General features: G+C 37.4%; 1 protein-coding gene and 1 non-coding gene across 2 annotated transcripts; both read left to right on the top strand.

Moving 5' to 3' along the window:
- The first annotated feature begins 44386 nt into the window (after nt 1-44386).
- On the top strand, nt 44387-102730 carry KPNA4 (karyopherin subunit alpha 4). Its single transcript, XM_090273374.1, has 17 exons — nt 44387-44615; nt 76037-76081; nt 76929-77018; nt 77125-77154; nt 77246-77298; nt 79811-79906; nt 80397-80482; nt 82078-82164; nt 84501-84670; nt 84773-84817; nt 88471-88602; nt 91026-91154; nt 92702-92806; nt 96016-96087; nt 97255-97417; nt 100077-100171; nt 101866-102730. The coding sequence occupies exons 1-17, from the start codon at nt 44547-44549 to the stop codon at nt 101962-101964; spliced, it is 1566 nt and encodes a 521-aa protein (XP_090129500.1). The 5' UTR covers nt 44387-44546; the 3' UTR covers nt 101965-102730.
- LOC150020803 (small Cajal body-specific RNA 7) lies at nt 91367-91696 on the top strand. Its single transcript, XR_016513830.1, has one exon.
- Nucleotides 102731-126730: the final 24000 nt, after the last annotated feature.

Here is a 126730-nt window from a genome sequence, read left to right as displayed (position 1 = left end):
CTTACTACATGTATAGTGTCCACACTGTCTCCAGTAAATCACTCACCACATATACAGCCTCCCTTGACACATGCTAAGCATGTATGCCTCACCACATGTATACCTCTTATTTCAGAATTGGGTCTTCTTTATTAAATATAGAATGTTTAATTATTCTATATTAAATATTACTACTATTTACCTAGTCACTCAAGCCAGAAACCTAGGAATCATCTTTGGTTTGTCATTTTACTTCATACGCCACATCAAATTAATCAGCAAGTCATCAGTTCTTCCTCCAAAAATTTAGAGTAATTCTAACAGAGCTAAAAAGAGTTAAATTGACACTTATGTTCCCAAGTTGATTTAAGAACCAACTGAGAGGTAGGAACAGAAGTCACACAAATGGAAATCAAAATATCACCTTTATTAGTAATAGAGCTAATGTTGATATCTCATTCTTCTAACTGCACATGAATGAATCCCAATAATGTGACCCCACAGCTAGCCCGTCACAGACCTCCCTGTGCAGAGCACAGTGCCTGCCCATTTAACACTTACAGCATGGAGGAAGAGGGCAGAATACACACATGAGCAGGCAGGCAGATCTCCAACAAGAGGCAGGGAAAAGTTGGGGAGCCTGCTGGCATCGTCCAGCACTGCAGGGCAAGTTCCAGGAGGAGTGAGTGATAATGAAGAAAGACCAGAGAGGTTACCAAGAAGTCACAAGAAAGAAGATTCCCTTCCACCAACATTCCCTAGACTGTTGTTCTTTTACCCTGTTAAACTTAACCATTAACTAGTGGCATGGCTACCCTCCTCAGGAGACAAGGTCAACAATCTACATGGGCAATCCTGGCCCCACTGTCAAAATATTATTCCCCTGCAACATCAACCATGGTTCTTCTGGGATGCTGGTAGACAGTGTTTTATTTTTAACTTCGGGATGGTCATCAAAGGTTTGGCAATGAAACAAAATAACAACATAAGCATATTCCAGTAATAAAAATTCCATCAACATGCAAAGTCTCAAATTTGAATATTAACTGCCTTTTTCAATGGATTTTCCTGGGAGGAAATTAAAGTTAAAAATTAAATTCCATGCAAATTAGCTCAAAGACTTTGGAGGTCAAAAGAATTAAAGGTCAAAATCATATTCTCTTTCACTTCTGAGTTAAAGATCCAAAAATTAAAGTCCAAACTTTATCTTCTCCTATTTCTTATTTCTGCCCACTCTCAGCTAAAAGGGTCCTCGCTGTCAGGGAGAGCTAAGCTGTCTTTGGTAGCTAAACCTGGGCTATCTTCTATGGAATTGATATAGGTCCTTAAGGAAGTATACTGAATGCATCTCCAGTATGTCCTGTGTTGAAAGACTCCAAGACTTACAGAACACAGAAGACTATAACAGCACTGCCCCCAACTCACCAAATCTAGAAAACATGTAAGTAAAATTATGTGTCCAGAGCCCAGAATTAGTGTCACCAGTGACTCCAGTAGAGATTCTGTGGTACCAGATGAAAGAAACATTTTCATGATGCCAGTGAGTCCAGGCTAGTTATCTGAAGTTCAAAGTCTCTGAATTTACACTGAATCTGGATCAATCTCCCATCTGGTAGTTAATTTTGATACCATGTGTCTACATATTGTGGCAGAGAGTTGTGGGAATGGTACTGGGGATAGGCACAGAGAATTGTTTCTAAGATAGCAACATTAGAAACATTACAATCTTCTTGCAAAGTTAGAAATTTGTGTTGGTGGCAGCCCAAATAACCAGGCGTTTTTTCTTTTTATGTGCTCCTGCCTTTCTAGTTGTTCATAACCTCTAATTTTCCATTTTCCCTTTGAGCTTCATGTTTCTGGCAACCCAGTATGTAACTGAATGTGGGCCTCATCAACAGCCTATCAGCAGGCCCTCTCAGTCCTAGGCCACAGAGGGCACTTTCCATTGCCTCTTACTATGAAATTGCTTAGAACTACAAAATCTGTCTGGAAAAGAGATTCCTGAACTGAATTACTGTTGTTGCTCCAAAGCTTGTGCTTCTCGTGGTCTGTGGGAATCTTTTCTTCTCCAGTGGGCTCCTTGATTCACTGCCTTTCCTACACTTTTAAATATTCCAGGCCTTGGATAGCATTTATTTCTGGGACATCTTAAACTCAAGTACTAGTATGTGCCTCAAGTGTTTCATTTCCCTCTACCATTACCCTGCTCCTTTCCAGAATGACTCAGGTGAATTTCTAAAAATTTAACCTACTTCTTAAATTGGTTACTTTCCTTTTCTAACACACAAAGGGCTGGAATTAAGGGCCTTTTTAAATATTCTTTTTGTCTTCTAGCCCAGAAAATAGATGGTCTAGCCTTTGCATTTGGCTGTTTGATGTGTGGAAGTCCACCTTAATGAGACATATGAAATCAATAAATTCTAAGGCTACTAAAAGCTACACTGTTCAAACAAATCTTGGCCACTTTTCTCCTACCCGTGTTGGAGAGTTGCACCTGGAAGATATTATTCCATCAAACCAATATCCAGTCTGCACCTAGACTTAGTTGATTATTGTTAGAATGCCAATTCCATGAATTTCTCCCACACGCACCCTAAAGGCACAGGCAAAGTCTGCTTGCCACCTGCAATACCTGTCTCCAAATCTTACCCATATAATAATAATTTGAGTATTTTGTGCTTTCTCCCTCTCAAATCTATCCAGATTCTTTGTGACCACTTGGTATAACCACCCAGTTTTCAAAAGATTGTTCCCCAATTGCATATCCACCCTTGTCTCCAAGAGCTCATACTAATCCTCCTATATGTCTCATCTCTACACTAAGCACTCATTCTATTTCTACTAAGGACTGAATGTGGCCTTCCAAATTCATGTTAAATCCTAACACCCAATGAGATGTATTTGGTGGTAGAGTCTTTTGGGTTGATTAGGTCATGAGGGCAAAGTTCTCATGAATGAATTAGTACTCTTATAAAAGAACCCCCAGAGGCGTAGAGATCAAGTGAAATGGAAAAAGGACTCACGGACTTGGGCAACAATGTGGTGATTGCTGGGGGGAGGAAGGTATAAGGGGGTTAAATGGTAATGGAAAAAATACAATAAATAAAAATAAATGAATACATAAAAGAGCCTCCAGAGAACTTCTTGTTCCTTCCACCACATGTATTACAGTGAGAAGATAGCTGTCTATGAACCGGACACTGAATCTGCAGGTACCCTGACCTTGGACTTCCCAGCTTCCAGAACTGAGAGAAATAAATTTTTGTGGTTTATCAGCTACCCAGTTTGTGGTATTTTGTTATAGCAGCCCAAATGGACTAAGAGAGATACCTAAGAAAAGTTTGCCCTCCCTCTAGCTAATCATTGTGTCTTCCTTTACTTTAATTTCATTCTTCTGCCTCTTTCAAATTACTCCAATTCCTTCTTGATTTCCGGAGGAAACCATTTCTAGGGAGGGGTGAGGGGATGGAGAGTTCAGGCACAGACCTTTGAGTTGTTTTTCCACCTCAACCCAAGAAATTGCTTATTCTCTTTACCTTAAGAGTTTCCATTCCTGTGTATGAGTTTATTAATAAAATTTACCACCTCTCTATTGAAGATTTGCAATCTGGGTGCAAATCTAAAGCCATACTAGAACTTGTGTGACAAATCTATAGCTATTTAAGGTCACATGATAAGGCTGATCCTTGAGTCTATGGACAAGCCATATGAATGTTAGTTGTATCGCAATTTTCTCTCTTAGACTCAAAACAATATAAAGTGGAACAAAATCTCAGAGAGCTTATCTAACACTGCCTAGAGCTGGCAAAAATTTAAAGCCAGAATCTATATACCATTCAAACCATAATTATTTCTTGCCTTGATCACTATAATTGTTCCTAACCCATCTCTCCACCACCACTTTGTCCCCAAATAGTTCATCTGCCACATAGCTGCCTGAATGATTTTTAAAAAACTTATATAAGGTCAAAGTACAGTGTCAAGAAAGTGAAAAGATAACTCATAGACTGGGAGGAAGTTTTTGCAAATCATGTGTCTGATAATGGCCAGGTACCCTGAATATATAAGAATGTTTACAACTCAACAATAAAAAGACCACTAACTCAACTTTCAAATGTGCAAAGGACTTGGGTAGACACTTCTCTAGAGCCGATATATGAATAGCCAATAAGCATGTGAAATAACTTTCAGCATCATTAGACACTAGGGAAATGCTAGCCAAAACCACTGTAAGATATTTCACACCCACTAGAATGGCTATAATAACAAAAACAGAAAATAACAAGTGTTAGCAGGGATGTGGAGAAAGTAGAATCTTCATACATTGCTGGTAGGAATATAAAATGGAGCAGGCACTTTAGAAATGAATTTGGCAGTTCCTTAAAAAGTTAAACATAGAGTTACTGTATGACCTAGCAATTCTACTCCTAGATATATACACACAAGAAATGAAAGCATATACTCATACAAAAACTTGTACTCAAATGTTCATAACAGCATTATTTATAAAAGACAAAAATTTAAATAGCCCAAATGTCCATTAACAGATAAATGGATAAACAAAATGTGGTATATACATACAACTGAATATTGCTTTGCCATAAAGCAAAATGAAGTAGTGTTACATGCTACACAATGAATGATCTTGAAAACATTATGCTAAGTGACAGAAGCTAGACACAACAGGCTGTATGATTCTGTTAATGGCGAATGACAAACAGCACCAGATATTAGACCTTGGTCCTTGAGTTCGACTAAGAAAAAAATTTAGAGCCAAGGAACTCAAATGCAAGTGAAAATCTATTTTGAAAGTCACAGGGGTAGAAGCGAGCCATGGAAGAGGTGAGCCATCTGGGCAGCGTGGACTCAGGAAACAAGTTTCAAAGGCAAAAGAAGGGCCCTTGGAGCTTAGGAGAAAGAAAGGTAAAGATAATGCACCTGGAAAAAGGGGGAAAATGCAGGCAAGAGAGAGACAAAGGCAGAAAGAGACACATAAAGAATTGAGTCCACAACCAATGGACATGGACTAAAAGGGGGGGACAAGGGGAGGGAGGGGGGCCACCAGGTGGAGGGGAGCAGAGGGAAGGGAAATTGGAACAAATGTAACACTGTAATCAATAAAACACATTAAAAAAAAACAATAACTCCCTCAAAAAAAAAAAAAAAAAGAATTGAGTCCTTCATCTTAAGGGCTTTTATTTGGAGGTCTCATGGAATCACTCAACAGAATATCGACCAGATTTCCAGGTGTGTGCTTTCAGGGTTATAGTCTCTACTGATTGGTCAACTCCAGGGCAGGGGCTCATTAGTCTTGGCAGCTGGTCCTGACATCAGCTATGGCATAGCACCCCCCCAATCCCTCCCCCTCCCTCCACACCTCACTGGTCTTCTGGGCCTGGAGCTGAAACACAGCTGAGACCTAGATGTTATCTCTAGTGTGACTAAAGCTCTGTCTCTGTGGTCAGTAGACCTGAGGGTTTGTTCCTAAAATTATTTGATGTGAGTCAGAACCCCACTGTCTTGAGAGCTTGATGCTTAAGAGTGTGGTTGTGTAAGGGCTTTCAGGGGAATCCTATGAGGCTTTTCTCTGGCCCCCTTGTTCCTCCTCTAAAGCCGTCTACTGCATGACTAGTGACATGCCAAGGGAGGAAGCGTCAAGGGAGGGTCTGAACCGCATGACCAAAGATATGAAACGTCAGAAGGGCAAAGTCCCACCCTATCGTTGTTTGTTGCTAGGCACCTGGGGCTTTCCATCTAGGGTTACCTTCTGTACCTGGCCTATCCCTACTTTGCTCATGTCTGTCTGATGTCTGCTATAGCAATTCCATTTTGTTGAAATGTCCAGAACAGGCAAATCAACAGAGACCAAAAACAGATTGTTTACCAAGGGTTGGGGAAGTGGTCAAAGGGAATAACTGCTAACAGGTTCAGGGTTTCTTTTGGGGGTGATGGAAATGTTCTGGAATCAGTGGTAATAGTTGCACTCATTATGAACTGCTAAAAAAGCAATGAATTCTGTACTTTAAAATGATGACATTTATGTTATATAAATTATATCTTAATTTTTGAAAACACTAATAAAGAAAAACAATTTACATCAGATTATGATCTTTCACTGGTTAAACTCAGCAGCAGCTTCGTATAGCACTCAGGTAGAATCTAACCTCCTTACATAGGCCTCCAAGGCCCTATTTGATATGACCCCTACCTGCCTCTCCTATCTCATCCCTTCACTCCCCATTCCTCATGGTCATATGGCAAGCTTACTGGCTTCCACTTTTAACTCAGGTTTTACACTTAATCTTCCTCCTGCTTGGAGTATTCTTTGCCTAGGGCTTCTCAAGGCTGCCACTTTCCCATCATGGGGATCTCAGATCAATGTCACCTCCTCAGAATACAGATTTTGTTTGCCTTGTTCACTGCTATCACCCAAGTGCTAAGAATAATGCCTGGCACAGAGTAAATTCCAAAAAAAATAGATTTTGAATGAGCGAATGGGACCTAATTTGTGTACATTGGAAATTCAGACATTTTGACAGTATTTAAGGTATAAAGAGGTACACCTGGTTTTGAATGAGACCCTCAGACATTCCATTCCTGGACATACTGTGGCCATGTGTATAGCATCTAGGATAAGAAACAGAAGGCATGGGGAAATGTACTGACCCTCCCCACTTTCCTGCCCAAGAGATTCAAATAGAAAAACCTACTTCGAGAAGGAATGCTTAGGATGTTTCTCTCAGCCTGAATAACCTAATTTGAATTAAGTATCGTAAATGGGAGGAGCCTGTTAGCTAGAAAACCCCTGGGTCTCATTGTTCTGGATCACCTAGCAAGGATTTCCCTGCCACAAGTGTTCTACTCTTTCTCAACTACCAGTAAATCACTCATTCTCACTTCTGAAATCTAAGAACCTGCCCACTTCCACCTCAGCTTTTCTCCTTTGTCCAAAATGTCCTGTACACCCAATGTTGCCTCACAGTCTTTGGTATTTTTGTGCATAGGTGAAGTCCCTATCCACATGCATTAAAATTTTAATTTTCTGCTGTTAATCTTTCTCTGTTGATTTCATTTAGCCCAGCTAGAAGAACTTCAAAGGAGGGAGGAAAAGTCGTTGTTGTTTTTTAGCCCCCAGAGTGTTATCAGTGGAAGTGGGGCTCTTGCCGTATCTAAAGGAAAAGAATTTCCTGAGACCCACACAGAAGACTGTGGCTCTGTAGTGTGGTGTATTGATGATGTACAATTAAGGGGATTCCCCTTCTGACTTCCCAATGTCCGATCTCTGTCTGTCTCACTATAGAACAAATCCAGTCTTGTCTTCAGCAGGGCCAGGATGAAGGCCACTGCCTAGAGTTTCTGCTTCATATTAAAGTACAGTCCAGTTCAGCATACAGCTAGCTTAGCATATGTTTCCAGCTGTAGTCCATTGCTGTGCTGTGGTCTTCAGGCTCCCTTCTGGAGGCCATGGGCCACGTGGCTGTTAAGGCCACATGGCCATGGAAAGAACAGGTGCATGCACCGTGCAAGTGTGGGTCACAAGACAGAGGGAGAGACAGAGAGAGAGCGAGAGAGAGAGAGAGAGAGAGAGAGAGAGAGAGAGAGAGAGAGAGCGCTTTGTCCTTTTGGAGCCCACACAGTCTGCTGCTAGACCCCCGCAGTTGCATGCTCCTGGACAAGAGAGCGCAAGAATGCACAGGCGAGTACATTGCCTGCTTGGAGGAGAGAAAGAGAGGGAGGGAGGGAGAAGAGAGAGAGAGAGAGAGAGAGAGAGAGAGAGAGAGAGAGAGAGAGAGACAGAGAGAGACAGAGACAGACAGAGAGACAGAGAGAGATTCTTTTTTCCCCTGGGATTGTATTAACTTGGGCTTGGAATGGACCAGGTCCTTTTTTCAAAATGACCATTCAACTTCCCAAGTTTTCATGGGCTCTGGATGCATCCATCCCCCAGTTAGACTGACAGGCCTCTATTATCCAGCACCTCCCTTGTGCCCCTCAACAATCTGGTACAGAGAGGAGGAGGTAGGAGTGTTAATTCTCTTGTCAAACCACAATGCTGTGGTCACCTGTAATGTGAAGCTGTAGCTTCCTGGCTGAGAAATCAGGCTTCTGCTTCCCAGTTTATTAAGATCAATGTCTAAGTCCCTCTTGCTCCCCTTCTCAATATCTGGGTAAACACCAACAGTAACAACAGTACCTCATCATCATTTCAAAATTACCCAAAGTCAACATTTTATAGTTGTGAAAACCATGGTAAACCTGCCCATAGGTTATGAAATCGCCATATAAATCTTGCAGCATAATTCATGCTCCTGTTTGTTCTCTGAGAGAAGAGTTGAGGCGCACATGCTGGAAGTGGGCACATTGGAGCAGATCAAAGGGAGAATGGCTATGACGTAGCCCACTGAGGTGTCCCTGTGATTTCAGCTTAGCTCAGCTTCCGGGCTTGTGCCTTGTTCCTGGAAAGAAACAGTAATAAAGAGCAGAGCCCCTGAAACCACAAAACAAAAACCACATCTGCTTTGGGGCCCAGGAAGAGGGTAAGTGGGGAGAGAAGGGTGACATGACCCACTAAGGGAAATTCAGGAGCAAGCATGAACATGCCTGTGTAGGGAGTGAGCGGCATGTGAGAGGAGTGAGAACCAAGGGGTTGACATCAGGAGGGCAAGTGAGGATGCCGGAGCCAGGAACGTGCCTGTGAAGCAGGTACCCTGTGGGTTCTATGAAGCATCTGAGGCCCAGGATCTCCACATTTTCTGGTGACGACGGAGGCACATGCTGCTGTTTCATCGATATGCACAAGGGACAGTGCTCCTATTCCTTTATTCAAATGAGGAAAACATTCTATTTTTATTTGGAGATGATCTGTGAATCATATATGACATAAATTAAGTGGAAGCAACATTAAGTGGGAAAATCTGTCACTGTATATTTTACCTCTAAATTAAGCCAGGTGGAAAAGAATGTGAAGATAATTTAGGTTTAGATTATCAAACAAAGAATAAGGGTTATTGAGGCAGGAAAGAAAAAGCGTGGAGGCATGAGAAAGTGAGGTGGTTCAAAGATATTAAAGGCTTGTTTAGAAACAATAACCAACCATGTGAAATGGGGAGAGTAGAGTTTTAAGCTGAAAAAGATAAAGCTTTATTTAAAATCAGGTTGAACAATTAACATGCAAAGTTTCAAAAGTAAGTGCAAGTGATTTTCAGAAAGTTTAAATAGAAGAAAGTGAACAGAGTGTGGTATGGCCCAGCTCACCCAGACACACTGAGGTAATATCTAGGGATGTCTTAGATCATGAATTAGATGTCTTTAAGGTTATAAGAAGGAACCTACTGCTGGCCTGCACAGATATGAATTTCCAGAACAGCCTGCTGGGTGGCCTCCACTGTCAAGCCATCCCACACATTTCATCACTTAACAAATCAGACTGAAGCAGGTCTTTAATCACTATAAAACCTAGACTGTGCCTTCCCATGTCTTAATAAATCTACTCTGTACTCTGCCTGGCTTCCTAGCCCCACCCTACCTATTCGATACTCCTCGGTTCTTTCCCGCACACACGCCTCTCTCAGGCCTGTCTCTCCACTTGCCCTGGCTCTGGGCCTTTGCCCAAGACACTGTGTTGGTCTGAAATGTACGTGGTCTCCAATTTGCCTAGCCAAATGCCCGTCTTCTGGCAAGGTTGAACTTACATTTTAATTCCACCATGTGTCTTTCTTTTATTCTTTTTCTTTAAATTTATTTTTATTGAATGTTTTGGGGTTTCATTAGTTAATAAAATTATATAGATTTCAGGTGTACAATTCTATAATACATCATGTGTATATCGTATTGTGTGCTCACCATCCCAAATCAATTCTCCTCCCATCACCATTTCTCCCCCTGTATATTCTCCTACCTGCCCCACCCCTTTTTCCCTCTGGTAATCACTGTACTGTTGTCTGTGCCTATAAGGTTTGTTGTTGGTTTTTTTCTTCTTTTCTTAATCCCTTCACCATGGGTCTTTCTTGATTGCCCCTTTCTTTGAACTCCTAAAATACAATTGCTCAATTATATACTGCCATGTATTATTCACTATTATTTTACATGTATTAGCACCAGGAACAAGGGGAAAGAGAAGACAGAGAAGACTGAAATCCTCATCTTAGATTCCGATTTGGAGGTGAGTGTTGGTAGAGAACAGAGGAAGTAGAGCAGATTGTGTCCCAGAAGCCCTTGGTGCAAGAAAGGAAGCAGGGCCAGTTGTAATGAGCTCCCTACTTTCCACGTCACTTGGCAGTAACATCTGAAGTTTTAAGTTCAGCATCATGAGGAATAAGAAAGGTAACTGGATCTTCCAGATAACCAAAGCTTACTGAGCAAATTCTGGGGCTCTATTCCAGATCTACTGAATCAGAATCTCTGAGGGAGGAGCCCAGTAACCTGCTTTTTTTAATAGCACTCTAGATGATTCTGATACACAGTAATAGTGTTGGAGAACCATTGTTTTAGACCATAAAAAACTTAAAAATTTTGCTCATTATTTGGAACTATTTCTATAATACATTACATACTTCATTGTCTTTTAGAACAGAATAGACTAAACAAAAAAGTGCTTCTTTCTTGTGGGGCCAAAGTCTCTGTGATGAACATTATGACCTCCTGCCCAGTGCCACTGTAACAGACTGTACCCCAGACAAAACACTCTGGCTTCACCCTGCCAGGTCACCTGGTCACCTCCTGGCAGGCAACTGTCATTTGGATCCACCCAGCCCTGATCATTATTTATAACAATACTGGAGGGGTTCTTTAGCTTGGGGCTTTATGAAAACAATACAAAGACTAATTGAAACAGGTCAAATTACAGTGTAAAAGAAAATGCATGCAGTTCACTAATTATACCCACCCCTAATACTACAGAACAAATACTGCGCAGAGGCATTCTGTCATCTTTCAGTATCTCTACTAAAGTGGGCATTTATAGGCAACTCTCAGGAAATGTTTGTTCTCAACTGAATTTCACTTTTTATATTACCCAGGCTTTACTGGCGCTCCTCGAGATAACATACTCCCTTCTTACCACATTTGCCCATGAACAGCTGCTGCCTTACAAATCAGTTAAGAGAATCCTTGAAATCTGAATTTGCAACTGCTCAAAGTTCAGATTTTACTAAGACATCTCTCCGAACAATGGCTATGAGAGGTTAGCTTTCCTTGAACACTGTGCTGAACCAGCCCCCAGCTTCTTACTGCTTGGGAGCAGAGCCTTTTCCACGTTCACATCTTTGTATCTGTCTCCAATCAGCATCTCTGTGCTCTGCCCATATTGAGGTTTTCAGCGAGATTTATATCCAGTTCAGTTCCTTTGGGGAAGAAATAACTTCCAGATTGAGTTCAAACTAAATATCATTTTCTCTGATCTGAAGGTGGATGCCTATGAAAATTTGACAGATACTGCCACATTGCCTCTCGGAGGGGTTTAGCAACGTTCCCCAGCAATGAAGAGGGTGCTTGTTTCCCCAGTGCCTCACCAGAAGAGACAGAAAATTCTTTTTCTTATGGATATCTTAGTGACATCTTCCTATGACAGTTGCCATTAGAAAAACTTCAACCATCTCCCTCCCATTGCCAGCCCTTTCTCTTGGATAGTTTTCTTTTTCCATTTAATTCAAAAAAGAATTGGAAACTTACTTTGAAACTAGTTCTCTCAAGTATGAAATCACAAAACTTAAAATCTTGCTATGATATTAGTAATGACCTCTACTCCTTTTCTGTCTGAAGACAAGTCAAGAGTTTTAAAATCAGTAGAAAAGAAAATTTTAAATGATCCAGCTCTATTTACATAAAATGTTTGGGGTTTCATGGTATCTAATTCCACATCTTAAGACATCCCTTTTATTTACATTCGTAGAAAAGCACTGTTATTTATTTAGGGTCAAAAGGTTCCCTTATCACACAGCACTGTCCTATTCTCCATTTCTAAGACAGCTAAAGTTCAAAAGTCAATCACTAATGCAGGATGATAATAATAAGGGAAACCAGGGTGGGGAGAAGAGGTGTATATAGACTCTGTCTGTATTTTCCACTCAGATTTTCTGTAAACCTAAAACTGCTCTAAAAAATGTCTGATAATGTTTTTAAAGTAAAAAAAAAAAAAAAAGTATGGTCTATGTTACAAACTGCTGTTTTTATAATTAAGACACGCATGTACAGAAAACAACCAAAGAGTTTTACAAAAGCACAAAGAGAAGATGCTCATTTAATACATTTGAATGGTGGCCTCTGCGGTTAGCGAAAATGGATGTAGAGTATGATGACAAAGTGGAATTAACAAAATTAGAGAGGAACATCGCATGGACCAATGATGATACATGCCATGAACTGAGTATGATCTGATCTGTGCTATGAACTTGAAGTTAAAAAAAAAAGTAGTGATACTCAACTTGGACAGGAGGGTAGAGTTTAGAGACACTTAAAAAGAGCATAGTGGGGGGAACCGATGGGGGGAAAAGTAGAACGATTGTAACAGAAAAACAATAAAAATAAAATTAAAAAAGAGCATACATGCTTCAGCCTCATTGCAGACCAACCACATCAGAAACTCCACGCTTGGATCCCAAACTTGTGCATTAACAAAAGTTCCTGTACTAACCTCATCACCTATAAATATTCAGAAGTCCATACTGATATAAATAAATGACTGAAAAAATTAACGAGAGGAAAAAACAAATGTTCCTTTTATTAGATATCCAAATATTTTTTGTCGATACTCCTTCTCTAGGAGGTGGAGCTTAATCTCTCTTTCCCCCATGGTTGTGGTCTGAGTTTAGTCATTTGCTTCTAAAGAACAGAATGTGGGAAAAGGGGGAAAGTTTCTTTATAGTGGAGAAAGCCAGCAAACACTACCTGAACTAAGTGACCAAGGTGAACATAACCAGCAATAAGTCATATTGCTAGCGGATACCCTTGATGCAATGTGGTGAGAATGGTACTTCTCTTCTGTGGCCATCCTCCCCAAAACCTATAACCCCAGTCTGACCAGAGAAAAAAATCGAATTGACACTCATGGTACAAAATACCTGACTAATGTTCCTCAAAACTGTCATGAAAACTAGTACTCCTCAAAAGAGTCAAAATCATGAAAAATAAAAAAAGCCTAAAAAATGGTCACAGATCAGAGAAGGACTAAAAAGACATGATGACTAAATGTAATGTGGTATTCTGGATGGAATCCTGGAACAGAAAAAGACATTAGTAGAAAAACTAGTTAAATTCAAATAAAGTCTAGAGTTAGTTTAGTTAACAGCAGTGTACTGTTGGTTTCTTCGTTGTGACAAACGAAGCCTGGTAATGTGAGATGCTAACAGCAGGGGAAACTGGGTGAAGGGCAGACAGGAACTCTCAGCATTCTTTTTGCAACTTTCTTGTAAATCTAAAACTATTCTAAAATTAAATGTTAAAAGAACAAAAGTACTCTAACTTAGCAGGTACTTATAATGTAATTAAAATCCAGAAACCAGAAAGGAGAAACTGTGTACAGATTTAGCAGGAGAGGGAAAAATATCTATTTGTTTTTCATAAAAGTTACTGTACACTTCCTTTTTTAAAAAGTTCTACAATGGTGTTACTGAAATATTGTAAATGAAGAGAGAAAATAGAGAGTTAAAAGAGAGTAAGAGGCAGGTCAGAGACTAGGGTAAAGGATAAGGAAGCTCAAGTGAGAGGTCAGAGGCTGCTAAGCAGGAACCACAAGGTCGGAGCCCAGAGCCAAAAACAACCTCTTGGCCTGGTCCCATCAACACCTACTTTGTTCAGCATCGTGACCCAGCTGGAATTGAGCTCAGTAATGCAGAGACATTCTGATGTATGAGGAAGTCATTAGGGTCTGGCAATCTCCACGTCCCAGATCACCCAGAACTGTTCTGGTCAAAATCTGGATGTTGGTGAGGGTGCGGAGCTGAGCTCCTGAGGGAAAAATTCGGTTAAGATTCTCTTTGCTTCATGGACATGGACAACGGGGAGGGATATGATTGCAGGAGAGGGGGTGGGTTGGGTGGGGGAGAGAAATTAGGGGAAAAGGGGACAACTGTAATTGAAAAACCAAAATAAAAAAAAATAAAAAAAGATTCTCTTTGCTCTTCCCCATGCAGGAGCTCCACTACGGTGCTGTCCAACACTCAACAGACAAACTGCAGCAGCATCTTCCCTTTCATGGATAGTGGTACTGCTGATTCATACCTAAAAACTACTTCGAAAAAATAATTGGTCCCCCAATAACACTGATTTTAATAGAGTCCCATAGCTTCGATGACTACAAATGCTACTGGAGAGGAAAACATTAAATAAGAATTTAAAACGTGGCTTATATTGACTTCCATGTTACAAACTGATTTTCATATAGAGTTGATAATTAAAATAAAAATAAAAAAACTTAGCTGATTTTAGCATATCAATCCAGTGATAGAATAGGTACTTTTTCTATCTTATAAATGATAAAACATGAGGATCTGAAATAATTAAGTAAATAGTTGAAGGGCATAGAATGAGTAAGTAACTGAGAGAGGCTTAGACATTTAGAACCCAAGTTTGAACTGGTGGCAGTTCTAGACCTGATGCTGGTCACTCCATCCTCTCAGCCTACCTGGCGCAGCCAGGTCCTTTATAAAGCTCAAAACGTCCAGCTTGAATGTGGTGAAGGTGGATTCCGGGACATTCTGGGGCGAGTTTGTGCCTCTCACACTGTCTTCATCATGTGTTGTCAAATGGTGGGACTTGGTCTTTTCACAGCCACGGTTCCCAAAAAAGCACTGAGTTTCAGGGAAAGTGGAGGAGGTTTCTTACATAACATTTTTAATGCATGCACAGAAATGAAATGGTGTTTGAGATTCTGAGCTTTGCTTTAAAATTATTCAGGAGGGAGCACGGTGGAAAGAGGAGACCAGTGACATAAGAATGGCCATACATATACAGGGGATGGTGCATACACATAAAGACAGGAACGGCTTTATAACATAAATGTTGAAATTTAGTGATGTGTATATAAGGCTTCATTATGATTGCCTGTACTTTCATATATTTGAAATTTTACAGAATAAAAAGTTATTACCAACAAATAATTAGGCACCTACATTTTGAAGAACATAATTCATTACATAGTTAGGGGAGGCTTACTTGTTTTAACACATAGCCCTTAAGAGATAATCACTCAAACACAATAGAAGCGTATTTCTAACGAAATGGTTCAGAGGGGTGTCCCAGCCTGGAGGGGTCGAGGTTCTGCTGCATGACATTATTCAGAGACTCAGCCAGACAGTTTCTGTCATCTTCGACATTTGGCTTCTAGAGTCTCTCTGCTTTTCACCATCCTGACCCATGAGAAGGCAGAAAGGAGCACAATGCCCATTCTCTTGAAAGCACGAGTCAGAAGGGCACATATTCTGCATTCCATTAAAAAGAGTTTAGTCACATAAAACATTGGTTGCAAAGGGATTGGCATTGCAGCTCATAGCTGGACAGGCATAACATAGTTACAGCCTCTGTGGAAGAAAAGAAAAAACAAATTATGGCAAAAAACTAGCTGTCTCTGCTACAATAATCTAGCTTAGCCATTAACATAAGCAGAGACCAATTTATCATAAAGCTTATGAAAACTCAAACTTCTAGGCCTTTCATTGGTATAGACCTCTGCCAAGGTCCTGTGAGGGTTCTGAATTAGTTACTAGTTTCTATATAACAATTTACTTCAAAATTTATCATCTTAAAACAATAACTTTATTATCTCAGTTTCTGAGTCTGGAATCTGGGAGCAGCTTCTCTGGTGGTTCTGATCAGACTAACTCACAACATTGTAACTAAGGTTGAGGTTATGTAATGGCTTGACCAGAGCTGAAGGATGCTCTTCCAAAATGACTCGCTCATATGGCTGTGGGCTGGAGGTCTCAGTTCCTCACCACATGGGCTTCTCCACAGGCCTGTCTGAGGCTTTTCCGGCATAGTGCTGGGGTCCCCAGAGTGAATGATCCAAGAGAGAGAAAGGTAAAAGTCATAATATCTTTTATAACCTAACCTCTGAAGTGACACCACTTCTACTATATTTTATTGGTCTCACGGATCAATTCCAATACAATACGGGAGAAGACTTACACAAGGACATGAATTCCAGGAGACAGGGTTACTTTGGGGGAAGTCTGCACAATGGGAGGCTGGCCACTACCAGGACTCAAAATATGTTCCCATATTTTTGGAGCATTTGCAAAAGTAAAATATTTTTATATTCTTTCTCTTGATGACCTTCCACAATTGTATAAACTTTTGGCCCCACAAAACATGGATTCTTTTCTTATATGACCTTGTTTGACAGTTTTAAAAATTGTTTTAGAATGTGGTAACACTATTCCACAAATCAAATTCATAATAACTAAATTCTGAAGGGAACGAAGTATCTTTTCAAAATGTGTGTTTTGATTACTGTTAATTCTATCTAGTTTGTGTAATGCTGATTTATTATCAGTACTAGATAAGAAGTTAGGAAATCTGGATTCCAATACAGATTTTACCTCTAATAAAATGGGTGACCTTTCTTTCATAAGATGCGACCTCCTTTCTGGGCTCGCTTCTTTGTTCAGTACAGTGAGGGGTTACATTAACTAATCTATACAGGTTTTTCATCCAGTTCTTTAAAAGTCTATGATTTACTATGGCTCTTCGTGCCACTATTCCTCATCCCTAAAATGGAGATAACAGCATCTACTTCACAGAGCTGTCATGATGATTAAACGAGGTAGCCTCACGTGGGGGGGGTGGGGGGGAGCAATGGGGGAAAAATGGGACAATTGTAATTGAAAAACCAAAAAATAAAATTTAATAAAAAAAGAAAAAAAATGAGGTAGCCTACTTACAGTGCCTAGAATATACCTGGCAAGCAGTACATGCCACATAAATATTAGCCATTCTTATTATTTTATGCCTGAAAACTAACCTGCCTTAAGTAGCCTATTTTGAATGCTTTTATACTATCACAGTAATTTTAGTTTCCATTTCAGATGATTATGAAATTGTTATAATTTGGTAAAAGATACTGTGAAGTTATATCAAGGATGTGGAACAATTGTAACTCTCATACATTTATTGCTGAAACTATGAACTGGTATAATGGCTTTGATAAAACATTTGGTAATATATCCACTTAAGCTAAACTTAAGCATAGCCTATGAAAGAACAAATCTTCTCCTGGCTATACCCCCAATATAGATTAGGACTATGTCCACTAAAATACATATATGAGAATATTACTAATAGCTTTATTCATAACAGCCCAAGCTTGAAACAACCCAAATGCCTTTTGACATTAAAATGGGTAAAGAACAATATAGTCATAAATGAAATGAATATAGCAATGAAAAAGAACAAAACTCACCAACAAGATGTTGAGTAAAAGAAGCCACTTCATTATGTGGAGTTCAAAATCAGGCAAACAAGTCTGCAGTGATCAGAGGATACCAATTGGAGGCAGGGCAAGGGAGCCTCTGGGGTGCTATAAATGTTCTGCATATTGATCTGAGTAGTGGTTAGCCAGGTGAATATATGTGTAAAATCATCACTCAAGCTTTAGATTTAAGATTTTTTCATTTTATTTTAAGGTGTACTATAAGAAAACACTTTTTTAAGTTGGTAATGGTATTGAGAAATACATTGCTCGTATCACTGATGTAGAAAAAGAGGCTTAAGTGACCATGATTTAGATTTAGGCAACTTTGTTGACAATTATGGTCACTATGCAGTAATTAGTGAGCAATTAATTATTTATTGCTCCTTTATCATATAACACTTCGTTAATTATTTCAACTCTTCATTCATTTCACAAATATTTCAGTGCCAGTACTCTGCTAGGTGATACAGCCTCTAACAATGAATAAAACAGACATAGCACTTGCTTCCATGGAGTAAAGTGTATTGTGGCAAGACAGAAAAGTAAATCAGGCATTACAATTGCATGTCACAAATATATTGTGAGGAAGTAGAAGGTACTTCCCTGCTACTAGAGAACAAAGCAGAGGCAACAACCCACAAGGGAAAGACTTGCTGAAGAAAATAATATCTAAGTTAAAATCAGTTCCTTTAGAGCAGAAATAACATGCTGTTCCACACATCAAAGAAAGTAGGGTATATTCTAGAACCTGAGAATATGCCCTATTCTCAAACTTCAGTATGGCTGTACATGAAGGGTGTTGGAGAGGAAGTGAAGTGAAGTGGAGCAAGGAGTGTCATAAATGATGCTACAGAAGCCAACCCACAGAAGACCCTGCAAACCCTGTGAAGGGGATTAAGGTGTTAATCTATGGGCAGGAAAAAGACATGATTTGGTATGTGTTCTGGATGTATTAGTCTGTCTTCAATGTAAAGACCAAACTAGAAGGAGGAAAGATTGGAAGAAGAGACTGGTTAGGAGGCTGTTGCAGCAAATAGTCTGGAGATGATGGTACCCAGAACTAAGGCAGTAGAGATGATTTGAGAGATATTTGGGAAGTATAAATGGTGGGACTTAAAGACTGGATGGTTAGACAAAGGAGACTGAAGACTGAAGGCTGACCCTCAGTTTCTGGTTTGAGCCGTCTTGTACAGTGATGTCATTTACCAGGGTAGGGAATAAAATGAAAAAGCAATTTGCTAGTTTGAGGGATGTTGATGAGGTGAAAAGAGGAAGCTAACAAGTTCCATTTCATCAGTCCTATATTTAAAGTGCTTATGAGCCACTGCAGTAGGAATATTTGGACTGCAACTGGTGTTGAGGAGAGGTGACTGTCCTGAAGAAATAAACTTGGAAGTCAGAATTGTACAAAAATTAATGAAAGCCATGGGAGTAGAAAAATCTAGAATCACTTCTGAAAAAATATGTAGAGGGGAAAAAAAGTAGATTTGGTACAAAACACTGATGAATACTGATCTTTAAATGATCAGCAGCAAAGAAGGTCCCTCGATGAATACTGAGAAGGAACAGGTGAAAAAGAAGGAAATCAGAAGATCTGGTATACAGAAGCTAAAAGAAGGGAGAGTTTTTAAAAAGTGTTAGATGGGAATCAGGGTCAAATGCTGCCAAGAAATTACACTGGGGAAGTCGAGGTGGCCTGAACAAAAGCAGTGGCAGAGGAGGTGGATGCCAGATTTCAGCGGTTAGGGACTGAATGGTAGGTAAGAGGGTTATTTTGTCTGGTTCTCAAACATTCACCCCCTTCCTTAAACTGGGGAATCCTATTCCCCTTGCAAAGGACTAGTTTGGAAACATATTAGAGTACTAATTTGAGATAATAGAGGACATTCTGACTAGTGTAAGCAGAAAGGGATTTATTACAGGGTATTGGTTAGTTTACAGGCTGTCTGGGAAGGCCAAGGAACTGAGCTTGGTTGTTGTGCAGTCATTGACATCACGGCCAGGAGAAAGGGCCAACTACACGTTGGTTGTCAGAAGGGAGGGAGCTGTAGGGATGGACAAAAAACTGTAGGAAAATATGGACAATAATATTGTGATAGCTTTGCACAGTGGCAGGTGGTTACTAGACTTAGTGTGGTGATCACATCATAAAGTATATAAATGTGAAATCACTGCATTGTACACCTGAAACTGTAAAATATTGTATGCCAACTATATTTAAGTAAAAGTAAAATTAAGTGGGCACATACGAGAGGGAGCTGATTTGGGAAACAAAGAAATGATCTGGGGATAGTTCTGAAGGTGGCAAATTCCAGTTATGTGGTATTATTTTTCTCCAGGAGCCTAACTATAAGCCAATGAGAAGCAAAAACCACCAGAATGGGCAAATACAGCATGTAGACTGCAACTCAAGACCATTCATTTACCTCTATATAAAAAGAATTGTTAGTTCACAAAATCAATTAACTGGTAATTCTAGTTAAATGAGTGTTATTTTTTAGATATTAGATTCTTTTGCCTTTTTTATTGTTGTTCTTTTACAGTTGTCCCATTTTTCCATTGCTCTTCCCTGCCCCCCAAACCCCCCACCACCACTCCCACAATCAATCCCCACCCTGTTGTCCATGTCCATGGGTCATTTATACTTGTTCCTTGACTAGTCCCTTCCCCTTCTTTAGATATTAGATTTTTGATAGCAGCTTTTGTCTAAGGTATAAGAGTAATGTATAAAAATTAATTTTCCAATAATTATTATTTGGAATAATCATCTTTTTAAATCTGTAAATCAATTGATAACAATGGTTGCCTCTGGGAATGGGAATTGGTGGCTGAAAGACAAGAATGGAAGGAGATTTACTTTCCGTTACATACTCTTTTGTAGCTCTTGACTTTATACCCATACATAAAAATATCTATACAGTCCTTGATGTATCTAGCCTTTACCTGATACAAGTCTACGTCCCTGAGAGGACAGAGATCTGTGCAACTGTGGCCTTTTGCCCATTAGGGTCCACACTATACCAAATAACACCTATTGGTAATTTTCTAAGCCATTTCTCAACATCAGCTAACTAGAGGGGTATTATCCAAAATCTATGTGGTGGGAATATGACTTAATTTTTCCCCTGCATTTTTCAAACTTTCTACAATGCACACAGTAAGGAAAAAATATACCATAAATATTTTGTCATGTATTTATTCATTCATTTAACCATGTGTTCAGTCAATTTTTATTGAGTAGTCATGTGTGTGTATATATTTTCTTAAAACCCCTATGTGATATGTTCTACGAAATACAAACCTAAAAAGAAGCTTCCAAATAGCCTCAATTTTTTTTAAGTGGGGCAGAGTAAAACTAAGGAGTGATCCCTGCCTTCCAGGTATTTACAGACAGATACATAGAAAAGTACCCAATAAAACCAAATGATGTAAAAGCTATCTATAACAGGCATTGTGCTGTAAGAGTAAAGAAAAAGAAACAATTTATCTTGGGCATATCAAGAAAGCTTTCCCTGGAAAAAAAAAAAGAAACGTGAGCTAGGTTTTGAAAGGTGATTAGCATTTTACAGAGAAAGAAAAAAAAGAGAAAGGTAGAAAATATACTTCAAGCTGAGGAAACAGCATGGCAAAGGCATGAAAACATGAATAAGCATGGCAAGTTTGGAAAAACGGTACCCACCCAGTGAGATAAGAACACAGTGTGCATGAAAATGCTAATGGGAGCAGGATGAAGAAAGGAATGGACAGCTCATTCGCCTGAGGGATGCACCGGGAAGCCACTGAAAGCGTGTGATAAGAAAGAAACAAGCTCCACTCATGTTTTAGGAAGATGTCATGTTTAGGCAGTGTGATAACATAGAGATCACAGGCTTTGAAGCTGAGCAGACCTAAGTTTGAATCTTGTCTTGTACTCACTAGCAGAGACATTTAACTTCTTTGTTTCTTGAGTCCATCAAGGCAGAAAAGAGGTAACAAACATGAAAGCACTCAACATTTGCATGGCACCCAGTAGAGGCTGAATAAATTATAGGTATTATTCTTTTATGGTAATGTGGAGGGTGTGTTAACAAACTAGGATTCTGGATACTTGGGCCAGTTCAGGGACTGATATAGAGTCTAGGTGTAAGGTGATGAGGATGCAAACTAAGTAATAACTGAATAGAAATGACAGAACATGAGATGGCATCTAGTGGGTAGGGGTCATGGATCCTACAATGTACATGAAAACTCTCAACAAAAGAATTAAGTGGCCCAAAACTCAGTAGTGCCAAGGGTTGAGGAACCTTTTATTAATGGAAAGAGATCAGAAAACAAGTTGTATGACCTTTTCCCAATTTTTTTAAATCCTCACATGAGGATATGTTTATTGATTTGAGAGAGAGAGGAAGGGGCGGACGGTGAGTGGAGAGACAGAGAGAGAGAGAGAAATGTGAGAGAGAAGCATCAATCAGTTGCCCCCAATACACACCTGGACCAGGGATCAAACCCACTACCTTTTGGTGCACAGGGTGATGTTCCAATCTACCTTTTCTCAATTTTTTAAAAAGTATGAAATATTGGTCCTCGCCAGGTACCTCAATTGGTTAGAGTGTTGTCCTGATATGCCAAGGCTGCATGTTCGATCCCTGTTCAGGGCACCTACAAGAATCAACCAATGAATGCATAAATGAGCGGAACAACAAGTCAGTCTCAGTGTCTCTCTCTGCCCCGCCCCCCAACCCTTTCTGCTCTCTCTTCAAAAATCAATCAATAAAAATTTTTTAAATTATGAAATGTTTAAAACATACTTAAAATATAATCAACATCCCCATACATACTAGTTAAGTGATATTCATAATATGGTTCTTCTACATCAAGGAGAAAGAAGTGGAGCCATGAGTCAGATAATCCTTGAGAAATACTCCAGCTGTTTATGACTAAGAATTAGTTGTATCTGATGGAACAGTACTTATATATCTTCAGAAAAAGTTCCTTCATTTCTCCTTCACAGAACTTTAAAAGAGAAAGTTTTTGGAAGGAATAATTATTTTTAGAGAAAGAATTTTCTCTTTGGCTCATTAAGCAATATTAACAAATAACATTAACATGGCATAATAGTATCTGGTATAGAAAGAAAAATTGCAATGTGCTTTGATGAAAACTTTCAATATATGGGGCATAACATTTCATGGAGATTTTGCTTAAATGGAATCAAGAACACAGTCTAGTCTTAGAAGCCCCTCATAACTCCATCAAAATCTGACATTGTGGAAAGATTCAGCCTTAGTTTTGGGCATGACCTCAGTCTGTATATTCCACTAAGCATGTGATTTCTCCCATAAAATGCCACAAAAAAATGATAAAAATTAAGTGACGTCTTCAGGATTTTAGTGAACATTAACACTTATGAGCTGTGTTGAGAAATACAGACACAGGGAGGTCAGACAGGTATACACATCAGCCAAGGGGCTGCTCCTGTAGTCACGGTGATTCAAATTCACACCACATCAAATACACAAGAATCACTCTGTGGGGCAAGTAGTACTACAAATGTAGAATCTGTTCATGCCAAGGATTGTACGTTCCAGCTTCCAGAACTGTGAGCAATAAATTTCTGTTGTTTATAAGCCACCCAGTCTGTGGTATTTTGTTATAGCAGTCCAAGCAGCCTGCTATAACAAATGACACAATGTGATTTCCCTTTAAACCATCACTCTCATAACCATTGGGGCCTGGGTTGGAGAAGCAGCAAGTATGGACATAGAGTGACCGCTGAGAAAGTTTTCAGTTGTCCAGAGAGGTATAACAGTGACTTAGACGAGGGCAGCAGCAATGGAGATGAAGAGAAGTGGGTAAGTTCAACAAATATTCTGAGAGTAGAAAGAAAGGTCATTTATTGGACATGAAGTACCCTTCACAGGGAGATGGAATTTTCAAGCATGACAACTAGGTTTCTGGCATGATCAACTGGGTAGACAGAGTTACCATTTACTGATAAAAGGAACAACTAGATGGGAATAGATTTGGGGAGAAGTTCAAGGACATCAATTAAAAGATGTGAGATGCTCCTTCTCTTGCCTATGGAGGTAATAATAATACTAATATAATAATAACAATAACAATAACAATAATGCAGTGATTAGACAAAAGTGAACCACATGATTTTTGCTTTCCAAAATAAAATTGCCTTAAGAATTAGGTAAAATATATATGCTACAGAAGCACACCACAACATTATAAGAGCAACCTTTGGACTTTTCCTACAATTTATTTCTGAATGGGAATGCTAAGGGCACTATCTTAGTTTGGCAATATTCCTCATAATCAACTCTAGCGTGTTAGAACTAAGCAAACCCAGCACCTACCAGTTGACTAATCTTTCACTTGCTGAGGTAGTAGTCACCAGAAAGAAAAACCTTTGGAAATAGGACCAAACAAGTTTTTCAGGGTTTGTGGAAAAATTAAAATCATGAATAACCAAATATTTCTTTTCTGAATACAATGTAACATTTCTGAGCTCTTGTCCAATTACCTAAGGATAGCAGGAGATTGTTTCTCTAAGAACACAACTTGTTCCACCAACACTTTTATTACATTTCATCACCAAGGTCGTATCCAATTGCGAACATATCTTCTGTATTAACATTTCATAAAATTGATTTGTTCAAGTGTGTGTCTCTTTCCCATGTTGGTCGACCTCTCAAGTCAAACATTGTGAGGCTGCTAGAAATGGCACGGTGTCTTATTCAACTTTGACCATAGTAGGTAGATACTCAATCAATGTTTGCTAAATGAAGAAATGAATGTTTATTGTGTGGATTGTAAAATGCAGTTAAAATCCATAATGGCTCTAAAAATGCAGAAATATGACAGTTGAATTCAATATAGACAAGTGTTAAGATAAATGTATTGGAAGAAAAGTCAGATTATACTAATGAAATATTGGGCTCTGAGCTATGAAAATACAAACAAAAATAATCTTGACTATAAATACCTTGTTTATGCAAACTATCTATTTTACGTTCTCTTTAGGATAGTAACTTAATGCAATGAACTGTAAAGGGAGGCTGTAACTTTAGAAATGTAGGATTCAGCTATCAAAGACAAGTGGGTATTGACATAAAAAGACCAGAAATTTCTTGTGTGAAAAAGTCAAATAGTAGATAAACATTTACAATTAGGTTTATAAAAAGAGAAAATGGATTTATCTTGAATACAGCTATCTCTTTGGAAAGTAGTATTCTATCAAAGATAATACATTACTTTAAACAGTCATTCAAATTCTTGACATTGAAGGAGGAGGGCTATTGCATAAACTATAAATTTAAGTGATACTGTTTCAAAACTCTGATGAATGCTTCACTTATTACCATTTGTATCCATAGTTTGGTTTCCTTAGCAGAGTTAAATTGTAACTGAGTGGTACATATTCAGTGATCCACAACAGGGTATTCTAATTTTTATTGTGCAATCATTTATAAACCTTGGATCCTATCCAATTCACATGTAAGCAACACCAATGATGACTCTTAGGAAACCAATGCTGAGTGGCTCTTTCCAACAGTACTGAGGTTTACAGCCCAGCATGTTGTTTTTTTAAGTCTTTAAAGGCAAAGATTGAGTTGCAAAAGGATTAGTCCACCACCTGCTCACTGACCTCAGCTTCAGAAGCTGTTGTACATGTCTTTTTTAGAGGGAAACTTGAGGATGATGGAGCAAATCTGGGAGGAAGATTTAATTTTTATTGGGTAACCTTTTACTCTTGGATTTTCTGTATGTGTTTTTACCACATACATGTATTATTTTACAATAACTACAAGCCACAATTTTAAAAACAAAGTTAGCTACATTTAAAAAAAAAAAACTATGTAAGTAGTTTTTGTGTTTACCTTAAAAGTAATTCAGTGCTTTCCCCAAAGGTCCTTGGAACTTACTGATATTCTTACTATAAAATTCTCTTTTATATTATGTAAAAACAAAGCTGAATCTTTAGATGGTTAATGGAAACAAGTTAATTCTCTGTATTCCCGGAGTCATGGTACTAAAAATAAAATGGACTCTTCAAAACTCAAATCTCTTTTTAATCAAATGTTTTTATCCCACCCCAACAACTTTTTGTTAAACCTGTTCGGAAGAAATAAAATGGGCTGAGTTGAATTGTTTATTTCTTAACCTCCAAGCTCCAATGAAGGTGCCATGGCAGTGGAAATGCATTTGTTTGTTTTTTTAAAAGGCAGAGAGAATCTGGCCACATCATGAAAGGATTCAGTAACAGGGTAAGAAGGGACTGGCTGTGTAAGGCATTGAGGTCAAGGTGCAAGGAAACAAAGCAGGCAGAATTCACTCAGGTCCAGGGTCCATATCACCCTGGAAGTGAGCCCCAGATCAATCCGCTAATGTCATCTGTGCCCATCTGTGGCTCAGTTGTACTAGTAAATTAACCTATTAATGAACAGTGGGTTGGGAGGTCTAAGTCCCTCCCATTTTCATTCTTCATGAGGTAGGCCCACTTGGGGCTCCAAAGTCCAGATCCAAAATTATTTTGGAGATGTCCAAATCAGAACCAAGGATTTTCATTTTCATCAAAGTCTGATTTTAAAAATGTTTTCTTCCTTCAGCTCTATGCTGTTTCATAGAAACGAAACCAGTATGGAGAACTTAAAGACAACTTGCTGACAAAGCCATCTTTTTCCCTTTAAGACTTTTCAACATTCATTTAACTTGATGTTTTTGTGCAAAAAGTTCTAGGGGTAGGAAAGTTTCCAGATGATCTATGTTAGAATACACGCCCTCCATACATAGTCCAAATATCCCTTCAATTAGTCTTAATATTTTATATTTGTGCTTTTTTGCCAGAGTGGGATGGGCTTGGTCTATGCACTATAGTTTGGAAAGTCTACCAAAATGATTTGAACATATGTAGCCTATATCCGTTCACCTCCATTGTACACATTCTCACACACACACACACACACACACCACCAGGGTCTATGCTGCTGCATATCAGATTTTATCCTATTCCATTATAGTGCCTCCTCACAGTAGAACCACTCTTCAACCAACTGAGCAGGTTTTATCAAACTTAATTTTCTTGAGTTGTATTTTTTAAAAAATCATATTCAATACACATTTCTAAATTATAGATGCCCTCTCACCCTGAGAATGATTGTTCTAAGTTTACCATTCAAGTCTTCTGCTAACAGCACCCTTTTCTGAAACATATTCCTCACACCTTTATGATGGCAAAACTCCAATTTATAATAATGCAATGTGACATTACTAAAGAATGCTCTAATAAATTTTGGGTGAGTTTCAACATAAGTATAATGTCTTCATAATATATTTTGACATTTGCTGCCACTTAATAAATTCACATTCATGGTTTTGGCTTCTAAAAATTTTTTATTTGCTTTTCACAAAACCACATATAATGTAGTAAGGGACCACAGTCTTTGGATTAAAACTGCAGGTCCTGAGATTTAAATTATAATACTCTACAAAATTATAAAGTAAAATTTTCATGTTTTATTTAAAATAATCTTTATTAAAACCACTCAACATCATTTATTATCTTAAAATATTTTAAAGCCATTTTTAGAAGTAAAGAAATTCAGCACATTTATTAATAAATTTGGAGGCTGCTGCCACGGGAGGCCTGTGGTGTGGTCCTCAGCACACCAACCCTGGAGTCAGGCTCCAGACTGCACCTAACCTCTGCCACTTTATTTTCCTATTCTTTCTTGAGTTCTGTCACTTCCTTTTTGAACTCTATGCTCTTTCATTTCTTATATAATGTTTTAATGTATTTTCTCTCATTCTGAAATAACACAGTGCTTCAGATCTTCTTTTTGAGCACGTCTTTCTGGTATGTTTTTACTGTTATTTTACTCCTTATTCTTGTTCCTTATAATAACTGTATGGCAGCAGACCTGTTGCTCACTTTTATGTGAACTTAGTTTTCCTTAACTTTAAGAAGGGAGCGTGGCTCAAGAAATTATTTATTTATTTTCTGCAGGCCATGGGGTTTTTGTTGGTGGTTGTGTTTTTTTGTTTGTTTGTTTTGTTTTGTTTTGAATCCTCACTCATCTCAGAGAGAAACAGCGAGTGACTGGCCTCTCCTACATGCCCTAACTGGGAACTGAATGCCCAACCTAGGCATGTGCCCTGACTGGGAATTGAACTCAAGACCTTTCAATTTACAGGATGATGCTCCAGCCAGGGCTGGTTCAAGAAAGCTTTTATAACTTGGTTGGTTAAAAATATGGCAGCTTGCTCTCAGAGGTTTTCTCACTGTTGCCCTCTGCTATGCTAGTCCAGACCTTCTCTTTCCTTCTTCACTGCCCCTGTGCTGCTGAATTTCAGTTGTGCTCCCAGCCTCAAAGTGCAACTGATGGGTTACATTTGAGATTTTATGGGATTAAACCACTCTGGACCCTGTAACTTTCCTTTGAGATCCCATTTCTTAGCCACCTAAGCTGTGTGACCTTGGACAACTTGCTCTGCCTCTTCTATGCCTTGTTTCCCCATTCATAACATAAAAAAATGTAATAGGATAATGAATTTTAACTCAAGGTGGTTAAAACACTGTTTGGCACACAGTGTTCACTTTTTTTAAAGATTTTATTTATTTAATTTCAGAGAGAGAAGAAGAGTTGCAGAAATGGAGAGAAACACCGATGTGTGAGAGATACATCGATTGGTTACCTCTTGCCTGTCCCCAACTGGAGACCTGGCCCACAACCCAAGCACATACCCTCACTGAGAATCGAACTGGCGACCTTCTGGTTCGCAGGCCAGCACTCAATCCACTAAGCCACACCAGCCAAGGCAAGTGATCACTTTTTAAATATTTGCTTGATAAGTAAAATATCCATCTGCACTTTCTTTATGAACTCACCTTTAAATTGTAGAAGCTCTCAGGTCAACTGATCACAGCTACCCAAAAGTGCCTCAGGAAGTCTATTCAAATACTAACCATAGTGAAATATTTAATTTATCCAGTCAACATACCTCACACTATTTTGGTTATTAATAAAAGATTCAGAGAAAGAAAAGCTGTTCACTGTCATCCTACAAAGAACGCAAATGCCCTTGTCTCTGGTGCTGAGTCATTTCTCATTACATGTTTCATTTTTTTCCCTCTCTAGGCTGACTTTATTTGTATGTAATCAAATAGGACTTCTCAACACCTGGTACCATTAGTAAAGGTGGCAAACAATCTTTTTAGAAAGGCCCTGGAAAAACTTGCCTTAAAAGTCCAAGCATTTTTAAAGGTTTTCAGAATTTTCATTTTTTTATAGCTTACGATTACTGCTGCAAATTTCCATTATCTATAGTAAGAGCATGCCACTTCTTCAACCTATTGAATCATATTTTTTTCCTTTTTAAGCAACTTTGCTTTAAAACATATGGATACAAAAAAAAAGAGGTAATCAACCAGATTTTTGGAATTTGGGTACAAAAAGTATCTTTCTACATCAACCTAGGATTTATCTAGAAAAAAGTATGACACAAAAAATATGTGTCAGGGGAATTCATTACATCAAAATGTAATGTATGACCTTGGTTTGAATCCTGAACCAGAAAATCTTTTTTCTTCCTTTTCTATAAAGAAAATTATTGGAAAAATTGATGAAATTTAAATAATGTCTACAGATAACAATTTTTGTATCAATTTTCCGGACTTAGTGATTGTACTGTGATTATATAAGAGATGTACTTAAAATATGTGGGGTAAAGAGGCATCATGCCTGAAACTTATTCTCAACGTGTTCAGAGAAAGAGAGCATGTGAAAGCAAATACGGAAAAATGTTAACATTTGGGGACTGTGGGTGAAGGGTATATGGGAATTCTTTGTACTATTCTCCTACAACTTTAGTGAAAGTCTGGAATTGTTTCAAAATAAAAATGGTTTTTAAAAGTTAGGGGTTATGAGCAAAAAAACAGTAAGATTAATGTCCCTGAGGCTCTCTTTGAGCACTTAGAATTACTGAATGCTACACATGGAAAGCAAAAACTTTATTTTAAAAGAAAACTTGGGGGCATAGAGTGCCTCAAATATTTGGCTAGGAAGGCCCATACAAAATCACTCCCTAAAAAGAATTCACTGTGATTTTTTATTCAATATACTGCCATTCCATATTAGTAGCATCATTGATATCCTAGCAAACTAATAACTCAGGCTAAGGCCATTTAAAATACCAGGCATTATCAGATTGGCAAAAATGAAGTTGAATTATAATGCTCAGCATGTGTGAGGCAACCATGGTTCTGGTAATCTGTTGGTGGGATTTAGGCTGGTATAATCTAGTACAACCTCTTTAAGGAGCAAATCAGGTAGTATCACGTTTTAAATGTTCAGATGCTTTGACTTAGCAATTCTACTTCTAGAAATTTACCCTAAGGAAATAGTGGGCTGAGTGAACAAAGATGTATATTCAAGAACATCTACTCTGTCATAGCCAAAAATGGAAAACATTATGTGTCCATCAGAAGATTAAATAAGTTATGGTTTTCCATATAAGAGAATATTCTTCAACCACCACTAAGTAGGACAGAGAGCTATATCCCTACATGTTAAGTGAAAATCAGATTGCAGAATAGTATGTATAGTATTATTCTGTTTATTTACATTTAGTATAGAAATATGACATAGGCACTTCTAAAAGATTGAAAGAACATATGCCAAAAGTTAGGAAAATACATATTGCATTATCCAAGACAGATCACATAATTTGCAGAGACCAGTGCACAATGAACATGTGCAGCATCTCATTAAAAAGTCAAGAACTTCAAGATGATGACAGCAGAGCATTAAGCCAAGTGGGACCCTTCTAAGTATAGGGCCCTGTGCAAATATATAAGTTGCATTGTCCATGAAGCTGGCTCTAGCTGTATACTATACTGTACATTTAGATGTATGCTGCACTACTCCGTACAAGGTGGGACAAAATTATGTATAGTTGTTCATAGGTAAAAATACAGTAATAAATAATAATACAAGTATAAACTGTTTTGCATACTGACAACCATAAACCTACTTTTGTTCCACCCTGTACATTGCAGTACAAGGTAAATGCTAGGATATAAACCACACTCGGTGGTAATATACAGATGAGTGGGTGGAAATATATATGTTATCTATCTCCCCCACACACTCGCAGACACACACACATACCTCTTTATTATTTTGGGAATTATAATAATTGAAATACTGTGTGGTGAATGCAATTCAAAGTGTGTTTAAATTATTACTAAAAGAAGCTAGCATATTAATAATGCTGAGATCAGAGATTTCTCAGTGTGCCCTTTGGATCACTTTGCATGCCACAAGAGTGCCTCCAAGAGGACTGACAGAGATTCAATGAGGAGACAAGGAGGTGCAGCTCTCAAAAGAGATTTTTGTGGCAAATTTTAATTACCTTCAAAGAGATTTTACAATAGTGTCTATCAGGACAGATAAATTATGGGTAATTTTTCCCCTCCTTTTATGTGACAAGTAGAAGTATAAGAAAAAAAATAAGAAAACAATATAAGTAGGAATTTCCTAACTCTAGAAATTAAATAGCTCTTCTAGTCCACCTAGGTATCAATAAATATTTTTCTCCTCTCTAAATAGTTCTATGATATCCTTGAATATCCACATAATAGTCTTACTAGTCATAAGTTGACTCTGTTTCTTCTGATGCTTCTATTTATAAGTAGAACTAAAAACCTGGCAAGTCTAATTTGGGATCAGCATGGTAGCTTATGTTCTGCCATTTAGAACATCAGGGTTTGATTAGGCAGATCTTAGGGTTGTAGCCAAAAAGCAAGAGAACACAATATTCTAATACCTACTGGGCTCTAAGTAAAATTGTCTAACACTTAATCTGGCTCTGATTCTTATTAGTTATGAGGGCAGCAACTTTTAACAGTACCTAATAAGTGTAGGTGAAAAGAGAAGGGTTTCCAGGTTTTCTTTTGAAGTCCATCATAAGGTAGCCAGTGGTGACTAAGTCTAAATGACATATCAGGAGTTATAGACCTTTGACTTCATAGGCATCTGGAGAATCTGTTGAAACTATTTGAGAAGTTCTCCAAGAGACTTCAGGGTTTTGTATAACATAGTGACAGAACTATAAATAGAAACTGATAAATCCTATGAGGTAGCAAGTATTTCAAGACCACATTCTGTGCCTTTAAAGTGTTCAATCTTGTACTATTTTTAATTCATTTTCTAGAATTATATGTGTATATGTGGTACCATAGTCAGTGACAGGGAAAAAATTAATAAGTATATTGGAATCCTCATTCTATGTGATTAACCAAGGCAGCCATCTGTCTGAGGACATCAGTTCTGTCTTCACTAAAGTTATTAAAATCACTCATATTCATGAGATTTAATTTTCAGCAGTCTGACTAGCACTGCTATTCTAATTTCAAAACAAGATCCAAAATCCAGGTATAAGATATTAGTGAAGGTAGTAATCTATCTTTTTCACAAATGTAAAATTAAGCTCTACTTAATGTATTTGCCCTTTGTTATCTCTGTAGATACTTAATTGCTTCAACCTTAAATATTACAATAACTTTTTTCTTTTAAAAGATATTATAAGCACACATGTGTTTAACATGAAGAACTTCCAGGGATATCTTATGAAAACTGAATGGGCTATGATTTAATACTGAGTTCACCAGTAATGAATGTGTTGTACTGGATGAGAATGTTGAGGTGAAAATTTAAACACAAAATAGGTGCTTGAACTAGATAACATCTGTGCTCTTTTCCAACTCTGTGAGACATCAGGAATATGAAACAATTCTTAACAGTCTTAAACAGGGCAGAGGATGGTAACAGGGAGAATGGAGAGGAAGCAAGTGAGTCACTATGAAGATATCCTATTTACTCAATACAATGTGCCAGTGATTGAACATGAACACAGGAGAAAAGGATGAAGAATTTTTTTAAAATGTTTTCAGCTCAAGAAATTAAGTAGCACCATTAATAGAAATGAGAAAGAATTAAGAATTAACAGGGTTGTTTTTTTTTTGTTTTTTTGTTTTTTTCATTGTTTTTATTGTGAAGGACTCCCCTTGAACAGGGTGACTAAAAACAGAGATGTTAACTCTGCATTTCTGTTGTTTGTTGGTATCAGAGATGGTTCCAGGAGATCAGTCCAGATGTAGCAGGTGGTCCCACTCCTGGCTGGGCCTGTGAAGGCATGGCCCTGAGGAAGAGGTTGGTAGAAGGAAAGCATAATGCCTGGCAAATGGGCTGGAATTCAGGAGCAAATCAGGAACAGTTAATGGAGACATGTTCTGCCTCTTTGGGGATTGACTCAAGATCTGGGACAGGCCTGAAGCTTCAAGGAGCTAGGGAAAGCAACAGGAAGAAGATATGAGACTTATGCTAATAATAAAGAACTCAGAATAGACTTCACAGACTCAATGAAGCCAGTCTTTTAAGAATGTCATTAAGAATATGCTACTTGAAAAACCTCACACACAAAAAAACTAGAGGCAGAAAAGGACCCAGGAAAACATTGCAAAAATGTATTCAGGGAAAAAGTGGGACAACTGTAATAGAAAAACAATAAAAATAAATTTTTAAAAAATCTATTCTAAAGTAAAATGGAATCAGATATTACTGGCCAGTAAATTCTGTCCTTGAAACATTATTTGGTACTTTTTTTTTTAAAGAAGTGCTATATAACTGTTATTTTACATGTGCACAACTTTAAAATTTTGCATGACATATCATCATCTACTACTGTGATGCCTAATTATGCTTATTTTAACTCTGTCTGTACTTTAGGCTGAAACCATGAGCTGTTAGACCAAATCCAGTAGCTCTCAAAGTACATTCCAAGAACCAGTACCATCAGCATCAAGTGAGCACTTGTTAGCTTTTCAAATCTTGAGATGATCTCCCAGAATTACTAAATCAGACACGGGATGGACTTCCAGTCAAGATAGAAGCATAGCTAAACACAGCTTGCCTCCTCGCACAATATCAAAACTACAACTAAAATATAGAACAACCACCACTCAAACCATTACAAATTAAGTTGAACGGAAGTCTGACAACTATGGAATTAAAGAAACCACATCCATCCAGGCTGGTAGTGGGGTACAGATGTGGAATGGGCTGGTCCACATCCACATGTGGTGAACAAAAACTGGGGAGGAATATCTCAGGAGTAAGGAGTCCCAGCCTCACATTAGGCCCCCAAGCCCAGGCTTCCAGTGCCAGGAAGATAAGTCCCCATAACTTCTGGCTGCAAAAACTAGCAGGGACTGAGTCAGTGAAAGAAACTTCTGGAGTCCCAAGCAGTTCCTCCTGAAGAATCCACAACGGATATACTCAGACTCACTCCCTCTGAGCTCCAGCACTAGCATAGCAGCTTGGAAGGCACCAGAGACATACAGGGAGGAACTGAAGTATCTAGCATCAAGGCGAGAGTAGGCGGACAGCCTTCTCCCAGATAGAAAGGTGGGCAGAGGTCATTGCTCCTTTCCTGAACCTGCCCCCTACAGAGCCACAGAGCTGGCAGGCGGCAGACGAGTACCATATCTGAGATTCCATCAACCTGGTTAACTTCAGTTTGCTCCACCCTGGAGATCCCCTGAAACTCTGTCCCACAAAAACTGTCAACAGTAACTTTTCCAAAAGAATGGCTGGTCTTGTCTCATGCCTCACAACTTCCTAAATCCTCTCAAACAAGTAAGAGCTGGACACAGTGAGCCCCCAGGTTGCATACTCTTTGCAAAGTGGCCCCAGCAGCCAGCCTAGAGTCAGAGCTTGGCTTTGTGTGGGAATCTACAAGCCCAGCACAAGTAGCAGCCCTCTCAGATTGCTTTATAGCTCAGGCAGGGTGGTCCCGGGCAGAACACAGGGCAGGGGGATGAGCTTGGCCTGCACCACCCAGGAAACCTCAGAGCCTGTGCACCCAGTGGACAGCTACAGATCACAATGGAGTACCACCACCCTGCCCCTGCACAGCTGATCCTCCACAGAGGGCAGAGGTTGGTGGTCAGTGGTCACAGCCAGTTCTTGCAACTGACTGGCCTGGGTAAATCTCTCACATTGACCTGCCAAGAGCAATTAAGGCTCAACTACAAGAAAAGTCTGTACTCAGCCCACACAGAGGGCACACCTCTATTACCCATCATGGGTGTTAGGGGATGCTGTACTACTGGACTATACAGGACACATAGTATATTAGGCCACTCTACCAAGACAGGGAGTCATAGCAGCTCTACCTAACATATAGAAACAAACACAGGGAGGCTGCCAAAATGAGGAAACAAAGAATCATGACTCAAATGAAAGAACAGATCAAAACTCCAGAAAGAGAACTGAACAAAAGGGAGATAAGCAATCTATCAGACGCAGAGTTCAAATCATTGGTTATAAGGATGCTCAAGCCAACTTAGTGAGGACCTCAATAGCATTAAAAAAAAATAAAAAAGCTTCAGTCAGAAATAAAGAACAATTTACAGGGAAACAACAGTAGAGTGGAATAAGCTGAGAATCAAATCAATAATTTGGAACATAAAGAACCAAAAAACAACCAATCAGAACAACAAGAAGAAAAAAGAATCCAAAAAAATAAATAAATATATTGAAAGCAGCCTCTGGGACAACTTCAAATGTTCCAACATTCGCTTCATAGCAGTGCCAGAAGGAGAAGAGAAAGGGCAAGAAATTGGAAATCTATTTGAAAAAAATAATGACAAAGAAACTTCCCTAATTTGGTGAAGGAAATAGACATGCAGGTCCAGGAAGCAAAGAGAATACCAAACAAGATGGATGCAAAGAGGCCCATTCCAAGACACATCATAATTAAAATGCCAAAGATTAAGAATAAAGAGAGAATCTTAAAAGCAACAAGAAAAAAAAGCAGTTAGTTATCTACACAGGACTTCCCGTAAGATTGTGAGCTGATTTCTCAAAAGAAACTTTTCAGGCTAATCGGGATTGGCAAGAAATAGCCAAAGTCATGAAGAGCAGGGACCAACAGCCAAGATTGCTCTACCCAGCAAAGCTATCATTTAGAATTGAAGGGCAAATAAAGAGCTTCCCAGACAAGAAAAAACTAAAAGAGTTCATCATCACCAAACCATTATTACATAAAATGTTAAAGAGACTTATTTAAGAAGAAGATCAAAACTATGGACAATAAATGGCAAAAATACAAATCTAAACAATTGAATCTAAAAATAAACTAAGCAAACAAGAACAGAGACAGAATCAAAGATATGGAGAGTGTTTTGATGGTTGTCAGATGGGTGGGGGTATATCAGAATGGGTGAAGAGGTGAGGGGACTAAGAAGTACAAATAAGTTTACAGACCAGCCATGGGGGTGTAAAGTACAGTATAGGAAATGGAGTAGTCAAGAATTTACATGCATGACTCAAGAACATGAAAAATGGTGTGGGGATTGCCTGAGGGACTGTAGTGCTGAATGGAGGGGGGCAAAGGGGGAAAACTGGGCAACTATAATAGCATTATCAATAAAAGGTAATCTCTGACTCCAAAAAACCTCCGCTGCCTTGTGGCATACCTCTTCAGGGGAAAGGCTAAGGGAGTAAACCCCGACAGAAAATCCGGAGCCGGAGTCCCTAAGGCGGTTTGACGTTGTAGTCAACACCGGCAACTCCTGCGGCGCACCTGAAGCCAAGCTGTATTGACTCCGTCTTTCCCTTGGACCCTTCAGCTGCGAAGAGAGGGGGGGTCTGCTGCATGGGCAACAGCAGACCCTCCATATCACCCTGCCCAGGCTCTGTAGCTTCAGCTCCACTGGAGAGGACACTCCAGCGTCATCGCAAGATGTCGATTCAACACGGGAGGAGACAGATACCGCGTCACTCCCGAGTCGGACTGCACAGCCATTCTCGGCGGTGCAGATAGACTCTTAAGAAGCTACACCATCGTCTCTCGAGACGGACGGCTGCCGACGACGACGACGAAAAGGTAATAAAAAATAAAATGACAAGAGACATTAAAAATAAAGAAACTGGTGATGGAGTCCACCAATTTGGGTTTTAAGCCTTGTGGGTTATTCGAAAGCACACTAAAGTTGAGAACTACTGCCTTAGGCATTTCAGAACTGCACCTCTTTAGAGCCTGTTAAGGAAAAAATATTCACTGTACACACCAGTCACAAGTTCAGGTTGCCACCTGTGCTCCTGACTGACCAGCTATAAAGTGGATAATCATACAACCTCTCCTGGGGTTGGGTTCATTTGCTAGAGCACCTCACAGAACTTAGAAAAAGTTTACCTACTGGATTTCAAGTTTATTCTGAAAGGATCAAACTGAGGAATAGCCAGATGTAAGACATGCACAAGGCAGGGTTTGGCAAAGGGCCACAGCACTTCTCCATGTTCTGCTTGGCTCATCACCTTCTCAGCACCTCCACACGTACACCTAAGGGAAGCTCTCTGAACCTGCCCTTTTGGGTTTTTAATGGAGACTTTATTCTGGAGGCATGACTGATTAAAGTACTGGCCATTGATTCAACCTCCAGTCCCTGTCCCCTCCCAGAGGTCAGAGCGGGGTAGGACTGTAAGTTTCAACCCTCTAATCACATAGTTACTTTCCCTGGCAACCAGCCCCCTATTCTTAGGGACTTTCCAAAAGTCACTAAGGACATCCAATTTTCACTCTGGAGCTATTTCAGAATCTGAAAAGGACAGATGCCCCAGTAGCTCTTACCAATAAGGAAATTACAAAGGTTTTAGGTGTAATGTGCCAGAAGCCATGGAGGAAGATCAAATATATATTTCTTTATATAAATCATATCACAGGTCCAGCACACATCTGCTATAGGGTAGGAATGCAGTATAATTGTTTTGTCTGTTCAGGCTGCTATAACAAAATACCATACACTGGGTGTATTATAAATGAAAATTTATTTCTCACAGTTCTTCAGGCTAGGAAGTCCAAGATCAAGGTAATGGCTGTTTGGGTGTCTGGTGAGAATTCTCTTCCTCATAGACCACTATTTTCTTATGGTAACCTCACTTAGTGAAAGGATGAGAGATCTTTCTAGGCCTTTTTTAGAGGAGTACAAATCCCATTCATGAGAGTCTGCCCTGGAGACCTAATGACCTCCAAAAGACCCTACCTCCAAACACCATCATATTGGGGATGAGGTTTCAACATATAAGGTTTTTTCGGGGGATGGGGGGTTGAGAGGGACAAAAATTCATTCCATAGCAATGGTCAACTAAAAACAGTGGGGGTTTTGCAGCTAGTCAGGCCTGGAATCAAACTGGGGCTCCAAAACTTATTAATTGTGTAGGGTCTTGAGCAAGTTGCTTAGCCTCTCTGAAGCTTAGGTTCCTCATACAGGAAATGAAAATTATTACCATGAACACTGAATTTATGTACCTACATGGGAATCAGGAGTACAGTACTGGTTCTGGTGTCAGACCCAGTTCAAATGATAGCTCTTCTATTTACTGTGTGATCTGGGGCAAATTACTAAATCTCTCTGTGTTTCAAATTTCTCATCTGTAAAGTGAGTAATAATACACTTGTAAGGATTCAATGAGTTAATACTCATATATATCAATTGCTTAGAAAACTGCCTGACACATAATTGCTCAATAAGTGTTATCTGTTTCTAACAGTAGAAATACAAATAACAAAAATGATAACAAAATACTTCAGACATGGTAGGTACTCAATATGTGATAACACTTATTATTACTGTCATAAAATTCTTTCTCATAAAGCATAGGGTTATCAGAGGTTCCAGTATATAGGCACCCTCTGATACTTTCACATATTCTTTACATTCTAACATCTTCCCTCTCCTCTAAATAAGCTCTATGGATTATATTCATGTCAATTTCCTGGTTTTGACAGTGTACCATAGTTATATGAGAAGCCACCATGGAGGGTTGGAGGATTAGTGAGGGTATATTTAAAAAAACAACTGGGTAGAGGACTTGCTGAAAGTGAGAATATTGGGGCAAGAAATTAGATTTATAACCCATCTACTCCCCCGTTGCCTATTTCCCAGTTGCTAGAATTCTGACCTTCTTCCTTACCAGTATGGGCTACTGGAAACCATGAGAGCCTGACGGATGAGAGCTAGGCCAGGCTCCCATTACAACAGGTCTGGTATGAATCTGTAAAATGTTTGATCCATGGACTTCTAAGTGCAAGAGACAATGTAATCTTGGTAACTTCATCACTAACACACCTGGTTATCTGTTATATAATAACAGAAATACAAATAACAAATAATGGGATGTACTCCTCCTAACCAAAGTTGTAAATCCAAATATCTTCCTCATAGCAATATTAGCCTCATGTTGTGACTATATTCTATGACAATCATATAAGTACCTTACAGATTAAATAAGCCTTTGTGGGCTAATGTGAGCATCTACGCCCTAGTCATGACCATGTTTTTACACATGTATTTCAAAGAATAATCTGTAGGCAAACTTTTAAAACAGCACCCATATGTAAGTCACTATACTTGCTTGATGCTATTAATACAACATTTTTAAGTTGAGGAGCGATAGTGATCTTTCTAGGCTGATTTCAAATTTCCAAATAGTGTTCTACTTAACAACAATGTCTCAGAGTTCTCACTACTCTCCCACCCCCAAGTTCCTCAAATTGTTAGACAAAAGGAAACTTTTCTTTTTTTAAGGAGCACTTACTAACATTTAGTTCTGGAGAATTCTCTGTTTGAGAAACACTAAGTCATATGATCATCTCCACGGCTATTTGGCTTTTCAAGTTGCTCCTTCTGTGGCATCTATATTTTAAAAATTAAAAATTAGTACTATATACGTCCTTTTATTTTCTAATATTTTAGGCCCAAACAAAAAGCAAATGAAAAAGTTTTAGAAAATCTATGCATGTTTGCCTAGTAGCAATAAAAACAGATATCAACCAATGACTTGTACACATGAATTATAAATTTCTCTCCAATCAATTAGTCAAAACTAAGATTTAAAAACTAAGGTAAAAAAACTAGTGGTTCATCTCTTTCAACCAAATTAATATCAACAGTTAGCTTTTCATATCATCATCTCTTTTCAGGTACTTCATTCAAAATAAAGTTGTTTTTCCCAGGCTCCTCTTCTTTTTGGTGGGCAAATCCCTAGAGTTTTGCTCAAGAAATCACACATAATTCCCCAAAAAGTAACAGAAACTATAAGATCCATAGTCCAGATAAAAAGAGATTTCACACAATTTAATGTATGTATCATGAGAGGACTCCAAGCCACTTAAATGAAATAATTATCAATTATAATTCTTTTGAAATTATATTTGATCAACTAAAATCCTCTGTAAAGCATCACAAGTCATGCTCTCACAAACCTCTGCTGCAGAACAGAGAAAGTTTCTTTATTCAGAAAAGTGACTCAGAGAATTTCATGACATACAGAAAGCAATTATCTCCACAATACTGTAGACTTTTCCTATACCAAAGCAGTAACAACTCAGGATACGAACACCCTATTGGAAGAGAGGTCTCATATACAGGCATGCCTCCTTTTTTTTTTTTTTTTAAAGTATATTTTGATTATGCTATTACAGTTGTCCCAATATTTTCCACTTTGCCCCCCTCTGCCTGGTACCTCCCTTCCCTCCAGCAATCCCCACCCCTCCCTTAGTTCATGTCCATGGGTCATGCATATAAGTCCTTTGACTTCTCCATTTGCTATACTATTCTTAATGTCCTCATTTATTTTGTACCTACCAGTTATGCTTCTTAATCCCTGCACCTTGTCCCCCATTCTTCTCCTTCCCCCTTCCTACTGACAACCCTCCATATGATCTCTATATCTATGGTTCCATTCCTCTTTTAGTTGTTTGCTTAGTGTTTTGTTTTTTTCATTTGTTGATAGTTATATGAGTTTGTTGTCATTTTATTGTTCATAGTTTTGGTCTTCTTTTTCTTAAATGTGTCCTTTTAACATTTCATATAATAAGAGCTTGGTAATGATGAACTCCTTTAACTTACCTTGTCTGGGAAGCACTTTATCTGCCCTTCCATTCTAAACGATGGCTTTGATGGATAAGAGTAATCTTGGTTGCAGGTTCTTGCTTTTCATCACTTTGAATACTTCTTGCCAGTCCCTTCTTGCCTGCAAAGTTTCTTTTGAGAAATCAGCTGACAGTCTTATGGGAACTCCTTTGTTGGTAACTCTCTTCTTTTCTCTACCTGCTTTTAAGATTCTCTTTTCATCTTTAACTTTAGGCATTTTAATTACGATATGTCTTGCTGTGGTCCTCTTTGGGTCTAGCTTATTTGGGACTCTCTGTGTTTCCTGGACTTGTATGTCTATTTCCTTCGCCAAATTAGGGAAGTTTTCCTTCATTATTTTTTCAAGTAAATTTTTAATTTCTTGCTCTTTCTCTTCTCCTTCTGGCACTCCTATGATTCAGATGTTGGTATGTTTCAAGTTGTCTCAGAGCTTCCTAAGCCTCTCCTTGTTTTTTTCAATTCTTGTTTCTTCATTCTGTACTCTATATGATCTCTATATCTATGGTTCTGTTCCTCTTCTCCTTGACTGTTACTTCTTCCTTATGTTCCAATCATTGATTTGAACCCCGGCTTCCTTCTGTTTACCACTGGTTTCATGTGGATTTTCATTTCACTTAGTATAGCCTTCACACTTCTTCCCTTATGCATTTGCTGTACTCAAACATGTCTGCCAAGTCTGCTAGCATCATTTCACCAGTGTTTTGAACTCTGCACCTGTTAGGTTGGCTATATCCTCATCACTTAGTTCTCCCATGGGAGCCTTGATCTGCTCCCTCTTTCAAGTCATACTTCTCTGTCTCCTCAATTTGACAGGCTTCTGCATTTGCCTCTGTGTCTTAGGTAGTGCTGCAGCACCTGTTACATTGTAAGAGGTGGAGCCTTAGTTATTGGTCAGTGCAGGGAGACACATTTCACCACATTGTGGCATGGTCTGAACGAGTATTGCTTCTTTGTTGGACTCCCATGCAGTTCGACTTTCTGGTAGTTCTAGTTGTTTTTGTTTTGAGGTAGATGTTTCTTATAGTTGTGGAAGGAGATAAGGCATGTCTACCTACACCTCCATCTTGGCCCAAAGTTCAGCATGCCTCCTTTTATCATGCTTCATTCTATTTCACTTCACAGGTGTTGCATTTTTTTACAAATTGAAGGCAAGACCCTCCACCAGCAGAAAAATTACAACTTGCTTTATTGTGATACTTGCTTTATTACAGTGGTCTATAACCAAATCTGCAGTATCTCTGAGGTATGCCTGTAAAACCTATTTTATAATATTTAGTTATAACTTTATTTCATATACACATACACAAGAAAAACAATTATTAAGTAGTCCATGTTAAAATGGAATTTGATGGTTGAATTTTACTATTTTCTTAGTTCAGCAAATTGAATTTCTGAAATTTCCTAACTATAGTTAGAGCTACCATATATTCCGAGTTCGGGTGCCAATCTGCATTTAGAGCTATTACAAACTCATGGATGAATTTCTTTACCCCTCTGGTAAATTATGTATCTTCTATCTAGAACAACTGTAAGTACAAACACCAAACATGTAAATTGGATGGCAACAGATGTGATAATTTCAAATGAAAAATTTAGGCCAGCAAACAGACTATCTAAACATCATAATTAAGGATAACTGTTCATCTTATCAAAGTGTGTCACAACTACTTTTAAACATATAGGGGGGATTGGCCCGAAAACCCATGTCTGATCTACTCCCTGACCCTTAACCCTGGAATGAGCACGATACCAAGTTAAAAATTCTTAGAAGGAACCCAGTGTAAATTAGAAACAACAACAACTCAATCCACATTTTAAATAAAAAAGTGTTAGCCTGTTTTAAACTTATGAAGCATACACTCAAAGTAGCTTAGATTCAGGTCCTGCATTTGACTGAGAGCATACAATGTGCCATATACTATTAGGTGCTGGGCATAGAACAAAACAAATATGGTCCTTGACTTCAGAGAGTTTATTGTCTAGAGAGGAAGACAGACCTCAGACAGACATTAAACAAGTAATAAAAAAAAGAACTGACATTACACGTCATGGTTATTTCCTGTTTGCATTGCATCTTTCTAAGTTGGTAACTGTGATCACACCCACCTTTTAAGAGTATTCTGCAGAGAACCTCCAATTGTTCGATTATTAGAGACAGCTAATTGTAGCTGGGGAGACATGAAGATATAGAATGGTAGTCAATTTCATAACCTTTATCATGAGCTATCATGGGATTTATTCCAAAAAAGTACAAAATCTTTGTCTTTACACAGCATGTTAGTAAGATAACTTCTAATTATAGGGTAGGAATTCACTAGTAATTTGTTTTCTTGAATTCTGCTTATGACAAAAAATCCATGTTGGTGGAAAACACACACATATCCCAGCTTTTCAACGGGATTTTCTTATCCTAAACACATACTTAAAAAAAAAGAAAAACAGTGCTCCAATGTGCAATGTTACTTCAGTTAAATGATTATTTTGGTTATAAAGATTTATAATGAGCATTATCATTAAAATCCACACTAAATTTCCATTCAAGTTAACCTTCAGTGTGAATTCTTTCCAGGCATTGCTTGTTTGCCTAGGCAGTTCAAAGTATACAAAATATTGAAGAGTATAAAGGTATTATTCCCATTTTAAACGTCTTAACTCTGCACGTTGTTCTCCTACAAAGACACACACACACACACACACACACACACACACACACACACACAACACCACCTCCACCCCCAGTAAGGACGGGGAGGGAAAGGGGAAGAGGAGTAAAAGTTCCCAAGAGTTTGAATCAGGGTCATCTTTCCCTCTCTACCTCGCCAAATTTAAACACAGCCAAAGCTTCTATACACATACACACATTTTCCTTCCGACCTCAGTTGCTGACCACTGTACTTCATGTTCTCATGCACATTTTAAGTATTATTAGTTGGTATTTAAATATCTTTTTAGCCATTTCTTCCTTCTTCTGAAATATCTGAGTACGTTCTTTTGTGATTTGCGTTATTTCTGCCTCTGGCAATAATATTTGATAAAGATGTATATCCTTAAAATTTATTTCCTTTCTCGACAGAGTTAAAAATATTTCATTACTGTGTAAGATGCCACGATCCCTGCCTTACAGAACTTAGTACTTTGTGGCCAAAGAGCTACTTCAACTATCTAGGACGAAATACCTAGGAGATGGAATCATTAGCGCTCCACAAAGTTCCTACCTGTTGCGGGGACTGGGTCAGAGGGGATGAATCAGATTTAGCTAATGCGTCCTTTTCCACCCATCGTCCCTCCAGCTTTCCGCTGCGCCTCCGGAACGCAAGTCACCCCTGCCAGTCGGCTTCGCAAGGTCCGGCCCTCGGAGGGTAGGGACCCTGTGCCTGAGAATGGAGCTAGGTGGGGACCAGGAAAAGGGGGTGTTCCGACCTGGCAAGAAGCCGAGCGGAGCGCGCAAAGAATGCCCTAGAAGAGAGGACGCAACGCGGGAAAAAAGACCGTTGTTTAACTCGGCTTCTATCTTGGACCCCAAAGGTCTGGGGCGGCCCCTACCACTGGAGCTAAACAAACCGTCCTCAACCCTCTTTCTCCCCTTCCACCTCTCAAGTCTGATTCTCTCCCCTTCCTCCCCCTGGCTCCGCAGGCACGTGGTCCTTCCCTGCCCGGCCCCCGCCGCGCCCCTCCCCTCCCCCATCACTGCCCCTGCCCTCCCAGCCTTCCGGGCCGCAAGCCCCTTTCTCCTAGTGCGGCTCGCTTCCCTTTTTCGTTCGCTCTTCCGCCCCAGCTCTGCATCGTCCTTTCTGATTGGTCGAGCGCACCGGTGCCTGGTCAGCCAATCGGCAAGCTGGGCTAGCGGCGATGGGCGTGGCCGCATCGCCGGGGCCCTCACATCGAGGCTGACTCCCCCTCAGCCGGCAGCACATTCCGCCGCGGTTGCCGCCACCCGGCCCCGCAGTTGTCTTTGCTGGAGCTGCTGTCGCGCTCGGGTTAGGGCGGGGGGTGGGACGGGTGGGGACGGGAGGAGAAGGCCACGGCAGAGGCAGGTGAGAGGAGGAAGGAAGCGGCGGCGCGGCGAGCATAGCAGCTCAGGCGGCGGCCCGGTTCCTGGGAGTGTCGGTGCGGCGTGGTGGTTGGGGCGGATCCCGCGGGGCCCGGGCGGGGGAAGGAGTCACCGGCCCGGCCATGGCGGACAACGAGAAACTGGACAACCAACGGCTCAAGAATTTCAAGAACAAAGGGCGCGACTTGGAGGTAAACTCGGGGGTGCGGGAGGGGTGAGGGGCCGTGGACCTCGGGCCGATTTCTGCTGGGACTTCGAGTTTGGGGAGTAGGGGCGGGAGCTACCCCCGGACCGCGGGGGAATGGCGCTGGGGGCCGGCCCGTCCGTGACGCCTTTGCTAACGCGCCGGGAAGTTTGTGTCGGGCCTGGTCCGCCTCAGCCGGGGAGCGAAGTGCCGGGGTACAGCCCGCGCGGCCTAGGCCTGCCCGGCGGAGTCGGCCGGTCGCGGGTGCGAGGGGCTGGGCCGCGCCGCGGGGACGCCGGGCGCGGCGAGTGCGGGGGAGGCGTGCGTGCGCCGCGCTGCTTTGGCCCGGTTGCGGCCCCCACCCCGGCAGCCGCGGAGATGCCGGCTTTCTCTCCGGCACCGGCGTTTGGCGCCGCGGGAAGGAGTGCAGTGGGAGGTGGAGGGTGGTGAGCGTGTGGCTACCGAGTGGGGCTCGGAACTTCCTCAGCGAGGCCCGAGGCGTCTCCACTTACAGGCATTTTTTTCTGGTCTTCCCGATTCCCGCTTTACCCCTGCCTCCCTCCAATATTTAAACTACAGGAGTCAACTTCTCCGTTGAAAAAAACACCCCCGGCGTGAGTGGCCATCCTGGTGATGCTAACAGTGCCTTCCAGCGGCCCTTGTTTCACTATGGATATAGCTGATTGAGGATGTGGCTCACCGAGTGCCCTCTTCCAGGCAAAGGATGCCTCTTAATTCAGCTTATTCACAAATCTCTTTACCCCCTCTTGAGAGACCACCAGCTGCATTGTTACATATAAAGTCCAAAGGGTTACACAAAGCTTTCATCCTCTAGTCTACAGTATCCTTTCCCTCCACCTGCTGGTGGTGGTAGTGGGGGGTGGGGTGGGCTATGGAATGGCACCATCGCGTTTTATTATTTTTAAAGGGTGGGGAAAAAAAACCCTTCATTACCTCATATACAGCTGCTCCCGAGGTTCTTAGGCTACATAAGGTGTGAGGGTTACACACACACCGCACACACACCACACACAGATTTTTGATAGACCCTTTCCCTTCAATCTAAGGAGTTTAGATGAATAGGGTTTTTTTTTTTTAATCCATTCTGCATCAAAGTCAAGAGTTTAGCTTTTAAGAGAAAATGGTAGTGTTTTTTGTGTTGTCCCTCTGTACTTTTTTATGCTGAGATCTTCAAATTCCCATCACCTGTTTCTGAACTTTGAGCATTTGCTTGACTGACATAGTAACTATTTTGGGGGCTTTCCACAAAGCCATTTTATCTCTGAAGTAGTTTGTGCTCTCTTAGTGGGTTTCAAAGTTTGAGGAGCTATTGAGTGGCTGAGGGTAGGATATTAATTCCGATTGTTTTAAGGTTAAAATGAGAAAAAAAATCACAAATGATAAAACTTAAATACTATACAGTTATAAAATCCAGAAAAATAGCAATTAGGTGCTTGACAAATCCTAATCCTTTTCCCTCCTCCATTTTTGGCTACAGTTTTTTAACAGCTTTGTTGAGACATTAATTCTCACGCTTTACAGTTCACCTATTTAATGTGGCTTTTGTTTTCACATAGTTGTACAGCCATCAGTACAATCACTCCTAGAACATTTTCTTCACCCCAAAAGGAAACCCAAACTCATTAGCAATCACTCTCCATTTCTCACTCTTTATCTTTTAAGATTTGCCTATTCTGGATATTTCACATAAATGGAGTTATACAATATGTGATATATAATATGTGATAAATGAGTTATACAATGCTTCTTTCAAGTAGCATGTTTTTAAGATTCACACATGTTACAAGAATGAATCGGTGCTTCATTTTTTATGGCTGAATAATATTCCGCACTATGGATATACCACATTTTGTTTATCCACTTATCTCTTGATAGACATTTGCATTGTTTGCACTTTCTGTTACACATAATGCTGCTATGAACATTCATGTACACGTTTTCATGTGGACCTGTTTTTATTCTCTTTGATTATGTACCTAAGAATGGTATTGCTAGGTCACATGGTAACTATGTGTAACATTTGGTAGGGTTGCCAAACTGTTCTCTTAAGTGATCCTTATTTTTTTAATTGATGGCCCCCTTACTGTGTATCTTATTTAGTTAAAATAAGATTAAGTGCTGACTCTATTGGAATAACATTATGACATGTGATGTATAAATACATGAGGCATTTTTTGAGGTGTTCATAGTACCTATGGGCATCCTCTGCTGACTTTGATGAACATTAGAATAGGAATATTTTTACTTTTCCACCTAGTGAAATGACATATGACTAATGGAAAGTCATACTTTCTCCTCACTTGTGACCTACTCAAAGTCTCAATTCCTGTATTGAGATATCATCTTTTATTATCCTTAGAGTACACTAGAAAGGCATATTTTGTGTTTTTATTAATTACATATATGTATGTCCCTCAAAACACATCCCCCCACCCCCAAATATGGTTCTGTGTTGTGCTATGACAAATCCTAAATATGTACCACATTTTGGTTTGGTTGTAATGATATGTTTCATTAAGAGGTCTTCAGAAAGAAAACTATAGATCAGTGCTATCCAATGAATTTTATTTATTCCAGTATTTCCAAAATACCAATGCAACATGTAAATGTTTTAAAAAATTAATGAAATACTTTATATTCTTTTCATACTATGTCTAAAATCCCGTGTGTATTCTATACACATACAGCTATCTCAGTTCTGACTATCTACATAGCAGGTGCTTAATAGCTGTGTGTGGCTAGTAGCTACCTTATTGGATAGCACAGATGTAAAGGACAGCATATAGAGTGAGGTAATTACAGCATTTTTCAGTTCGATCCAACATTTTGAAATTAGGAAGAGTACAAAGTCCTAGAGTTTAGTTTATTCTGATCTCTAACTTTGTGACCTTGGGAAAATCAGACTTACAATTCTTTTCTCTTTAAGACTAGAGGTACTTTACGTCTGTTTCTTGAGTATTGTATAATACGTTTTATAGGTCAATGTTAGGAGGAAGCCTAGTAATTCTCGAGCATTTTATCACCTTCAACTTTCCTCTTTGTGAGGAAGAAGGGGGTTTTATAAGATTCACTGTAATTTTTTTTTCTTTTACTCCTTTATTTGCAATTGGTTCTTTGTTTTTCTCTTTGTTCATACATAATTTAAGTTGAACTTAAAATTAATGAGAAACTCTTTATTTTTATTTTTTATTGTTTACACTATTACAGTTGTCACCATTTTCTCCCCCTTTGCTCACCACCACCCAGCCCTCACCCCCTCTTTCCTTACGCCATCATCACACTGTTGTCTGTGTCTATGTTCCTTTATTTTTATCGTTGACACTATTATGTAGAAATAATCTTATTGCTCATTGAAGAGCAATTTGGGCAGAGGGAATCAGTGACTTTTTTTTTTTAAATTATATTACACTGATTATGCTGTTGTCCTAATTTTTCCTCCTTTACACCCCTCCACCAAGCACCCTCCATATGTCCAGGCAATCCTTCCTCCATTGTTCTTGTCCATGGGTCATGTGTATAAGTTCTTGGGCTACTCCATTTCCTATACTGTACTTTACATCCCCGTGGCTGTTCTGTCACTACCTATTTGTACTTCTTAATCCCCTCACCTCTTTACCCATGCTCCTACACCCCCATCCCATCTGGCAACCAACAAAACACTTCATATCCATGATTCTGTCTCCGTTCTTATTTGCTTAGTTTTTTAGATTCAATTGTTAATAGATATGTTTACTGCAATTTTATACTTCATAGTTTTGATATTCTTTTTCTTAAATTAGACCCTTTAACATTTCATATAATAATGGTTTGGTGATGATGAACTCCTTTAGTTTTTTTTTTGTCTGGGAAGCTCTTTATCTGCCCTTCACTTCTAAATGACAGCTCTGCTAGGTAGGGCAATCTTGGCTGTAGGTCCCTGCTTTTCATGACTTTGGCTATTTCTTGCCAATCCCAATTAGCCTGAAAAGTTTCTTTTGAGAAATCAACTGACAGTCTTATGGGAACTCCCATATAGAAAACTACTTTTTCTTGCTGCTTTTAAGATTCTCTCTTTATCTTTAACCTTTGGTATTTTAATTATGATGTGTCTTGGAGTGGGCCTCTTTGCATCCATCTTGTTTGGTATTCTCTTTGCTTCCTGGACCTGCATGTCTATTTCCTTCACCAAATTAGGGAAGCTTCTTTGTCATTTTTTTTTCAAATAGATTTCCAATTGCCCTTTCTCTTGTCCTTCTGGCACCCCTATGAAGCGAATGTTGGAACATTTGAAGTTGTCCCAGAAGCTGCTCACGCTATCCTCATTTATTTTTTTATTCTTTTTTCTTCCTATTGTTCAAATTGGTTGTTTTTTGGTTCTTTATGTTCCAAATCATTGATTGATACTCAACTTATTTCACTCTACTGTTATTTCCCTGTAAATTGTTCTTTATTTCAATTAGTAAGTCCTTTGTTTTTGATTGGATCTTTTTTATGCTGTTGAAGTCCAAACTAAGTTCCTTGAGCATCCTTATAATCAGTGTTTTGAACTCTGCACCTGATAGGTTGTTTATTTCCATTTCATTAAGCTCTTTTTCTTGAACTTTGATCTGTTCTTCCATTTGGGTCATGTTTATTTGTCTCCTCATTTTGGAAGCCTCCCTGTCTTAGTTTCTGTGTATTAGGTAGTTGCTTTGACTCCGCGTCTTGGTAGTGTGGCCTAAGGCAGTAAGTTTCTTGTAGGGTCCAGTAGCACAGCCTCCCCTAACACCCAAGCTGGGTACTAGAGATACACCCTCTCTGTGGGCTGAGTACACCCTCCTCTTATAGTTGAGCCTTGATTGCTCTTGACAGGTCAATGGGTGGGATTTACCCAGGCCAGTCAGTTGCCAGAACTGGCTTTGACCACTGACCAACAGCATCTGCCCTCTCTGTAGGATCACCTGTGTAGGGGCAGGGTGGTAGTGCTCCGATGTGGTTTGTAGCTATTCACTGGGTATGCCAGCCCTGGGGTTCCCCAGTAGTGCAGTCCAAGGTCGGCCCTCAACTGTGATTTGCCTGGGGTATTCTGCTTGGCATATAAAGCAATCAGAGATGGCTGCTACTTGTGCTGGGCTTGGAGATTCCCAAGTGAAGTCAAGCTGTGGCTCTATGCATGCTGCTGCTATTGCCTAGCCTGGGACTCTTTGAGACCAGCTGGTGCTTGTTTGAGAGGATTTAGGTAGTTGTGAAGCATGAGCCAAGACTAGCTATTCATTTGGAAAGCAGCTTGGGTGAGTCCCTAAGTTGGGTGGGGTGGAGTCTCTGATGATCTCCAAGGCGAGTCAAAAAGTGTTGGCCAGGTTGGTGGAGTCTCAGATATGGCATCAGCTTGCCGGCTCTGTGGGTGAGGATTTAGAAAAGGGGTAATGGCTTCTGCTCACCTCAATGCCACACACTTCAATTTCTCCCTTTATTCCACTGGTGCCTTTCAAGCTGCTACCTACCCAGGTGCTGGAGCTCAGAGAGAGTGAGTCTGAATAGGTGCAACTGTGCATGTATTTTTTTTTTTTTTAATGTTTGATTTAATTTGTGTTTTTTTTTTTAAAGTATATTTTATTGATTATGCTGTTACAGTAGTTCCAATTTTTTCCCCTTTACTCCCCTCCACCCAGTATCTCCCTCCCCCAGCATCCCCCCCCCCAAGTCCATACCCATGGTTCGTAAAAAATAACTATCCCTCCCTCTCAGATATTAAGACCCTTTGTAATCTTGTAAAGGACAATGGGCGAAGGTCTCAAGCTCCTCTAGCTGCTTCAAGCTGGACATGGTCGTCGTCCTACCTACCCTTGGGTCCAGAAATCCCTAATAAGAGTGGGGGTGTGGAGGGGAGGGTCGCCTTCCCACATGGGGAAGGATCATGTGCATGTATTTTTTAAGAGGACCTTCTTGGGGCTCTAGCAGTTTCTTCCACTGAGTCATTCCCTCTGGTTTTTGCAACCAGATGTTGTTGGGACTTATCATCCTGGCACTGAAATCCTGGTCTAGGGTCCTCACTCATGAGATATCCCTCCCAAATTTTTATTCACCACATGTGGGTGAGGGACCAGCCCATTCTGTATCTGTGCTTCCCCTGCCAGTTTGGTTGGTTGTGGTTTCTTTAATTCTGTAGTTTCAGACCTCCATTCAACTCAATTTCTGACAGTTCTGAGTGATGGTTGTTCTATATTTTAGTTGGAATGTTGATGTGGTTTTGCGAAGAGGTGAGCCAGGTCTGCCTATGCCACCATCTTGACCGGAAGTCTATAAGTAACTTCTAAAACCATAATTTCTAAATTAAAACTGATTCCAGTCCAATATTCACTCCTTATCTTTTATTCAGCCATTCTGGCTCCTCCAAAATTTTGTCATGCTAACTTCTTAAAAGACAAAAACATCAAAGCATATTCCAGGATCCATTTAAAATAATTTACAGGATCTGTCAGATGATATACAGTGCTTGACTTCTTTTATGTAGTGTAGTAGAGGATCATCATTATAGTACTAGTTTGAGAATAGTAACTATAGGGAGGGTATGCACAGTGCAACACAGGAAATGGGTAGTGACCAAACCTCAAAGAATAAATTTGTCAGAATAAAACAAATTAAGCTTATCTAGTTTATGTTTTAAAAGTAGAGGGAGAATTCTCTAGTACATTTTCTAATAAACCTATGTAATTTTTATAGTTCTGAGTGTATTCAGGTTTGAATAGAACATTAAGTTATGTTAGAAGGATAATCAGATCTTTTAGACATGCAACTCTAAGGGAAAAACCCTGAAAGCAAAAGAATAGTAAAATACTATGTAAGTGGAGACTTGATTGTCCCCACAACATAAAGTATGAAGTCAGCTTGAACTCTTAAAAAATGTTCTTGGTTGGCAGAAGTTTAATAAGTTAATCAGCTGTTTTGTTGTTTAGAAATGGCCTTGGTGATTTGTTAAACTGTACAGTGTGAAGAGCATTGTTAAGATATTAAGTCTTGTTAACTTTTAGAGACTGACCTCTGTCATCACAAATCTTGGAGCATATTTACTATACTTAAAATAACTACTGTCTAATTTTTCATATAATAGTCCAAGCATGTGACAATATGATTATCTGATAGAAATATAGTTGGGAATTAAATGTTTTTTTACTTGTGCCATCTCTCCTGGTTTATAAGGCAACCATTACAGAATTACTTCATTGATAATTTTCTTAGATATACCAAGATGTCTTTGTTTTTCATAGGTACTAGTATGTCAGATGAATATACAAGATTAGAATAGTTGGAGTGATTTAGCTTTAAAAGAGTGAAATCACTTTTGAAAAAATGTGTAAGTAGTTTTTGAAAATTGATCCCTAATACCTGATGTTGGTTATGGGTTCTTAAAATATTTTAAAATGTTTACTGGAGCACCATTCATCAACATTAGACCTAAAATTACACAATGAGAGTTTGTCAAATTTAACTTTCAATGATTTTTGTATTCGTTGGTTTAGGAGAAGTAGGATTGAAGGGAACTAACTTTTTGAGTACCTCTTGTATGTGTTTTTAATTGTATTCTCGTTTCTCTCAATCTTACAATTAGGAATTATTATTCATCTTATAGGAAAACAATTGTAGAGTTAAGAGACTTAATAGCATAACATTCAAAGGAATGATTTTAACTCACATGTGTCAAAGAAAAGTATATACTGTTTATACTGTGCTGTACTACCTCCCTCAAAGTTGATTAAAAACTTCTAGGTAAGAGCATTTAGCATAGTCCTTGGAGTATAATAGATATTAAGTGTTTCCTTTTTTCTCCAGAAAGATTTTTAGAAATTGTGCATCATTTGTGAGCTTTAAACTCTAAAGAACATAATCCATATAGTATGCTTCTCTTTAGGTTTACTAAAAGGATGGGACTGGAGAAGATTCTTCTACAATTAACAGGAGAACAATATTTCTATTAGCACATACTAAGTAAAGACAATATACGCTTGTAATGGCCTTAGTTCAAAACTTTTCAAAGCTCTGAGGATCAACCTCTTTAGTTTATGCTGTTAAAAATTAAGGACTCTCAAAGAGTTCTGTGTGATCTACCAATGTTTATCATTTCAGAAATTAAAATTTATGAACTTTAGAAATGAACTCATGAAAATAACAATAAAGCTATTTTATGGAAACGTGTTTCTAATAAAAATGACTTATTTTCCAAAACCCCAAAAATTTTGGGGGAAGAATGACCATGTTTGACACTCTTTTTTTCAGGGCTCATTAATATTTGACTTAGAAATAGATAGCTAGCTGGATTTTCCTGTCAATGTCTGAATTCTCTTGTGGAATGCTGTTTTGGTTGAAGTATATGAAGAATATCCAAGTTGAAAAGGAGGGCAGTTGAAAAAGCAGTGTTTTAATGGCCCTTTTCAATAATTATGGAAATTATCTTTGCTACTATACCTTAACATCAGAAGTAGTAGTATCTTAAAGGTTAGTTGCAATTTAGAATCTGAAACCACATTAGAGAACTTTTCATACTGTTTATTACATTGAATTTCATTCGGCAGGTATCTTTTGCCCTTTCCTGATTTTGTAACATCATGTATTGGTCTTTTGGAAGTTATTAGTTCCCTGAATTATGTAGCTCTTCCAGATGCTGACACATTTTATTGTACAGTGAAACTCCACAATAATTTATTAGTGTCACCACATAGTTCATTAGAAAAATCTTAAATATTGGGACTCTGTCAGGCTCACAGTGGTGGATACAACTTTCCCAAAAGTCTTATTTTCACTTGAAAGCTCAAATTTTATCATTACCCAGTAAATACTGAAAAGTTGTTTTCCTGAAGCCATAAGCTCACTTAGCTTATTTTTGTGAAAACATCTGCCAGACACTGTTTGAATGGCCATAATTTGTTTGTCATTCTTTCAAGTAAAAATGATGTTCCATGAAAAAAGTGGCCCGTTAATTCACAACTCATGCAATTGCACAGATACTTATTCCTTGAGACAATCATCCTACTGCAGAAATGCACGTGCTGCAAAAGGGGTTTATGTGTAATCTGTATTTTATCACAAAATTTTAGAAAGAAGGGGTTAGTTTTTCATCAAGGACATTCTGAGTGAGCTGGCTTTTTTCTATTTTTGTTTTTTAAACCTGTACTACAATAACTTTTAGTAGAGCGTGCTTACATTGCCTTAATTCATACTAAAGCACCAGAAGTTTTACCCACTGCATTTTCACTGCAGTGCAAATGTTAATAAGAAAGTAGTAATATTATGAAATAGGTTTAATCTTATCAACCCTCTGAAAAGGCCTCATTGGCCCCACAAGGGGCCCACTGACCACTGTCTTTACTTATTATTGTTACTTCTGTTACTAGTGACTGTTGCTTAATGAATAATGGCTTAAAAGGTTTTCTAGTATTACAGTTAAAGAATATAGACTATGGAGTTACTTAATCTGGAGTTGAACCCTGGTTCCTCCATTTAGTAATCATGAAATTATCTTTATTTCTCTAAACCATTTAAATTCTTAATGGTACCTGGCATAGCTCTTTTTATTTCTACCAACTTGCTTCATCATACGTTATACCCAATACCTCCTCCCCCTCATATTTCCTGTTAGAATAATTCAAATCACATCACATGAATTGGAGAAGTCTTCCTTTATCCCTTTATTAGCACTCAAGTGAAAGCCTGCTTTCTCCTGTGGTGCAACCAAATTATTTCAAAATTACTAGTTTCTGACTTTATTTTTAGAATAATGGGGGAATCTGGCTGTCATAACCTGGTAAGTCCAGGGCCACAGCTGGCATTAATTATAAGAGTACTAGTGAAAGTCCAGGGAGGATTCTGATACAACAAGATTTGATTGCATGCTTAGACCTGAATTAATCACTATGGACAGGAGAATATGATTCTGTGATTGGCTAGCACAAGTGCATGTGCTGTGTGTCCAGCTCTGTGTATGTGTATGCACACATGTGTGTTGGGGATTGGGAAAGGTGTTGGTACCTCCACTTAAACAAGGTTTGCAAAAAGAATGAGCAGTCTTGGAATAAGAAGAAAGGAAGAAAAAGCCTATTGAAGACAAAATTATAAAGCACTACCATCCAGTACAGATGTAGAATAGTTCCTTATTTTTGGCCTTTGACTATCATGTGGAGATGTTTACTGTATTACAAGTATATCTGTAGAAATAAGTCCATTGTTGGTCAACTTTTTCCTTAAACATCTTACATCAGAGTATTCAGATTTTTTCCTCTTACTGTCTTGAATGATTTTTTCCAACTCCCGTTTGTTCTCAAGCTTTAAAACATAACAGTATTATCTTTAAATGATTAAGCTTATTTAGGACCAATGAACAGATAAAAAATATGACCTATATCCTTAATCATTAGTGAAATGTAGCTCAAAACCATAACGAGACACCATTTCACACCTACTAGAATAGCTGTAACCAATGAGAAACAGAAGTGTTGGTGAGATGTGGAAAAAGTGGAACCCTTATATATGGCTGATGGGTGTGTAAAATGATGGAGCCACCTTGGAATGCAGTTTGGCATAAACTCAAAGTTTAACATTTAGCAATTCCACTTCTAGGTATAAACCCAAGAGAATTGAAAACAAGTGTCTGCACAAAAACTTGTACATAAATGTTTATAGCAGCCTTTTGCTTTATAGCCAAAACATAGAAACAATCCAAATGTTCATTAACTGATGAATGAAGAAAAAAAATGTGGTGCAGCCATGCAATGGAATATTATTCTACCATAAAAATGAAGTACTGCCCTGGCTGGTGTGGCACCGGCTTGGAAACAGAAAGGTTGCTGGTACAATTCCCAGTCAGGGCATATGCTTGGATTGTGGGCCAGGTACCCAGTTGGGGAAGTGTGAGAGGCAACCAGTCAATGTTTCTTTTGCACATCGATATTTCTCTCCCTCTTCCTCCCTCCCTTTCCCTCTTGCTAAAAAATAAATAAAATCCTTTTTAAAAAAAAGAAAGTACTGCCACATGCAACAACATGAATGAATCTTGAAACCATTTTGCTACCTGTAAGAAGCCAATCACAAAAGATCACGTATTCTGTAATTCCATTTACAGTGTATGAAATATCCAGAGTGGACAAATCCATAGAAAGTAGATTAGTGGTTGCCAGTACCTGGGACAAAGGGAGATGGGGAATGACTGCTAATGGGTATGGGGCCTTTTACAGAGAAGATTAATATGCAACTTTTTGAATGTACTAAAAACTACAGACTGTACACTTTTTTTTTTTTTTAAAGATTTTATTGATTTTTAGAGGTGAGGTGCAAGAAGGAGAAAGAGGGAGAGAGAGATGGATGTGTGACAGAGACATCGGTTGCCTCTCGCACACCTCCAGCTGGAGATCTTCCTTGAAACCCAGGCATGTGCCTGACCCGAAATCGAACTGGCGAACTTACAGATTGCAGGCTGGTGCTCAGTCCACTGAGCCACACCAGTCAGGGCAACTGTATACTTAAATGGGTGAATTATATGGTGTGTAAATTGTATCTCAGTAAAGTTGTACGTTAAAAAGAAAACCACAAAGCTTAACTAAGAAAAATGAGTAGAGGCTGTGACAACTTTCTACTACCTAAGGATCATAGGTGAACTCTTGGCAGCTCATTTTAACTGACTTGTTTACTCTTTCCAGTATTGAATTCATTTGTTTAGCCTCTGTGTCTGAGGTTCTGTTTAGGCAGTCACCACCACTCGACTGTGGAATTGACTGGGGGGCAGGGGGCTGTCATATGACAGGGAACATCATTGCCTGCTTCTGCAGCAGCTTTCCTGGAAAGAGAAATTTCTCTTACACAAGGCTGTAAATATTGCATTATTTAGTTAATGTCATTCCATTCTTTTCTGTTAACCTTTTATCACTTAAAATCTGGGACAGATCATTATTACCTTGATGAAATCTCATCTCCACCGTGGTTGCCTGGTTTCTGCTATTAGTCTTTTCTAATCATAAAATAACCAGCTTGTTTCTTTTTTATTTTTCTAAATCCTCACCTGAGGATATGTTTCTAATTGATTTGAGACAGACATCAGTGTTACAGAAAAACATTGATCTTTTGTCTCCAGTACACACCTTGACTGGGGATTGAACCCACAACCCTTTGGTGCATGGGATGACACTCCAACCAATTGAGCCACCCAGTCAGGACACCAGAATGGTTCTTTTAAAAAATAAGTTAAAATCACGCCTCTCCTCTCCTTCAGTAGCTTTCCACCACATTTACCTTTCCAACTCATTACTGAGACGTTCCAGGCCTTACCAGATCTGATTCCTGCCCACTTCTTCTACCTCTGTCTATAGAAGTTTATTATCTCCTTTGGTTACTATACTCTCACTCATCGTATTTTAATTCATCTCATTCGAGCACATCAACAGCCCTCTCCTCTTCAGTCCCTTCATACATTCTGCTCTGTCAGAATGCCTTCCCTTACCCCCTTTACCTTCATCCCTTTTCTTTCAACTGTCTAGTTATTTCTCATCCTTTGGACCTTCAGTAGCATTTACTTAAGCCATCTCTAAACAAAATAATTGAAAATCCCCTAGTGTTAAGAACACTAATCATAACTTGTTGGTGTATTTACTCGTTATTTTCTCCCGTCAGACTATAAGTTGTCTGAGAGTGTGGGTCTTGTCTAGTTTGTACACCACTCCTGATTCTCACGTCCAGAGTCTGGCATATAAGTGGCACTTAAATACTTAAGGGAATTAAATGAAACTTTTTTAAAAAGTGTACTAAATCAAATTTTCTAAGTAAATTTTTTTCTCTTGAAATGGTGATGCATGGTACCTGTAGAATTTTTTTTTTTAAATAGAAAAACAAAATAATCCATAATTTTACTGCTATTGATCTTTTGGAATGTTGTCTTTTATACATTTTTTTCTAATATATTTGAACTGAATTTGGTTCTTGTGAGAATAGCTCATAGTTGAATGCAGCAAAATTTCGCAACTTTTGCACTGTGGACATTTTGAGCCAGATATATCTTTGGGGACTTGACTGTACATTGTAAGATATTCAGTAGCATCCCTTGCCTCTGCCCATTAGGTGCCAGTAGCACTGCCTCCCCCACCCCACCCCCACTAGGTGTATAGTTGCCATATGTCCTCTGAATGGCAAAATCTCCCCAGGTGAGAACCACTGGGATGAAGTATTTCAGTAAACTTCCCAGAACACCATTGCTGTTGTCACTTTTCAATTCAGAAACCTTTGGTGGATTTCTGTTCTCTGTAAGAGTAAGCTAGATATTTCATATTCTCATTTCAGGTTAGCAGATGTGAGTGTTTGCTGCATAAATGCTAATGAAGGGGCATACACTAAATTACAGGCTTACCTCGGAGATCCTGGAAGTTTGGTTCCAGACCAGCACAGTAAAGCGAATATCACAATAAAGCGACACATGAATTTTTGGTTTCCCAGTGCATATAAAAATTATGTTTACGCTATACTGTCTATGTAGTTTACTAAGTGTCCAATGTCATTATGTCTAAAAAACCCAATGTACATATTTTAATTTAAAAAATACTTTATTGCTAAAAAATACTAATCATCATCTGAGCCTTCAGCAAGTTGAACTCTTTGTTGGTGGATGGTCTTGCCTTGATGTTGAGGAAAACACAATGTCCACAAAGTACAGTAGAATGAGGTATGCTTGTATACCTGTATCTGACCAGGTTCTTACCTTTTTAGCTTATAGTTCCCCATCTATATAACTTCATATCAGACTCTTCTCCCACTTCAGTTCTGCTTTTCTATCTTTGCTTTTATTGAGCCCCTACCTGAAAAACGTAGTCTTCCCTTTACCTTGACATTTCTTATTTATATTTCCAGGTTGAACTTAAGTGTCCAGGCTTCACTAAAGTTTTTCTTCATCACACCGATTCATAATGATTATTCCTTTTCTTAAACTATTAGTTTTTTTAGTACTCATAATTTGGTGTTTTCTTGTGGAAGATATTTTTACTTGTTATGTGTTTTATAGAGAAAAGAGTATGGCAAAAAGATATATATGACTTAATAACGTCAGTAAATCAGATAACCTGGATGAAATGGACAAATTCCTAGAAACAACCTACCAAGACTGAATCATGAAGAAATAGAACATTTCAACAGACATATAACTAATAAGGAGATTGAACCAGTAATAAAAAATCTACCAAAAAAGAAGAGCACAAGATCAGATGCCTTCACTGGTGAATGCTACCAAACTTTTAAGGAGAATTAACACTAACCCCCCCGCTCAAACTTGCAAAAAACTGAAGACAAGGGAACACTTCCAAACTCATTCTATGAGGGGAGCATTACCTTGGTACTAAAGCCAGGAAAAGACACTACATGAGAAAACTGAAGACCAATATCCCTGGTGAGTACCATTGCAAAAATTCTTAACAAAATACTAGCAAATTGAATTCAATGGTATATTAAAAGGATTATGCACCGTGACCAAGTAGGGTTTATTCCTGGAATTAAAGTACAGTTCAATATATGAACTCAGTCATTGTACTATACCATAAATTAACAGAATGAAGGATGAAATCACATGATTTCAGTTACAGAGAAAGCATTTGACAAAATTCACTTTTTCATGGTAAAAAACATTTAACAAACTCAGAAGAAAACGGCCTCAACATAATATAGGCCAAATATGAAAAGTACCTGCAGACACCATACTCAATAGTGAAACACTGTGAAAGCTTTTCATGTAAGATCAGGAACAAGACAAGAATGCCAGCTTTCACCCAGTCTATTCAACATAGTTCTGAAAGTCCTAGCCAGAGCAATTAGGCAAAAAGAATTAAAGGCATTTAAATTGGGAAGGAAGAAGTAAAATCTGTTTGCAGGTGACATGATCTTACATGTAGAAAACCATAAAGATCCCCAGATTTTTTTTTAGACATAAATTCAGCAGTTACAGTAGATAAAATCAGCATACACTAGCCCTGGCCTGGTGGTTCAGTTGGTTGGAGTGTCATCCAATACACTAGAAGGTTGTAGGTTTGATTCCCAGTCAGGGCACATACCTAGGTTGCAGGATCAGTCCCTCGTTGGAGCACATACAGGAGGCAGGCAGTCAGTGTTTCCCTCTCACGTTGATGTTTCTTCCTCTCTCTAAAATTAATAAACATATCCTTGAGTGAGGATTTAAAATAATAAGCATATATAAGGTTGGTGCAAAAATAATGTCCTATTTTAAAGTCTGTTTTAAAAATGGAAAAGCCCATGATTATGAAAATTATTATTCATTAACATAACCTCTTTTGCTTTCTAGAACCTCATTCCATCTGTCAGCTAGCTTATAAATGCCACCCTAGTAAAATTCTTTAGGTTTTGAAGCAAAATATGAATCCAACTCATTTTTAACCTCTTCTCTTGATGTCAACCTAAGACCATCAAAATGGTTCTGTTGTCCCCGAAATGAGTGATAATCAGAAGGAGCAAGGTCAGGAGAATATGGAGGATGAAGCAATATTTCCCAACCAAGCTCTTTCAAGAAATTTTTGGTGAGTCGAGCTGTGTGAGGACGAGCATTATCATGATGGAAAATGACACCCTTTCTGTTGACTAAGGAGGGTCACTTTTGGTTCAAAACTTTTCAGATGACAAAGTTGTTCACAGTAAAAGATTAGCAGTAATTGGTTGTTGTCTAACAGTTCTTAATGGACAATTCCTTCCATATCCCACCATACACTCAATATGATCTTCTATGGATGAAGTCCTCCTCTTGGTTGTTGAACTCTTCTTCCTTCTTGACTGATCCACGATGGGCAGTGTTTAACGTTATGGTAAAGGATCCACTTCTCGGCACCTACCCAAAATGGTGCCTGAAGGTGTCGCGAAAGCAATGATTCACAACAAGCAAGACGCTGTTGCAGATTCTCTGGAGACAGTTCGTGTGGGACCCATTTTCCAAATATGGAAACCTTTCCGATCCTTTTCAGTTGGCGTAGCATGGTTGTATGGGCTATGTTAAGTTGTTCTGCAAGTTCCCTAGAGATAATGGTGGAGTTTTCTGTGACAACAGCTTCCAACACTTTGGAATCAAGTTTTTTTGGACGACCCTCTTTTGGCTCGTTTTTCAAACTGAAATCCTCACTTCAGAAACGGGAAAACCACCTCCTACGACTTCTTTCAGTCACTGCATTGTCCCCATTAGCACTCTGAATAGACTTTGCTGCTGTACTTACATTGGCACCTTTATGAAACTCATAGAGTAAAACATTTCTAATGTGGTCTTTAGATGGGACGAACATGGGTGCAAATATTGCGGATGATTATGAACAATACTTCGACAGTCTGAAAAAATAAGGTATAAATAAGTGTGACATCAAAAAATTATAAGAAGAGGCACAAATTTAATAAGTATTATCTAAAACTTTCTTTAAAAAGTCAGACATTACTTTTGCACCAAATAACAAGGTATTCAACCTGAAGAGGAAATTGAGACACAAGTCCATTTATAATAGCATCAAAAGGATAAAATACATAGGAATAAACCTAATCAACGAGGTGAAAGACTTTTACACAGAAAACTGCAAAACATTGCTGAAAGAAAGGGAAGACAAATAAATGAAACAACATCCTGTGTTAATGTATTGGAAGACTTACTGTTAAATGTCAGTACTACTCAAAGTGATCTACAGATTTAATGCAATCCCCATCAAATTCCCAATGATATTATTTGCAGAAATAGAAAAATTTATACTACAATTCATATGGAATCTCAAGGGATCCTGAATAGTCAACTCAATATTGGAAAAGAAAGAGAAAGTTGGAGGTCTCACACTTCCCAATTTTAAAACATAGTTAGTAATCAAAACAGTGTGGTATTGGCATGAAGTAAGACATATAAATCAATGGACTAGAATAGGGAGCCCAGAAATAACCCTTTGTGCACATATTGTCAAATTATTTTGACGAGGGTGCCAAGGTCATTCATTCATTAGTAAAAGAACAGTCTGTTTGTTAAATGGTGCTGGGAAAATCTGAAAACCCACAAGCAAAAGAAATGAAGTTGTACCCTTACCTAACACCGTGTATTATGCAGTAATTAACTCAAAATGGATCAAGGATCTAAATGTAAGACCTAAAACAATTAAACTCTTAGAAGAAAACAGGACAAAAGCTTCATGACATTGGATTTGGTAGCGATTTCTTGCATATGACACCAAAGGAACAGGTAACAAAAAATGTACTACCTCAAACTTTAAAGCTTCTGTGCATCAAAGGATCCAGTTAACATGTTGAAAAGTCAACCAGTGGAATGGGAAATTTATCTAGAATTATAAAAAACTCCTACAACTCAACAACAAACAATCCTATTTTAAAATGGGCAAAGGATTTGAATAAACATTTCTCTGGAGAAACTATACAAATAGCCAAAAAGCATATGAAAAGATGCTCAACATCACGTATCATTAAGGAAAATGAAGGTCAAAACACAGCGAGATACTACCTCACACCCATTAGGATAAAAACTAAAAAGAAAAATAGTAAGATAATATAAGTATTGGTGAACATACGGAGAAATTGGTACACTTGTATACTCTTTGTAAGAATGTAAAATGGTACAGCCCTTATGGAAAACAGTATGGTGGTTCCTTAAAAAATTAAAAATGTAATTATAACAAGATCCAGCAATTCCACTTCTGAATATATACCCAAAAGAACTGAAAGGGACTCAAAGAGAGATTTGTGTGCTTGTGTTTATAGCAGCATTATTTACAACAAGCAAAAACGGGAAGCAAACCAAGTGTTCTTCAGTGGGCGAATAGATAAACAAAATGTGGTATATACATAAAATGGAATGTTCTAACTTATGGTGGCATATGTTACAACATGGATTAACCTTGAGGACATTATGCTAAGCCACAAAAAGCAATATGATTTGACTCATATTAGTTACCTAAAACAGTGAAATTAATAGAAACAAAGTAGTGTGATGATTGCTGAGGGAAGACGGAAGTAGGGAATTGTTTAATGGGTATAGAGTTTCAGTTTTTCGAGATGAAAAGTGTTGGAGATTGGCTGCACAGCAGTGTGAATGTACTTAGCACTACTGAACTATACACTTAAAAATGGTTAAGATGGTAAATTTTACAATGTGTTTTTCTACCTAAAAATTTTAATTTTTAGAAAATTATTAAGATAATAAAATTTATGTTATCTGTATTCTACCACAATTTAAAAGAAGAGGAAAAAAACTGACAATACCATATATGCTGGTGAGAATTTGGAGCAATAAAAATGCTCATTTATTGCGAGTGGGAATACAAAATGGTAGCCATTGTGGAAGACAGTTTGACAGTTTCTTACAAAACTGAATGTACTCTTACCATATAATTTGTTAATCACACTCTTTAGTGTTTATGCAAATGAACTGAAAATTTAGGTCCATATGAGCAGCTTTATAATTGCCAAAACTTGGAAGCAACCAAGATGCTCTTCAGTAGCTGGATAAACTGTGGTTCATTCGGACAATGGAATATTATTCAACCTAAGAAGGAATGAGCTATCAAGCAATGAAAAGACATGGGAGAACCCTAAATATATATCATTATGTGAAAGAAGCCAATCAAAAAGGCTACTTTAGATGAGTTCTGGCCAAGATGAGGGCCTAGACTGACATGCTCTGTCTCCCTCCACAACTAAGAAGGACTACAACTACCACAAAGCCAGAAATAACCAGAAGTTCCAGAAAATAAAGCTACATGGAAGTCCAACATACAAAGTTATAAACAAGTGGTGCTCATCTGGATGAGTAGGAGGGGCAAAGCCGAGATGGAGAGGTCAAGCTGTGCTGGCGGCAGCAGCTGCAGCAGTAGGCGGCGGGACTGCAGTAAGCAGACACCCGTATTTAAGGGGAGGCGAGAAGCACCTGGGGAGCACCCCTGGCTGCCGACCAAACCCATCAGCTAGCGATTCCAACACCAGGGAAGGCAGACCCGCATTGCCTCAGACTGTGAGGGCTGGAGGGCGTGGGGACGGAGGAGGCTCCCAGTCTCTCAGCGGAGAGTGAATGGCAAGAATCCATCTTGGACCCCTGCCCCCATACAAAGCGCCACAGCGTGGTGAGAAGGGTTGCCCACAAGTGACAAATGCACGGAGTTCCACCCCCTATAGCATAGGAGATGTGACAGCCCCACCCAGGAAGGAAAAGTAAACGAACCTGTCAGGATGACAGGGATCATGATAGAGGTCCCAGTCACAAAGCTGACCAGACAGCAAATCCACGATCTGTCGGACCAGCAAATAGATAAACTTTCTGAGGCTCAGTTCAGAGCTGTAGTTATAGGACAGTTTACAGATCTAACAGCGGGGCTGAATCAAAACAGGGAAGGAATGAAGGCTAGTCCTGCTGAAATGAACAAAAACACATATGAAACTAGTGGTGAGGAAAGGAAAACCAGGAATCAAATCAACAAATCAGAACATAGGGAAGAAACAGTCAACCAGTACAGAAAGAGGAAACGAGAAGCGAGGAAAATGAGGACAGGCTCAGAAACCTCTGGGACAGCTATAAGCAGGCCAACATCCGAATCATAGGGTTGCCAGAAGGTGAAAAAGAACAGAAATTGAAAATTATGTGAAAAAATAATGAAGCAGAACTTCCCTAACTTGGGGAAGGAAATGGAATTACAGGTCCAGGAAGCACAGAGAGTTCCAAAACAACTGGACCCAGGGAGAACCACACCAAGACACATTATAATCAAAATGTCAAAAATTCATAGTAGATGAGGGAAAATATTGGAAACTTTGTTTTTGTGATGATGAGCAGCCATATTAAAATATTTTATAAAGTAAATGTATATTCAGTAATCTAATAGTTCTAAGTTTTATTCTTACTTGACCTATTGGCACCATTTGATAATAGTTAATTATGCTTCCTTGAAACTTTTTTTTTTTTTTTTACTTGATCCCAGATTTGCACAGATTTCTATAGCCTTCTGTCTCACTGACTGTTCCTTCTTTGTCTCCTGCCTTTTAATTTTGGAGTGCCTAAATTTATACTCACTCCATAGGCAATCTCATCAGATCACCTGGTTTTCAATACTATTTATACACTGCCAACTTTCTAAATTGGTATTTTTAGTCCTTACCTCTTACCTGAACTTCCAGTCGACTACATGACATCTAATTTTGATTCATTATATGCATATTAAACTTAGCATGTTCAAAAAGGGGTGTTATTCCCCAAACCTACTAATCATTCAGTCTACCCCATCTCAGTAAATGGTAGTTCCATCTTCCAATGGGTTGGGCCAAAAACCTTCAAGTCATCAGTCATTGTCTCCTCTCGTTCATGATCCTGTCCTGTCCATTAGCAAATTCTGTAGGTACAGTCTTCAAAATATATCCATGTTCTCCACTGCCATCACTCTGGTCCAAGCTATTCTCTCTTACCTGGATTACTTCAGTTAACATGATTTCCCAACACAGCATCTGGAAATGAGTCACCTTTGCTCAAAACCCACCAGTGGCCTTTTGTCTCACTGAGAGTAAATGCCAAAATCTTTACAGCAGTCATCCATTTCCTACTCTTTGTTCACTGCATGTCAGCCAATCTGGACTCCTTGCCTTTCCTTTTTTCTCATGTCTGGGCCTTTTTTACTTGCTAATCCTTCTACTTTGAATAGTTTCTGCCAAATATCCACATGACTTGTTTGCTCGTCTTCTTAGAAGTGATCTTAAAAATATTCCTCTTCTGGACTTTATATTTTTTTCTTTTCGATGTTTGTCACCATCTAACATACCATTTTAGTTTTATTTTTGTCTCTCCCCCACCCCCCTCCACCCCCACTGAAATATAGGTTCCAAGAGGGCAAGGATTTTTGTCCTTTTGTTCCCTGATGTATCCTTAGCACTGGGAACAGTTTGTGGCACATAGTTGGTGGGAGAGGGAGACATTGATTTGTTGTTCCACTTATATATGAATTCATTGATTGCTTCTTGTATGTGCCCTGATGGGGATCGAACCTGCAACCTTGGTGTATTGGGACAATGCTCTAACCAACTGAACTACCTGCCAGGGCCTAATGAAGATTTTTCTATTATCAAGGTTGTCGTCTTTGAATATGAGTTCACAAAGAAAAAATAACATTTTATAAATAAGGAAGAGTAGCCTATTTGAAGAGAGATGTAACAGAAGTAGGCCTAGGATCAAAAGGTAGTGTTTTTAGTATAAAAAATAATGGACTGGGGCCACAACAGTCTGAGCCTTGCTAATGAAGAAGTCACTGGGCCTCAGCTACTTCCTCTAAAATGAGATAGTTAAAATGATTTGTATTTTTTCTATTTGAAAATGTGATAATGCTATTTGTGTATATTTTTCTGTAACAAAACCATACATTTGAATTGATTAATATAACACAGAAGGAAAACATTCTTTAATCTCTTTTCATACTTCATTTTAATCTGTTATTGTTTTACAAATGGAACAAAATAATTGTTTTGCTTGCTTTTCTTATCTGAGAATACACCAAAAAGAAGGGAAGTCAGATTTCTACAGCAGTGGTGTAAAGCTTGGGTTCTGTTGACTTCCTTAATTGGCTGAATCTCATTTTGTTTTATATTCTCCATAATTTCTCCAAATGTCTTTCTCATGTGTTGAATTTTCCTAAACATGCCATTCAGTTTGTGAAATTTTATTTCTTTTGTGAAGTACTTAAAACATTTGAAGAAATGATCATTCTTGCCAGCATTCGATCAGTCCTTTATAATCCATTCATTCTAAAAAGGGAGTACTTTCCCTTTTGCTCATTTAAAACCTAAATATGTACTTACTTAGTCTTAACAGATTTCTCTCTGTGTTGTCCTTAATCTTTCTATAAGTGATTCTGAAACTTTACCTTTCACATCTCTGAGAAGGTAGTATATACTCTCACCCACTTACAGTCATTTCTTAACCATTTTTCTTTCCCTACCAGACACCTCCTCGTCAGCAACACACACAAAAAAATTCATTTGTTAAGCTTCATGGCAAAAAAGAAATGTTCAGCGTGAAAATCTTGAACAACTGTACCAGAGCCACAAAATTATTCTTCATTGTTTACAATTTTGAGTTATGGCTTTTTCAGGATTCTTAGCATAGAAATTATTGCTGTGCATAATAACTTGTACAAATAGCAATTAAATACTTTTTGACATTGTTTTTTTGAAGTTGATAAAAGTGATATAATTTGGAGATATAAATATCTTAGAGATCTATTGAATTCCCTTACTTTACAGATGAGGGGATTAATGTTCATAAACATGGTAACTTGCCTACGATTATGTTAATTATAGATAGAACTGGGACTGGAAGCCATATACTGGTAGAGTAGAATAGTATAGTCACATAGTAGTAACTCATCTTGGGAGGAGATATGTGTATGGATGCATGTATTTTCTCCCACACATTCCTCCCGCTAGCATACATACCATTGTTCTTGTACAAGATAAGTGAATAGAAAATGCTGGAAACTCAACTTTTTCTTGTTCTTGTGTACCTTTATTTTCTGAATTTTCCAAATAGAGATGTATAACTTTTTTAAAAATTATATTTTATTAATTATGCTATTACAGTTGTCCCAATTTTGCCTTCTCCACCCAGCACCCCCACTTGCTCAGGTAATCCCCACACCATTGTACATGTGCATGGGTCATGCATATAAATTCTTTGTCTGCTCCATTTCTTATAATGTACTTTACATCCCCGTGACTATTCTGTAACAACCTATTTTTACTCCTTAATTCCCTCACCTCTTCACCCATTCCCCCACCTCCCGTCCCATCTGGCAACCATCAAAACTTCATACCCATGATTCTGTCTCTATTCTTCTTTGCTTAGTTTTTTAGATTCAATTGTTGATAGATATGTATTTATTGCCATTTTATTGTTCATAGTTTTGATCTTCTTTTTCTTAAATAGGTCAGTCCCTTTAATATTTCATGTAATAATGGTTTGGCGATGATGAACATATTTAGTTTTGGGGGGATTTTTTTTTGTTTGTTTGTTTTTTGGTCTGGGAAGCTCTTGACCTGCCCTTCAGTTCTAAACGATAGCTTTGCTGGGTAGAGCAATCTTGGCTGTAAGTCCCTGCTTTTTATGACTTTGAATATTTCTTGCCAATCCCTTCTAGCCTGCAAAGTTTCCTTAGAGAAATCAGCTCACAGTCTTATGGGAACTCCCATGTAGGGAACTAACTGCTTTTTTTCTTGCTGCTTTTAAGATTCTCTATCTTTATTTAACCTTTGGCATTTTAATTATGATGTGTCTTTGTATCCATCTTGTTTGGGACTCTCTTTGCTTCCTGGACTTATATGTCTTTACTTCACAAAATTAAGGAAGTTTTCTTTCATTATTTTTTTCAAATAGATTTACAATTTCTTGTTCGTTCTTTTCTTCTGCACCCCTGTGATGAGAATCTGGAACGCTTGAAGTCATCCCAATGGCTGCTTACATTATCATCTGTTTTTTGGATTTTTTTTCTTCTTCTGACTGGTTGTTTTTTGTTTCCTTACGTTCTATATTTCAATTAGTAAACCCTTCATTTTTGACTGGCTCTTTTTTATGCTGTTGAGGTCCTCACTAAGATCCTTGAGCATCCTTATAACTAGTGTTTTGAACTCTGCTGATAGATCGCTTATCCCCATTTCCATTAGCCCTTTTTCTGGAATTTTGATATGTTCTTTCATGTTTTTTTTCTCCTCATTTTGGCAGCCTCCCTGTGTTTGTTTCTCTGTATTAGGTAGAGCTGCTTTGACTCTTATGTCTTAATAGTGTGGCCTAATGTAGTAAGTGTCCTGTAAGGTCCAGTAGCACAGCCTCCAGTAATACCCAAGCTGGGTACTAGAGGTACACTGTTTCTGTGGGCTGAGTACACCCTCCTCTTGTAGTTGAACCTTGATTGCTCTTGGCAGGTCAATGGGAGGGATTTACTCTGGCCAGTTAGCTGCAAGTACTGGCTGTGAACACTAACCACCAACCTCCGCCCTCTGTGGAGGATCAGCTAGCTGTGCAGGGGCAGGGTGGTGGTGCTTCAGTGTGGTCTGTAGCTGTCCATTGGGTGCACTGGCCCTGGGGTTTCCCTCAGTGGGGCAGGCCAAGGTCAGCCCTCACCTGTGTTTTGCCCAGTGCCACCCTGCCTGGGCTACAAAGCAATTTGAGGTGGTAGCTCTTAGTGCCAGGCCTGGGGCCACTTAGCAAGAGGTTGGGGGCTCACTGAAGCCAGCTGTTGCTTGTTTGAGAGGATTTAGAAAGTTGTGAAGCATGAGCCAAGACCAGACTTTCACATGGAAAAATCTGTTAACAGCTTGGGTGGGTCAGTAATTTGGGTGGGATGGAGTTTCAGGATATCTCCAGGGCAGAGCAAAAACAGTGTTAGCCAGGGTGATGGAGTCAGGGCATGCCGGCCCTGTAGCTCTGTAGGGTTCAGAAAATGGACAATGTCCTGTCCCACCTTTCTTTCTGGGAGAAAACTGTCCCCCAGCTCTCACCCCAATGCCAGACACTTCAGTTCCTCCCTGCATGCCACTGGTGCCCTTCAAGCTGCCACCCCAGTGCTGGAGCTCAGAGGGAGTGAATCTGATTAAGTCTGTGTGTGGGTTCTTTAAGAGGAACTGTTTGGGTCTCCAGCAGTTTCTTCCACTGACTTAGTCCCTGCTGGTTTTTGCAGCCAGAAGGTATGGGGGGACTTATCTTCTGGCACTGGAACCCTGGGCTGGGGGACCTGGTGTAGGGCTGGGACTCTTTGCTCCTGAGATATCCCTCCCTAATTTTTACCCTCCACACGTGGGTGTGGGACCAGCCCATTCTGCATCTCTGCCCCTCCTACCAGTTTGAATGGATGTGGTTTCTTTAATTTGGTAGTTGTCAGACTTCCATCCAACTCAATTTCTGATGGTTCTGTGTGATACTGGTTCTATAATTTAGTTGTGATTTTGATGTGGTTGTGCAAGAAGGAGAGCCACGTTTACCTATGCCACCACCTTGACCAAAGTCCCCTAACTTGAATTTAATACACATCCTTATTGTTTGGAACTCTAGTGTAATCATGTTTTTTGAAGAGAACAACTGTTAATGGTTGCTTACTTACTTTTTTTGTGATTTTTAAATTATATTCATGTAATTAAGTTTCAATGCTTATAATTTAGATATGGATCATTTAGAATATGTTATCTGTGGACTAGAATTATTTCTTAAAACTGCTCCAATATTCTTACCACGGTTAAATCTGGCCTCCTATTCTGAATTTACTTTCAAACTCCTCTTATACTCAATCATCATTAGTCTTTTTACTTCTTAGAGATAGGAACTTGATTCTGCTTATGTAGACTTTTGCCCACCAGTAGTAATGCTAATTAGAACTTTTCTCTATTGCTGCTGTTAACAAATATCTCTGAGAAGTAAATCCACAGTTTGAGTAATCATTTAATATATCTGTTTTATTGTCCTAAATGTCAAGTTGAGATTTATTTGCTAATCATAATACAATTTGACAACATATATACATATATACATTTTGGCAAAGATGTGAATAAGCAGTACAATGGCTGCTGCTGGACAGATCAAGTGGAAATAAAATAGAAATAGGAAAGGAATGGAAAAACAGACTTTTGTAGTTATATATTTTTAGTATTTTGTTTACCATATTTATAGGCTGAACAACTATTGTACTTACCAAATATGTTTAGAATGTGATGACCATTTGGGTTGAAAATACAAGTAACTCACTTTTCTTTGAAAATGTTTAGGCTAGCTTTTCATGACATTGATTTGGTTCCTTGCCTTTCCGTTCCTGGCTCCTGAAATTCTTCAACAGATCCTGCAATGTGCCATGTTTTATAATTCTCTCCTTTTGTACTTGTTTTATTTTCTACCTGGAATGCCTGTCTCTAAATGAATTTCCATTCAGTCTTAAAGGCTCAGCTTATATTTCATCTCTGTTACTCAGTCTTTTACTGTTATGAGCAGTGGACCTTTTGTAACACATTACATTCATTAAATGAGTAAAATCAAGCAATGTGTTTAGAATCGAGTTCAGCACTCAGTGTTTTCTAAATGTCAGGTCTTTTTACTATTTTATAATATTTCTGTGTCGTAAGAGTACTGCCTCCTTAAAGCAATAGATATGCTATGTCTGATCCATCTTTGTACTTTTTAGTGCTTGTCAAATAGACGGTTAGTAAATATTTGACTGAATATTTTCCAGCAGGTTCTAAATGGTACAGTAATAATCCATATTGAGGGAGGAGGTATATGTATGTATATTTATAACTTAAATTGTTTTTGAGATACAGTTTACCTTATATAAAACTCACCTATTTTAAGTGTACAATTCAGTGATTCGTAGTAAATTTTCAGAGTTATACTACCACAATTCAGTTTTGGAACATAACTCGTCACCCCACAAAAGGTCTTTTACGAGATTTCTTTTTTTTTTTTTTTTTAATTTTTATTTTCTTTTGTTTTTGTGGTATTACCTACGTTGTAACATTCCTAGGATATGAATGACAGGCTAGATGAAATAAAATCAAAGCACTATATTCCTTATCCTTTGTACGACTAACTTTAAAATTTTTTTTGAACATTTTTCTCTAATGAGATTGGGTGAGTCTTTACTGATCGAAACCCAAACTTTTTACTCAGGAAAACTTAAAACATTCAACTTTCATACAGTTTGTTATTACATCATATTTTAAATTAATAGCTTTTAGATATTGGTAAAATGTGACTTAGAAATTAAGTGGCCACTAATTGAAAATTGAGTAGCTGTAAATTGGAAAGAAAAACTAGACCCTACACCTCATTAGAGCAAAAAAAAAGTGTTTAATCCCTAGAGCCAACACAGTGATGGACATACAATAATTTGTTAAATTTTAAAACTGAATTTTTTAGATAGAAGTAGCATTCTGTGTTCTGTAAGATTAACTTTTTAAATTTTTTGATAATGTCATGTCTCCTTTTGCCTGAATTGAGAAGTTTATATTGTATTACAAGCAAAGTAATAGAGAAATCCAGGGTGATCTGCCTGAACTCTCCCCGTTTACTCAGTACCTTTATGCCTCTCCCTCCCCATTTACAGCCTTTGTCCTGTACATAGCTCTTTGGCCTATAAATAAGCCTTTGGCCAGTTTGCCAGCCTTTTGGAATTCTCATTGACAGCTAACTGCATCAGTGTAGGTCATGTGAATTCACAACTATTATATTCATGTGTCGTATATTAAAAAAACCCTGCTCTTTATCTAAGATAAGGAAAGACTTTAAAAAAAAAAAAAGTCTTATGTATCCCTTTCATGGGACCCTGGAGAAATAAAAGTCTGAATGAGATGGAGTTGTGAGTTCAAAATGTCTGAATTTGTGATACCACTTTTAAAGGCATTTGTTTTTTGCAAGAAAAAAAGGGGGTAAAAGTACCTACAAGCTGGTGCATATGATGTTTTTCTACTATGTCATTCAGTCTTCTCTTTACCTTGGAGATAATAATAGCTTCCTCTCAAGAGAAGAAAACTTTTGTTTTTTTGCTCTCTAATAAAGAGATTGTCAAATCTATTTGCAAGTAAGTTCCTGTGAGCAGTTATCATTACTACAGTGTTAAATTAGTTTGAGAAACCCTTTATTAATGGTTCCAAATTATCAGAAACTGGCAAATTTAATAAGTAAGATGTACTGTAATGGGGGGGTGTGGTACAAATATATTTAACAGTAGTTGTTTGGATTTATTTAATAGGTTGCTTTATTATGAAGTTAAAACCGATATACCTTAATCATGCTTCTTTATATGGAGTACTTACTAATAAAAACTTTAATTCTCAGACTAAAAATATATCCCTCAGGAGTCTCCCTTTTGTTGAACAATCTTTTAGGTAGTGTATTTTGCCAATTTTATTATCTGTGAGACATATTTTATTGTTGTTTACTAGAGTTGTTTATTGTTTTTGTATTGTGATAATGCAAGCTTCTTTGTCTGGATATAGTAATTTTGCTTTAGTGTGAATCTTAGGCTCTAAAATTGGCTTGGACTCTATTTGACTTTAAGACTTTTAGGGAGACAATACGATTTAGTAGTTAATTGGCTTGTATGAGATTATAAATTCTAATCCTGGCTATCCTACTTTTCTACCTGTGTGACCTTGGCCAAGTAATTTAACTTGTCTAAATCTCAGTTTCCTTGTTTGTGAAAAGAAATATTTCTTCTTACCTCTTAAGACTATAATGATTAAACTGTTATGAATGTTGAAACTCTTATTGTAATACTTGTTTAATTATTTTTATTCACTTTGCAGCCTATTTATTAGTATTTTTAAAAACTGAGTCTTGGTATTTTTTAAATCTCTATCTGTACCAAAGCATCACTTAATGATGGAATAAGTAAGTTTGGTCAGAAATTGAGGTGAAGATTTCTATGCATATAACATTAACCAATACATCTTGAGAAGGAATAATACTTATTGAATATAAGCAGTTTGGCTCTGGAGTCCATCTTTTTAGGAGTTGCTGTATATAATGTTGTCGTGAAGGCCTTGAAGAGAGCATTATGTATTTCCAGTGTGTCAAAGTGATAACAGAGTTAGTGAGGAAGCAGAATGAGTGGTGTGATATGAGCTGAGGTCTGAGAGGTGGTAACTGGGGAGTGCAAAGAATTTTTATAAGATTTTATTTGAGCCAAGATTGATGACAATAGCCAGGAAGCAAGATCTCAAATGCTCCAGCGAATAACAGTTTGCAGTTTCTTTTATGCATTTGAAATTAAAGTGGGAACAAAGGAAGATACATGAAAGTGGGAGAAAACCAAGAGCAGACTGGATTACAGGATAGTTAACAAGATTATGTGTTCTGTTCAGAATGATTATGCCTTCCAGGGGTATTCTGGCCTTTCAAAGGTGTGTTTACCCAGGTGCCCAAAAACAATGGGGACAGAGCTTGCTTAATAACCTTTCATTCAGTTGGTTTAAGAAAGTTGTCCCCATATGCCAACGTTGTGAGTTTGATCCCTGGTCAGGACACATACAAGAATCAACCAATGAATACATAAATATATGGAACAACAAATCGATGTTTCTCTCTTTCTCTCTGTCTCTCTCTCTCAAAATCAATTTTTAAATTTTTAAAGTTATAGGCCTGTGGCGTGATCAACCCACCATGACCTTGCTCAGTTAGGAACTTAGGATCAGGTCACCTGTGAGGTTACTTTCTGTAAAACTCCCTTTTTCCCCCACAGAAGGAAATGAAGTGGGAAGATTTGAGTGGATGTAAGCCATTGTAATGAATAGTGTTTTACTCCCAAGTGGAGAGCCAAGGGATGATTTTGAACAGGAGTGTAATGTGATATGACTAGCTTCAGAAGGGGGTTCTTTACTGAGTCCTTCCTCCCATGGAATCTATTTGTAGGTACAATTTAGGCATGCCTGGGAAGTTAGAAAAAATTACATCATCATTTTCACTAACTTGTAACTGAAACAGTATATCCTTTTGCTAACGATGAACATTCACACCTGTAGAGAATTTTATAAGAGTTTATTTGAGCCAAACTGATGACAGTTGCCAGGAAGCAGGTTCTCGGATGCTCTGGAGAGGGACAGTTTTGCAGTTTCTTTTCTATTTTGGCAATTAAGAAGGGAATGCAAGGAAGATGGAAGAAAGCAAGGCAGTTACTGGATTACAGGATAATTAACAAGGTTATGTGCTATCTTGAAACTAGTCATGCTTCTGAAAAGAGGCATTTCAAAGGTGTGTTTAACCTAAATTCACAAAAACAATTTTTGCTGAAGGCAAAAATGAACCTTTTACTGAAAAGTTACATGCCTCAAGTGTGATAATCCACCATGATTTGCGCAGTTTGGAATTTATGATGAGATCATCCTGAGAAGGTGACCATTGATTTCCAGGCTCCCAAAGGAGGCTATGGCACGCAAAAATTAAGATTCCCTGTGAGGATTCCTTTGGTTGCTATGATAAGAAGGGACTGGGGAGGAGGATGGAAAGAAAGAACAGAAGGAGGAATACAAGTTCGGAAGCTTCTGAGATAATGTAGGGTAGGGATAATGGTAGTTGGACCAGAGACAGGGCAATGCAGTGGTTATGTAGTTGGATTCCAGATAAATTTTAAAAGTTGAACCAGTAGGATTTGCTAACAATTTAATGTGTGAGAGAAAAAGAAGAATCCAAGATTTTTGGTCTGTGCAGTTGGAAGGATGGAGTTGCCATTTGCTGAAATTTTCTTTGACATTATTAATAGATCTGTAATATTAGATGTATCATAAAAATTTTAAACAGTAACATAAGGCTTATAAAAATATAAAAGTTACAAAGAATAAAAGAACCCATAATCTGCCCTGGCTGGTGTGGCTCAGTGGATTGACCGCTGGCCTGTGGACCAAAAGGTAACTAACTGGTTTGATTCCCGTTCAAGGCACATGCCTGAGAGGCTGGCCAGGTCCCCAGTTTGGAGCATATGAGAGGCAATTGATGTTTCTCTTCCTCTCTTTTTCTCATTCCCTCCTCTCTAAAAATAATGGGATAAGATATTTTTTTTAAAGAACCCATAATCTTATTCCATGTATAAACTGTATGAGATGGGATAGAGTACGTATACGTATGTTTGTTAAATATCAAAAGTTTGGTTTTGGACATAAGTTGAGGCACTTACTAGACACTTAAGTAAAACTTGGTGACTTGCTCTTTTCACTTAATATGTCTTGGCATATGCAGTCATTAGAAAGACTGAGGTGAACCCATATATAAAAAGAGTTTGAACTTGTATATACATTTCTGAACATGTGAATGTTTTATAGGGAGTATATATCCACGTGTAAGGTGACTTTAAAAGGAAGAGAACATGTTTAAAAATAGAATGGTTACAGTACACAATAGAACAATTTTGTGGTCATTAGGAAGAATGAAATTGATCTGTATGTACCACATGGACGATCTCTAAAAATTTACAAATGAAGTGAACAAAATAAATGGATAAGTGTTAGAATCATAGTGAATTTAACAGTGTTTACATTTAGAAAGAGACCTGGATGGGCAAGAAGGCCTCCCCACCTTTTTTTCTAAAGCAGTTCATTCATTTACTAACCTTGTACATGTATTACTTTTTAACTTGTCATGTTTCATATGGGGGAGGAGTGAGATCATGGATTCTTTTTTCTTTGTGTCCTTGTACTTTTATATTCTTACAATTTTTTAAATTTTATGATATCTAATATAGGTCTATTAATAATTTCAGAGGTTTTCAATATTTGAGAATATGAATGTGAAATGAAGATAGAAATTTTTCTATATGAGTAAAATACTACGAGTACAGATATGACTAGATTAAAAAATGAGATGTACATCAAAATGTTAATAGTGGTCTTCTCTGGGTCATGGAATTTGAGGTGATTTTTTTAAATGTGTGTTTCTTTAATTTCTTATAGACTATGAGAAGACAGCGAAATGAGGTTGTAGTTGAATTAAGGAAGGTAAGTTGATTAATAATGGGTACTCCTAATCACCATTCTAATATTATAGCATGTGTAAAAGATATCAAATGTATATAAATCTCAAGTGCTTAGCATTTTTTTCTTTTGAAAACTGAAAGATTTTTTATTACATTTGACAAGCTTTTGAAGTTGGCAGAATACAACCTGACCATTATCAAAAAACAGAGAAGCAACTTATAAGATGGTTTTTCCTTCTGTAATTTTTAATGATTTATATAAATTGTAAGTATAGTTATGCTAAATAGTCCTATTTAAAGTAGTAGTCACCCTGAAAAGAACTTGTTACTTTTAAATCTTTTCAACTTCTCAAGTATTAAAGTAGCCGAGACTATATTTTTGATTTTGTCACAAACATTTTAAGCGAAATTCAAGTGGCCCTTGATTTTTTTGTAAAGCAGTGTTAATTTTTGTCTGACTTTTGAAATACCCAACCCTTGCTTTGACTTTTTTTTTTTTTAGGTGATAAAGAGAAGCTCCCAGATGATGTATAAAATGGTTTAGTACTTTTAAATAAATATGTATGTTTAATTCTGGCTTAAACTGTAACACTTTTTTAAATCAATTTTTTCTGTTCTCTAGTTTGTTTTTACATAGTTCACAGTTTATTAAAAATGTAATATTTGGGGTTTGGGACTCAAATTAGTTTTGCTTAAATGTTTAATTCACTATTTGGTTTAATTTTCTACATTTGCGTTTTATTTTAAGGCACTTCATATTTCAGTTTGTAGGCACAGGATAGCCTAACCTTTGTATGACAGTATTTAGCTTTCTTTATTTAAAAGTTCTTTCTTTTCTTTCTTGCTTTTTTATTTTTATTTTTATTAAGAATAAAAGAGATGAACATCTCTTAAAGAGAAGGAACGTACCACATGAAGACATCTGTGAAGACTCTGATATAGATGGTGATTATAGAGTGGTAAGTTATTATTTTGGTAACTGAAAACTACCAGTGAAAGATTTACATAAATACAGAATTTTAAGGTGACTTTTTAACTTACTTTGCTCTTTAACTTTTTTCCCAGCAAAATACCTCTCTAGAAGCTATTGTTCAAGTAAGTTGTTACTTTTTTTCTTTTCATAATATTTCTTGGACTTATAAATAATGATTGTGTATCTGTTACAAAACTGCTTTATTTTTTATAGAATGCTTCAAGTGATAACCAAGGAATTCAGTTAAGTGCAGTTCAGGCTGCTAGGTAAGTTAAATTTTGAAGATACATTTAAATTTATAGCTTGTACAGGAATTCTGTTTTGGGATTTCACTATATGCTAGTCTTGGCACTCATTTAACTTTGATGACAACATAGAATAGTTGTAAACCAACTGAATTTATTTTTTAAATTAGCCTCTGATTTAGAGTATTAAAATTGGCAGCAGTGTTGTAAACTCACAAATACATTGAAGGTGTAGTGTACTTAATACATACAGATGCTAGGGAAAAGTTGATTTGACAGGTTTATTGCAATATACTAATAGGAAAACATTATTTTAAAAGTTTTACCTTTTACTGATTAATAGGTTTAGTTTAATAAAAACTTAGATTGCTCAGATCCTACCCAGGCAGCTGATTTTCATAATTCTCACATTGAACAAATAATAAATTGAGTTATAAGATTAATGTAGCAGTGTATAGACAAGTAGACATTAAGATTTATGACTACAAAGATTCCCAGTCTCTTTTCAGGTAGGAATACTAAGTTTTTTATATTTCTGTTGTACAACCTATGCTCACATATTTTAAGGGAACAACCATAAAAATTTACTGAGACTTTTATTGAATACATAACTGTATCATATACAATATAGTGGTTGCTTTGTATATTTATAATATAAGAATTAACAACCTGTGTTGTGATTTACAGTAGGAAAGGCTTAAGAAAGAAATTGATCCTATGTAAGAGAATTTCAAACTGAAAATTGCAGAATTAGAGTGTTTACCACACTGTAGGTAATAGAACTTCTTAGAGAGGACTTTGCTGTGTAGAAAGAAAATCACAGAAATTTTCACATCTCAAAATGGCAAATTAATGTTTATAGGAAGAATGACTAAGAAATTGATACATTATGCTCACCATTGTCAAAATTGATTATTTTATAGTTTTGGAGCAATTCTTCTCAATATGAGTTCTGCAAGATAACTAAATCCCTAAGATCAGGGGTTCTCAATCTCAACTTTTCACAATAATTCTGAGAGTTCATTTGCCTTTTCTCACTGTATTAACATTTATATTGATGTTGCAGAAGCAATTGTGGGTAAAACTACCCTCACCTTAACACAGATTGACTGACACAAAACTGATTTGATAGATATTTTGTAGATACTGCTTGTACTATTATGCACTCAAAGAAAAAAGACAGTTTCTCTTTGAGAATGTCTTCAATGAACTAGTGAAAAAAATTTTTAATTAAACCTGGTCCCGCGATTAAGAAAGACTGGGTTATTTCCTACTCTGTGCTAAGAATTGTGCCATGTTTTATGGGAAATACTGTGAAAAAGCATGTGGTATAATTCTTGACCTATAAGAAGTAGTTTAGAACCTAATTAGGAAGGCCAAACTATATAAAAATAGTGATACTTAACAGCAAACGTAAGCATGTACTACGTAAATATTATTTTAGTAATTCAGAGAATTTAGAATTCAGGGAGGGTACTGTGAACACATAGAACTTGAAGTGGACTTTGACTATGTAGAGTTTGAATAGACAGAAAAGAGGGCATCCCAAGTGCAAAAATAGGATGTGAAGGGCCTAGAAGTGCATTTGAAATGGTGGGACAGAGCTGACCTTTTGTTGAATTAGAAAGTAAGGTTAGTTAGGTAAAATGAAGCCAACTTTTGGAGTAGTTTAAAGCTAGGTATAGGAGTATACATTGATAGGGTAGTAAATAAGTATGCATCACTTGGTTTATATAGGGGAATGATCTCATTTAGCTTTCTTAAACATTGAATTTATATAGTAGTGCACAGGATTTAACTGGGTGAAGATTTGGATGAGGCCACATTGCGAGCTTAGTCTACCACATATATAAATAAATAGGCACCCAGTTTTATTGTTTTACCCTCTAAGTTCAATGAGAGCAAGTGTGTGTCTGTCTTGTTCACCTTAGTATCTCCAGTATTTCTTTGGATATGTTTCTGTGTATTGCTGTGCTTATTTTACTTTAGAGAATGTTGTTAAGCTTGACTGGCCTTTGATTTGGTGTGTACCATAGGATGAAATACTGGATACTAGTATCAACTATAAACTTATATCAGCAGCCTACCTGCTTTTGTCCTTTATCTCTGTTGTGACCTGGTATGAATAATTTGGGATATTTTGGTGACTCTTAATTCCTTTGTTAGCAAGGTAAATGACATGATGATGGAGTCTGCCCACCTTTTTTTTTCTCTGACCTCAAAATTGAGTCTAATGGTAACACATATAAAACATATAGTTGTCTTTTTATGTCATATTTGGGACTTTATTGAGGGAATAATATTACTGTACTAATCAAAAAGCAGTGAAGTGGTTATGTCTACCATTTTTTCCTAATTATTAATCTATAAATTAATCCTTTAATAGAAAAAAGGTTTATATAAATTTAAAAAGTAACTTCCAGAGAGAGTATTTGTGCCAAATATTCAGACTTATTATAATCTCTGTATCAAATATGAATTTGAACTTAATTATGTAATTAAGTTTCACAGTGGGTATGTATATCTCTTATAGGAAGCTTTTGTCCAGTGATCGAAATCCACCAATTGATGACTTAATAAAATCTGGAATATTGCCTATTTTAGTTCATTGTCTTGAAAGAGATGACAAGTAAGTACATTATTTTAAGAAATAATTTAAGATGTATCCTTTGTAGAAAATAAGATTTTCTAGTGATTGGTTTGATCTTTTTAAAAACAAAAAAAGTCCTACAAAATGGAGTGGAGAAGCCAAAATAAAAAACAACGCAAGGTGTATTGGAACTTGAGAATGATACATGTAACTTCTAAACTTTGAAAATTGGCAAGAAATAGTTTGGCCAGATAGATACTTGAGAAAACTATTGGGGTAGTAATGTGCAGGTATCTTATTTAAAAGTTCTTGTTAAAAAATAAGAATACCTGAGTAGATGGTATTTTGTTTGTACTGAAGAGAAATTTTAAATAGTCATTGGAGGTTCAAAAGAAGTTCTGAATGCACAGATGCCTTTTGAAACAAACTATTCAATGTTTTTATAATGATCTAGAGGGGAGGAATGGTTGGTAGATATTTGGGCCAATGTAAAAATCCCGACTGTTTAAAATTACTTGTTTTTTTGTAGTCCTTCTTTACAGTTTGAAGCTGCATGGGCTTTGACAAACATTGCGTCTGGAACCTCTGAACAAACTCAAGCAGTAGTTCAGTCCAGTAAGTTGGTTAACAGACAAAATTGTGATTTTTTTTTTTAAAGCAGTTAGTAAAAATAGTTATTCTACTAAAAAGAATAGAGCTATTTATATTATAAAATAATAGCTATACAAAAACACATAAGATAGTTGAAATAGGCCAATTTAAGTATGTTACTTGAATTATCTTGTACTAATGACTAACATTTTCTGTTTCCAAAAATTCATTTGATTCAAAATCTGACTTTTTCTAATTACAGTACAGATTACATTATTGTAATTAGACTTTCTTTATAGGACATTATAGAAACAAAGGTGTTTTTCCCATTACCAAACTGCCTCTGGGTCTCTTTTAATGATATTTCTATCATACATTTCAAAGAAGTACTCTTTTGTAAGGTGGTCCTATTCAAGGAATAACTTCACATTTTTTTCATTGTTTTATAATAAGATAATTTTTCTTTATTGTTCCAAGAAGTGGGAAATCATTATTGGAAGTAATAACCTGACTGACTGGTTGGTTTGTTTCAGAAATATTGTTTCTTCTACCAAAGAAATTTTAAAAATTAACTACCAGAAATTAATTTTAAACAAGGTACTTTTAAAATTATTTTCAAGTGTATAAGCTTGTACACTTACTTGTCTGAACATGTTAAAATCTTAGGCACTGATTTCTACATGATTTTGAAGGGGAGCAAAAGTGTTAATCTGAATAAGCATTCCATTATGTAGACACTTGTATTATAGTATTACGTAGAAAAGATATTCAATAATCATATAAAGTCTTACTAAAAGTGGTTCAATGTTGAGTTCAGGTAGTTTTATTTTTGTCCTTTTGGGTTTTTTTTGTTGTTGTTGTTGTTGTTGCTATGTTTTGGATAGTTGACTATTCAGTAAATTTAATATAATCTCAAGACAGTGTCTTAATTCTTTACTTTTTCCTCTCTGTGTGCTCTTTAAAGATTAGAAAAGAGGCCTAGAATTTGTTTTAATTGATGTTAATTACTTTTTATTAAAAGTAAGCATGATTGAAATACATGTACCCAAATACCATTTTTGAAAGGAAATAGAAGAATCATTTGTTCAGTGCAGTATGCTGTTCACATACAAACCTTTCTCTGTGTTTCCCACCCTTGTTAAACAACAAAATCATTTCTGATTCAGAAAGTCTCGTATGGCACAGGAATCACTGGCCTAAGGATCCATGTGATATTGATCATGGGATATAATTCAAAAGTTACTTTAACAATTGGACTCTTCATTTTTTAACTTGAAGATAATGCTTAATCTGTAAGGAACTAATCTTAAAATTATCATTAAATTCAAGTTTAATTGTGAATGAAATCATACCAGCTTAATTTGACATTTGTATGTTAAAACTATAATTTTGATGCCAACTAGTCTGCTAGGCAAAAATTTTCCTCTACTGTTAATCTAATGAAAATATATTTCACGTATTTTTTTGATAAATTTCTTTCTTTTGAGGTTTCAGCAAAAAAAGAAAAGATTGATTTTGGTTTAATTATAGTATCTTCAACCTCTTTTTCAATTTTATTGAGATATAATTGACATATAACTGTGTTTAGACATAAATGATCTTATGTTTTCCTCCTTCAGATGCTGTGCCACTTTTCCTGAGGCTTCTCCATTCACCCCATCAAAATGTTTGTGAGCAAGCAGTATGGGCATTGGGAAATATAATAGGTTTGTCTTAAACTTGTAATAGTACTCCAACAATTATTATCATACTGTTGTAATAAAAATGACTTCTAGTAGTTGAAAAGGAAAAATAGTTTTTCTCTTTTTACTAGTTTTTGTGAAATAGTTTACAGAAATTAAAGCTGTTTAAGTATTAACCAGTAATAAACAAAACAAACATTTTTTTGCTCTGTATAACATAATATTTTTTGTATGTAGTTAATATTTAGTTATTTGAAAGTTATGAAATATATATGTGATTAAAATTGTCTCCTACTCCTCCTTTATTATGTTGTGATCCATTTTATTCCTTAGCCCTCTTCACTTATTGTAGAAAGTACATAATTAGAAAGCAGACAAAACTTAAACAAAAAATTTTTTCAATGGCAGTTTTGAGAAGAGTCTAAATTAAAGTTTCTGTATCTGGACTTTAGTACATTAAAATACTGTTACCTACAATCACTATGAAGTCGTCATTATACAGAAGGTATCTGTAGATTGTAGACAGTCTCATTAAATGTTGATCATCATGATTACCATTTTTTCAGGTTTATTTTGATAAATAATTGTAGGAAAAATAATGACACAATTTTAATATTTTAAGATTGGGTGTTTTGTTTTTTTCACTTTCTTTTTTAAAGATTTTATTTATTTTTTAGAGGGGAAAGGAGGGAGAAAGAGAATGAGAGAAACATTGAACTGTTGCCTCTCGTACGCCCCCAACTGGGGACCTGGCCCACAACCCAGGCACGTGCCCTGACCAGGAATGAACTGGCAGTCTTTCAGTTCACAGGCCGGCACTCAGTCCACTGAGCCACACCAGCTAGGGCAAGAATTGTTTTTTTATCTTGAGCCTACTCTTCACCCAAACTCAAAGTCAAAAAATTATTTTCTAGTGGAGAATAGGAAAAAATCTGGGGTCTGAACTGTGTTGTGTTCCTTGATGTTAAAATTTATTTTTGCCACAGATTTGTTATTGTTCTTACATGGAAGTACCTCCTTTTTCTTTGATATACTTCCTTTTTCATACCCTTTTGGGGGGCCCTGGTGGAAGGCAAGGGGTGATTAGGGTGTCATAATAATGAACTTTCAGAAGGCAGAATTTCTTTGTAAACTTTTCTTGGCCATGACACGCAGTATGGGGGCAAAAGTACATTTACAGTTTCGAGTATGCAAAACACAGAATTTATTCTTGTAGTATTATTTATTGTATTATTTTCCATACGAACAACTGTAAACCTACTTTGCCCCATTCTGTATTGCTATCAGGAATGCTATCATTTGTGTATCCAAGGTTCCTCGCTCCTTTGCCTTTAATACCAAATTTTAGATTTAGAACTTTTACCGCAGCATCTTGGTTCAATTGACATTGTAAAATTTAATTAACATTCATGGATACAAAAAGAACAAGCTATTTATCTCCAAATATTACAGTGCAAGAAAAAGTGTTTTCACTTCTGGAATGTAATACTTCATGGCTTTCATACTGAAATTATAGTAACATCCTAGATAGAGAAAATAAGTTTGGTAGTTGTCTAAGAGAGTCATTTCCAGACTTCAGTCTGTTACCAGAATCCTATTTATTCAAAAACACTCTGTCTTGTTAAAACACACCATTCTGGACCTGTTCTTTTTCTATTTCAGTAGATCTGAGCTAGAGCCTCCTTTTTTCTTTACTTAATTTTCTGAATACGTAGAGTAATTTGTAGTTAATACTCTTTTTAAATTATTTATTGATATTTAGAGAGAGAGAGAAGCATCAATTTGTTGTTCCACTTATATATGCATTTAGTAGTTGATTCATATATGTGCCCTGACTGGGAATCGAATCCACAACCTTGGTGTTTTTAGACGACACTCTAACCAACTGAGCTACCTGGCCAGTGCTATAGTTAATACTCCTAATGCACTGATATTGGATTATCAGTATAAATTCTACAATATTTTATATCTAATAGTATTTGGTATATCTTTTTCTTACATGAAAGTTTGTGAAAATGAGATTGCCATTGAAAGAGAAAATAAAAGCAACGGTTCTGTGTTTGTCAAGTATTTTAAAGACCCCTTAGGCGTCTAGTGTTTACATGGCATAAAAATGTTTTATAGGTGGAACCCTGAATATGTGAATAATATGTAAAAAATAACTTAGTACCTTATGTTGCGTCTCTTGACTCCGAGACCTAAAATGTGAATTTGGTTATTATCATCTAAAACACTTACATAAAACTAATTGGTATAACTGGTTAAAATACAGAAAGCAGCATATTGAACCCAGTGCTTTCGTTTTTTCATTGTTTACTGTCAACAGATTTTACTGAATTAATAAATCCTTCTTCCTACAGGTGATGGGCCTCAGTGTAGAGATTATGTCATAAGTCTTGGAGTTGTGAAACCTTTACTTTCCTTCATAAGTCCATCTATTCCTATAACATTCTTAAGAAATGTTACTTGGGTTATGGTCAACTTATGTCGACACAAAGACCCACCGCCCCCAATGGAAACCATTCAGGAGGTAAACAAGTAGTTTTTGTTTTTATTTTTAAACTAAAGTAGATATCGTTATGTGTATGTTTTATCTGTGTATGTTTTAAAATCTGTGTATTTCTCTCTTCAGATTCTTCCAGCTCTTTGTGTTTTAATTCATCACACAGACGTAAATGTGAGTAAATGCTTCATAAATTTTTATGTGTCTGAATGTTCGTGTGTTTAGGGTTCCCCCATGACGTAGGGGAGAAAATGTTATACTGGACATCATGTCAGTGTACTCTATCAATAGATTTTTCCATTTCAAAAGCTGCAATACATAGTTTGGCATGTCTGTATTTACTGTGTTTACTTCCATCACTAAATGTAATTTCAGTAAAGAAATCAAGCCTCTTACTTTGGTCCGAACAATAAAGTATGCACATATATATCAATGTAGTAAAACTTACATTGGAAGTTCTTTGATTGTTCATCAGCCTTTTATGGAAGCTCACTGTGGTAGTCTGGCCAATAAGAGAATACATACACCAGGTGTTTTTGTTTTTTGAAAGATAAAAAAGAGAAACATTTGTGCCTTTATGCATGATTTTGTATTCATATAGATGGATATTATTTGCTCTTTAATTTTATTTTTACTGTATTTCTCCATTTATAGTGAACTTGGTAGTGCTTTTACTTGGTACAGAGATAATTCTTAAAATCCAGACAATAAGGGAAAAAATTAGTGCAGACTAGATTTTTAAACATAATAAATATATCATACTTATTCTTACTAACACAGATGACAAAGGAAAAAGCAACTCAGGAAGTATGAATGAGTTGAAAAACTGCCCTGATTGCTTCTGAAGCCATTGTAGCCTTAAGTGTATTAGAAAAGCTAGAAATATATATAATGGGTAAAGGAAATCACATGAATAAAATGCATAGCAACAATCAGGAACTTGTGTGGTTCATTAAAAACACAGTTTGGTATGATGACCAGTGTTTGATAAGCTGCTCCATTCCTTTACAACTTCTAGGGTAATACGTTTATCCAGGATCTCTTTAAAGTATATGGAACAAATTAAACTTAGAATTATACTACATCAAGCAGTGACATAATGTACAAAACTCATTAGATGAATATGATCTTTTCTCTAATGTTATTTTTTTTTTTTTTTTTTTTTTTTGTAGCTCCAGATAGTCTAGATCTTTTAAAAAATATAAACAGTTTTTGGTTTAGTCTCCTTATAGCCAAAGGCTTTGATAGAATTATAAGTGAATAAAAATAAAACTGTGCCCTGACAGGTGTGGCTCAGGGCATCTTCTTGCAAAGCAAAATGTTGTGGGTTCGATTCCCAATCAGGGCACATGCCTAGGTTGCAGGTTCATTCCCAATCAGAACCTCATCAGTGTTTCTCTCACATTAATGTTTCTCTTCCTCACTTTCTCACTCCCACCCCCTGTCTCTATAAATGGGTCGGTAGATAGATACATACACACACATGAGGGGAAATCCCAAAAAACTGGAATTATCTTCTCTAGGGGAGGGCCCTTTTAATACAGGCTTTCCCTGCTAAATATTCTAGGAACCCATCTGTATCAGTCAGTGTACCAGCTAGTGCTATTGTGAGAGGCTGTGTTCAGCTTCAGTGAATTCTTTTTTAAGACTCTTCTAATGTGTTTGCCCATTTCATGATGGATGATTTATGAGCACACCTGCCTACACCATGCTGAGTGTTCAGCAGTTTTTAATCAAAAACAGCATGACCCCTGTGCCCTATCATCCCTGTTCACCCAATGTCGCCCCAGCAACTTTTTTTTTTGTTTCCCCGGATAAAAAAAGTCTTCGAAGGGAAACATTTTGCTGATGTGGAAGAGGTGAAACAAAAAGTGGCACAAACACTAAAAGGTATCAAAATCAACAAATTCAAAAACTCTTTTGAGCAGTGGAAAAACATTTCCATAGGTATAGTGCATCAAATGGAGAGTACTTTGAGGGTGACTGAAGTTTAAACATGTAAGAATAAATACACAATTTTTTATAAAGTCCAGGGCTTTTTTGGAGGCCCCCTCGTAGATAGAAAATAAATAAATATTTTTTAAAAAAACAAAAACAAAACTGCTTCCACAATCATAAGTGAAACACTGAAATTACATTGAGGTTGTAGTTAGTAAACTTATCATGGGATATTAATTTTTTTACAAAAAGTATACATGAGATCATGTCTGATTTAAATTGTGATTTTGATGAGCATTATATATATGAAATCTGCTATTTGGTGTCTTCTTTTTACTTTAAGATATTCGTAGAACTTGCTTTAATCCCTGAAAGGAGCAATGGCAAAGTGATACATCCTCCTTCTAGGAGATTCTTGGATGTTTTAAACATAACATTGGTGTAGAATTTAAAAGGTTTCAAACTTCTCTGACTTGTCTTTTGACACAGAGTCCATATTTCAGAAAGGCTTTGAAAGTAAAGTTCCAGTAACAATTTTTATTACAGTGTCATAGTTATTAATTGTATTATTTGTGTAGTAGTTTAATAGTTTGTCATACTTCCTTTTGGCCCTAACTTCTAATTAGGACTTACATACAAAAAATAGGAAACACAATAGCCAGGTATAATTTAAAGTTACAGACAATTTTTAGTATAAGTAATGGAGGCTCATTCTCTTCTTTTTTTTTTAACCTAGAATGTGGTTTTTGATTATAGATCTCACAGGTTGCTTTTAATGTCTTACTCTGCAGCTGTAGGAGACTTGAACTATTTGTAAAGTTGCCTCTGGTTTTATAAGGCAAAACAAACTGGTTGGAAAAGATGAAACTACTATAATCCTAATATTGGAGTATTGGCTTTAGACTAGAGAACACCTTGACTATATCCACCTAGCCCAGATATTTCGAACCACTGTATATTATGCTAGATACACAACATCCTTGAATCTATTATCCCTCGATCTGAGCATTTGGGAAAGAGAATGTCTTTTTCTTCTATTTCATGTACAATGTAGTATGTTTCTATCTTAATGAATTAAGATTGCATATTAATCCTTGATAGGGGTCATAATTAACCTAAACATTCTGAATATGATTTAAAGATGTACCGTATTTTTCACACTATAAGATGCACCTGACCATAAGGCGCACCTAGGTTTAGAGGAGGAAAACAAGAAAAAAAAATATTCTGAACCAAATGGTGTACTAAAATATTTAACAACATATAACAGAATAATATTTCAACCATGTAAAGTGAACAGCAGTCAACAGTGAGATTAAGAACCATCATCGCTGTCATTAACAAATGGCGATTGACACTGTGCCTCATACCCGTTATTAGCCTCAGCTGATTCGATGGGTCAGCGGTTGTAGCTGGGAGTGTCAAGCGGCTCTCTGCACTCTCCCAGGTCCCAGGTGATGGGCAGAGGTGGACAGCAACTGACCAGATACCCTGAGATTCAGCAGTAAAGTGGGACATTTAAGCATCCCCAGGGGTTTTGCGTGGGCCCACCACTTCCTCTTCTAACAGCTGTCGCCACCGCTGACAGGTCAGGTAATACACATCACGATCTGTGATGCAATATTCACTCCATAAGATGCGCAGACATTTGCCCCCACTTTGGAGGAGGAAGAAAGTGCATCTTATTGAGAGAAAAATACAGTATTTAATTGATACAGACATTCATAGATGATGATATTTAGTGTAGTAAAGATTACGATTCCAGTGAGTTGAGGTAAGAGGAAAAGATCATATAAAACTATCATAGGTTAGTCTGTATGGTTAAGAATTATTAAAATTAAAATGAGGAAATATTTAAAGGCTATTTGAATTTTTGTTTTATTCATTAGATATTAGTTGATACGGTCTGGGCCCTCTCTTACCTTACTGATGCTGGCAATGAACAGATACAGATGGTTATAGACTCTGGAATAGTCCCTCATTTGGTTCCTCTGCTCAGCCACCAGGAAGTTAAAGTTCAGGTGAGTTTGTTGATAAAAATGTAAGTTTTTCTAACCACTCCTGATGGTGAAATAGAATCAGGAGTCCACAAATAAGCCCATATATTTGTGATCAATTGATATTCAACAAAAGTGCCAAGAAAATTCAGTGAGCAAAGAGAAGTCTATTTGACAAATAATGCTGAGACTACTGGATCTCCATATGTAAAGGAATGAAGTTGATGTCCTGGCTGGGTGGCTCAGTTGGTTGGAGTGTCATTCCATACACCCGAAAGGTTGAGGGTTTGATTTCTGGTCAGGACACATACCTAGGTTACAGGTTCAGTCCTGTTTGGGTTGCATACAGAAGGTAACCAATCTGTGTTCTCTCTTTCTCACTCTCTCTCCCCCGCTCTCTAAAATCAATAAACATATCTTTGGGTAAGGACTAAAAAAATAAAAAGAATGGAGTTGAACCCCTACTTCACACCACATTTAAAAAAATAGCTTAGGCTTATGGCCAAGATGGAGGTGTAAGTAGAACTTAATATGCATGACCCATGGACATGAACCAAGGGAGGGTTGGGCAGAGGGGGGCAAAGGGAAGAAAATTGGGACAACTGTAATAACATAATCAATAAAATATACTTTAAAGAAATAGCTTAAAGTTGATCAAACACCAAAATGTAAGAGCTAAAGTATAAACTTAGAAGAAGAAAAATAGGTATAAATCTTTATGACCTTGAATTAGGCAGTAGCTTCTTAGATATGATACCACAGGCAACCAAGGGAAAAAAATTAGATAAATTGGACTTTACCAAATTTTAAAACTTATGCTTCTAAGGACACCATCAAGAAAGTGAAAGACATCCTGCAGAATAGAAGAGAATTTTGCAAATTAGATATCTGAAAACAGACTTTTATCCAAAATATATAAACAACTCCTTCAACTTTACAGTAAAAAGACAAGTAACAGTTTAAAAATGGATAAAACATTTAAATACAGTTTTTTCAAGAGGACATAAAAGTGCTCAATAAGCACATGAGAAGATGTTTAACATTATTAATCATTAAGGAAATGCAAATCAAAGCCACAAGGAAATACCACTTTACATCCACGTGGGCGGCTATAATTCAGAAAACAGTAACAGGTGTTGGCAAAGATGTAGAGATGCAATCCTCATACACTGCTGTTGAGATTATAAAATGTTACAGCCTCTTTGGAATACAGTTTGACAGTACCTCAAAGAGTTAGACATAGACTTACTATATGACCCAGCAATTTCATTCTCAGGTATATACTTAAGAGAACTGAAAACACATTTTCAGATTAAAAACTTGAACACAAATATTCATGGCAGTAGTATTCTTAATAGTCAAAAAGTGTAAACAGTCCAAATATCCATCAGCTAACAAATGGTTAAATATATCCATACAGTGCAAATTATTTGGCCACAAAAATGAATGAAATACTGATACATGCTACAACATGGATGGACCTTAAAAGCATTATGTTAAGTGAAAAAACCTAATCAAAAGACTGTCTACTGTTTTATTCCAAATATACGAAATGTCTAGATAGTGTGGTTGCCAGCAACCTGGGGGTAAGGGCAATGGGAATTACTGCTAATGGATCCAGATATCCTTTTCTTGGGTGATGAAAATGTTCTGGAATTATATACTAGTTATGGTTGCACAACTTTAAATATACTAAGAACAACTAAATTGTGCACTTTGAAAGGATGAATTTTGTTATGTGAATTATATCTCAATTTAAAAAAAAAACAAACCTCTGTTGTTTGTCTTGTAGAAGGAAAAATTAGCCAAAAAAAAACCCTTTACTATAACTAAAGAAAATAATTGGTAATTCAAATTCATATGAATAGTGAAATCTCATATATTAAGCAGATTCCTGCTTTCCTTCAGAAAGGCACTATTTTTTTGTGAACTTATTAAAACACTAAACCTAAATTCTAAAGTAGTACTGCCTTACCCTGGCCAGGTAGCTTTGTTGGTTAGAGCATTGTCCTGAAACACCAAGGTTGCAGGTTCAATCCCTGGTCAGGGAACATAAAAGAAGCAATCAGTGAATGCATAAATAAGTGCAATCTCAAGGTGATACTTGTTTTTTTCTTTCTCCCCCTCCCACTTTCCTCTTTCTAAAAGCAATATAAAAAATTAAAGTACTACCTTATTTTCTTCATGGCCCTAATCACTATGTAAAATTATCCTTCTTACTTGTTTATTGACTGACTTCTACAGTAATAAAAGCTTCTTAAGAGCTGGGATTTGTGTCCCATTCACTTCCTATTCACTCTTCTGTTTCTAAGTCAGTGTCTAACAGCTTGGTCAAAAAGGATTAGGATTGAATGAATGCATCTTTCATAACCTGCCTGGCATACCTCTCTGATAAGAAGGAATATTTCACATAGAACAACATCTCATTAAATCTTTTTATGTTTCAGACTGCTGCACTTCGAGCTGTAGGTAACATTGTTACTGGAACTGATGAGCAAACACAAGTAGTTTTGAACTGTGATGCTCTGTCACATTTCCCAGCACTTCTGACACATCCCAAAGAGAAAATTAATAAAGTAAGTATTCTTAAATACTATTTAATAAATGACATACAAAATGTCAGCAGTTTTCATTTGTAAGGTCAGGGACTCAGAACTGTCTATATAATACTATTAACATAAACTGTCATTTAGACATCAAGAGAAAATAAAATATTTTACTCTTTGTAACACAGATTAACATGATTTTCCATGAATAAATCAATTCTAAACTGCAAATTTGGCTCTCTTGGAAATGATGAAATAAAGATAATTGGGTGCTGAATGTTGTATGATTGGAAATCTTTAATATCTAAGTTAAGTAATTTAGGTTTAATATTTTATATATACTTAATAGAGAGTGAGTGTGTGCGTGCATGCATGCGTGCTTGTGGAGGCTACATTGGGGGCACTGATTGGTGGTGCTGATATTGGAGTGCATCTGAGGCTGTTGTAGACATACATGGGTTGTTGATTACAACATTGCCGATGATTATAACCCAAGAAAAGCTCACCTAAGTAGCCTAGCACCCTAAAATCTTTAACAGGTTCATTAAACATGGCCCTGTGATCTGATCCAAAGAGCCTACTGCATACTAGCTAATGCTAATAGTTTTTAAAGTAAAATTTGTTTACTAGTTTCTTAAGATAGAGAAAATGTATCCCTTTAGTAAATTGATAAATCTGTTAAATTTGATCAATTATAGTAATATCCTACATAGGATGGTAAGTAGATATTTTGCCTTGTTTCATGCTAACTGTGGTTTCAGTGTGCATTTGTGAAACTTGTAAAAAAAAAAAAAGTATGATCTTCGCTAAAGTAACACTGCTGTGGTATAAAGGATAGCATAAAAAGATCGTTAAGGTAGACCAGTAAAGCAAGCAAACATCTGGTTCTGCTTTAGTTCTTGAGACACTTGGTGCAGTGAAGGACTATGACAAGCAAGTATATTAATACAACCCACTATTTCATTTTTCCATGTCTCAGTTATCGTGGATAATTGAGATTTATCTACTTTGGCCAGGACTCAAATCAGAATAGAATAGAGAGTAAAGCACATGTGAAGGAGATGCTGAATCTTATTTACAATAGTTTTAGGATTTTATTTTTGTGTTACGGCCCTTTGATTCCTTAGTATGTGTTCAGCCAAGTCTCTTAGTGTTTGCAAAATTGCTTTCAAGAATTCTCTAGAAGGGTTAGTTCATTAAGACATGGATTGGGTGGGGAATGGACAGGGGGATATTGAGAAGAGCTTTATGCACAACCAATGGACATGGACTAAGTGGTGGGGGGACAACTGGAGGGAGGAGGGTTGCTGGGTGGAGGGGAGCAGAGGGAAAAGAAATTGGGACAACTATAACAGCATAATCAATAAAACATACAAAAAAAAAAAAAGACTTGGATTGGGACCATTAGCAGTTTGTCCAAAGAAAATATGAAAGGGATAAAGGAGTTGAGATTCCTAAACTTTTTGTTATGGAACTCATTCCATAATAAAATCGTTTGGACATTGTAGTGAACATATTTTTCTTAGTTCAGATGCAATTTTTTTAATGAGAAATATTGAAGGGGTCTTGTTCTACAGGAAGCAGTGTGGTTCCTCTCTAATATCACTGCGGGAAATCAGCAGCAGGTTCAGGCAGTAATTGATGCCAATCTTGTCCCAATGATAATACACCTTTTGGATAAGGTAAGAAAATCATCTTTTATGGATCTGAGTAAGAGTAAAGGGATTTAAGTTTAACAAATTACGTGTACTTTCTATTTATTTAATTAGAACCTATATGGTTGGCATAAATATTACACCAAAGTGGTATTAATATTAAAACTTTCAAACCCAGAAGTTTTTACATACAAGAAACATTTCTTTTTAGGAACCCCTGACCCTTCTGTATCATTCTTTTACTAAAATTACTATTACCCTGGGATTTCGTAAACATTCATATTATTACTACTGATTATACATACTTATGTATTGTGCTAAGCACTTTAAATATATTGCCTCATTTAATACTGTAGCTCTGAGGTTAAGAATCATCCCCATTTGACACATGAAGAAACTATGATATAGACAAATAAATTACTCAGGATTAAACTGCAAGTAAGTGTGATATTTAATCATATGCTGTATCATATCTCACATTTACATTTAATGTTTGGAAAAGAGACATTTTAAAATATAACAGTTTCCCTGGCCATTGTGGCTCATTTGGTTGGAGTGTGGTCCTAGCAGAAGGGCTGTGGGTTCGATTTCTGGGCAGGGCACATGTCTAGGTTGCGGGTCTGATTCCTGGTCCAGGCTCGTATGATCCCTGCTTGCTCGCTCTCTCTCTCTCTCTCTCTCAAAAACTCAATGAAGAAAATGTTCTTGGGTAAGGATAAAAAAATAAAAAAGCCCTGGCTGGTATGGCTCAGTGGATTGAGTGCTGGCCTGCAAACCAAAGGGTCACCAGTTCAATTCCCAGTCAGGGCACATGCCTGGGTTGTGGGGCAGGTTCCCAGTTGTGGGTGTGTGAGAGGCAACCACACTTTGATGTTTCTCTCCCTCTATTTCTCCCTCCCTTCCCCTCTCTCTAAAAATAAGTAAATAAAGTCTTTTAAAATTAATTAATAAAATGAAATGTCACAATCATAGCATGAAAATTTTTTCTGAACATTTATCTATAATTAAAGAGAAAAGTGTTTTTTATTTTTTTTCTTGTTTTCTACAAACTGATAGTAGAAGCTCCTTTCCTATAAATTGGGAGATTAGGCTTAGTTTGTTAGGCAAGAATACTTAATGCTCTGTACTTTTCAGTGATTCACACCCAGGGGACATGTTCTAGCTGCCCTACTCCTGATGATACTACCCTGTTTCCCCAAAAATAATACCTAGTGCAATTTTTTTCAAGCTTAGAAATATAAGGCCTCCCCTGAAAATAAGACCTAGTGGCAGTCATTGCTACAGCCCCCCCAAAATTCTTGATGGAATTCAGTTTGGCTGGTTATGCTGCTGTTTGTGATGACATGACTACAGTATATTAATACATGTTGATTTTTTTGTTCAACAATAAATGTGAATTCTTGTTCATGGAAAAATAAGATATCCCCTGAAAATAAGACCTAGTGCGTCTTTAGGAGCAAAAATTAATATAAGACACTATCTTATTTTCAGGGAAACACGGTAAGATTGATGAGTGAGCTCAGGTGTTTTTCGGCCTATGCCAGCTGGTTTATTATAAAGTTAGACGTCAATCCTTCACGTAATGGTTTTTAGGCATTTATTGAAGACCATTGCCTGGGTCCCTTATTTTACTAGGGACTGCAAAATGCTGACTTTCTAATTTTGTCATTCTTTATGTATTAGCCATTATTCTTCAGTAGAGAGCTTTTGCTTATCAGCTATTGGTTTACACAGGAACATATATAGGGAAGGCAAGATAAATCTTTGAATTTTGCTCATTACCACTCAATTTTCAGAATGACATGTTTTCCTAACAACCTCAAAAGGAGACAAACAAAATTATAGACTTTTTGTTTGTTTGTTTGGGGTTTTTTGTAAGTTTTAGTCCGTTGTAGTTCTTTTTGACACCCAGGTTGTTCCCTGACCAATAAGAAGCTCTTAAATTTGGTGTCTGTGTTTCTGTTTTACATCACCTTGTAGTTTTTGAGAGCCACCTTCCTTTTGGTTATGACATGATTCCCAGGATTATCTTGTATATTTTCTGACCTAGACCTTGAATGAACTGTTTCTTCAGGGTGTCCTGGTTCCTTTTTGTAGGGAATGGTATTTAAAGATTATAGTTCACGTAGTAAGAATAATCATTGCTATAAAGTTGTCATTTTAAGCTTGAGTGAATGAAATAGGTGATGGTGTATTTTTTTAGAAAGTGGAAATATATATTGTAATGTGAATATGAGAATTCATGAAAAACAAATCATGAATGAAAGGAAGCTATTGGATATTACTGGGTATTTAAAATTACAGTGATATTATTTTCACTTCTTTGATTTTATATTTTCTTTTATGCTGAAAATCTTCCTGAAAAAATTGAGAATATATTGAGATATATAATATAAAATCTAGCAAAATACAAGAGCATGCAGCCAGTAATAACATAAATACTTCATTTTTTAAATTATTATTTTTTTACCCTCACTTTGGGACATGCTTATTGATTTTTTTTTTCCTCTTTCTTTTAAGAGAAAGGGGGAGGGAGAGAAACATCAGTGTGAGAGACATCAGTTTCATACACAGCCAACCAGGGACCAAACCGACAGCCTAGACATGTGCCCTAACTGGGACCCAAACCCGTGACCCTTTGGTTTACACTCCAGCCAGCTGAGCCATACCAGCCAGGGCATGACTACTCCGTTTTTTTAATTAGTGTTTGGTTTGTTCCTCCATTGTTTCTTCTTTAAATATAAGCAAATGTCGATGTTCGTGCCTGTTCCCACCCTAACTGTATATTCTTCTTGCATTGCTTTTTTTTATTTATTTATTTTTAGAGAGAAGGTAAGGGAGGGAGGAAGACAGAAACTGATTGGTTGCTTCTTGCATGCCTCCAACCAGGGACCTAGCTGGCAACCCAGGCATGTGCTCTGAGTGGGGATAGAATCCGCGACCTTTCTGTTTACAGGAGGACGTTCCAACCAACTGAGCCGCACCAATCAGGACAATTTTTTTCTAAATGTATTACCTGGCACACTTTGGAAGAAGAAAGCTCACCGCTATCACCACCCACAGAGCCACTCCAGCTAGGGCCCAAAGGCTTATCTTAATAAGTAGAAACTGTATAAGCTTATAGAAAGGCTAGCATGAAACCTGTGGAAATGTTCAGTAGTTGAAAAATTATTTTAGGAAACACTTTTTCAATTTACTTTATATTGCAGTCCGTATCCTTTCTTCTGCTTTTGCAGGGGGATTTTGGCACTCAGAAAGAAGCTGCTTGGGCCATAAGTAACTTAACAATTAGTGGAAGGAAAGATCAGGTAAGTTCAGCTCTTACTTATTTCTCAAGACTGGTAAAATAACAGTACAGATAATTTAAGTTTTAGGTTTCAGTAAATCATAATTTAAAATAATAGATAACAGACATTCTGTAATTTTTTTTAATACGAAAGTGTCACCTTGACTTCCTTTAGTTATATCTCATAGATGAGAGGTGTTCCCTTTCCAACCTCTTGGCCTACAAGAATTTTCTAATCCATGGTAAGATTGAGCACTTATAGTCAGGGTTGTTTTTGTTTGCTTTGTTTTGTTTTGTTTTTGCTTTTTAACAGTATTAATTTTTAAAAAGAGGACTTTTTCGGTTGATTGGACAGAATGAAACTGCCTCACATATTCTCCTAATAAGTGAACAAAAAAATTACCAATCTCTGAACTTACCCAAAAAGCTGGAAGTAGAAACTAGAGGAATGTGAGGTGCCTAGGGTGTGAAATTTAGAGACCACTCACTCTGAGTGATAAAACTTAACATTGTGTCTACTGGCAAAATAAAATGGGTTTTAAAGATCCAAGAAAGATATGTTTCACAGAGAGTTAAAATGGGTGATTTTGGAGCTGATAAACAATAAATGATAATTATCACAAATAAGCTGTAGACTGGTGGTGAGCAGTAAATCCACTTAAATAGGAATAAAGAGCAGAACATAAATGTACATGGAAATAATAGCTAACAATATAAAAATTATAGAAAATATTATGAAAATATTACAGAACCAATAGAATAGTGAATTGAAGGGGCCAGGTATATGAGAATGCCTAATGTAATAGTAAAGAGCCAGTGGATGCTCTCACGTTGAACAATTGGAGTTTTGTTTTTGTTTTGTTTTGTTTTATATATAGCCTCTTAACTGGTGTTTTAATTTCTTAATCTTAAAGGGGAAAGGATCTTTGAAAGATGCATTCCTTGTGGCAAAGAAATATTTCATATGAAATTGAGTAATTCATCCACTTTCACTTAATTTTTTTCCTAAGTTCAAGAACAGTAAAGATATTACATGAAAAGGAAGTTAGGTTAATGTAGCCTAACTTAACATGCAAGAGATGAGGTCATGTTTTCATACTCAAAATTTTTAAATCAAAACTATTCCAGTGAGATAAGTACACAAAATTCACTTACATTTATTACACCATGTTTTTTTTTTATTCTTCAGGTGGCCTACCTAATTCAACAAAATGTTATTCCACCTTTTTGCAACTTGCTGACTGTAAAAGATGCACAGGTTGTGCAAGTAGTACTCGATGGATTAAGTAATATATTAAAAATGGCTGAAGATGAGGCAGAAACCATAGCCAATCTTATAGAAGAATGTGGAGGTAAGTTTATTATAAGCTATTATTATATCTTTTAATGTTCTTTTTGTAACTACATTTATTTTCTGCCTAACGTAACACCTCTCTCTATTTCTTTTTTGTCTTACATAATCAAGTGATAGAATAAAGTAAATACTATGTTCTCTATATACAGTCCTTCTCAGCTTCTTGCATGTACTTAGGTAACTGAATTGCTGCCACATATTGAACAGGCACTGTACTAAGGTACTTGGAAGACAGTGGTAAGCAAGACATAGTTCTTGCCCTCAAGGCATGTAGACTAGTCATGGAGATAAATGTGAACTGATTTAATGTGCTAATTACCCTAATAGAAATGTACTACAAAATGAAATACATAATCCATCCTGGAAGAAGGAGGAAGTCACGCCTGAACTGGATTTTGAAAAATGAATAAGTATTAGTAAAGTAAAAAGGGATGAAGGTGTTCCAGGCAGATAAAACACCATGAGTAAAGTCTCAGATGAAAAATAGCATTCAGCAAATTGTAAGCAGTTCATTGTTGCTGAATCACAAAATAGGGGGTAGAAACTGCCAAAAGATGAGGCTGAGACATAGCTAATAAGCAGGCCCCTGTACGCTTACAAACTTTGTAGCACAACAGATACAATTTTACCTAGGTACTCGTCAGCTTCAGAACTGGTCAAATCCAGTACTCATCGCATTTTGATAAGAAAAAAAGTGTTTCAGCACTCAGCACTTGCTCCGGACTCATTGCACTTGCTAGAACTTGTATAAGTCACAACGCCACCCCACAAGAACATGCTTCATCACTCATTACTTGCTCAGTATTCGTCGGTTTCAGCACTTGTCACAACTTCTGGAACAAATTAATGACAAGTACTGAGGTACCACTGTACTTCATTCTAATTCTGTAGGGCAATAGTTCCAAATTTGTACGTGTCTCAGAGCTACCTGGGATGTAAATGACACATTTTAGCTTTCAACTCTTAGAATTAACAAACACACAGAACATAAAAGTTTCAAATGTGGCTATGTAACAAATTGTAAATGCTGACCTGGATAAACATAAAACTAAATGTATTTCTGACAGAAGTTGAGAAGTAAATGAATGGGAAGGTAGTGATAAGAGTAGGAGAACCGTATCTTCAACTTAGTAGAGGAGTCCAGAGGCTTGAAAATTACTAAGAAATTAGTATTCTTAAAGTTACTAAAACGACAAATAGAATTTAAAAAAGAAATCTTGCATAATATCAAGTTAGGAACAGAAAATGGGAATAGTGTTAGGAAACTAATTGGGAAGTGAGTACCAGAAAATTAAAAACAATAATAGTTTAAAAATACTTTACTGCTTTTGTTTTTTTACACATGGAAAACACTTTAATTATTAAAAGTTTATTTTTATGTATTAAAATTAAAATATAGATCTTGAGCATTGCCTACCTCACTGGAGGTGAGGTCTAGGAATGTGTATACTATAAGCTCCCCAATGGATTCTGCCATAGGGTATGACAAGGCATTGGAAGATTTTACTTGGTAAGCCATTAGTATGTTTAGGTGGAGCGTGGTTATCAGAGGAATGGGACCCACTCGAGACAGGAAACTCGTTAGGAAAGTATAATGGTTGGGCCACAATAAATGAAGGCAGTGATAATGCAGACAAAGGGGACATCATCACAAGGTTCAAGAAATGAATAGACTGAGGCTTTTAAGATTTGATTGTAGAGTATTGAGGGAAGGGGAACTTAGGCTTTCTCTTAGATTTCAAGCTGTTACCAAGGAAGAATACAGTAGAACAAACAGTTTAAATGAGTAAAGGCAAATAAATTGTGTTTTGGACAATTCAGGTTTTAGGTAACTGTGAAACGTTCTGGTGAAGTTATCATGTAGGCATTTAAATTTTATGCATCTGAAACTCAGAAAAGAAATGAAGCTTTAGGTTTACATGTCCTCAGGCTGTATTAGTGGCTAAATCTTTTAATGAAAGCGTCCCATAAGGAGAATGTGTATAGAATGAGACATGAGCCCAAAACAACTTCCACCATTTAAGGAACAGAGGAAGAAGAAACATGGATGGGCAATCTCATTATTTCTCATAGACCTTAAAATTACTACTCCTAAAAGTCAAAACAAGATCTAATTTGCATGTCAACAAATTAACTTTATGTATGTTTCTGCCTATGATTTAACAAACTCATTAATGTTTACAGGGAAAATTCCATTTTCTCCTGCAATACTATAGTTGATCCTGATTATAATTAACAGATATCTTAACATTTATGTTTATTAATCACCAGTTTATTAAATTTTTTCACACATACTAGAAGAATTTGGCAGGTGCTAGAAATTAGAATAAATCTGCTTCTAACTTTTAACAAACAAAAGCCACTTTATATGCTATTACTCCTATAAACATTGGTTATATAACCTTATGAATAGGTATATGTCCCATTGCTTATTTAATCATTTATATGCATTTAAACACTCAGATTGTTAATTTTTTAAGATAAGCATGCTATGTATTTGTACATATGTATTTTTAAGATTCGACTTTAGAATAGATTCCCAAAAATTGTAGATTTGCAGTTCAATAATTGGATTATGTGGTTCCAAGATTATTGTAACTTTTTTGTCACTGCTTTTTAGTGCCTAGTGATGTTTCACTTCACAAAATCTCTTGCAGGACTGGAGAAAATCGAACAACTACAAAATCATGAAAATGAAGACATCTACAAATTGGCCTATGAGATCATTGATCAGTTCTTCTCTACAGATGATGTATTTAATAACTTTAGAGTTTTTTTTAGTTTTCTTAAGTATAAGTGGATAAAGTAATACAAGCTAGAACACATATATGTATTTTTGGGGGAGTGGAATTAAAATAGTTAAATGACAGTAATGTCACTTATTTAAGAAACACAATTAACTATTTCAACATTTGGAAGTCCTTTGGGGCAATAAAATTAAGGATTCTTTTTGACACTGGACAAGTCAGGCTTTATTTTTCACTTGATGTCTTCATCGTTTTCGTATTTTATATTGTTACTAGTGTAACATGTTTATAAACAAAACAGTGATACAAGTATGTCCTGTGATAAATCCTTTATGACAATTATTACTTAATCCACTTTTGACTATATTCTCACTGTTATTTTTAGTCAGTGTCCAAAACCAAATATGAAGATAGATAAATAGATAAATAAAAAATAAATCATCAAAAGAAGATAAGTTTCCATATAATGTAAGATGTAATATACAAAAATATGTTCAGATTGTCAGTATTGGTAATGGAAATTAAAGTATTAACTTTTTTTACTATTGCTTTTTTGGAAAGTAAGTCAGTTGTTCCTTAGAAAATTATACTGATTAGGTATAGCCACCAGTGAATTTTTTGAGTGATTTTCTCAACTTTTTAACAAATAACTCATAATACAAACTTTTCCACATTACCAAGAAAGAGTAGAATATTATTAAACATTTTTTAAGCATGTATTGTTCGAACATTAACCTGACAAAGACAATACCAGTCATGCGCCACAAAAAAAGATTTTGGTCGATGATGGCCTGCATATACAATGACAGTGGTTGCATAAGATTATAATGATGGAGCTGAAAACTTCCTATTGCCCAGTGATGTCAGAGACATTGTAATGTGGTACCGCATTGCATTACTCATGTGAAGCCAGTGTAAAATAAGCCACATCCCCGGTTGAGGGCATGCAAGGGGCAACAAATTGCTGCTTCTCTTCCTCTCTTTCTCGCTTTCTTCCCCTCTCTCTAAAAAAAAAAAAGTATAGCACATACAATTACAGTATTAGGCTATACCATCTAGGTTTGTGTTGGTACACTTTATGATGTTTTCACAACATTACCTAACAACACATTTCTCAGAACGTATCCCCATCGTTAATTTGGCACATGTCTGTACTAAAAAAGAAAATTGTGGACTCTGCTTATAAATGATTAAACTATTTAGATAACAGGTCCTTTAGATGATCAAGTTCTATTTAGAATATAATACCAGTTAAATACATCAGAAATAAAATCCAGAAAAAGCGTACTCTTTTTAGAGTAGCTTTTATCATGTGTCTTTAAAGTTGGATTTTTAGAAGTCTTAATTTGCAATATACACAAGGCCTTATGGTTTTTAACACTTCAACATGCAGCTCTTTGTTATTCTCTTACATTGTGAAAATAATTCGGGTGATATGCAGTTATAGGAACTCCACTATAGGCTCATAATTTTGTGTTATTCCAAAAATCTTTTATATATAAATATTCTCGTTTCTCGCATTTTGGTGTCCTTAAGAAAAAGTTTTTACAAAATGTTTCCACTTTCTAAAGGGGTGGTAGGACAGTATTGATGCCTATTATTTCTCTCATACTTTTTTAGGTGAAATGGGAATATTACTGTGAAGCTATTTATGTATACTATAACACTAATTGTCTTTTTTTTTCCTTTTTTCCCGTAGATTGATGAAGATGCTAGCCTTGTTCCAGAGGCAATACAAGGTGGAACATTTGGTTTCAATTCATCTGCCAATGTACCAGCAGAAGGGTTCCAATTTTAGAAAGATGTTGTGGAAGTTAGGTACAATGCAGCACTGAGATACATATATATATATATATACATATATATAAAAAGGTTTGATCCATCAAGCTTGGCTCATGGGATCTGCTGCTGCATTAAATCGGGAAAGAAAATGTGAAGATTTCATTTGGAATCACAGAAAATGCCCAAATGAAATCAAGATGGCGAGTGGGTGTGAGTGAGAATGAGTGGCAAAATGTAATGAAAACTACATGAATGCTTATTTAGGTTGATCAAAGTAAAAAGGGCTACAGGTCACAGATCTTCGGTGCCTGAGAGGGAACATTGACTTACTCCATATCAATTGAGGGGAAAGTGCAGTACCTGTCATCTTCAAGCCTTGTCAGCATAAAAGAGAATAGGACGCCCATCTAAGTCAAAGGAAAATGAGCCCAGGCCTTGCTATGAAGCAATGTGTGAATGGACAGTGTTGAATGAATGTCTGGCTCAGCGATGGAGAGCCAGGTTCATCTTTCAAATCTAGGGCTCTTCACTCATGAAGCAGACTCCTAGTCCTGGAGTGACTGTGTATGAGAGAGTGTGGTTGTGGTGCTGTATGTGAACGCATGCAAGCTTGATTCGCCTTCAGGGGGCTGGTGTAACAAACTTAGTAAATCATCAAAATGAGATCATAAGTGTTAATGTACACTGGACATGAAAACAAAGACCGGTTTAGCAGCAGACATTGGTTTACTCTGCAGCCTGTGTTTTCTATTCCCCCTTCCCTTCTCCCACCCCCCTCCTCTTTTTTTTTTTTTTTTTTTAAAGTTTTTATTTACTTTACCTAGTATGGCTTTTTAGTTGCTTCTCAAGTCAGAAAACTTTTCAGGAAGGTTTCCCTGTGCATTTGCACCAGATGAATGTTTGATGCTATGAAAAGCTTTCCATATCATCAAAACTAATTTGTGTAGATTTTTGCATGGAAAAAAATCATAAATTTCCCTCAAAATAGACTGTGTTGCAGTACACAAGTTGCCATAATAGTATAAACAGTAAAATGTGCTTTAAAAAGCCATCCTTTTCATTTTCAGAGACAACATAAAGATCTTTGCATGAGGTAAATCTACAACATAGTTCATTTTTAGATTTTGTTGAGTCCTGTAAAGAAGAAGAAAAGTTTCAGTTGTGGTAGAATACCGTGCTGTGTTTAAATGTTACTTGTTTTCAAACTTTGTTTTCTATGAAAATGATATGGAAACTTCTAAAATGGAATTTGGTGCATATGTACTGCTGAATAAAGACTGATGAAGAGGTTTGAATAGATGTACAAATCAAGTAATGGTTTGAACACCTTTAATAATATGCCTAATCTGTTCAATTGTTTTAGAATCTTTTTATCTTAGATGTAGGCAGCCATGAACAATCTATTTTGAGCCACTTTAGGGAGAAAACTTTGTATTTTTAAAACTTGCATAAAAGTTATGCAAGTGGTTTTTATAAATTGGAATAATACCTCAGTTTTGAGGTTATGCACACTAAATTAAATGTGACATAAATTAATTTGTACAAAAAGAACTCTTTATAAGGTGGCTCATTGTAGGAAATCCTGTGCCTTCCCCTTTGAGCACAAGTGTTGCATGAACAACAGTTTGCTATAAGAAACATACCAGATTAGCCACCATTAGCATCTGTATCTACTTTGTGTTTAAAAATCAACTGGTAAATCTGAAACACTGTAGAATGGATAAAAATTATTTTGTGATCATAACTCTTTGTTGAACTAGAGTATTTTTGCAGCATTCCTTGTCATCAGAAACATGGTTAAAGTTTAAAACTAGAAGCAGCAGAAAACTAGCTTGTAAAATTTATCCAAGTAGAGTGCAGGCTAGGCTGTCTTGGGGAAATAAACATTAAACTTAAGCAATGTTTTACATGGGGTGTGTGTGTGCTGTGTGGATTTCTTTTATACATATATATATATATTAATGTAAAGTTAGAGTATAACTCAGTGGATTTTAATAGCTTGTCTTTCTAGAACAAACGTAACAACATATTTCTTCAGTTCTATAATTTTAATGTAGACACATTAATATTTAGAACCACTGAATTTGTTCAGCTGACACCATCTATGCTTCTGCTTTCTCCCTATTCAAACCAAGGTTTTGACCTTCATTCTTCCAGCAAAATATACAGAGAGAGACAATCTGAGCTGTATTTTAAATATTAATATAACTTCAACACAGAGCTCCAAATGACAGATTGCATACAAAACATGGTTTTTATAGAAGGTTTAAATTACCACAAGGTGAACATAACAATACTTTGCATGACTCATGGTTTTTAGTTAACAAAAATCTGGTTAAAAGTAAGCTGATAAGGTTATAGTAGGCCAGATGATTTTATAGAATAATTGTCCTTTATACATACTAATTGTAGATGATAATTAACATATCTGAGTACAAGGGCTATCTGGTGGTCTAAATATATCATTTCTATCCATGGTCTCCTACAGAACATTGATGTTCTGATAGAATTCTAGAAAGGACTTTTCCATGTCTGAAATTTTTCTCAGCACAGTTAACAGTTCACCACAACCAGTGACCTAGGAAACTGAATCATTTTTAACATAAAGCATTATTTGTGATTAGGGGAGAAATGAAATAAGCTTATTTAATGTTCTTCGCTTCTCATATCTTAAACTGCCTTTTTGGAGCATTGAGCCCTTCTCAAGTACTATGAAAATAAAATGTATTACAAGTATGTGAGTAGCCCTGGTCTAAAATATATTTTTTAAAGATATTTTTCCTTTTTATTGTGTGTCATGATGGTCTTAGTACTTTCCACTTGACTCTGAACCAAACCCAGAGCATTCCTATAATTGAAGCTGTTGGCTAATTATTAAAAATACATCTGAAAGATTTTTTTTAACATCTAGTTTAGGATTACCATGTTTCTTTGTAAAGTGGCTGGTTTTACCGTAACAATATAATTTCCAGAACACCCTATTTGAATTCTCCATTGCCTCAGTTCCCTCAAGAAAAGAGAAATTAAGCTAAGCTTTGGCTTTCAAGAGTGATATATTATCTGTTGCTGTCTAACAAATTACAGTTTAAGGCAACATACTTATTATTTCCGTTTCTGTGGGCCCAGGTACAGCTTAGCTAGGTCCTGTGCCCAGGATCTCACAAGGCTGCAATCAAGGTTTCAACCAGAGCCAGAACTTCATCTGAAGCTGGGGTCCTCTTCCACCCTTCTATGGAAGATTTCATTTCCTTGCAGCTTTAGAACTCGTGGCAGCTTGCTTCTTCAAGGCCTGCAGGAGAATCTGATTTCAGGGAAGGCCTGAAGCCCTTTTTTAAAGGACTCACCTGATTGAGTCAGGTCCGTGGAGATTATCTCCCTTTTGATTAACTCAAAGCCAAACTGATTAGTACCTTAATTACACTTGCAAAATCCCTTCCCCATTGCCCTGTACTGTAACCTAATCAGGGTGATACCTATTCACAGGTCCTCCCTGCACCTGCAGGAAGGGGATTGAAAAGAGGTACATCAGGGAATCTTGGGAGTCATCTTAAGAGTTCTGCCTACCACAAGGGAATAACAATATTTAGATCTGGAGCAATTTACAAAGTGACCAGCTACTAACAAGTTTATTTTTAGGTCAAGGTCGCCTGTAAGGATTAATGGGAATTGTAACAGCTCCCACCCCCCGCCCAAAATGCATATACAATTTTAGGGGATCTCTAGGAGTCCATGAATTTCAGAGCATGAATGATCTTTACTAACCCTCCTCTTCAAATGATAGGTTGTTGAGAGGTGACTTAACTATCAAGGTCACATAACTACTAAGGGTCAGATAAGACCCAGATCCTGAACTCCCATACCATTGGAAGCTATGCTTCCAATTATTGTTCAAAAATTCACTTAAATTTGTGCACCAATGCAAAAAAAATGTTTACTTTTCCTATCTGTATTTTATGAAATGGCTAAAACTAATTGTTAACAGAAATGTGTCTAATAACTTTAATTAGAGTTTTGATGCTACAATACAGGCATACCTCAGAGAGATTGCAGGGTTTGTCTCCAGACCACCGCTATAAAGTGAGTCGCTAAATTTGGGGGCGCGGGGAGGGGGGTCCATATGTTTTACATTATAGTCTGTTAAGTGTACAATGGCATTGTCTGAAAAACTAAATATCTTAATTTTTAAATATTGCTAGGAAATGCTAACCATTCTCTAAGACTTAGACAATCTTTTTGCTGGTGGAGGGTCTTTAATTTGTAACAAATGCAACATCTGCAATGTGCAGTCAAGTTAAGTGCAATCAAACGAGGTATGCCTGTATTATTTTTGAGTTTTCAAAATTGAATTTTTCATCATAAATAGTAAGAAGGTAAATAATAGGCAGGCCAACTTGGCTTGAATCAAAAGCAGTTACCAGTTGATAAATTCTCAGTCTTGGTGGATTATTTACCTTGTAAGTATAAAAATTCAGTTAGAACCCTGCCTGGTGTGGCTCAGTGAATTGAGTAGCCGGCCTACAAACAAAAGGATCACCAACCGGTTCAATTCCCAGTCAGGGTACATGCCTCGGTTGCAGGCCAGGTCCCCAGTTGGGGGTGTGCAAGAGGCAACCACACATTGATGTTTCTCTCCCTGTCTTTCCCTTCCCCTCTCTAAAAATAAATAAAAACAATATTTTTAGAGTCCATTGTTGACTGTTTTGAAGGTCTGCATCTGGTGTGTTTCTGTACCATTTTTACTCATTGGCAAAATTAATTAAAGTCACCCAATAACAGGACTAGGAGGGAAAAATTTGCCCAGACATTTGTTCCAGTATTTCCGAACATTGTGCTAGCAATTCATGCCTAACAACTTGATATTTTGGACATTTAAAGGAAAAAGTTATTTTTAATAAGCACATCAATGAAGTATATGCTTTTTAAAAATACAATAAATATATAGTAATAATATTACACATAGATGCCTTTAAATAAAATTAAGGTGCACATTGATATTTTTGTAATCTGAATTCCTAAATGAAGGTGGAAATTTGTAAAGCCTATGTTCCAGTGTGATCAGAAGTAACGACTGTAGTATCACATTGCATATTAATTAGCATGTGAATGTACAGAGAAGGTAGATTAAATAGTTTTTTTTCCCAAGGACTTAGCTGTTTATTAATTTTGAATGTTCTCTTAAATTCAGGCCCTTTGGGTGAAAAATTTGGTCCAGGTTGGCCATTTCAAGTTCTGCTTATAAAGTTGACAGTAGCTGAGTGTGAAGAAAAGGAAATAGTGTACTACATATCTTTTCTGGTCTTCGGTATCGTACCTGTGATTTGTATCGCTGATGTATTCCTTGTTACTCCTTAACCTTACTCAAGATTTCCTCATCTGTTTTTTTTCTTACATCATAGAGCTGTTTAAAGTGTCTAGTAATCTGCTTAAATCTACATGCTTTTTTCTGGTGCTGTCGATCTCCAGTTACCTGTCCTCCATTCCTCTGATTTTTGAGCCTCATGAGCCACTTTCCCCTCATCCTTTTTACTCTTTAGGTACTATCAGTGCTAGTGTCCAACTCTCGGACTTAATTTAGGAGATTATTTCTCTTTAAAAAATACCTCTATATTTTGGCTAATTGTGGAGCTGGACAGGAATCAACAACGTTATTCTCTCCTGTCATATTCTTATTTTTTAGGGGTTGTCCCCCTGTTCAACTCATTAACGTCTATTAGGGCTTTTTCCAACCTGCAACCATTACCCTTTGTACTTGACAGTTATTTCCTCCATAAAATTACTTTCTGCCGTAAATCTAGTAGCTCCCAGTGCAGTCTTGGAGGTGCCCCACCCATGTAGTTAGTGCAGAGAAACTGGCTTTTACCTTTCTTTGAATCCATCTAGGATGGTTATAGGACAGCTGTTACTGGACCTAAGTAGTAACTTTGTTCCTGTCTGTGGTGATGAGAAGTGCTGAAGAGTGCTGAAAAGTTTGTTTCCCAGTTAAGCTCTATCCCCATATTCCTCCTGCAATTTTCTTCAGCTGCAGAGAGTAAGGAAAGATAGAGGCTGCAAGTAGGAAGTCTTGTTTGCATCCTGATTTTCTTGGCTCCAGTCTGTTCCTTGAATATTCCATGTATTCGTCTCCTTCAGGAAGCTGAATATATTCTATGCTGTCTACCTGGCCATCCACATTAACTCTTTTTTTCAGTATGTTTTCCATTTATGGTAACTTTTCAGTCTGTGGAGTCTGTTGAATCATTGCTCCATCACATCTGCATTTCTCCGTCTTTTCGGACAAGGTCAGCATATAAACAAAGCTCTGTAAGCCCCGAAGAATGTGCCGTGAGTTCTGTGGGCACTCAGTAAAGGTTTGCAATAATAATGATGCAACTTCTCAGATGAACTTATTATAGTGACTATTTCTAAAAAGTTTTCCTTTGATTTAGCAGTTTTTTATTTGTCCTGTGGTTTAGAATGATTTCTATAGGAAGGGAAGACACTTCATGCCTTGCCAGATGAATGCGCGTTTATTTCCTTTTATTCACTTTTGATATTCTGATGCCCATAAGATACTGAAATTGGTCCATCAGTTTTATATACTATGAAGCAGAGGTGACATAACACTATTGATGTAGTTGGTTTTTGAAACATTTATTAAAATAACTGCATCATAATACGTGTTTTTACAAAGTTTCCAAATTTTGAAGGTGATGGCTGTTTTAGTCTATAATATAACTATTAGAATGCTTCTTTTGGTTATTGATGTTGCAGTCAAGTGTTTATTAACTTACATAATTATATAAGCTTTCTTCTGCCTAAATGGCAATTATACAAATTTTTAGTGCTAGAAATAATTAGGAGCAAGGACAGAAACTCTTCAGTTTTATCTAGTCCTAATTTAAACAATTCTGATAATCACCGTGGTGTTCACCCCTTTTGCTGCTGTTGCAGAGGCTTTGGGTACAAGTTCATACAGTGGACACTGATAGATTATCAGTCTTCATTCAAATCCTAGCTCTGCCACTTAACTCCTGTGGGACCTTAGAAAGTTATCTCCCTGTGAGCGAAGTGTCGCTGGTTCGATTCCCAGTCAGGACACATTACTAGGTTGCAAGTCAGGTTCCCAGCTGGGGATGCAAGTGAGAGGCAACCACACAATGATGTTTCTCTCCCTCTCTTTCTCCTTTCCCCGCTCTCTAAAAATAAATAATAAGAAAGTTATCTCTGTGTTTCTGTTTCTTCATCTGGAAAATGATCTTCCTCAGCGGGTTATTTTATGGCTTAAATGAGTTAATTTATGCAAAGCACTTAGACTAATCCTAGGTAAATCATCACAGCAATTAAGGAAATTCCCTTCTACTTTTGCTGCAAATAAAGGCAGAAGCTTTATTCATTTTACATTGGACAAATACCTGAGAACTCTCATTGGTCAAGGCATTAAATCTGGAGCTATACATAGAAAGCCAGTTAAAATGTAGCACCTGCTCTAGAACTAGTTTACTGGGAGAAACAGTCATAAGTGGATAAAGAAAAAGCAGTAAGTACAACCACAGGTGAAGGTGATGCCTTTGGTAGACCCCATTGTTTTGGGACTGCATCAGAGCATTTGATGAAGCACACAAAAATTTAGGCTATCTCAATTCATTACCTCCAACTTCAGGCTTTGTTATTCAGACTTCAATTTTCTTTCAGGCCCCCAACTTATAACTGCCCCCTCATTCTTAGTAAATTCTAATTTCAATGGGGCGAGGTGACAAAGAGGAACTAGCTCAATTTAGAAATCCACTTATATGTTACTTGTCCACTCCTTCCTGCTCCGATGGAGGAGGAATCCTTGCTCATAACTAAGGCAGTCCCGTTGTCTTGAATCCTACTTCTCTTTCCTCTCCTTTGTATTCAACTATTCTCCTTCAATGTGATCCTTTCCATTAACATTTAAACATGCTCAAATAGTTCCCATCCTAAAAACAAAAGCCCAGCCCTCCCTCCCGTTCCAGCTACAGCCAAAGTTCTTGGAAGTGTACTTTCTCCAGTTGCTCAAATCTCACACTTCAACCCATTATAGTCTCGTTGTCCCCATCATACCATAAAGCCTTGAAAAAACCATCAATGCCTATCTCATAAGTAGATGATTTTTGTATTTATCTTGATTCTCAGAAATATTAGACACTTGACCTCTACCTTAGATTTTCATAACATCACATCGTTTTTTTCCACTTTTCTGACCATTGCTACCCAACATTTTGTTTCTTTTCTGGCACATCTTCTTGGTCATTAAATGTTTCAGGGGTTTAATTCTCAACCTGAGGTTCTCTTCTCAAACTAAACTCCCTTTAATCTGTGTAAAGATTACAATGATCACACTTTGTGGTCATCTATTTCATGCCATTGATTCCCAACTGAGTATCAGCCTTCTCTAAAATCTTCATACTACCTCCTTGTCATTTTCACTTAATTGTATAAAAAGCAACCATAACTCAACTTGTCCAAGACTGTGCCCATGATCTTCCTCTCCTACCCCCAACCACGTCTTCTTGTATTGTTCCCTATCTCAATGAATGTCAGCTCCCCTCCCTCTCAAGTTCTCCAAAATGATTCTGGTATCCTTTCCCTTGTTTTCATTTTTATTCTTTAGTCAAACCATCATCTCTTTTCTTGAACCATTACAAAACTGTACAGAAATGGCCCTGGCCAGTGTGGCTCAGTTGAAGAGTCATCCTGTAAACAAAAATGTCACAGTTCGATTCCTGGTCAGGGCACATGATGTCTAGGTTTCGGGTTCATAGGGGCACATGCTTGAGGCTAGTCTCTAACATCAATGTTTCTCTCCCTCTTCCTCCCTTCCCATCTCTAAAATCAATTAGCATACCCTTAGGTGAGGATAAATAAAAATATATACAAAAATGTTCTCCCTCAGCCATTGCCCCTCTTCCAATCTGATCTCTGCATTGAAGCCAGAATGAGGTTTATAAAAATTAAATCTGAGTGTACCAATATTGTTACTTAGAATATTTAATATCTTCTCGCTGCTCTTAGAATTAAAATCAACATCCTTTTTTTCTAAGTTATTGGAAATTTCAAGCATGTGCACAATTTGAATAAAATAATGAATTCTCATGTACCCATTTTCAAACATCATCAATTTCATGCTCACTCTTGTTTAATCTCTGGCCCACCCACCTTTCCTACTTCCCTGGGAGTATTTAGAAGCAAATCCTAGTCTTTTTATTATGTAGTTCTAAAATTTTTTATTTATTTTTGTAGCATAACCACAGTTCTATTATATTATCACCTCTTTAAAACAATTCTTTAATAGCAAGTATCTAGTTTGTGTTCAGATGTCCTTGTTTTGAGCCAAAATCATAACATGGCCATAACATTTTTTTTTTCTGGCCGGGGACTGCTTCTCTAGCTATTTTCACACTTTGTCTGTGTTTGACTACACTAACTTTTCAACTCCTCTCAAGGGGCCTTTGACTTTGGTCTCTCTGCTACAACCACCCCTTCCCTTTTTTTATTCATTCCTCAGCTTAAGCATACCTTTTTAAAAAAAAGATTTACTTTTAGAGGGGAAGGGAAAGAGAAAGGGAGAGATGTGTGAGAGATAACATCGATCAGTTGCCTCCTGCATGCCCTCAACCAGGGACCCGGCCTGCAGCCAAGGCATGTGCCATGACAGGGAACCGAACCCGTGACCCTCCAGTTCGTTGGCCTGCACTAGGTTCACTGAGCCACACAAACCAGAGCTTAAGCATAATTTTTTAAGGGAAGCTGGCACGTACTGACCAAGTTAAGTAAATTCTTTTATTAAAAGCTCTCACAGAACTCCATTCCTTTAGAGCAGCAATTTTCAATTTTTTTTTTTTTTTGGACTCATGGCACACATAAACTAAAATTCTGTGGCACACCCCAAAAATATATTTTTTGCTGATCTGACCCCCCAAAAAGTATAATTTTGATTCATTCACATGGAACAACTGTGTTGGCTGTTGTCATTTTTTTAAATTTGACAATCTAAGAGGAAAAAGGTAAGTGCCCATAACTAAATAGCCAGGTATTGCATGTTTTAAAAATTCAGCACACCAGTTAAAAATTTCTGCTTTAAAGCACGTTGAAATTTACAGGATTCATACATCACATCACTATAGCAGGAACCATATGGCACATTTCCTGGAACACAGCATAGGTATTCTTTAGATGAATGAATAAATGGGTTATGGGAAGAAAGAGAATGAGTCCTTAATCCAGACTTTGGGGAGAGGAGTTGTCAGGGAAGGCTTCTTGGAGGAAGTCGGATCTCCTGACTAACTCAGGAGTTAGCTAAAGTTGGGGCAAGAGTTTTTCTCTATGGACAATGTCAGGGAGGTGTGTGTGTTGGTGGGGGGGGGGTCATTGTAATCTAATTAGGGAGTGGAGAGATGGGACCAAAACAAATAATACAAAATATTTAGGAGGAGAGACTTAGGGATTTTATATGTGAAAGTGCCACTGTCAAATTTAAATTTTTAAATAAATCAATCTGTCAACTTTGTTGAACATGGATTTCAGGGAAACAAAAATAGAGGCAAGAAGACTAATTAGAAAGCTTCTAGAGCAATTGGGCTTCAGAAAAGAAAAGTCCTGCCCCAGCTGGTGTGGTTCAGTGGATTGAGTGCCAGGCTGTGAACAGAAGGGTCGCTGATTTGATTACCAGTCAGGGCACAGGCCTGGGTAGCGGGCCAGTTCCCTAGTTGAGGGCCTGTGATGGGCAGCTGGTCAATGTATCTCTTGCACATCGATGTTTCTCTCCCCCTCTTTCTCTTTCCCTTTCCCCTCTCTCTAAATAAATAAATCTTTAAAAAATAATAAAAAGGAAAAGGAAGTCGTGAATAGGACAGTGCATAGTAAAACTGGAGAAGGGGGAATGACCTAAAAAATATTTAGAGGTATATTCCCTATCAATTGTCTTTCAGCTCCAAATCCACCCTTCTCTGCCCTACTTTGTGACACTGGAGCTGGACCATGCAAATATTTTTTCATTACCAGCTGACATAGTGTTAGGCTTTTTATCAATAGAGAGCCCTGGAGTAAACGCCATAAGACTACTGTGGCAGGAAGGCATTTCAGGGTACCTGCCGTTCACTAGAGCCCAGTGACCCGCAGAGACCAACCCCTGCTGTACTGTCGCTTTCTGCCACAGGCCACTTCCACAGCAATGTATATGTATGTGTGTATCATATAGTAGATATGATGAAAATATATCTATAGTAGAAATTTATCCAAATAATAAATTTTAAAAGAAATGTGTCCAATTAAAGTGCAGAAAACTTTAAACGCTACCGTAGGAAATCAAAGTCATCTTAAAATACAGGGGTTGGCAAATTAGGTTTACAGTTTATATGGAAAATAATACAATAATTAATAATAATACAAGAATACATTTTGTTTTGTGTATAACTATAAACCTACTTTTGCCCACCCCTGTAAATAAATTCTAAAGCTCAATAAAAAACAAGTCAGTTTAAAATGAACAAAAATTTGCCAGACCCTTCATGAAAGATATGTGGATAGCAAATAAACACATGCAAAAATGTCCAGCATCACTAATCATGAATGAAATGTAAATAAAAACTATAAGACACCACTTTACACCTGTATTAGAATAAAAAAATATATTTTTAACTGACAATACCAAATGCTGACCAGGATGCAAAGCATCTGAAACTCTCATACATTCCAGTCGTTTCGGAAAACAGTTTGGCAGTTATAAAGTTTAACATATTCTTTGCCCTGTAACCAGGAATCTCACTCCTGATTATTTACTCAAGTGAAATGAAAACTTCACAGAAAAAATTATATGTGAATGTTTATAGCTGTGTTATTCATAATCCCCCAATATTGGAAACAACTGGAAAGTTTCTTCAACTGGTGAATGGAATAATCCATGTAAGTAGATTATTAGTGATCAATAAAAAGAAACTGACACATACAACAACATGAATGCACTTCAAATGCACTGTGCCTACTGAAAGCTAGAATCAAATAAACGCTTTATACCATCTGATGCCTATTATATGACCGTCAAGAATAGACAAAACTATAAGGATAGAGTCTCGGGTCAAAAAGGCGAGCAGGCCTGCTGTTGCAGCATCAAGCTAGTGGTGGGAGGGTATTAGAAACAGTATTACGAACGGTATTACAATGTCGTGGGATCCAGTCAGCTGGGGTCAATGGAAGACCAGACAATACATGTGGATGACGAAGGCTTCCTGAGAACCTGTAGAACAACAGGGTGTTCGCGTTGAGGGAGCACTGGATGTGTCTATGAGGCAGCAGATCTTGCCTAAAGAGCTCAGCTGAATGAACCCCAGGCTGCGAACCAAAAGCTCTCCGGGTCCCGGTTCAGATGCGTCAGGGCTCATGCCTGGGTTGCAGGTCAGGTCCTCCACTGGGGGCGTGGGAGAGGCAACCACTGATGTTCACTGATGTTTCTCCCCCACATTGATGTTTCTTTCCTTCTCTTGCTCCTTCCCTTCCCCGTCTCTGAAAATAAATAAAGAGCAGTGGACAAAATATGAGGAGGATAAATTTCACCTTGAACCATATCTGATAGAGGTTATTTGGGAAAAAAGAAAAGAATGAGCAAAGAAATAATCATGTAATCAAAACCTGTGGATGCATTTGTCCTCAGTATTTTAATGTGTTGCTTAAACCTGAAATGTTTAGAACCATCAGGGATGCAAATATATTACTTCAAATAAATGTCTATTATAATTATAACTTAAAAATTAAAAGACATATAAGGATAAAACAGTGATCAATGGTTGCCTAGGACTAGAGAGGGGAGAGACTGACTATAAAGGCACACAAGAAAAATTTCAAGAGTGACGGAGAAGTACTACAAATCTGGATTGCAGTGGTGGTTACATAGGACTGCAATCATGTCAAAATTCATAGAACTGTCCACCAAAAAGAGTGAAACATACTACATATAAAATACACCTCAATTTAAAAAATTTTAAAAACATGCTACTGTTGGACACAAATGGGGATTTAAATTAAAAATCATATAAATTTCTTACATAAGATATCATAAATGTCAGTTCTCCCAAATTGACCTTTTAAAAGAAAATTATAAACAAATATTTATGAAAACTCTGAAAAAGAGTACTAGCTCTGTTGTATTTTAAAATATAAATTCTTAATTAAAACAATGTAGAATAGGCTCAATAACAGTTCACTGAAGTTAAATTTTTTTGAAAATCCAGAAATAAACTAAAATAAATTAAACACATAGTATATTTTAAAAGCAGTATCTCAAATAACTAGGGAAAGATAAATTATTCAATAAATAGTAATGGAAAACTGATTAGCCATCCAGAAAAAAAGTTGGCTTCACACTTTACACCTCATAACAGAAAAATTTCCAAATGAATGAAAGCAAAAAAACAAAAAACCACAAATACTATAAAAGTACTAGTGGAAAACAATGGTAGAACTATAACTGCAAAGTGAGGAAGATCTTTTCAGGTACAATACAAAAACTCAGAAACACCATAAACAAGAAATTAATAATTTACTTACATAGAAAGTAAAAAATTGTGCAGGAAAATATAAGAAAGAAAACTTTAAAAGAAAAACAACAGAAAAATATTTCTAATCATTCTAGAGAGAGGACCAATTTTCCTAACAAATGAAAAAGTCCTACAAAGCAATTTTTAAGGGCTCGATGGGAAAATGGGTAAAATATATGGACAGGTTAGGAAAATCTGTATGGCTCTGTTATGAATTGAATTATGTCCTCCTGAAAGTCGTATGTTGAAGTCCTGACTCAGTACTTCAAAATGTGACCTCACTTGGAGATAGGGTCTTTAAAGAGGGAATCAAATTAAAATAAGGGTATTAAGGTGGGTTCTAACCCGATATGACTAGTGTCCTTATGAAAAGAGAAAATATGGACACAGATGTGCACACAGGGAGAACACCATATGAAAATGAAGACAGCGATAATCTTCTCCAAGCCAAAGCACACCACACATTGCCAGCAACCCACCAGAAGCTAGGGGAGAGCCATGGAACAGATCCTCACAACCCTGGGAAGGAACCAACCCAGCTGACAGCTGGGTCTTGGACTTCAGCCTCTAGAACCGTGACAGTAAAGTTCTGTTGTTTAAGCCACTCACTCTGTGGTGCTTTGCTACAGCAAACTAATACAGGCTCCTAAACATGAAAATACACTCAGCCTAATAAATTAAATTTAATTTAAATTAAAATACAAGAAACCATTTTTTGTCTAGATTGTTAAAGATCAGAAGAGTCTGAACAACACAACATCGTCTGTGTAGGAAAACAGTATGCTCATGTCTTGCTCTTTGGAGTACAAACTCAGTGGAGGGGAATTTGATAAAATCTCTCCATATAATAAATACAGGTTCCCTTCCCAAAATGTGGGAAATGGCATACATACACATTTATTCATTGCAGCATCATTCACAAAATCAAATGACTAGAACTAACTATAAATAAGGGGCTAGTTAAATTAAAAAATCAACAGTCATATAATGGAATATTTTATATCTACTAATAATATTAAGGAAGACTCTTTGTGTATTGATATAGAAAAATCTCCAAAATATTTAAATAGTAAAAAATCAAAATATATAACTCTGTATAGTACTCTATTATTTGTGTTAAAATAGACATACATATACACATTTGCTTGAGTTGTGCTTAAAATATTTTGAGAGAATATACACAAGAAACTATTAACATTTGATTCTCTATAGAGAGGAACTGGGTTTCTGAAGTACAGGTTTGGAAAGAAACTTTTTATCACATGACATTTTTTAAAAATTTAATTTTGAACTGCATGAATTATATAAATGTAATTCCTACATAAAGTTTCCTTTTACTGCCACAAGGTGGCAGTGTTAAAGGCTTTATGGAAGGATGCAGTACTGTGTTTTTGAAATTGGTCTTAGTGACAGAAATTTTAATTTGGCCTGTAATTGTCCAGTTGGGGATTGAAAATATGTATTTCCATACAAGATAGCATATTTTGTAAATATTTTTTCTTTACTCTCAAATTCTATAATCATCTCTATTTTTTTAATATTCCTGACCAGTGTGGGTCAGTTGGTTGGGCATCATCCCCACAAAGTGAAAGGTTGCTGGTTTGATTTCTGGTCAGGGCACATGCAAGAGGGATCCATCATTTTTGAATTCTTCTATCCGTTACCTTTTATACTTTAAATTGTTTTTTAAACCCCTATATTTTATTTTACTAGTTTTCAACATTATCTCTTAACCCCCTGATAAATACGAGAAAGGCATTATCACTTTAACTCTTTTCTTCACCTCTCTGTCCCTCTTACACCTCCCAACTTTTGTTAGTTAAAAAAAAAAAAAAAAGACTTGATCGAGGTATAATTTACATATAATAAAGTTCACCCATTTAAAGTGTACAATTCAAAAGTTTTTAGTATATTTACAGAGTTATGCAACCATTGTCATAATATAACTTTAGAACATTTTTATTACCCTCAAAGGAAACCAATTCCTAGTGTCAGTCACTCCCCATTTCCCCACAACTACCCCAGCCTTACAAAAATTCACTAATCTGCTTTCTATCTTCATAGATTTATCTGTCCTAGACACATCATATAAATGAAACTATACAATATGTAGTCTTCTGGAACTAGCTTCTTTCATTTCATTTTCAAGGTTCATCCATGTCCTGGTGTGTATCAGTATTTCATTCCTTTTTATTGCCAAATAATATCCCAGTGTATGAATATACCATCTAAGTTGATACACATTTTGGTTGTTTCTTTTTTGTTTTTGCTTTTATGAATAATGTTGCTATAAACTGTTAGGTTTATTTTCCTTTTATTCTATAACCATAATTATTTGTCTTAACTATGGTTTGGTTCTAAGAGTTTAAAAATAATGAATCGGATTACATTATTGTGTACATATTGCTCACTACAGAGCCAAATTGTATGCTAGGATTATATTTACTCCTCTACAAACTAACACCACAATCTCCTTTTTTCCTCTGAGTTATCTCTTTCCCAGCCTTTCACTCTCTGCTTCAGTATGAACTCATTGCAAGAGGTAATCCAGGGGTTGATAATTCCTTCATGGATCCCATGCCTTTCTCTTTCTTGTTTATTCCTTTTATTTTATAGACATTTATCCTCAAGTAATTTCCTCAGAAATAGTTCATGGAGGTAGTAAATTTTTGAGGTCTTTGTCTGGAAATATCTTTCTTTTTCCTTTACGTTAATTTAGCTTGGTATAGAATTCTACATTTAAATCCAAAATTCTCAGACTCTTGAAGAAATTATTTCAATGTCTTCTAGCACTTAATGTTATTGACAGTAATTCTTATGACAATTGGATTCTCATTCCCTTATTGGTGGTCTGTTTATCCCCCTTTCTCTCTGAATCTTTTAAGGATCTCTTTATACCTGGTGTTCTGAAACTTGATGATGATCTGTCTAGCATGGATCTTGCTTAATTTATCAGGTTTGGCAGACTGTAACTTTCTTCAGATCTTGAAAATATTTTGTAATTTTTTAAAAAATAACTTATTTTCCAGTTCCTCTCTTCTCTCTTTCTGAAACATAAATGTTGTGTCTTAGATGCTACTTTTCATCCCTTTGTCTTTTTTTGTTTAACATTCTGGGATGTTTTATTTTTCCACCAGTCCTTTTATTAATTTCTTTTTTCTTTCGTTTCTTTTCTTTCCTTTTTTTTTTAAGTTTTCATATCCATGAGCTTCATTTGTATTCCTGAATGTTCCTTCTTCATTGTATCCTGTCCTTGTTTTATGGGTTACTGATTTCATAAATCTTGCTAAATATTTATTAAAAGGTTATCTTTTATTTAAGTTTATTTTTGGTTTGTTTGTTTTTTAGAGAAAGGGGAAGGGAGGGAGAGAAAGCGGGAGAGAAACATCAACTAGTTGCCTCCCATGAGCATCCGACTGAGGACCAAACTGCAACCTGAGCATATGTCCTGATCAGGAATGGAACCAGCAATGTTTCACTTTTCCAGGCAACGCTCAATCAATTGAGCCACACCTGCCAGGGCTAAGAGATTATTCTTCCTTGTATTCCCAAATATATGTGTGTGTGTGTATATATATATATATATATACTTTTTTTTCCCTCTAATCAGGTAAGTTTTGTTTGATCCTTATCTTTTTTTGCCCCTGGTCTTCATATATATGGTGAGCCTTGGTTTTCTATTCCTCTTTAAGAATGAAGAACTCTGTTGATTATTCCACGTAGCTAGTGTAAGTTTTCTCTGCTGTTGCATTGTAGTCTTTTTTTCCTTAGAGGCCTCCCCTTAAATAAGTCAGAATTCTGCATGCTTTGTGCAGTCAAAGTATTTAGACAGGATGCTGAGCGCCTCAACATTTCAGAAAATGAGAGAGGAAGTTTAGTTCACCCTAAGTGGATAAAAGCCCACTTGTTTTGGCCCTGATTGGGGTGGCTCAGTTGGTTGGGCATTGCCTTGCAAAGAGAAAGGTCACCAGTTCAATTCCCAGTCAGGACATATGCCTGGGTTGCCGTTTGGTTGGGGCACATACGAGAGGCAACTGATGATTTTTTTTCTGTTAACCTGTCTCTTATAATTTGATTATTAAACCATCTAGAAGAGCTTTGAACATGGGAGGAAAAGCATTACTTATTTTTAGTCCCCACACCCTACACCAAGGTTTGTCACAGTATTGACTATTCGAATAGGTGGTTTACAATGTGAAGGGCAAGACGTGAGTGTCTGAGACCTTAGCAGAACTATCTAAATACCTGAAGATGGGGTTTCACACAAACCAAAGGATTTTTAAAGCTCGTAAGTTTTCCCCCTTCCAGTTTGAAAACAAACAAACAAACAAAAAACCCTGTTTAAAAGACGTGGTCAAGCCACCTCAAGCTGGGATAGCATGTGTGTCCACTCAGTCCAGACAACCATTGCTGGCCATGTGTTCAGTGGTATTCCATGTCGTTTCTCAAGGTTGGTCCACCATTATCATAGACAGCAACTCTTGTCCCCTGAGTGATTGTGCCCACACACCCAGGTGGTCCTTTCAGTCAGGACAGTCCTTCCCTTGCACCAGGCTTAGCCAAGGAAGGCCTCCCCCAGATCAGCCCCCAGGGTGCCAGCCAGGGTGCGCATCTCTGTGAAACCCATGCAGGACGTGCCCTGCCTTGGCTGTGTCGTGGCTGGTGCTGGCACCCACCCTGTGGACCAGAGAGACTTCTGTCCCTGTTCCCTCAGTTTGGTCTGTTTCTCCTTTCCAATGCTTACAGTCCAGGGAACTGGTTGCCTCACTTCTTGGAAAATAGAGCTCTGGGCCCATCCTCCTCCAGAAAGCTACCCTAAATGGGCAGGTTTATCTGGACAGCACTGGCATCTCTCACTTTAAAGCCAGAAGAAAAGTAATTTTATCTCCAGGGACACATATTGCAAAATGAGAAGCTGCTGAAGCAGAAATTCATTTTTATTTTCACACTTCTCCTTCCTTATCACTCCTCACCCTCCAATAATTGTCATGTCTCTAAAGTTTCTCAGCCCGTCGTGTCTCAAGGCCTGTCTCCTACTCTACTGGGCATATTTTTAAAAATTTAAAGCCCTGGTTGGTGTGGCTCAGTGGACTGAGTGCTGGTCTGCGAACGAAAGGGTCCCCAGTTTGATTCCCAGTCAGGGCACATGCCCGGGTTGTGGGCCAAGTCCACAGTTGGGGGTAGGCAAGAGGCAACCAATCAATGCTTCTCTCCCTCCTTCTCCCTCCCTTCTCCTCTCTCTGAAAATAAATAAGTAAAATCTTTAAAAAAAGAAAAAAGAAAAAAGCAAGTGTGAGTAACGGTGAAATAAGAAATATATACCTAAAAGTAAAAAAAAAAAACAACCTTATAGAAATAAAAATAACCATTATTATATGGGCTTAGATTACATACCAAAGGGCTAGTGATAATATATATATGTATATATATGCATATATATATATATGTATATATATGCATATATATATATGTGGTTATTATAGCTATGGTTTCTCTCAAACTAAAGAACAAGTATATAAATGAACAAGAATACCATAGTATAAGCTTAGATTTGCCCACAATGAATACAACGCAATGGTTTAGCATTTGATGGCCAGCATTACGATCAGCAGTTACTAGCAAGGCCTTTGAACTATAAATTTACTACCTGGCAGAAGCCCTAACAGAAGCAATGACTTCAGTTTGAGAGTTGGTTTCAGTCCAAAACAAACCAAGAATTTCAGGATGAAAGGCCCTTAACCGTGGCTGAGTTTCTTAGTTTGTTTTTTTTTTTTTTTTTGCTTTGGGACGAGTGACATTTCTCTTTCTTCTTGAGTTGGGTCATTTACTGGCTTCGTTTTCAGTTAGAGTCACTGCCCAATATAAAGTGTAACATTAATGTAACCCCTTTTTTTATGATGACCAAAGCTTTTTTTGGTGATTAGTGTGGGAAGAACTGAAGAGCCTGCCCCAGACCTTGTGCTCCCTCTGGCCGTCCGGCCCTCTGTCCCTCCCTCCTTTACTTGGACCTTTTTTCATAGTCAGCTTTGTAACAATGTATCTGTTGTTTCCTGGAACCAAGTGGAGAAGGGAATAAAGGCAAGAAGAGAGGGGGCACAGGGACTCTGGAACCTTCTACCTGCCTTACCCCCTCACACCAAACAGACCACAAACACTACGGGCAGAGGAGTGGGGGGAATCCAGATTTGCTGTCCTCACCAAATTTGGGATTTTAAAAAAAGTATTATTAAAAAGCTACTGTTAACAAAACAAAACAAAACAAAACAAAACTACTGTTTACATTTAGTTACTTTCTGATTTCCACTAGTACAGAAATTTGTAGTAATTGTTAAAAATTGAAACCTTCATTTATTTGCAAAGGTGAAGAATTGCACAGCTTTGAAGAATAACTGGGCTCCAAAGAGCCCTGGGGAGCATGGGCCTTTTGATCTGGAAGGGTATCCAGAGGTCAATTCCCTTATTCGATGGCTGAGAAGACTGAGGCCCAAGCATTAGTGGCACCGCAGGGACCCAAGTTTCTCCTCCCTGGTTTAGTGCTGTATTGCAAAAGCTGACTCTTTCATTCACTCTTCAAGTTGTCTTTGGGTTCTTACTATGAACCAGATCCAGTTCTGGGCATAGTCCTGGCCCTTGGTTAATTTACATGTTAGATGGTACTAAGTGCCAGCCTTGGCAGGGGGCAGGGGTTGGTGGTGTGGGAGGGACAAGGAAGTCTAGAGGCAAGAGCTCACAGGCCTCTCTAGATGATAAAGGCAAGTTCTTCTGGTGTGATTGGAACATGAGGAAGGGGATGTGAGGACAAGGCGCGAGGGAGTGAGGAGGCTAGAGGAAGAAGTAAGGTCAGATCTTGATGATCAGTGCAAGCTGCTAGGCAGCCACAGGAGGATTCTGAGCAGGATAATGACCTGGTAGGGTCTGTGCTCAGAAAGCCCACTCTGGCTGCAGAAGGGTGAAGAAATTGGTCTAGTGCTTCTCAGCATGGCATGAACAGCTTTGAAGTGAGCCAAGATTATTACTGCCTTAGTCTCTGAAGCAATGGGCATAACCTGATAGCTCCTTCTTGCAGTCTCAAATGGTTATCCCAGTGTGCTGCACAAAAAGGTGGGCACACTATGACGAGAAACAGATTGGAAAAGCACAGACTTGGAGGAGAGCAAAATGCCAGGTGGAGTGTCTCATTACAAAGACTATCCAAGAGGAATCATGTTGACCTGAGCCAAGAAATCAGGACCTGGCTCCAGACTCTGTAACTCACTGATTGTTGAGAATGAAGGTAAAGCAGGAATTCAGAGACCCCTAGTCATAGGCAATTAGAATAGTGATGGTGCCATTCATGGAAATGGGGGACCCAGGCAAAGAGCTAGTTTGTGGGGAAGGACTATGATTTAGGACACATTCATGATAAGGTACCTGGAAGACATCTAAGAAGAGGTGTCTGTTGAGTAGGAGAAGATGCGGCTGTGGGGTGAAGGAGGTCTAGGCTAAGGCTGTAACTCTTGAGCATCTTCACCTTACCTATGGTAACTGAAGGTAAATAGGTGGAGCGAAAGGAAAATTGTGGCCTAAGAAAGGAACATTAATCAACATGGGGGCTTAGGCATAGAAAAGGACATCCAAAAGAGAAGACATGGCCAGAGAGAAGGAGGAAGATCAAAGGATGTAGTGTCCCGAAAACTAAAAATGCGAGTCTTTCTAGAAGAGAGAGGTGGTTAAGCATATAACACGCTGTTGACTCTTGTTGTGTGAGGCTGTATATAACCCCCAATCCCTAGGATCCATTTGTATTCTCAGTATGTATGTATAGTGTTAACTTTTGTCTGAAAAGGGAAAAAGACAAGAAAAAAGTACTATGTGAGGTAATATAAGTGTCAACTAGCTTTTTTGTGATAATAATTTTACAATATATGCATATATCTAATCATCATGCTATACACCTTAAATTTACACAGTTATTTGTCAATTATATCTGAATAAAGCTGGGGGGAAAAACAAAAACAAGAAAGAAAGAGAAAAAATATTGCTGACTGGTGTGTGGAAGACATAGTGAAAGATGAAGGAAATGGAGACACTGAGAGGTTCGGGTAGAAGCTGTAGGGACTGGACAATGAGTGGCCCTGAGAGTCTTGGGGGTCTTGGGGATACAGGGTTGGAGATAGGGGCCTTGCTTCTGTGCAATACCAATGACCTCTGTCTGGCTGGGCCCACGGAGCAGCTGGGGGGCAGATCAGGCCCAGCCTTTAATAGCATGAAGCAGTGAACTCGATTTAAGGTCTTGGGGAGAAGAGCAAAAGTATATGTGAGTTACCCTCTGGGGTCATGAGGGAAACTTTGGGGGCCAAGGTTTTGCTGGTGGTGGCAAATGAAGGAACGAACACAAACTGTGTTCTTGTCTGTGTCCACAGCTGATGAGATCAGGTTAGTCTTGTACCTGAGTGTGAGAGAAAGAGCAGTGTTCCTGGGGAAGATGAAGGAGACAGGGTTCCTCAGGGAAAAGTTAGCTTTCAGAAGTGGAGGGAACTTTGACCACAAAGGTAGAATATATGGGGGAGTTGCTTTCCTATAAGTACCAGAGGTTAGAGTAGAAAGAAAATGTCAGTAGGAAGTGGAATGGTAGAAAACAAGGTCAGGGAAAGAAAAACCGAAGAAATAAGGGGTTGACCATGCATAAGAGAGATGACCAGAGGTGGCAGTGACCAAAAACGAACCAGGATTTGAGAGATGGAAGAGACAGAATGGGAGGTGGGATTGGGAAAGCAAATTCAGAGCTCATAAAGGAGTCACTGTGCTTTTAAGAGGGCTCAGCTCAGTGAAGTCCCAGGTCTCTTCCCAGTCTTTAAAAAGAGCTTCAGTCTCTGGGGAATGCGGTGTCCCCTACTTCTTGAGAGAATTTGCTCACGACATGGTCTGTAAACTTCTGGGGCATGGTGGGGGTTGGGATTGGGGTTCCTCTCCTGTCGCTTCCCTTCCTGTGTGTCCTCTGCTCCTCCAAAGTAGCTCAAAGCCTTTAAGTTAATTACCTGTTGGTATAATGGGAGTGCCCCTAATTTATATTAACCTTTCAACCACTCAGAATCTGGTGTTGCTAGTTAACTCCATGCTCACCTTATCCCCACAAGCTCTTACACTTAAGTGTCCTGTCCTGAATCCACTGGCTATCAAATACCCACAGGGTGGACCCCACCCAGTTTACTCTGGAGTGGTTTGGCAACTCAGTAAATCAGGCTGTGGTCAGAAGAATGGGCAGGTCCCTTGCTCTACCTCTGTGTTTCCAACAAGTAAGGGAAGCTGTTTGATCGGAGGGGTAGAGAAAGAAAAGCAAGAAGCAAATGTATTGTAATGAATATAGAATATAGTTTGATAGGGATATACATATATTCTCACAATACAGTAGCTAGTGTGACGATTTTTCTTTTGGTGGGGGTAGGATGTTCCTTCATTCACAAAGTAATTTCAGAGGCAGATATGGGGGAAGAGTTTAAACCTTGGATGTGAGTGCAGAGGTTCTCAAACTTTAACAGGCATCAAAACCCTGGAGGGCTTGTTAAAACACAGATTGCCAGCCCTCTGCCCCAGGAGTTTCTGATGCAGTGAATCTGGGGTTGGGCCTGAAAGTTTGCATTTCTAAGAAGTTCTTGGTGCTGCTGCTGCTGCTGTTGGTTCGAAGACTAAAATTTAGGAAGTATAGGCTTACGAGAGACAGGAGGCTGCCTGAATAACTGGGTGGGAAGAATTTGGGACTGGATGAAGAGGGACCTGGGAAGAAAGGAGAGAAGAGGGAGGCAAAGGAGATGGTGGAATGCTGGGTGCTGTACAATGCGATCCTCTAACCTCTAGTAAAGAGTTTTCTAATATAACATGCTTGAGGTGAAGAGCTTTCTTGTGGAAGCTAGAAAGGAGTTTGAGCTGTGCATTCTGGCATGACACAGGGGTGAAATAGAGACCTCACCCATGGGGCTAAGGGACACTTCCAACTAAATCCATGGAAGTTTTCAGAAATCTTAGGAGAAGCCTTGAAAATTTTCCCAGGTTTTGGAAATTGAGGGTGGGAGGTGATTTAAAGGAACTGCACTTTAAAACTAAAGGGGTACATTAATTAATCGAGCCAAGGGACAGGTGCAATGGATTTTTATAACCAACTTACCCCCTCACTGCATGTCTTCTAGGAAGAAGTGCTTGCTGGGGAGAAAGGAAGGTTCTGGGAGAAGAGAACATTATACATTCCTTAGGAAGGTATGATATAAAGCCTAGTGTTCACAATCCAGCAGATGTTAGTAAATACATAGAAAACCTAGAGAATACAGAAGCTGTTCAATTTATGAACAGGAAAAGGATTTAAAAGACTTAATAAGCCATGTTTTCATTAAGTCCAAGGTGACATCAGTATGCCAGAATCCACTAACTTTATTCTTTGGTGATGGGGGAAAAACAGTGAGGCTTTTATTCTGATGTAAATTCATAAGTTGAGACAATTTCTATATGCCCCATACTGTGAACAGTGGTTACTAGCAAGGGTGGGAATAGTATATTTTCCACTTAATTTCTTTCACCAATGATTTTTTTTTTTTTTTTTTTTTTTTGTCATCAGAAAATATTTTTAGCTCTGGGTGATGTGGCTCAGTGAATTTAGTGCTGGCCTGCAAACTGAAAGGTCTCCGGTTTGATTCCCAGTCAGGGCGTGTACCTGGGTTGTGGGCCAGGTCCCAGTTGGGGGTCAGGTCCCCAACTGGGGGTTGTGAGAGGCAACCAATCAATGTGTCTCTGCCACACTGCTGTTTCTCTCCCTCTCTGAAAGTAAATAAAATCTTTTAAAAAATAAAGAAAATATTTTTAGATAATAGATTTTATTTCATACTTTAGCCTTCAACTGCGTCAGGGAGTCTGACCTGGTGCAGTGTCTGTGCTTTGAGGGGTCTGAAAAAAGGGAAATTATCGTTATTGCAAAGACATGTTATCAGGTTACCCTAGATGCAAAAAGACAACAGGCACAGTTAGGGTAACTATTGACCTTTGTTATGGAAAAATACTGCCCTAGGACATGACTACCTGCCATGAACTGCTTTTAGTTAGAAAGTTTTCATTTCAGGCTGTCCTATGTGGTTACTTTCTGTCTCTTGAGTTTGTAAAGCTGCCATGCAGACATCCCCAGAGCTTGTCAGGTTTAGTATATGGCCACTTTTCATCCCGAGTTCATAAACGTAAGTATGTAAGGTGACTTTCACTGTTAAGGCTGCTTTTGTAGGCTCCTGTAGC

The sequence above is a fragment of the Furipterus horrens genome, unplaced genomic scaffold (assembly GCF_987537825.1).
Source record: "Furipterus horrens unplaced genomic scaffold, mFurHor1.1.pri manual_scaffold_1, whole genome shotgun sequence".
NCBI lineage: Eukaryota > Metazoa > Chordata > Mammalia > Chiroptera > Furipteridae > Furipterus > Furipterus horrens.
Note: the sequence above shows the minus strand (reverse complement) of the source record. Positions and strands in the feature narration are given on the sequence as shown.

Excerpts from the sequence above, each read along its gene's own strand:
- KPNA4 (XM_090273374.1), top strand. The coding sequence starts at position 44,547 with ATGGCGGACAACGAGAAACTGGACAACCAACGGCTCAAGAATTTCAAG. Across the intron at positions 84,818-88,470 it reads TTCATCACACAGACGTAAAT|ATATTAGTTGATACGGTCTG; the intron begins GTGAGTAAATGC and ends TTTATTCATTAG. Across the intron at positions 88,603-91,025 it reads ACCAGGAAGTTAAAGTTCAG|ACTGCTGCACTTCGAGCTGT; the intron begins GTGAGTTTGTTG and ends TTTATGTTTCAG.